At 38.7% G+C, this 144,179-nt stretch overlaps 1 protein-coding gene across 1 annotated transcript; it reads left to right on the forward strand.

Moving 5' to 3' along the window:
• The first annotated feature begins 39,275 nt into the window (after positions 1-39,275).
• Positions 39,276-101,792, forward strand: MTPN (myotrophin). Its single transcript, XM_036863320.1, has 4 exons — positions 39,276-39,651; positions 76,206-76,319; positions 77,171-77,254; positions 98,564-101,792. The coding sequence occupies exons 1-4, from the start codon at positions 39,580-39,582 to the stop codon at positions 98,648-98,650; spliced, it is 357 nt and encodes a 118-aa protein (XP_036719215.1). The 5' UTR covers positions 39,276-39,579; the 3' UTR covers positions 98,651-101,792.
• The last annotated feature ends 42,387 nt before the right edge of the window (positions 101,793-144,179 follow it).

Consider the following 144,179-nt stretch of genomic DNA (forward strand, 5'->3'; position numbering starts at 1 on the left):
AAACAGAAAGATTTTTTAAAATACTTTGGGATTGACATGTACACACTGCTATATTTAAAATAGATAACAAACAAGGACCTACTGTATAGCACAGGGAACTCTGCTCAGTATTCTGTAATAACCTAAATGGGAAAAGAATTTGAAAAAGAACAGATACATGCATATGTATAACTGAATCACTTTGCTCTACACCTGAAACTAACACAACTCTACTCCAATACAAAATAAAAATTTTAAAAATACCTTGGAATAAATTTAACTAGAAATGAGCAGAACATTCCTGAGGAAAATGTTATATCTCTACTGAGATCCATAAAAGAAGATTTAAATAAATCACATACCTTGTTCTTGGGATAAAAAGCTTAAACTTGTAAAGATTTCAATTCCATTTAGATTAGTCTATAAATTTAATAAGATCCAAGTAAAAATACTGGAAAGGCTTTTAACCTTGTGTAATTGCAATTTTTTTCCGTTTGTATAATTTTATCGGCTAATTCTTTCAGAAAAAAATTAAATAATAATGGTGAGGTTTCATCATTGTCTCCTTTTTTATTTTTACTTGAAATACTTTTCATCATTAGGAGTTAGGCCAGCATTGGTTGATACAACACACACATACTGTAATTTTTTAGTTACATGAAATAAACTTAACACTTCTATATTCTCATTTTACTGAACTTATTAAATGCAGTCAACGCAGCTTATCTCTCTTTCCACTTTTTTCCTGTGGCTTCTAATACTACCATACACTCCTGCCTCTCCTTCACTATAGTCCTTTGCTGTCTATACCTCTTTAATCTGGCATCTACAAATTGGAGATGCCTCAGAGTTTCTCTTTATCTAAACCCTTGTTCATGTAATCTCATCTGGTCCATCTATAAAATCCTAAATTAAAAGAGCCAACCTGGGCCTCTTTCCCAAGCTCCTTCCTCATATCCAACTACCTTAATGACATCTCCACTTGCTTGTCAAATAGGCATCTCAAAACTACCGTGTCCAAAATAGAACTCTTTATTCTCTCTGCCCCCAAACCTGTTACTCACCTCACACTTTGTCTCAGTAAATACCACCAACAACCCACTCAGTTGCTTAAGTCAAAAGCTGAATTATTCTTGATTCTTCCCTTTCTCTCATCTAGTGCTTTTGATTGTACCCCCAAAATATCTTTGAAATTTATTCCTTCCTATCTCTACTCCCACCATCCTAGTGCAAGCCACCATCATTTCTAACCTGGACCATTGTAGCTGCCTCCTGGCAGGCCTCCCTGCTTTCACTCTACTTGTATCCCCCACTCCACAGCCCATTCTCCACTCAGCAGCCAGAATGATTATTTTAAGCATTAACCATGTCTTGTCACTCCTCTACTTAAAGTCCTCCAATGGCTTCCCTTTGAAAGTAGCATAAAGTCTAAGCCCTTCTCTTCACCACAGCCAACAAACCCCTCCCTGGTAGGACTCCCACTCAATCATCTAACCTCAACTCACACCAGACTCTTCTTTCCATCACAGGTTTCCAGTCCTCTGGCCCTAAGGCCTTTGCCTTTGTTGCTCCCTTGGACTAGGATATCCTCCCTCCCCTTTCCATTCCCCATTTACATGAAAAAACTGCTATAAAATCAACAAGGTCCTACTGTATAGCACAAGGAACTCAATACTCTGTAACAACCTATATGGGAAAGGAATCTGAAAAAGAATAGATATATGTATATGTATAACTAAATCACTTTGCTGTACATCTGAAACTTATACAACATTGTAAATCAACTATGGTCCAATATAAAATCTAAAAATTTTTAAAAGTCAAAAGAAACTGAAAATAACCATTTGGAACACACAGAAGTCTCATTACCTTAATATATAAAAAGGTCTTTAAAAATATTTTCATGGAGTAAAATTTTTTAAAAATACAAGACAATTATCTTGCTGTGGAATACTGAAAATAATAATAATAACTCATCTCTAGTTTCTGTAGAAATCCCAAAGGAATGGGGGGTGTGAAAGGGTGGTAATGAGTTAGAACAGCTAAGATAATTTTGAAACTAGAGTAATTGAAAGAAAACAGCTTTATTAGATGTTAAAACATATTACAGAGCTACAATAACTAAAAACATTAAATAAAAGCTATAAATTTAGAAAAGTAAGGGACAAATATTTGCAAATGATATGATTGTATACTTACAGAGCCCCCAAAAATGAGATAAAAAGCTTTTTAAAAATGGGTATTTAGTTGGAGGACTGACACTAAATCCAGCTTCAAGACTTACTATAAAGATACAGTAAACATGACAATGTGGTAAGAGTGAACGATTAGGTAAATAGATCATTGGAACAGAATAAAGAGCCCAGAAATAGACCAATACAAAATAGTCAACTGATCTTTGACAAAGGAGCCAGGGCAATACAATGGAGAAAAGACAGTTTTCTCAACAAATGGTACTGTAATAACTGGACATCCATATGTGAGGAAGAAAAGAATTTAAATACAGACCTTACACCCTTCACAAAAATTAACTCAAAATGGATTGTAGACCGTAATGCAAAATACAAAACTGTAAAACTCCTAGAAAATAATATAGGAGAAAATTTAGATGACATCGGGTTTGGTGATGACTCCAAAAGCACGATGTATGAAAGAAATAATTGATAAGCTAGACTTCATTAAAATTTAAAACTTCTGCTCAGCAAAAGACACTGTCAAGAGAATGAGAAGACAAGCCACAGACTGGGAGACAATATATGCAAAAGACACATCTGACAAAGGACTGTTATCTGAAATATACAGAGAACTCAAAACTCACCAATAAGAAAATGAACAACCCCATTTAAAAATGGGCCAGAGACCTGAACAGACACCTCACTAAAGAAGATATACTGATGACAAATAAGCATATGAAAAGATGCTCTACATCACAGGTCATTAGGGAAATGCAAATTGAAACAACAATGAGATACCACTACACACCTATTAGAACAGCCAAAATCCAGAACACGGACAACACGAAATGCTGGCGAGGATGTGGAGCAACAGGAACTCTCATTCACTGCTGGTGGGAATGCAAAATGCTACAGCCACTTTGGAAGACAGTTTGGCAGTTCCTTACAAAACTAAACATACTCTTACCTTACAATCCAGCCATTGCACTCCTTGGTATTTATCCAAATGAGTTGAAAATTTATGTCCATGCAAAACTCTGCACATAGATGTTTATAGCAGCTTTATTCATAATTACCAAACCTTGGAAGCAACCAAGATGTCCTTCAGTAGGTGAATGGATAAATAAATTATAGCACATCCAGACAATGAAATATTATTCACTGCTAAAAAGAGATGATTAAGCCATGAAACGACATGGAAGAAACCTAAATGCATATTGCTAACTGGGACAAGCCAATTTGAAAAGGCTACATACTATAAGATCCCAACTATATGACATTCCAGAAAAGATGAAACTATGGAGAGAATAAAAATTCCGTGGTTTCTGGGAGTTAGGGGAGAGGGAATAATGAATAGAACATGGGGGAATTTTAGGGCAGTAAAACTATTTACATTTGTCAAAACTCATAGAATGTACAACACCAAGAGTGAATCCTAATGTAAAGTATGAACTTCGGCTGACAGTGATGTGTCAATGTAGGTTCATCAGTTGTAACAAATGTACCATTCTGGTGGGGATGTTGATAATGGGGGAGGCTATGGTGGGAGCAGAGAAGTAAATAGAAAATCTGTACCTTCCACTCAATTTTGCTGTGAACCTAAAACTGCTCTAAAAAGTAAAGTCTATTTTTTAAAATGAGGGTTTAGTAAAATTACAAAATAAATACGGAAAATAAACATAAGAATCTATATTTTAAAAATTGATTCTAAATAGTAACATATAAAAACAACATATGTAGAAACATAACATTAAATAAATAAAGAGACATACTTAGATTTTTGGTAGGGAGACAACACTGGAGAAATATAAATTCTTCCCAATTTTTCCTCTAAGTTCTAAGTAATCTCATTTAAAATGGAACTTGACAAAATTATTTTAAAGCTAACCCGGAAGAATAAACAGTCAGTAAATTTCTTAAAGAAGAACGTAATGAGCAGAGTTCTAATAAACCAGCTATTAAAATGCATCACAAAATATTGGGAAAAACAGGTCAGTGGAGGGAAAACAGAGTTCAAAATATACAAAGGAATTTATTGTCTGATGAAAAGGCATTGCAAATCCCTCAGTAAAAGAAGAACCAGGGTATTGAGTCAATAGACTAGTCATTTAAAAATAAGCACACACACACACACACACACACACACACACACACACAAATGTAAGCAATACTGGGGAAATCTGATTAAGACTGATGGATTGTATGAGTATCAATATCCTGGTTGTAGTATCATACTGTAGGCTTTCAAAATGTTACCATTGGGGAGAAATGGGTGAAGTGTGCAAGGAATGTCTATATTATTTATTACAACTGCCTGTGAATCTACAGTAGTGTCAATAAAAATTTCAATGAGAGAGAGAGGGTTCCAAGACTATATAACTCATTACACCAAAACTTTTTCAGATGGCTATTGTATTTACATTTATTAAAAGAAAGAAAGGGCAGAGAGGGACAGGGATCTGATTAACTTTTAATTTCGTTCTTTTAAATTTTATTTATTTATTTTAGTTTTGGCTGCGTTGGGTCTTCGTTGCTGTGTGCGTGTTTGCTCTAGCTGTGGCGAGCGGGGGCTACTCTTCGTTGCAGTACGTGGGCTTCTCATTGCGGTGGCTTCTCTTGTTGTGGAGCATGGGCTCTAGGCACATGGGCTTCAGTAGTTGTGGTGCATGGGCTCAGTAGTTGTGGCTCACAGGCTCTAGGGTGCAGGTTCAGTAGTTGTGGCGCACGGGCTTAGTTGCTCTGCCGCATGTGGGATCTTCCCGGACCAGGGCTTGAACCTGTGTCCCCTGCATTGGCAGGCGGATTCTTAACTACTGCGTCACCAGAGAAGTCCCTAACTTTTAATTTCTAAATCAGTAATCTTCTTTTGATTCTGGTGTTTATATATACAATTTTTTCAATGTAAAGAAATGACATTTTAAAGGAGTCCTCTAGTTTACCCAACCTATTGTCACTTATTGATTTATAGCTAGTATTATATTTAAACAATTCTTGTCCTTTGCACTAAATCTAAACTCTCTTCTACCACATATAGTCAACAATTTCCCACCCCATTAAGTGCACAAACAATTTTTATTGAAATGATCTTATATTTAGTGAAATAGGCAGACCAAAGAAAAATGAAATGTTGAATAGGAGGGTAATTATGCTGTACAAATCAATATTCATGCTAAATTCTGTGCATGTGCAGCTGTGCTCGGGGGAAGACTTTTGGACACAGCTTCTGATTATGGAACTGCATCTTTATCTTCAGCAACCAACTGAAGATAGTTAACTGTGAAGGAGTGGAAGTTTGTTTGGGGGTTCCCTGGCCCCCTTTTCTTATTCCTTTTCTTACTCCCTGCCTTACAGCCCTTCATGCTTCCTCTGTCCCACTCCCTTCGCCCCAAACCAGAAGTCACTCAGCATCATTCACTCACACCTGTCTGGTACACATTAGTAAAAATGATCCAAGGCTCATTGCAAGCATTTGTCATTTAAACTTTTATAAAAATAAAGAAGAGAAGGGCTTTGTTTCCTATTAAGGGCTTTGGGAAGCTTAGGGAAACCCTCCATAGTCACACTAGGTTGTTCCCTTTAGGTAAAATGTATACGTTCTTTAAGGACACATGCGTATCCAAGCATATATCGTAAACTCCTTACAAGCGCTTGCTTAAGGTGGTAGAAGTAAGTACAGAAAAATGGGATTGGTGATTGTATTCGTTTCCTATTGCTGCTGCAACAAATTACCAAAAATTTAGTAGCTTAAAACAGCACAAGTTTATTTTCTTCTAGTTCTGGAGGTCAGAAGGCCAAAATGGGTCTCACTTGGCTGAAATCCTGGTGTTGGCCAGGCTGTGTTCTTTCTGGAGGTTCTAGGGAGAAATCGTTCATTGTCTTTTCCTGCTTCTAGAATCGGTCAGCGTTCCTTGGCTCATGTTCACCTTCCATCTTCAAAGCCAGCAATTTCATTACCCCTGACCTCTGCTTCTGTCATGACATCTCCTTCTCTGATTCTGGCTCTCCTCCCTCCTCCTTTTATTTATAAGGACCCTCGAGATTACACTTGGGGCTACCTGGATAATCCAGGATAACCTCTTCATCTCAAAACCTTTAATCATACCTGCAAAATCCCTTTTGCCATATAAGGTAACATATTCTCTGGTTCCAAGGATTAGGGCATGGACATCTTTGAGGGGGAAGGTGCGATTAGATTGCCTACCATAGTGACGAGGGGGGAAAGAATAAAATAGAGCAAAAGAAAGATAAATTAACAATAGAGATAACAATGTGTCTGTTAACTCCATGCATCTGAGGTTAGAAACTCCTTGTTTCACCAGAGGACAAACCAGTGATTCTCAGCCTTAGCTACACATTACAATCACCTAAGAAGTTTTAAAACCTCCCAATAACCAGGTCACACCCTATGCCAATTAAATCAGAATCTCTGAACATGGGAAACATCAGGAGTCTTTAATGTTCCTCAGGTGACTCCAATATGCAGCCAAGTTTGAAAACCCATGGTGTAGGTACTTGGTGATTAGTGAAGGCCTCTTCCTATTGGTTTTTGATTAAAGACATGTTCCTAATAGGTTAAGGGACCTGCAGCTCTCCCAGTTGGCTGCCACCTACTTCCAGATCCTTTTCAACCCTGACTGTTTCCTCCATTCTCGGGTGAAAGCCACCCTGTCCTAGTCACTATCTCCAAGGGCTTCTGTGTCCTCCTTTGGACCCTAGCCTCCAAGCTACCAGGATCCAGTCCACCATCTCACTGAGCTCTCCCGCTGCTTCATGATAGAAGCTGCTGCCTAAATCTCTTCTACCCCATCCTAGCCCGCTCCCAAAGTGTGGCGACAGTGCTTTGCTTTCTGGAAAGGTCATTCCCACTTCCTCGGCCCAGTCTCTCTTTTAGGCTTCTAACATCCAAGACACCCAGAGCAGAGCAGCACCAGAAACACTCAGAGGGTGGAAGTGAGGACATGGAATGAAACACAGGAAGAAGACAGCTGCCTAAGCCCCAAAAGAATCGAGAGGTTAGTTCCAGATGGAGTGTGTGTGTGTGTGTGTGTGTTTTAAACTGCATGTGTAAAAAGTACTAGCGGTTTTCCTTTTGAATAACTAACGGGAAGAAAAACTGTAACATCTCGTCTTGATTCCATAAAAAGTAATACCAAGTGATTTTCATGAATTATTATTTGCATAATCATTATGCAGCATGAATATTTTGTATATATTATATATAATTTTGTGCTGCATAAATATATGTGTGTATATATCACATTATAAATTTCATTTGACAATGCTGCTTACAGCTCCTTGTATTATGCATATTACAGGTTATAGGTTTGTAACATCATATCAGAAGTTTTGGTATATGAGGTTCAGTTTTGAAATCCATTGTTTGACCTACAACATATCCAGTTAGTGCAAACTGAGTCCTATTCTATCTAGTGATTCTTCACAGAGCTTTTTACAATATTCTGTCTGATAAGGTGCCACCCTTTCTCTGTGACCTGGTCTAGAAACAGGACTGATTAACTGAAATATTTTCAGTACACTGCACATAGCTATAGATAGTGTATAGAATATCCATTCTTCCAGCAGGGGGCTCTCTCATCATTAGAAGTATAGATGGGAAAAGTTATTTAAAATTATTCACTCCATTGTTCATTCATTCATTCATTCATTTGCTCATTCACCAAAATATCATTGAGTTCCTACTAACTGCCAAATTATGTTACTTTCCAGGAATAAGGTAGGGAGGCCTTTGTTCTCAGGGAACTTAGAATCTGATTTCTAATTTTTAGCTACCTCTACTGGAAATAATCACTGTTTCCTATGTAAAAGCTGTTATTACTAGGACATTCATTTGGGGAAGGGATGATTCTGGTTGCTGAGAAAGTAAGTACTTTGAAAAGACTTGGAGTACACATTCAATTTGATTTCGTTCTCCTCTGTACTCTGAGAGATGTATTCCCTCCTGCAACTAGAAGAGAAATTGCCTCTGTTCCTTCGATAGCCTCTCCTGAGATCCAGCCAATGCTGGATTCTGAGAGGAAATGACTGATCTAGAGGTAGAAGCTTCCTGTGCCAACAATTTCAAGTTTCTAGTCTTAGAATCTATTATTCTAAGAGCGATGGGGGAATTAGAAACAATATTCAAGATGCAGAGATCATAAACATCATCTAGTACAACAGTCGTCAAATGGTTTTATACAAGGAACAAATCAAGAAAAACCAAGATTTTTGAGATTACATTTCTGTCTTCCTTCCAAATGATAATGACATCATTGCTTCTTACGGGAGGAAACCATTCCTACAACTTGGATTATCCACTTTAATACATTTATTACATGTGAATGAGAAGATTGGTACTGTTTTATGAACCAGTAAAACATTAACATGAGAACATATGTGAAGGGTAAAACATGGTGGCAGCTTCTAATCTTTCTACTTAACATTTCAGGCTGGGCACAGCTTCAGGGCCACGGAATGTACCTTGATCCTGTGTCCAACCATCTCATTTTGCAGATTAGGGATCTAGGGGCCAGCGAGGAGTCAGGACTTGTCCACATCACGCAGTGAGTTCTCAGGGCATCTTTTTTCAGGATTAGTTCTTAAAGATTGTGAAATCAGAGATTCTGCGAGTTAAAACACATCTTAAAACCAATCCATCCTGCCCAAAGCGAAAGCCAGTTCAGCAGCCCCTCTGAAAAGACATCGTTTAAGCAGTGACAGAATGCTAACTGTCCAGATTCCACCCCTCAGAGGGACCCACTCCATCCTGAGAATTCCCATCGTATAAAATCACACATTGGGCCCAAAGACAACTTCTCATTGTTTCTAGTTCTGTTTTCTACTTCTGTATAAAGGGTTGCACTGCAATTATTTAAGAACAAAGATCATAACTTCAGTTCTCTTTTCCAAGTTAAACACCCTCAATTTTTCAGCCATTTTCCATATGTCATAGTTTCTCCTCAAATCCCACCCAGATCCTAAAATGCGGTGTCTAATGTGAAGTTATTTCAGATGAATCTGACAAGCAGTGAGTGGGATGTATGCAGATACAAAATATGTCCATTTCCCAGAAAGCATTTTTTTTTACATCTTTACTGGAGTATAATTGCTTTACAATGGTGTGTTAGTTTCTGCTTTATAACAAAGTGAATCAGTTATACATATACATATGTTCCCATATCTCTTCCCTCTTGCATCTCCCTCCCTCCCACCCTCCCTATCCCAGCCCTCTAGGTGGTCACAAAGCACCGAGCTGATCTCCCTGTGCTATGCGGCTGCTTCCCACTAGCTATCTATTTTACGTTTGGTAGTGTATATATATCCATGCCACTCTCTCACTTTGTCACATCTTACCCTTCCCCCTCCCCATATCCTCAAGTCTTCTCTAGTAGGTCTGTGTCTTTATTCCCGTCTTGCCACTAGGTTCTTCATGACCTTTTTTTTTTTTCCCTTAGATTCCATATATATGTGTTAGCATACTGTATTTGTTTTTCTCTTTCTGACTTACTTCACTCTGTATGACAGACTCTAACTCTATCCACCTCACTACAAATAACTCCATTTCGTTTCTTTTTATGGCTGAGTAATATTCCATTGTATATATGTGCCACATCTTCTTTATCCATTCATCCGATGATGGACACTTAGGTTGCTTCCATGTCCTGGCTATTGTAAATAGAGCTGCAATGAACATTTTGGTACATGACTCTTTTTGAATTATGGTTTTCTCAGGGTATATGCCCAGTAGTGGGATTGCTGGGTCATATGGTACTTCTATTTTTATTTTTTTAAGGAACCTCCATACTGTTCTCCATAGTGGCTGTATCAATTTACATTCCCACCAACAGTGCAAGAGTGTTCCCTTTTCTCCACACCCTCTCCAGCATTTATTGTTTCTAGATTTTTTGATGATGGCTATTCTGACCAGTGTGAGATGATATCTCATTGTAGTTTTGATTTGCATTTCTCTAATGATTAATGATGTTGAGCATTCTTTCATGTGTTTGTTGGCAATCTGTATATCTTCTTTGGATAAATGTCTATTTAGGTCTTCTGCCCGTTTTTGGATTGGGTTGTTTGTTTTTTTGTTATTGAGCTGCATGAGCTGCTTGTAAATCTTGGAGATTAATCCTTTGCCAGTTGCTTCATTTGCAAATATTTTCTCCCATTCTGAGGGTTGTCTTTCCGTCTTGTTTATGGTTTCCTTTGCTGTGCAAAAGCTTTTAAGCTCCCCAGAAAGCATTTTATCTATAGATGAGAGAATAAAGAATAATCACTCTGAACAACTAAAAGAAAAACTGCCTTTCATGCCATTTCAATCTATGGAAGGCTTTTTCAGTTTAGCCAGTTCTCCAATCTAAAGAATGAGTTTATTTGGGAAAGAAAAATCAAGACATTTCATCAATATGATAGCAATACAAATCAACCCAGAAATTCCAAACGCCGCTCTCTCCACCCCAAAATCCCAGGGCCTGAGCTCAGGGTTAACTGTGTCCAAATGGATCAATGAGTGCCTAGAGATTCAGTGCTCTCTTGGGGATATATTTCATTGTCCTGAAACACATATTCTCCAGTATCTAGGGATATAACTATAAGGGGTCTTTTGATTCAAATAATAAGCATACTAAAAAAAAAAAAAACCACCAAGGAGTCAACAGTGCAAATTGCTTCTGTTAATAAATAATATATTGATATGTATATGCAAATCAGTGAGTAAAAAATACCCATTGCAACATTTTCCAAATAATATCCACTTCCTAAAACTTGTTTTAGCTAATTAACCATAGTAAAAACAAATCCATTGTCCTCAATCTTGCTGAAACTCCTTATGATACTTGGAGCGAATCAGCAGTTATCAAAATAGTCCCAGCTTAAGGCCAGAAAGTCAATATTGGAAGTTGCTCAAATTTCACACTAGCCCCCAACAACTTATATGTTTTGTCCTCTGCACCTTTTCAGGCAGAAGCCAGCCACGTGTTCACCTTCTTGTCTGTGTGTCAGGGGAGAGTTTCCTTTCAGAGACTTATAGTGACCATATCCACTGAGTCAAAAAAAAAGTTGACTTATGGGAACAATGGGACAAAATATTTGAATTAGTATCCTCAGAAAATTTAGAAGTCACATGACTAATGCTCATCCACATTTGGACTTGGACTTGTTCAATTTGCTGAGATCATGTCTTAATGGGTAAACTATCAAAATATTGCATGCACTCAATTTACTTTCTTTGGGAGCATTTTAACCCCCAAACGTGGGACATTAAGATAGTAGCTAATAATATACCTAATGTGATTTGTTGGGTCCCTTACTTAAACTATTTCATTTTTCCTTCATAAAAAATATTTTCAGGAGGCTTCCCTGGTGGCGCAGTGGTTGAGAATCTGCCTGCTAATGCAGGGGACACGGGTTCAAGCCCTGGTCTGGGAAGATCCCACATGCCGCGGAGCCCGTGAGCCACAACTACTGAGCCTGAGCGTCTGGAGCCTGTGCTCTGCAAGAAGAGCAGCCGCGACAGTGAGAGGCCCGCGCACCACGATGAAGAGTGGCCCCCGCTCGCCGAAGACCCAACACAGCCAAAAAAAATAAACAAATTAATTAATTAATTAAAAAAAAAAAAAGTAAGGCTAGTTTCAAAATATATTTTAAAAAAAAAATTTTCATTTAGGTACTTTATTCATCCACATTCTGCAGATGAGAAAACTGAGTTTTAGAAGAGTGAATTCACTTGTCCAAGGTCGCTTAGCTAGGAGGTGACAGAACTGAGAATTGGATCCCAGGTCTGCCTCCAGAGTTTATGCAAAGTACCACACTTCACAAAGTATGCTTCTCATTAAGGAAGAGAGCATCTGCCTGTGGCTCTGTGTCTTCTACCTGGGAAGAGTAAAAAGTACCTGGGCTGGGAAGGACTCACTTCCACTTTTGACAGTTTCCCTAGACAGCAAACCAAATATCTATACCCGCTTACAAAACACTTATTTTTGAAAATCCTAAAATCACCTTAAACTCATTGTTGCGATCCAAATCTGTTTGCTCTTCCACACAGAGGCAGCTTCGTGGAATGAAAATTATACAGAATTGGAAGTCAGAAAACTGCATTCTAATTCCACCTTCCCCATCTACTACTGTGGGTAAGTTATTCCTTGGAATCTATTCCCTCAAACCTAAAATGAAAATAATAATGTTATCAACTTTCTAGAGTTGTTATAAGTATTCAATAAGAATAATATATGTGAAAAATATTTCTCAAAATCCTACACAAACATTATTATTATGCTTTGCGTTTATATGATTTTCTCCTTTATTCGTAAGCTATAACCATCTGGAATATTTTCATATTTCCACCTTTATTATGGCTAAACAATAACAAAATGTCAACATAGTGAAGTAATTTTCAAATGTTAATTTTCATAGTTTGCCAAGCATACAAAAAAAATGCTCCAACTTTAATGTTCCTACCATTTTATTTTACATGTTCTAACAAGTACAGAGAACAATGAATTTAGCTAAGAATGATTTCAGATTAACTTCTCTAACATAAAGCACTCAACTTTTATAATATATGTGGAGCAAGTAATAAGCACAGATATATGCAATTGCTTTTTAAGAAACAATTGTTTTCATTTTATTTGGTTTCAGAGTAATGTGGAAGACTAAATTATATTATTTTAAATGGTTGTTTGTCAGGTAAAACTTTCAGGATCAGTAATAGATTAGGAAATAGAAGCATAGTCATAGAAAAAAGAAAAATAAACTTTAAAAGCATTGGACCTTAAGCTCTACCATTATTCCATAAACCACAAGAAGACCACACAGTGATTATATAATATTCCTACCTACAGTTAGTTGTACTCTGTTATTATAACATTTTTAAGTGTAGATTTTAATCCAAGGTTTTCTTTTTTATAACCAAGAAATAAATGTGTATGTGTTCATCTTGATGCTAACTTATAATTTCTTTCATCCTGTATCTTCATGCTTTTAAAAAAAATCATATTTAGGAAATGCTGTTCAATGTATACCTGCAGGGTCCTTCTGACCCACATGTTTGGGTGACCCACCCCGATTTCCTCTGACTTCACACTATTCCTGAACTAAATTCTCAGAATTTCCTTACTCAACGTCTGCTGTTATTTGCAGCATGCCCCTCCTGCCAGGCCTTACCCTATTCTAGCTGCATCCAGCTGTTTGCTTTGTGCATCTGGTTATCTGCAGGCCAAACTCCTCCCTTCATGGAACTAATGAAAGACCAGGTAGACAGGATATCTTCATCCTCAAAAGAAAAATCCGACTTCAAAAATAGCCTTAGCATGCTCCCTGTCCAAAAGTAGAGATGCCAGGTGGTCCTTAGAACAATCATTTGTGCATAAGTTCATTCCTTTAGAGATGATGTAACAAAGTGGCAAAAGCACCATCTCTAGAACAACTTCCATTCCCAACTCTGCCACTTATTAGCTGTGACCTTGGGTGACTTAACCTCTCTGTGACTCAGTTTCCTCACCTATAAAATGTGGGAAATAATTGTACCTATCTCATAGAGTTGTTGCGAGATGTAATTGAGTTAATACGCGTGAAATACTTGAAGAGTGCCTGCATAGCATATGCCCAATGTGTTCCTATTAGTATTACTATCATTTTTTGTTACTATTCACTCATTAAATATTTACTGGTCTCTGCTAGTGCTGTTACTCTAGGCATTATAATACAACCCTGAGCAAAGCAAACAAGAAACAGCCCTCATGGAACCTACAGAGAGACAAACACAAATCAAATAATCTCACAAATATATAATAATAAACATGATATAAATGCATGAGGGATGACTGCCCCCCTAAAAATCATGAGTCTATCTACCACAGTTCTTAGTACCTGCAGTTCCTCTATTTTTACCAGGTGACAGGAGGAGTCTGCTTGGTTACTGACTAAAGAACTAGTAATGGCTTGCTTATCTGATTCCTTTGTGCCTTATTTCCAAGAAAAGGCCTGGTTCCCACTCCTCCCCATCTTGTTTTGGAACAGCCCTATTCAGCAGTAGAACCCGTAGCTCATGCTTCCTCCATCTCAGAGCTGCCCCTTTGAAACTCAGCCCAGGCCCTGATTCTATTTAAGCCAGCAGCCCTCCTGGGTTCTGCCACTCAGATGGCAGTGCGGCCTCACTGTTTGCGTACTGCTCCATGTTGCCCATCTTCCTGCAACCTTCTACTGCACACGTTTTAGGATACCTGGATCTGGCTTCAAATGCTGCCTCTGCCATTTGTTACCGTGTGAGTTTTACCAAGTTACTCAGCTTTTCTCAGCTTTTGTAGTCTCATCTGTAAAACAAGAATAAAAATATCTACACCGGGGCTTCTCTGGTGGCGCAGTGGTTGAGAATCTGCCTGCCAATGCAGGGGACACGGGTTCGAGCCCTGGTCTGGGAAGATCCCACATGCCGCGGAGCAACTAGGCCTGTGAGCCACAATTACTGAGCCTGCGCGTCTGGAGCCTGTGCTCCGCAACAAGAGAGGCCGTGATAGTGAGAGGCCTGCGCACCACGATGAAGAGTGGCCCCCGCTCGCCGCAACTAGAGAAAGCCCTCGCACAGAAACGAAGACCCAACACAGCCATAAATAAATAAATAAATAAATAAATAATTTAAAAAAAAACTACACTGTAGACATGAGCAGCTTTATCTCTTAAACAACTTTTAGGGTCTAACATTCAATAACTAAATTCGTTCGTACAAATATTTATCCCCAGGCACTGAGGATATTTATCCAACAAGTACTTATCCCCAAGCACTGAGGATACAAAGGTAAAAAAAAAGACATAAATTGGTCTCTTCGTTTGTGAAGATTATATTCTATCAGGAGAGGCAATTAAAAAGTAAAATAATGTCAACTGTAATAAGTACTATTGGTGAGATAGAAAAACATAGGGACCTTACTATAGGTAGGGTGGTCAAGAAACCAGAGGCAGCCAGAGGAAGGAGGAAGGAGCAAATATCCCAGAGGTGGGAAAGATTAGCAAGTTTGAGGGTCTGAAAGACCACAGCGGCTAGAGCTTGGTGAGCCACGGGTGGTGTGGCACAAAATGAGATTGGAGAGTAGACCTTCTAGACCTACATGAGAAATGGTTTGGCTCTTTCTTGTAAGTTAATTTCTTTCCCTCCTACTACCACTTCTAGGCCCCAGTTTTGTCCCCTAAATAACAGCTAGGTATTGTTACACAAAAGCCTAGTTGATCTCCATTTTAGGAATTAATCTTTAGGAATTAATCTTGTTACTACTAATCCAGTTCCTTATGGAATAAAGAAGGGAAAAGGAGAGCTGGACAGTGTGATATACATAATGTTCTTCTGTTTTCTTCCTTCTCTTCAAATGGTGGTGTGCCCTGAGGGTTCAGTCCTACATCCATGCTTTCCCTCGTAATCTCCTTCAGTTCCGTGACTTTCTGTAGCATTGATATGGCAGTGACTCCAGTTTATATAGCCAGCTCTGACCTCCCAGAGCTCCAGAAGCATATCTAACAAAGGGTCCACTCTACCTCACTACTTGGGTGTTCAATAGGCATCTCAAATTTAATGTGACCAGAAGAGAGACTTTCATCTTTGCCCTCCAAACCTGTTCTTCCCCATCTTTCTTATCTTTACCACCATCCAACCTTTTATTCAAATAAAAATTGCAGATAAAGTCCTTGACCCTTTCTCATGCCCTCCCCCATCTAATCCATCAAGTCCTATCAACAGTACATCTAGGGACTGCCCTGGTGACACAGTAGTTGGGAATCTGCATGCCAATGCAGGGGACCCGGGTTCAGGGTCTGGTCCTTAGAAGATCCCACATGCCACGGAGCAGCTAAGCCCGTGCGCCACAACTACTGAGCTTGCGCTCTAGAGACCATGAGCCACAACTACTGAGCCTGCATGCCACAACTACTGAAGCCCACGTGCCACAACTACTGAAGCCCATGCACCTAGAGCCCGTGCTCCGCAACAAGAGAAGCCACCACAATGAGAAGCCTGTGCACCACAACGAAGAGTAGCCCCCACTCACTGCAACTAGAGAAAGCCTGCGCACAGCAACAAAGACCCAATGCAGCCAAAAAATAAATTTTATTTATTAAATTTATTTAAGTTATTTATTTAAATTTATTTATTTATTTATTAAATTTATTTTTTAAAAAAACAACAGTACTTCTAAAGTAGATCCCTTATCTATTTCTCTATCTCAACAGCCATCCCTCTCCCCTGGTCAGTCTGTAATCACTTGGACTACCTGGGCTACTGCAATAGTCTCCTAAATGACCTACCTATTTCCCCCATCAGTCATTTGTTGATTGTTATCCCTGACAATCAATTCTCCACGCACCAGCCAAAGTGATCTATTGAGAACATTAACACAAATCACACCATATTACTCCCCTACTTAAGACTTCCGGTGCTTCCAACTGCACTTAGAATACAATCCAAGCTCCTGACTCTGGACATGAGGCCTTACTGGTCCCTTAGCTTCCCTCTTCTGCCTTACCTACGACTCCTACTACTCCTCTCCTCCTGTATTGCTAAGCTCCCACCACACTGTCTTCAAACACACCTGTATGGTCAGGCCACTCAAGATGGCTGTTCTTTTGCTCTCTATACATCCTCAGGTCATGCCTAAATACTTCTCTCTCAGAGCAGCCTTCTCTAGCTTCTCATTTTAAAGAAGTCCCTCATTCTCCCAGTCATTTTCTACAATAGCACTGCCTAACAGGACTTCCTGGGATGGAAATGTTGGAAATGTCCTAAAACCAGTGCTGATCAATATGGTAGCCAAGAGCCAAGCCACATATGGCTATTGAGCTAAGGAACTGAATTTTTCATTTTATTTAATTTTAATGTATGTTAATATGAACCGTCCCATGTACAGCTCTATAACATCACCATATTTTCTTTTTCTCAGCGCACTAATAACTACCTGAAGTTATGTTCATTTCTTTCATAAGTTCCATGAGGGCAGGGATCCGGTCTACCTAGAAAAAGTGCTGGACCCAAAAAAGGTATGGTATTGGTTATCTATTTCTGCATAACAAATTACCACAATCTCAGCAGCTTAAAACAACTCTCATTTATGTCACAGCTTCTGTGAGTCAGGGACCCTGGGCATGGCTTAACCAGGATGCTCTGCTCCAGTGTCTCTCACAGGTCTGCAGTCAAGGTGTTGACCAGGGCTGGGGTCTCACCTGAAAGCTTGACCGGGGAAGGATCTGCTTCCAAGCTCATATCGTTGTTGGCAGAGTTCAGTTCTTTAAGGGCTGTTAGAAGGAGAGTCTTCTTCTAGCTGGCTGTTGCCTGGAAGCTGCCTTCAGTCCCTGGCTATGTAGGCCTCCCCAACATGGCAGCTTATTCCATCCCAGCTTACTTTATCAAATATTCAAGCCAAGAAGGAAATGAAGAGATTGTGCTAGCAAGAGAGAAGTTGCAATCTTACGTGAATTGATCATGGAAGTGACATCTCATGACGTTTGCTGCATTCTGTTGGTTAGAAGCAAGTCACTAGGCCAGCCTACAATCAATGAGAGAGGATTACTCAAGTGTGTGAATACCAGGAGGCAGAGATCATTAGGGGCCACTTGAGGGGGTCTGCCTGCCACAGGTGGTTATTAAATGTTCTTTGGATGAATGAGTGAATAAATGAAGACTCTATTCTGGCTGAGTGGTTTTGCCAGGTGTAGCACCTTTATTTCTCACTGTGCAGGGTAAAGTCTCTTGAAGTGATCAAAGAAAAGATAAGGGGATCCTTCCCTGAAGAAATATGAAAAATTAAAAGAGCAATGGAAAAGTAAACTTCTTACCAAATTAGGCAGGTCTCTACTTGATAACCGTTAAGAGCATGGGCCCTCACATCAAATTGCTCAGGTTCAAAGCCCAACTCTGCATTTTCCCAGTTGTGTCCATAAGTTCTCTGTGATTCAGTTTGCTCATAGAATGGTTGTCAGGATTCAATGAGTTAATAGATATGGTGAATTTAGAACAGTACCTGGCAGAGAATAAGCACTCAAGAAGTTATTACTGTTATTAATACTGCTACTACTACTGAATTTTTTGTTGAAAATAAATTTTCTGCTTTTATTGCTGTTAATGAGGTTCTTATAAGTTAATAATCATATCACTCGGGTTCTTAGTTGCAGGCAAAAAAAGCCAACTCCAGCTGACTTAAGCAGGAAGTGTGATTTATTAAAGACATAGGGAGCGACTCCCAGAATCCCTGGGAGAACTAAAGAACTGGCGTGGGGCTGTGCAGTCGATAACAACACCCCAAATTATGAGGCAGAACCTGTCAGGTGAGACCCCCTTTTCCCTTTTTTCTCACTACACCACTGTCACCGCTGAACCTCAGACATTATGGCTTGCACCACTGGCAGCCCCAGTTCCAGATGCTGCACACAGCTAACTGCCCTGAGGAACTTGGTCTTCCTTCAGCTGTCACCACCACAGAATTCAAGTCTCATAGCCCCCACGTGGCTGGCTTGGGTTCTCAGCTGGCACCATGTGACTGACGGAGGCTAGGTCTCAGAGAGATGCCAGAATAGCAAGGATATAGCATCTTCTTCTTCTATGGTTGTGGCTAACCCTTCCTCCTTCCAAGATTCATTAGAAGGGGAATTTCTAAAACATAAGATGAGCATTCCATTGCTGGACTGCCAAAATAATTTTTAAAGGAGAATGTCCATTAAAGTGGTCATTAATGATTTCTCCATGATGAGCATGATTTTTTAATCCATGTATTAAAAATTCAGGAAGTTCCTGCCTGGAAGTTCTCTCAAGGATTTACATCCCTCATTATATTCCTTTCAAAGTCATAATGGTAGTCTTGGTGCTCAAATGAAAGGTTGATCAAAATACTAATTGTTTGACTGATGTATTTGCGTTACCATTTTTTCACCAGTGGATTTTCCTTCACCAGGAAATCATTAATTGCATATTATATTTCTCCAGCAATCCTTGTGTTCTTTCTGCACTCAGATGCTGTGATATTACAAGCCTCTTGCCCTTTAAAAATTAAGTGGTTTCTATCCATGACCTCCTTGGAAGAAGTTCAAAATCTTATTGCTTATGGTATTTTAATTTTATTTTTCTAGGAGACAGTCATGAGACTTTGTCTCATTGGAAACTTCAGAATGTATGGCTCTGGGCCCTTGTGATTCAGCACCAGTGAGCCTGATATGTAGTAGAGGCTCTCCAAACATTAAAGAAGGAGCCCCTGACTCCAAGGTCAAGGTCATTTTATATACCTACCAACAGCTTACATTTGATGTAAAAGAAGAAGACAGAATATTTCTGTTCCAGGTAATATTCTACTGCCATTATCTCAAGAATCTGGACTTTTTCTCTAGTCTTTTACCTTGAGACCATAATTTCCCCTTCTATTTTTACCTGATCCTACCCATCTATAGAGGGTTACCCAGAAAGCACACATTTTGCAAGTTGATTACGTTGCTTTAAAAAGTGCTTTACAAGACTTCCCTCGTGGCGCAGTGGTTAAGAATCGGCCTGCCAATGCAGGGGACACGGGTTCAAGCCCTGGTCCAGGAAGATCCGACATGCCACGGAGCAACTAAGCCCGTGTGCCACAACTACTGAGCCTGTGCTCTAGAGCCCGTGCTCTGCAACAAAGACAAGCCACCACAATGAGAAGACCATGCACCACAATGAAAAGTAGCTCCCGCTCGCTGCAACTAGAAAAGCCCGCGCATAGCAACAAAGACCCAACATAGCCAAAAATAAAAATAAATAAATAGATTTATTAAAAAAGAAAAACAACTTTACAATAGTATGAAAAAAATGCTGAGATACGATTCATGTGCAGGTTGGTAAAATTGAAGTTTAAATCTTCATTATCTAATTCAGCTTGACTCATCTTTTTGTTTTAAATAAATCTATTTATTTATTTATTTTTATTTTTGGCTGTGTTGGGTCTTCATTGCTGCTCACGGGCTTTCTCTAGTTGCGGTGAGCTGGGGCTACTCTTTGTTGCAGTGCACAGGCTTCTCACTGCAGTGGCTTCTCTTGTAATGGAGCACGGGCTCTAGGCGCACAGGCTTGAGTAGTTGTGGCACACGGGCTCAGTAGTTGTGGCTCAAGGGCTCTAGAGCGCAGGCTCAGTAGCTGTGGCGCACGAGCTTAGTTGCTCCGTGGCATGTGGGATCCTCCCAGACCAGGGCTCGAACCTGTGTCCCCTGCATTGACAGGCAGATTCTTAACCACTGCACCACCAGGGAAGTCCCAGCTTTACTCATCTTAAATAATGGTTCAATCAGGGCGACTTTGCCCCTTGGGGGACATTTGGTAATGTCTGGAGATATTCTGTTTGTCACAGCTGGGGATAGGGAGGGGCAATGCTACTGACATCTAGTGGGTAGGGACCAGGGATGTTGCTTAACACCCTACAATGAACAAGACAGCTCCCTACGACAGACAAAAAATCATTCCACCCAAGATGTCAATAATGCCCAGGTTGAGAAATCCTAATGTGAACACAGTGACTTTCATAGGCATTTCCAATTATCCTTCTTCACTCCCTAGTCCTTTCTCTTCCTGGCTAGAGATCTCTTCCGTCTCTCAGGTCTTTGAAGAAGCAAGATTCTTTCTGAGTGGTCACCCCAGAGCTCATCCTCAAGCTTGAACTGTAGTAAATGATGCTACACCCTGCTCTTCCATTCTGAAAATTCTTTGAACAAATTTACCTCAGTAAATACTCCTTGGTTTTGAGCCTTTTCTGAAACACTCAGTTATGTGTATTTGAACCTGAGATTTAACACACTTAACTCCTGTTCTCACCAGAGGTGCACAACTGCCCCCCTGTTTCTCTGAACAGTATAGTCCTCTATGGGCATCCTGCTTCTCCACCTAAAGCTCATGTGGCCTTGGAAAGTCATACAAGCTCTCCCTACTTCATTTCCACACGTACAAGATAATTTAATAAAAGTAACTTCACAAGGTAATTTGATGCTCAGATAAAGTAAAAGCATTTAATAATCTATGAAACAGTAGAATGTTTTTGCCATTATTATTCTTTTCCTCGCCAGCTCTTTTCCATACCCTACTCCCCTGTGGTTAATCTGTGTAGGCCTCCTTGATAAGGATGTCACACAGCATGCCAGTTAAACATTTGCTTTTAGCAACAAAATCAGCATATCTGTAACATGCTTTTTTGTTACCCTTGTTCCTACCCGCATCGGCAGTGAATCTACATAGTTATGTTTTGAAGAGCAGAGAATGGATGACACTGCAATTGCACCCTCCCCAAACCTAGTAGAAAAAAAAATTATAGATGGTTCAGGATTTTTACTATAAGATACCTGGGTATAGAAAATAAAATGAATCACCACAAAATACTATATTTTCTCTTAGGAACAATCTTATGATTTGTGGTTTGGGGGGGGAAATGGCATCAAATAAATCTAAGAAAGAACAAACAATAAACAAAATTCTATAATCTTTGAAACAGAAATTTACCCCAACAAATAGAAAGTAAACATAAATGTGTCATTCAGATTGATGCGTAATATTTGTGTTAGTCTTAACGTTCATAAAACTTTTTTATTGATGACTTGGATAGTTTATGTTATGAAAACACAGTTCATGAAAGTTTGAATTACCGTCTTCCTTTTCCCTTAGTAAGTTTCTCTAAACTTAGCAGAAATAATCCATTTACCTTGGAGGGCCTTGAGTCACTGCAGTATCTAAGCATTTGAAGCTTTCCCAAAGAACTTGAGTTCCCCATTGCCTCTGTCCTCCACTATTGGATGGGAAAACCAGCCACATAAGGAGAGCTATAAAGAAATGAGTGGCATAAAGGACAATCCCAGTCCTTTGGCTGTAAACATTGGAAGGTATTAATGAGTCAACTGTTGATGACAGAGCCTTTTGAGCAGCGGGTCATGGAGACCCATCCTCTCCCCTCATCATGTTGCTCTCCCGAGTTACTGCCCAGAGACAGCAGCATGAAACAGTACTCCAGAGACGGAGTGAGTCTATTCACAACAAAGTGAATCATGCGGGTCAACTATCCAGTTACATACCTTAGTATCTATTTGTCTGTATCTCCTAGTAAACCAACTTTCAATTTTATAAAATTTGATTCCTTCTCCCCTATATGTATTCTTTAGTAAGTATATACGAAGAAGATATTTCAGGATTATTAGTCAGGAACGTTATAAATGCAGATATTTTGATGTGTGTGTCTTGAATGCAAAATCCACTTCCCTGCAGCTACAAGCCTGTTTCTGGAAATCATTCTTGATGCATATGATCAGACTTTATACTGTGTCTCCATATTGTTACCGAAATCGGCACTGGCCATTTACTGATGCTGTTCTTGAAGGCAGATTGTTGTTTAATAGTCCAGTGAGATTTCAGCTCTTCCTTTAAGAGGTCGTTAGTTGTGTCATGAACTCAACTCAATGTGGCAGACTTTGCAAGCTAAATCTCTGTTTCTTAATCCATCCTGTCTCATCTAGTTCCCTAAGGGTCCATTTCAGCAATTGCTGTCACTTGTGGCAGCATGACATTTGCCTTTTCTATCTTAGGTTCAGGATTGCAAAATTAACACCTCAGAGACTATTCATCTCAACCCAGGGATGTGCCTGAAAATTCAAGTACTGCCAAAGGCGAGTAGTAGTGCCTGGCACTAGGATCCACGTAAGTATGAATTAATAAAAGGAAAAACAGCATACTTTCCAACTGATTATATTTTCTTTATAACAATATATTTGTTTCTATAAACCAAGGCAGTAACAATAAATTATCCTTTAATAATTAAATACAAAGTGAAACATAATTCAGAACAAAGAAACATTTTAAATATCTCAGTAAATTCTCACAAATAAACATCTGCAGTAAGTCAGGATCTTCCCTTGTCTCTAAACTAAACATCTCTGTTTGGTCAAGTTAACTCACCATCTTCCTAAAATGGTTGAGGCTGTTTAAGTTCAGATGACTCCCATTCTAAAAATGAATCTAGATCCTTTGAAGTGGAGACACCTAGACAGCTCTAGCACCATACTGATAACTCGAGTTGTGTGCCCAGCCCAAACGTTATGACCTCCCAGATTCATGGCCATCCCGTTCACCCACACATAAGCACACACAACATGGTCGGTATGCTGCCCCCCCGCCCAACTTTGGTCTTGGACTATCAGTCATCAGCACCTGCTGCCTGGAACTCAGTGCTGATACCATGTGTTAATCTTAGAGCACTTGATCAGGGCATGGGGAAGAACGGGGCTCCTTGAATCCTCATCTTGAAACTGTTTAACTATAAGGATCTTAACTCTTCATGACGTGGAATCTACCTGAGGCATATAACCTAAATAAGAACTTGAGGGAAGCAAGAGAAATAGGAAACTGAATTTTATACTCATTAGACTTTCTAGGTGATGTTAGTGGCATTTCAGCACTGCACTGTCCTTACCACAGTGGAAAGGTTTGTCAGTAATATTCTGTAGGTCAGACTTTCTTCTCCTCCAAGAAAATCCCTACAACACATTCAGCAAGTCCACATTACTGTTAGGACTTGCCCTGACTGTTCACTTACATGTACCTACTAGCTGAGCACACCCAATCCCTGATTCTGCCAAGCCTATACCTGTCTTGGCCTTTGCAATTGCTGTTCCTTCTGCCTAGAATGCTCCCCCTGCAGAAGCTTGAGTGGTTCACTCCTTCTCATCCAAGTCTCAGCTCAAATATTCTGCTCTCAAAGAAACTACCTTTCACCACCTTATCTAGCTAACGTCGCCCCCCTCCAACAGCATTCACTATTATAACACTTTTCTCTAGTTTCTTCATAGCACTAAGTACTACCTAAATTATCTTACTAATTTACTTGTTTATTATCCTCCACTAGACTATTTATCTCCCTGAGAACAGATATCTTATCTGTTTTAGTCACCACTTTCTTCTCAATTCGACAAACAGTGTCAGGCATATTTATTGAATTAATTATTAGTTGTAAATTCATATTATGTTTGAATATCTGATAAAGCTATGTCCACCTCATTACTCTTTCTTGTCACCTCACTTTATACACTTTTGTTTTATCACAATGACTGCAACTCATTTAATTGAATTGGACATAAGTTCTGCTCTACCTAGATATATGACTTAATAAAAGTAATTTTACTTTTCTGATTCTTAAATTAATATTTGCTGATAGAAAACTTAGAAAATACAGGAAAGTATAGGGAAGAAAGCAAGAAATCAACCAAACTCCCATAACTCAGAGAATGGCATAATTAACACACACACAATTAAGGGTTCTGTATCCAATTCCATTGTATATGGGGAGGAGGTGGGGGGAGGGTGAGAGAGGGGTTCTCCACACCAACAAGAAATGTTCAGATACCAGCTGGGTGTCCTACAGTTCAACCTAATTATGACACTATCTACCAGGAGATAGCATCAGATTCCAGAGGTTAAGGGTTCAGTCCTACAAGACTGCCCGGCCCCCCTCAGTTTCAGAAGTCAGTAGAAAGCCCAGGTTGTTATCTGTGCTTCTGACTGACTGGCTATAAATTAGGGGTGCCTTGACCCTCTCCTTAGGTTCAGTTACTTTGCCAGAGCAGCTCACAGAGCTCAGAGAAACATTTTACTTACCTTATTACCAGGTTATTATAAAAAGATATAACTCAGGAACAGCCAGATGGAAGATATGCATATGGCAAGGTATAGGGAAAGGGCATGGAGCTTCAAAGCCCACTCCAGGTAGGTTACTCTCCCAGTACCTCCATACATTCACCAGCCCAGAAGCTCTCTGAACCTAATCCTTTTGGTTCTTATGGAGGCTTCATTATAGAGTCATGATTGATTAAATCATTGGCCATTGGCAATTGATTCAACCCCCAGCTCCCACTTTCCTCCTCTGAGGTCAAGGAGTGGGGTTGAAAGTTCCAACCCTCTAATCACATGGTTGGTTCTCCTGGCAACCAGCCCCCATCCTTAGGTGGGGTCCCAAAGTCATCTCATTAACATAATATAATTCACCTTTATAGCTCTCACCACTCAGGAAATTCCAAAGGTTTCAGGAGCTCTGTGTCAGAGACAAAGACCAAATATATATTTCTAATTATAAATCACAGTATCACAATAATCTTATAAATCCATTTTTATATGCTTTACTATCTCAAATTTAAAGTGCATACCATAGTTCACCAGTTCTGCTGAACTCTGTCAGTGCTTACCTATGGGAAAGTACGTGGAATGATGTAAGAGGGAGATCAGAGACTGCAAGAAGGGGTATTTTCACTTTTTTACTCTAGGTACAGTGATGTTTTCTTAAAATTTAAAAAATAAGCATGCATTCATGTAGTGCTTTTTAAATGGAAATTAAAGAACATGGCCTTAGGTAAAATTGTCATGGCCCTACTTAAGATTATTCTTACTGTGTGTATTTTGAAGCAACCTCAAAATTTGTTTTGAAAACTCTTTAGGCCCTGTTTGCTGGCATTATCTTGGCTCATCATCATGCAAAAGTGAGGTGACTCTTCAGGCACAAATCTTGGTTAATTAAAATTAAGGTCCCTAATTATGCTAAGAGAATTCACCCATGTATTAATTCAAGAAATATTTATTGAGCACCTACTATGAGCCAGTGTAGTGATAAATATCTGGTATATAACTTACAGCAAGATAGACAAGATTCTTGTCCTCATTAGGCCTACTTTATAATGCAAATGGCAGACAATAAATAGATATTATTCAGGATAGGCTAGATTATTCTGCAGTAATATACAACCACCAAAATTGTAGTGACTTAAAACAAAAGACTTATTTCTCATTGATACTACATGTCTATCACAGGTTGGCAGGGGAATCTGCTTCTCATAGTTATTCAGGAACTCAGGCTGAGGGTTGCCACCCTATTGAAAAAGTATATTGGAGGAACTCACAATGCCAATTAAATGTTTAAATGTTCTGGGGAATTCCCTGGCTGTCCAGTGGTTAGGACTCAGCGCACTTTCCCTGCTGTTGCCTGGGTTCAATCCCTGGTTGGGGAACTAAGATCCCGCAAGCCGCACTGCACTGCATGGTGAAAAAAAAAAAAAAAAAAGTTCTGGCCCAGAAGTGATATATCACTTATGTTCATGACTCATTTGCCAGAACTAGTCACATAGCCCTACCCAATCACTAGGGGGCCAGAAAGTGCTCCAAAAGGGGGAGCATGAGCAGGCAAGACTAGTGACCACCACAATCCGCCCTGATCATCAGATATTAGGGTTACTTTTCTCCCCACATGCAAAATATATGCATATTCTCTTCTAGAGAAATAACACAAAAAGTTTTATCCTATCACAGTATCAAGCTCAAAGTCCAGGATGTCACAGTAGTCAGGCCTAGTTGTATCGTCTCTTGATCTGGAGACGTATGAGGTAAAAAAAAATCTGTGCCACACCCCATACCTAATAGATAATGGCAGAGTAGGAACAGGATAACTGACATAAATGCTCCCATTTGAAATGGTGAAGAATGGGATAGAGATAGCAATCACTAGTCTATGGCAATTGTGGAATCCTACCAGGCAGACGTTGCAAGGATCCTCTCCACTAATGTGGGGAATGTTCCTTGATTAGGTCCCAGTCCTGATCCATGGTAGGCTCCCCTCCGCCCTTGCATTGTTTTTCTGTGATCCTTAGGCTGACCTTCCACCTTCTAGGGAAGTTCTTTTCCATCATCCCCCCATGTCCTTATACTAAGTGAGCAGAAAGAATAAGTCCTCCTTAGATTTTGAGCAGCTTTCTCAGACTGCTTCCTGACCACAGAAAGCTGAGGCCCAAGGGTCATTTTAAGTCTCATTCACAGTTGCCTGTAGCACTTACTGGTAGATATTTTGGCACTACCCTAAAAATTTAGTCATCTTCTATATTTGATTCAAGTCAGTTCCATGTGCCATAGTCACAGCCACTATATTTTCTGAGACACAAATTTTTTCTTTTATTTCTTTCTGTGGGTAACTTGAGCCCATCAGGCTTTGTTAATGGGAAGACCTGGACCATTTTATCCAACTTACTGGGAACTGGCCCTGAACCAAGATGACGGAGTAGAAGGACGTGCTCTCACTCCCTCTTGTGAGAACACCAGAATCACAACAAGCTGCTGGACAATAATCGACAGGAAGACACTGGAACTCACCAAAAAAGACACCCCACATCCAAAGACAAAGCAGAAGCCACAATGAGACGGTAGGAGGAGCGCAATCACAGTAAAATAAAATCCCATAACTGCTGGGTGGGTGACTAACAGAGTGGAGAACACTTATACCACAGAAGCCCACCCACTGGAGTGAAGGTTCTGAGCCCCATGTCAGGCTTCCCAACCTGGGGGTCCGACAATGGAAGGAGGAATTCCTAGAGAATCAGACTTTGAAGCCTGGTGGGATTTGATTGCAGGACTTCAACAGGACTGGGGGAAACAGAGATTCCACTCTTGGAGGGCACAAACAAAGTAGTGTGCACGTTGGGACCCAGGGGAAGGAGCAGTGACCCCAGGGGAGACTGAACCAAACCTACTGCTAGTGTTGGAGGGTCTCCTGCAGAGGCAGGGGGTGCCTGTGGCTCACCGTGGGGACAAGGACACTGGCAGCAGAAGTTCTGGGAAGTACTCCTTGGTGTGAGTCCTCCCAGAGTCTGCCAGTAGCTCCACCAAAGAGCCCAAGTAGGCTCCAGTGTTGGTTTGCCTCAGGCCAAACAACCAACAGGGAGGGAACACAGCCCCACCCATCAGCAGTCAAGCAGATTAAAGTTTTACTGAGCTCTGCCCACCAGAGCAACACCCAGCTCTACCCACCACCAGTCCCTCCCATCAGGAAACTTGCACAAGTGTCTAAGATAGCCTCATCCGCCAGAAGGCAGACAGCAGAAGCAAGAACTACAATCTGGCAGCCTGTGGAACAAAAAGCACATTCACAGAAAGATAGACAAGATGAAAAGGCAGAGTGCTATGTACCAGATGAAGGAACAAGATAAAACCCCCAATAAACAACTAAATGAAGTGGAGATAGGCAACCTTCCAGAAAAAGAATTCAGAATAATGATAGTGAAGATGATCCAGGACCTTGGAAAAAGAATGGAGGCAAACATTGAGAAGATGCAAGAAATGTTTAACAAAGACCTAGAAGAATTAAAGAACAAACAGATATGAACAATACAATCACTGAAATGAAAACTGCACTAGAAGGAATCAATAGCAGAATACCTGAGGCAGAAGAATGGATAAGTGACCTGGAAGACAGAATGGTGGAATTCACTGCTGCGGAACAGACTAAAGAAAAAAGAATGAAAAGAAATGAAGACAGCCTAAGAGACCTCTGGGACAACATTAAACACAACAACATTCGCATTATGGGGTCGCAGAAGGAGAAGAGGGAGAGAAAGGGCCCGAGAAAATACTTGAAAAGATTATAGTCGAAAACTTCCCTAACATGGGAAAGAAAATAGCCACCCACATCCAGGAAGTGCAGCGAGTCCCATACAGGATAAACCCAAGGAGAAACATGTCAAGACACATAGTAATCAAATTGGCAAAAATTAAAGACAAAGAAAAATTATTGAAAGCAGCAAGGGTAAAATGACAAATAACATACAAGGGAACTCCCATAAGGTTAACAGCTGATTTCTCAGCAGAAACTCTACAAGCCAGAAGGGAGTGGCATGATATACTTCAAGTGATGAAAGGGAAGAACCTACAACCAAGATTACTCTACCCGGCAAGGATCTCATTTAGATTTGATGGAGAAATCAAAAGCTTTACAGACAAGCAAAAGCTAAGAGAATTCAGCACCACCAAACCAGCGCTACAACAAATGCTAAAGGAACTTCTCTAAATGGGAAACACAAGAGAAGAGAAGGACCTACAAAAACAAACCCAAAACAATTAATAAAATGGTCATTGGAACATACATATCGATAATTACCTTAAATGTGAATGGATTAAATGCTCCAACCAAAAGACACAGGCTTGCTGAATGGATACAAAAACAAGACCCATATATATGCTGTCTACAAGAGACCCACTTCAGACCTAGGAACACATACAGACTGAAAGTGAGGGGATGGAAAAAGATATTCCATGCAAATGGAAGTCAAAAGAAAGCTGGAGTAGCAATACTCATATCAGATATAATAGACTTTAAAATAAAGAATGTTACAAGAAACAAGGGAGGACACTACATAATGATCAAGGGATCAATCCAAGAAGAAAATATAACAATTATAAATATATATGCACCCAACATAGGAGCACCTCTATACATAACGCAACTGCTAACAAAAGGGGAAATCGACAGTAACACAATAATAGTGGGGGACTTTAACACCTCACTTACACCAATGGACAGATCATCCAAAATGAAAATAAATAAGGAAACAGAAGCTTTAAATGACACAATAGACCAGACAGATTTAATTGATATTTATAGGACATTCCATCCAAAAACAGCCGATTACACTTTCTTCTCAAGTGCACACAGAACATTCTCCAGGACAGATCACATCTTGGGTCACAAATCAAGCCTCAGTAAATTTAAGAAAATTGAAATCATATCAAGCATCTTTTCTGACCACAATGCTATGAGATTAGAAATGAATTACAGGGAAAAAACATAAAAAACACAAACACATGGAGGCTAAACAATATGTTACTAAATAACTAAGAGATCACTGAAGAAATCAAAGAGGAAATCAAAAAATACCTAGAGACAAATGACAATGAAAACACGATGATCCAAAACCTATGGGATGCAGCAAAAGTAGTTCTAAGAGGGAAGTTTATAGCTATAAAAGCCTACCTCAAGAAACAAGAAAAATCTCAAATAAACAATCTAACCTTACACCAAAATGAACTAGAGAAAGAAGAACAATCAAAACCCAAAGTTAGCAGAAGGAAAGAAATCATAAAGATCAGAGCAGAAATAAATGAAATAGAAACAAAGAAAACAATAGCAAAGATCAATAAAACTAAAAGCTGGTTCTTTGAGAAGATAAACAAAATTGATAAACCATTAGCCAGACTCATCAAGAAAAAAAGAGAGAGGACTCTCAAATCAATAAAATTAGAAACGAAAAAGAAGTTACAACAGACACTGCAGAAATACAAAGCATCCTAAGAAACTGCTACAAGCAACTCCATGCCAATAAAATGGACAACCTGGAAGAAATGGACAAATTCTTAGAAAGGTATAACCTTCCAAGACAGAAGCAGGAAGAAATAGAAAACATGAACAGACCAATCACAAGCACTGAAATTGAAACTGTGATTAAAAATCTTCCAACAAACAAAAGTCCAGGACCAGATGGCTTCACAGGTGAATTCTATCAAACATTTAGAGAAGAGCTAACACCCATCCTTCTCAAACTCTTCCAAAAAATTGCAGAGGAAGGAACACTCCCAAACTCATTCTATGAGGCCACCATCACCCTGATACCAAAACCAGACAAAGATAGTACAAAAAAAGAAAATTACAGACCAATATCACTGATGAATATAGATGCAAAAATCCTCAACAAAATGCTAGCAAACAGAATCCAACAACACATTAAAAGGATCATACACCATGATCAAGTGCGGTTTATCCCAGGAATGCAAGGATTCTTCAGTTTTCGCAAATCAATCAATGTGATACACCATATTAACAATTTGAAGAAGAAAACCCATATGATCATCTCAATAGATGCAGAAAAAGCTTTTGACAAAATTCAACACCCATTTATGATAAAAACTCTCCAGAAAGTGGGCATAGAGGGAACCTACCTCACCATAATAAAGGCCATATATGACAAACCCACAGGCAACATCATTCTCAATGGTGAAAAACTGAAAGCATTTCCTCTAAGATCAGGAACAAGACAAGGATGTCCACTGTCACCACTATTATTCAACACAATTTTGGAAGTTCTAGGCATGGCACTCAGAGAAGAAAAAGAAATAAAAGGAATACAAATTGGAAAAGAAGAAGTAAAACTGTCACTGTTTGCAGATGACATGATACTATACATAGAGAATCCTAAAGATGCCACCAGAAAACTACTAGAGCTAATCAATGAATTTGGTAAAGTTGCAGGATACAAAATTAATGCACAGAAATCTATTGCATTTCTATACACTAATGATGAAAAATCTGAAAGAGAAATTAAGGAAACACTCCGATTTACCATTGCAACAAAAAGAATAAAATACCTAGGAATAAAGCTACCTAGGGAGACAAAAGACCTGTATGCAGAAAGCTATAAGACACTGATGAAAGAAATTAAAGATGATACCAACAGATGGAGAGATATATCATGTTCTTGGATTGAAAGAATCAATATTGTGAAAATGACTATACTACCCAAAGCAATCTACAGATTCAATGCAATCCCTATCAAATTACCAATGGCATTTTTTATGGAACTAGAACAAAAAATCTTAAAATTTGTATGGAGACACAAAAGACCCCGAATAGCCAAAGCAGTCTTGAGGGAAAAAAAAACGGAGCTGGAGGAATCAGACTCCCTGACTTCAGACTACATTACAAAGCTACAGTAATCAAGACAATATGGTACTGGCACAAAAACGGAAACATAGGTCAATGGAACAAGATAGAAAGCCCAGAGATAAACCCACGCACCTATGGTCAACTAATCTATGACAAAGGAGGTAAGGATATACAATGGAGAAAAGACGGTCTCTTCAATAAGTGGTGCTGGGAAAACTGGACAGCTACATGTAAAAGAATGAAATTAGAACACTCCCTAATACCATACACAAAAATAAACTCAAAATGGATTAGAGACCTAAATGTAAGACTGGACACTATAAAACTCTTGGAGGAAAACATAGGAAGAACACTCTTTGACATAAATCACAGCAAGATCTTTTTTGATCCACCTCCTAGAGTAATGGAAATAAAAACAAAAATAAACAAATGGGACCTAATGAAACTTCAAAGCTTTTGCACAGCAAAGGAAACCATAAACAAGACGAAAAGACAACCCTCAGAATGGGAGAAAATATTTGCAAATGAATCAACGGACAAAGGATTACTCTCCAAAATATATATACAGCTCATTCAGCTCAATATTAATGTAACAAACAACCCAATCCAAAAATGTGCAGAAGACCTAAATAGACATTTCTCCAAAGAAGACAGACAGATGGACAAGAAGCACATTAAAAGCTGCTCAACATCACTAATTATTATAGAAATGGAAATCAAAACTACAGTGAGGTATCACCTCACACCAGTTAGAATGGGCATCATCAGAAAATCTATAAACAACAAATGCTAGAGAGGGTGTGGAGAAAAGGGAATCGTCTTGCACTGTTGGTGGGAATGTCAACTGATACAGCCACTATGGAGAACAGTATGGAGGTTCCTTAAAAAACTAAAAATAGAACTACCATATGATCCAGCAATCCCACTTCTGGGCATATACCTAGAGAAAACCATAATTCAAAAAGACACATTCACCGCAATGTTCACTGCAGCACTATTTACAATAGCCAGGTCACGGAAGCAATCTAAATGCCCATCGACAGATGAATGGTAAAGAAGATGTGGTACATATATACAATGGAATGTTACTCAGCCATAAAAAGGAACAAAATTGGGTCATTTGTTGAGACATGGATGGATCTAGAGACTGTCATACAGGGTGAAGTAAGTCAGAAAGAGAAAAACAAATATTGTATATTAATGCATATATGTGGAACCTAGAAAAATGGTACAGATGAACCGGTTTGCAGGGCAGCAAATGAGACACAAATGTAGAGAACAAACGTATGGACACCAAGGGGGGAAAGCCACGGGGGGGTAGGGGTGGTGGTGTGATGAATTGGGTGATAGGGATTGACATGTATACACGGATGTGTATAAAATTGATGACTAATAAGAACCTGCTGTGTAAAAAAATAAATAAAATAAATGAAAAAAATTTTTTAAAAACCCAACTTACTGGGAACCACTTTAATCCACTCAGAGGTTTTAGTCATGAGTATGACAGTCATATCCTTGATTTGATCCTTGACACATGGATGAGTTCTAATCAGCCTTTGTTGCTCATCTCAGTTAAAGATGAGAATCATTTGTATCTTCCAACAGTGCAAGTCTCCAAACCTCTGGACTCTCTGTAATCTCCTCCATTTCTAGTTGCAAGATCAACAACTATTTTCTGATTCATCTTTTCCTATAATAGCTTATGTAATCAATAATTACCAACATCCAAATGTACCTAACAAACATATACAGAACTTTCCATTCAATAGCAGCAGAATATGTATTCTTCTCAAGTATGCATGGAACATTTTTTAGGATAGATCATATGTTAGGCAGTAAAACAAACCTCAACAAATTCATGAAGATATAAATTATATCAAGTATCTTTTCCAACCGCAGTGGCATGAAACTAGTAACAGGAGGAAAGCTGGAAAATTCACAAATATGTGGAAATTAAACAAAACAATCTGAACAACCAATGGGTCAAAGAAGAAATCAAAAGGGAAATTTAAAAATATCTTGAGACAAATGAAAGTGGAAGACAACATACCACAACTTATGGGATATATCAAAAAGCAGTTATAGTGGGAATGTTTACAGATATAAACCCATACCTCATGAAAAAAGGAAGATCTCAAACAAACTAGCATTATACCTCAAGGAACTAGAAAAGAACAAAATAAGCCCAAAGTTAGCAGAAGGAAAGAAATAATAAAGATTAGAGCATAAATAAACTTAGAGAATAGGAAAACAATAGAAAAGATTAACAAAATAAGAGTTGGATATTTGAAAAGATAAACAATATTGACAAACCTTAGCTAGACTCAACAAGCAAAAAAAGAAAGAGGACTCAAATAAAATAGAAATGAATGAGGAGACATTACAGTAGATGCCATGGAAATATAAAGGATCATAAGAGACTGCTATGAGCAATTATATGCCTAGGTTGTTCTAGACAACCTAAAAGAAATAGATACGTTCCTAGAAACATATAACCTACCAAGACCAAATCATGAAGAAATAAAAAATCTAAGTAGACCAATAACAAGTAAGGAAGTAAGGAAATTGAATCAGTAATCAAAAATCTCCCAAAAAAGAAAAGTCTAGGACCAGATGGTTTCAATGGCAAATTCCACCAAACATTTAAAGAAGAATTAATACCAATCCTTTCAAACTCTTACCAAAAATTGAAAAAGAGGGAACACAACGGAGGAAAGTGGTGGCAGTGGGGGTGGGTGGTGTGATGAATTGGGAGATTGGGATTGACATATATACACTAATATGTATAAAATGGATAGCTAATTAGAATCTGCTGTATAAAAAAATAAAATAAAATTCAAAAATTCAAAAAAAAAAAGAAAGTTCACCAAATCATCAGGCTAGAAATGCATAAATGCCAGCTGGTAAAATGGCCATGCTGTAGCCAAGAAAAATGGGAAAGAACATTTGTTTTTCCCACAGATCCCCATCATTCAATAGCACCACCCTGTCACAGACCTCATAAACCTCCCAACACTCACTCTCACCCAATACTGACTCCAGAGACCCGCCCCCCATCACACACCCACAGACCCTCCCCTCACTCCAAATATCCCCATCATTCACCCTACAGATTCCCCCATCACTGACTCTAGAGACCTCCCATCACAGACCCCACAAATGTGCCATCACATACACACCCCCCAAAAAAAAGAATAAAAAAGAGGGAACACTCCCAAACTCATTTTACAAGGCCAGCATTACCCAGATCCCAAAGCCAGATAACGGCACTACAAGAAAAGAAAACTACAGGCCAATATCCCTGATGAATATAGATGCAAAAATTCTCAACAAAATATTAGCAAACTGATTCAACAACACATTGAAAGGATCATACACTATGGTCAAGTGGTATTTATCCCTGGGATGCAAGGGTGGCTCAACATACACAAATCAATAAATGTGAAAAATCACATTAATAGAATGAAAGATAAAAATCATACGATCATCTCAATAGACACAGATGAAGCATTTGAAAAAATTTAACATCCTTTCATGATAAAATTCAAACAGGATATCAGAGATGTCTGCATTCCCATGTTCATTGCCACATTATTTACAATAGCCAAGACATAGAATCAACCTAAGTGTCCACCAACAGATGAATGGATTAAGAAAATGTGACATACGTATACAGTGGACCATAAAAAAAAGAAGGAAATCCTGTCATTTGTGATAACATGGATGAACCTTGAGGGCATTATGCTAAGTGAAATAAGTCAGACAAAGACAAACACTGTATGATCTCATTTACATGTGGAATCTAAAAAAACCCAAACTCACAGAAACAGAGAATAGATTGGTGGTTACTAGGGGCTGCGAGGTGGGGGAAATGGGTGAAGGTGGTCAAAGGGTACAAAATTCCATTTACAAGATGAATAAGTTCTGGGGAATCTAATGTACAGCATGGTGACTATACTTAACAACACTGCATTGTATACTTGAAAGATGCTAAAAGAGTAAATCTTAAAAGTTCTCACCAAAAGAAAAAAAAAAGTAACTATGAGGGGATGGATGTGATAACTATCCTTGTTGAGGTAATAATTTTGCAATACATACACATATCAAATCACCATGTGGTATATCTTACACTCATACAATGTTATATGTCAATTATATCACAGTAAAACTGGAAAGAAAGTAAATAAAAACATGCCTGCCCTCCCCCTCCCCTTCCCCTCCACCCCAGGCAACACACAAAAATAGCTCCCAACACATGCCACCAGCTTTCCATTTCCCAGCCTCTTCCACTAGAACTACAAGTTTACAGGGTACATTATCTGTCTTCCATGCATCACCATGCTATCACAGGAGACTGTTTTGCCAAATGTTTCCCTCCTGTGAACATGACTCACTAACCATATGGCTTCCAATATCACTTCCTTTGTTGTGTACTACCTAGCCCCTAAACCAATGCCATCTATTTAAGGTTTTTGTTCGAGTAACAGCTCACTTCTGACAATAATTTCTTTGTCAGTCAAGATTGACTCAGTGTTGCTGCAGTAATAAACACCACAATCTCAGTGGCTTGAAACAACAAAAGTTTAATTATTATTTTACTGGATATCCACTGTGGGATGGAAGAGGAGTTCTGCTCATTGTAAGTTGCTCAGGAACCCAGGCTGACCGCAGCCACTGTTTTGAATATTACTGGCTGCTGTGGGAGAGGGAATAAAGCACTCTGAAGGGTCTTGCTTTGGCAAGCCTGGAAGTGACTCATGTTACTTCTGCTCATAACTAATAGGACAAAATTAGTTACATGACATTATCCAACCACAAGGAAGCCAGGAAGAGCAATTCTCTCTTATGCCTAGGATGGCAGACAAAGGGAAATATTTGTTGGATACCTGCCAAAATAGGTAACAACAACAAAAAACAATAGTGAAAATATTTATGATAAGTGAACTTAAAGAGGTTAAAAACAAAAAAAGTGGAGTATATGGTAGACATGATTGAGGGACCTGTTTAAAGTGGATGGTCTGAGAGGCCTCTCTGAAGAGGTAACATTTGCACTGAGACCTCAGGAGTGAGCAAGAATTAAAAGAACATTCCAGACAAGAAGCAACAAGCATAACAGCCCTAGGGTGGAATAAGCTTATTTTTTTCTGTAACTGACAGAAGATGAGATCTATGGGAAACAAAGAAGCAATGGGGTGGAAGGGGAGTGTCATGAGATGGGAGAGACCATCGGGGTCAGATCACAGAGGGCCCTGAAGGCCATAGCAAATAATTTAGAATTTTATCCTAAAATGCAATAGGAAGCCATTGAAAGGTCTTAAGATAAGAAATGCATGTTTGATTTACGTTTTAAAAAGGTAACTGGCTATGTGGTGAATTAATTGGAAAAGGATGAGAGTGAAAATGGGGAGACCAGTTGGAGGCAACTGTATCAGTGCAGAGATGACAGGGCTGGGAAGGGTCTTGGGGGGCTAGCAAGCCGGGAAGATGGTGAGAAGTGAACAATTTAAGACATATTTTGAAGGATTTACTGATGGATGGAATAAGAGAAAGGTTGGGAGCAGCAGGGGTTATATATGACTCCCATTGTCAAGGATGAACAAAGCAGGACACTAGTTAAAGTGATAAGGACAGATTTTTATCAGTAAGAAATATTGCTATAGGGAAAAAGAGTCCAACGTGAACTGAACAAAACTTCCATTTGTATAGAGATGAATATGTGTTTTAAAGGGAGAATGAGGGAGGGGTGGTGGAGTGGGGGCTCTGTAGAGTCAGGGAAGTAAAAAATTACAAAAGATTAGTCAGTGTAAATGCAATTAGGCCAGCTGTGTCTGCTAGTGGCAATCATTGAAGTTAGGGTTCTACCCTCCTACACAGACTGGGAGAGAGAGGTCCCACCCTCAGGTGTTGACTGGAACAAACAGGGGCCTTGGCAGCCTTGAATTTTCTCATGCAGGCACTTTAAGGGGGACTGGCGTTATTGTAGGATGTGGCCTTGAGCTGATAGGGCCTATGTTCATGTTTGTTCAAGTCGTTATAGACGAAGGTTGAGGCCTAGTCAAGAGGGCTCACAGAGGCCTGGCTAGAATTTGGTTTTAGTGACAGGGTAGTTGGTGATGTCATTCACAGAGAAGGGGTGGTCCAGGGAACAACTAGGTTTAGAATCTAGAAGAGACCAAATCCTATTTTGGACATGTTAAGTTTGAGACATTCAAATGGGTAAGAAGTTAAATATCAGAATGGATCACGTTAGAGAAGTCTGGGCTAGAGACATAAACCAAGAGCTGTCAGCAGGATGTAACTCAAATATCACACAGGTGGGAATTAGAAAAGAGATAGGAACTCCAGTATTTACCTAGCAAATTCATCCTTGAGATTTGTTCCCAGAAATGTATCATCGTTAGGTATGTGAAGTTGTATTTCTGTCAGAAAGTAAAATTAACAGAATAACAATCAAGGTAGCTATTAAATATTTGGAGATTTTTCTTTTGATTTGAATCCGATCTCTATTTGCTAGTTCTAAATCACAGGCATATATATATATATATGCGTTTATTGAACACTACTGTCATATCCCCTTAACAGATATGGAAAACTGAACAGGGCAGGGTTAAATAACTTGCTTGAGGTGACACAAATTAATAAAGGTTGGGTCCTGTATTCAAAACTAAGTATTCTGGTTCCAGTCTGTGTTCTGAACCCCTATTCTATATGGCAAGCCTAGTAGTTTGGTTTATCATTTATCCATTTAGTGGGTCATAAATAATGGACTATACATATATATATAATAGTTCCAATAAGAATTTATATTGGCTCTATGTTCATGTGTGCACGCCTGGGTCACTAGGGTTGAGGCACAATTCACTTGGTGGCTGTGCCCCAGGGTATTACAGCCAAACTCTAGGAAGAGTAGAACCGGTTTCACTAGAACGGTCCTGAAGCTTCAAAGCATTAAAAACAAACGAACAAAAAAATTTAAAAAACACAAATTGTACCAGTCAGTTAAGTTTGCTCTGCCCTATGGCATCAAACTGAATTCCTAGTCTCTGGACATCATTTGCTGGTCGGGGAGATGAGTAGAGCTTTTCCCTCCACAGAACATTACACGTAGTGTTGGCACACTGAATTCACATTGTTGTCATGAGTATGGAAGCGTTCCTTGAGGACAAGAATTGGTTTACGCCATCTTTTTTACTATAGCCTCTGTGCCTAGCAGAGTCTGACATGCAGTAGGAACCTAAAGGATGCTTGATAGTACAGGAAGTAAGGGAAGGAGCAAGAAAGCGAGGGAAGGAGAAAGAAAAGGAGGGAAGGAGAGAAAAAAAAGAGAAGGCAAGGAATTCAAATCAAACATTCCTACTGAACACTACGAAGGTGAGCAACATGCCCTCCAAGGTTGTGGGGTTTTTTAAAGTTTTTCCCATTTATGGGGCGCAGAAACGTCCTGATCCCCTCTGGAATACCCTAAATCTTCCGCCACACGGTTTCTGCCCTTCCTGACCTCCGACCCCCTTGTTTGGCCTCCCAGACCCGCCTACTCCTCCCCCAGCAATCTTCGCCAGCCGTCCCAGCCACTGCGCCTGCGCACGCGCGGCGCTCAGCCGCGGGCCTTCGGGGCGGGGTCCCGAGCGGGGCGTTCCGCCGAGGGGAAGAGGAAGAGGAAGTTGGGGGAGGGCCCTAGCGGGGAGTGAACCGGAAGTGCAAGCGCTCCAGCTTCTCTTCGGCCAGGCGGAACCTGCTCTGCCGGGCCCGGTGGCCGCAGAAAACTTTCTTACTCCCGCCCCAACAGTCGCCGCGGCCAACTGCCTCGCTCGCCTGCCAGCCCACCCCGCCTTCTCTTCGCTCCGGCTCCGCGCGGCCCTGTCTCCCGCTCGCCCGGCGGTATCCGCTTGCTGCTGCCACCGCCTCCTCGTTTTCTGCCCGGCTAGCCGGCCCGCCCCGCTGCAGTGATGTGCGACAAGGAGTTCATGTGGGCCCTGAAAAACGGAGACCTGGATGAGGTGAAAGACTATGTGGCCAAGGTACGTGGGGATGAGTGGAGTCGGCGAGAGCACGGAGGTGGGGTGGAGGAGAGGCTGAGGAAGCTGCTGGGAGCTGGGCTGGCGGGGGCGGGGGTGGGGGAGACCTCCCGGTTGGAGGCGGCACCGAGAGAGCCGGGAGGCAAGGAGCGTCCAAACTGAAAGATGGGTCCACGCAGCGCGGTCGCGTTCTGTGTCAGGTAACTGCCGTGGTGACACAGTCAGGCTCTTGCCTTCCCGACCTCTTGGGGGAGGGGAGAGTGGTGACCCGCTCTTTTAGAGTAACTTATGAGCCCTGATGACTTGAGTTCGGCCTTCTTCTACGCCAGAGTTACACTTAAATATTTTTCTGGACGAGGTAATTCTCCATCTTGGACCTGCCCACAACTGAATGAAGTAACAAGTGATTAGGATCAGAGGAACGTTTTCTTTAACTTTGGGCCTGTTATGAATTTAAAGTATTCATTGACCGTGAAAAAGAGTACCGAAAATAGCAACAGTTAAAATTCTGAAACTTGGTATCACTTCACTGTGAAGTCTTAACTTTGGGTGTGGCCTTTTCCCTCTCCCCCGCTAAAACAAATAACTTCTTTGCTTCCAGTGGTAAGGTTGTCATTTAGCATCTGGGCGTCTTTAAGTTATCTGAGCAGTTTTCAAACAAGCGTGTGAACTTTGGTTACTCTGTCTTTCTCCTTGATTCCATCAGAAATGCTTACATGTGTGATAAATAGTAAGGTAGTTTAGTCACAGTACTCTGGGGGGTAAAACCATGATGAAGAAAGCTAATCTCAAACCTAAACCCAGATGTGAATCCACATTGTGATCAAGTGGTAAACTTAAAATTCCAAGCTGGCATGCCTTTGGACCCTGAAATTGTGCATTGTGTAATTAGGAGAGAGCTTACATGTGATTTTAATATGGTGATGATCTAAAAAGAAATCTTCCAAAACAAAAGTATGACTTTATTACCTAAGCATGGAGCACATCTTGCTTCTAAAGAGTATAGCACTATGACATGATCAGGGAGGGCATCTTGCTCACCTTCTAAAAGTGTAAGAAGCCAATCCAGATTTTAGTTCTTCAGAGGATATGACCACTGGTATGTTGCTGTGTTTTTGCTTCAGAGTTCTGTTAGAAACAAGTAACCAGAAGCAGAGTTTCTTAAAACTTACAGGATTGTGCAAGGCAAACTACTGATAGTTTTTACTCTGTTTAGTACCATTACAATTTAGACTTTTCGCATAGTCTGAAATCGGACTTTTTCGATGTTTCCCTTAAGATTAAAGGAAGGAAATTACTTGTAACACTTCAATCCATGGTATGGTTCCAGTGGTGGGACACTGAAGTACTCTGGAAGTGAGTGGGCTTTTGTTTTTCTGTTAATGGTGGAACCTAGGTTATTTGATATTCTTGAGATATGAAAAGTTCTTAAGTACTGAGCTTGCAGCTACAAAAATAACAGTTTATGTAGTGTCTTCCTGTTATATTATTTAGTATCATCCTGTGAGTCTTGTAAAGTAAGTCCTTTTATTAGTCCCATTTTACAGATAAGATTACTGAGATGCAGGGTACTTAAGAGAAAAAAAAAATCCAAAGTTATAGAGAGAACAAACAAAGGCAGAACGAAACTGCTGACTCCCAAACTTAGACTCCTTAACTGCTCCATGCAGTCTCTCACAATCTAAACTGTAATTGTGAAAATTTATGATATCAAGATTTCTAGCAGGACATTCCCAAGGCCCACATCCAGGCAGATTATGCATAGTTTTCAATCACACAAAAACATTTTTGTAAAAATATGTGCCAATACCAATGGATTAATTTATTTTCAGTTAGTTTTTAAATTAGGCCATTCTATTCAGTTTGATTTTGATTTTTTCCCTATTACTACCATACTGCTTACTCTCGTTAACAAAAAAGATGTGCATGAGAGGGAAGGAGAGACAGTCAAAGCAAAGTAAAAGAAAGTGTTATGAACTAGTTTATCCAAAAAGGTTTGACTCTAAAGTAATTCTATGAACAGACCATTGAGCTTTTTCCTTTCTTAGTTTTTATTGGGTAACGTGAGTCTCTTCAAATATCTTTTGCTTTGTTAATGAAAAATAATAAAAAACAGAACAACCAAAAACTAGCACTGCATTTTTTTCTGACTGAGCTCCCTTATTGTGCCTTTTCACATTTCAAGCCCTCATAACATGGTTTCTTCTGCTCAGACTCTATCTTCCCTGCTTATTCACTGATTTACCTTTTTCATCCACCAATTTATGCACACATTATTATTCTCTAAGTTTATGTAATGTGCATTTATCTGAGTGTGTACAAAGAAAGTACGTAAAGAAACATTTGGACTTGTCTAGTTTTCCTTCTAAGGGGTGAAATCTTTAAAATACTCTTCTGAGTACTCCTGTGAATATCTCTCACATTGCTAACATTTAAGAATGGACCTGTGGGTGAAGCATTTTAGTATTTCCCTTTTTTAAAATTAATATTTTAAAAAACAATAATTGTATTTTTCTATCTGCTTCTGACTTCTCTACAGAAATCTGGAGTATGGATAGGCATAAATTGTTGGTTTGGGGTAACTTCTTGAATTCTGAAAAATAAGTTGAGTTCCAAAACCATTGAAAATTGTATGTTCCTAAATGGAAAAAGCAGCATATAAAGAAAAACTTAGATTACTCCATATTAAGTATTCATCTGTGTCGTTAAAACAGTATCTGAAACAAATTGATTTCTTGACTGATCAAAAGACCATAGTTACTTAATTCATCCATTTTTCTTGGGCACCTTTCAGGCCCCCAGCACTTTTCTAAGCCTGGCATAATAGTGAAGAAGTTGGACACAATGCTCAGAAAACTCAAATGTCTATATTCAGCAGACCTATGTGGAAAAGCGTTCATGCTTTTAAAGTAGCATGCAAAGTAAAAGTAACATCTCACTTACGTAAGCAGTTTCTCCAATTGGAAAACAAGAGAGAGTCGCAAAGTAAGATATTCATGAGCAGTAACAGTAGATATTCACCCATTTTCAATCTGTATGATTCCTCTTGGTGCCTTATTTTTGCCTTCCATTTCTGCCTTTATGTTAATTTCTCCCATTGGAGTTAATTCGGCCCTCACTTGAGCTCCAGACTGCCTAATTGATAGCGCCATTCAGATAAATTCCAAATTGAGCTCACATTTTCTTCTCAAAAATTGTTTCTATTTCTCTTGTCCCCATTTTGACTAATGACATCATGACCCAATCATTTGCCCAAACTAGAAATTGGGGAATTTTCCCAAATTTCTGAGTGTTCTCAAGACTCCCTTTCTTAGTCTCTCTCATCCATTCCTTACGCTACATTCTTATCATCACTACTTTAGATTAGTTGCTGCTGCTTAACTGACTGGACTGTATTTTCCTTGACTGTAGTTTCCCCCCCTCTCCTGGTCAACTTGAACATCTCAGCTGGAGGGATCTCTCTCTGATACGAATCTGAGCATCTTACCTTTTTCAGCCAACATTCTTCACTGCCCTTATACTTTTGTGATTCCCCATTATTTATTTTAAAAAGGGCCAACTCCTCCTTGGCTTGGCATACTAAATCGTGAAAGAATGGCTTATGCTTGCCCTTTGAGACCCTCTCTACACGCTCTCTGCTCCAGACCCTGCTAGACTCTTTCTTACTTGTGTATCTTCACATGTGCTCTTTCATCCTCCTTGACCAAGTCAGCTCACCTCAGTCCCTAACTCCCAACCTGGTGAGCTATTTTTCCTCTTAGCTTAAATAATATCTCTTCCAGAGAAGCATTTTGACTTCAAATGGAGTGCTGCTTCTTTTACTGTTTCACTTATCAAATTGCTGTGATTTTGTTTATATGTCTGTCTTTAATTAAAGGCTGTGAGCCTCTGGAGGATAGATAATATATCCTTTTTCATCTTTGTATCTCTAGTATAGTGCCAAGGAATTTCACACATTAAAAGCATATGTTCCAAGTAAGAAATTCTTTTTATTCTTAACTTCACTATAGTTTCAACATCTTGCATTAGTTACATAATAATAATTACCATTGACAGGATGACTTATATTGCCAGGTACTAGAAAGCACTCTGTAAGATTTTTATGTAAATTTTCATTTGCCTTTTACCACAGCCTTTCAATATAGGTAATAGTATTCCCATTTTAAAGATGAGGAAATTGAAGCTTAGAGAAGTTAAGTAATTTAACAAGGTCACAAAATAAGTAGCACAACTGGGATTTAAACCCAGAGCTGTCTGAATCTACAGCCCATATATTTTTCACCAGATCAGTCTGCCTTGAAATGGTTATCTGGCTTCTTAGCTCCCAGTTGCTTAGTATGAGCACATTAAGAAAATGAGAATGGGGCTTGCAAGAGGCAAGCACAAGTTATCTCTGTGAATAAGGACATAGTAAAAGGGCTACAGTTTTTAAAATTTTTAACTGTTTAATTGTAAAATTGTTACATTTGGAAATAATTAGCATGGAGACATCTCTATAAACTTTAAGTCTTGTCAGGTGCTGTCTTTCTCAAAGTGTAAAAAAACTGATTGATTGAAAGCTTGTGGAAATTTTTTGTATGTGTAGTCATGCGTAATCTTATAATTTGTATTAATAATTACGATCCTGTACAGTACAGGAAAAGTTAAATTGTGTCTGTTTGCCTTAAGAAGAAACAAAAGTTAACTGAAGTATTGAGACTTCTATTCAGAATGGTTTAAATTAAACAAACAGCACTTTTTTCAAAAGGTATGTTCTTAAAACTTTATATATTTGAGTATTGTGATGCCATGTGCAGGTATAATTTATTTATCACATCAACCCATGAACATAGTTAATATTGTTAACCCAATTTTAGAGATTTTAGAGATGAAGAAACAGAGGCAAAGATTAAATAACTTGCCCAAGGTCATAAAGCTCTTGAGTAATGAAGCTGAGATTTGAACTTGGTCTCTGACTTCAAAGTTCCTTGCTATTTATGTCAGCATACCATTGACTTTCATTTCTCAATAATGCTAGATAACTCAGGGAGTACTGTATTATTGAGTATTTAAGTATTAAAAATAATCACAGCAGGATGGTAATTATCCATTGAGACTACTTAGAGGTGAGCTTTGTGATTAGTTTTGAAGATCCAACTCTCTTAGAGGTGAATGCTTGTGAGTTATATTGATAAGTAGTACCTTAGAATCTCCAGTAGGTCTGATATATATACTCTGTTTACATGTGCTTCTGTTTCACTTGCTGTGAAATACTATACATCAGGCCTCTAACTTCCCTTTCTCGGTGGTTTCCTTTCCCTCTCCAGCCCCCAATCTAATTACACCTGCCTTTGACACTCTGGTACATTTGAAAAGCAACAGTTGTTCACCTTGTGAGAGAAAATTGAACCTGAGAGAAAAGTATCAACTCTAATATTTAGAAATTGCATGACTTATTGGGATCACTTTTCACTTTCCTAGTAAAATAGGCAATTGAAAAGAGGTCCTGATTCACACTACCTTACATGTATCAGTTTTATGCAGTTTCCTTTTTTGTTGTTTCTTTTTGTTTGCTTCTTTTTTAAATTATCAGTTTCTTTCTTATAAAAATTTGTCACTGTGTTATGCCCTTTCTGCAGCAGGGCTTGTGACCCAGTCAGAAAGCCAGTAGGTCAGCTTGTATAAAAAGGTGCCCTCAGTAGATACAGAAAGTTTAGTATAGATGCTTTGCTATTAGTCTTTTACTTTGAATTTAAAATAATGCAAGATCTTTTTAACATTGGAAGACAAGTTTTCACTCAGATGTCCATATGTAGTGTTTTGCTTTGAGATTTTAAACATTATCAAACTAGGGCAAACAATTTAAAGTGTAATAAATTAAAGCTGATTTAAATTTTAAAATGATATATGCTTATTATTTAAGAGATAAAGCTGTATTGATAGAATAAAGTGCAACAAAGTGTCCCATTGCCCATTATCCCTACCCAGGTGGTTTTTTAAATTTAAAATATAGATTTTATTAGGTATTTTTAAGACAGAAATGTATAAAAAAAGGCAAAAATTGGCCCACAATTCTACTCTGTAGATAATTCCTATTAACTTTAAAAAGTGACATTAACTCGGGAACAGATTAGAAAATGCGAGACCTGTGGCTCTCTGCCCCAGTCCCTGTGAACAAAGTTAGCCATTCTTAACAGGTTCACATAATTAATTCCAGAGAAACATTGGAAAACCCGCTTACTCATCCATTTCCCCACTTAAAAAAAATTCTATACACACTTCTGCACTTTGCTTTTTTTAATTCCTTAATAGTTTATTTTAGATTCTACATTGAAGTTTATTCATCCCCCCCCCCCGCCTTTTTAAATGGTGCTTACCTCCATTTTATGGATATACCATAATTTATTTAACTAATGCTCCATGATAAACATCTTTTTCCAGCGTATGTTATCATGATTACCTTTGTACATATCCTTGACAGCTTCTCAGGCTATATCTGGATGATGCTCCTGATGAATTTTATCAACTTAGACACACATCAGTAGCACTTGAGACTGATCATTCCCTAACGACATTGCATTTTTGCCATTTGAATAGGTGATTTGCATTTCTTTAATGAGGGAATCAAACATCAGAACTTTATTAGTATTTGTATTCATTTCCTCAGATTTCTTGTTTATATCTTTTGTTCATTTTTCTAGTAGGCAATTGGTCTGTTTTTTATTGATTTGTATGAGCCCTTTATATAAATTAAGGAAGTTAGTTTTTTGGGTTTGTTTATTTATTTATGGCTGTGTTGGGTCTTCGTTGCTGCGTGTGGGCTTTCTCTAGTTACGGGAAGCGGGGGCTACTCTTCATTGCGGTGTGCATGCTTCTCATTGCAGTGGGTTCTCTTGCTGCGGAGCACGGGCTCTAGGCGCGCGGGCTTCAGTAGTTGCGGCATGTAGGCTCAGTAGTTGTGGCTCGTGGGCTCTAGAGCGCAGGCTCAGTAGTTGTGGCACACAGGCTTAGTTGCTCCGCGGCATGTGGGATCTTCCCCGACCAGAGCTCAAGTCTGTGTCCACTGCATTGGCAGGCGGATTCTTAACCACTGCGCCACCAGGGAAGTCCAGGAAGTTAGTTTTTTTATCATATGTTTTGCAAATATTTTTTCCAGTTTGTCTCTTGGCTTCATTTTTTTGGTTGTTGTTTTACAACAGTCTTTACTTTTTATGTGGTTAAATATATCCCTTTTTCCCCCTTTTGTGACTTGGATTTTGTGTCCTATTTAAAGAGACCTGTTTCTTCTCCTCTATCAGATTGTGAATAAATTTGGTCTATCTTCCAGAACTTCTGTTTTTCATTTTTTTGCATTTTAGGCATTTGATCCTTCTGTTACTTATTTTGAAGTAAGGCATGAAATAATATAGTTTGTATATTTTTTTTAACAGTTTCTACATTTATTGTAATTCCTCTTTACCTACTAATCTGAACTATTTATCATAAAGAAAATTCCAATATGTGTTTGGATTTCTTGCTCTTTTTCTATCCATGCTAAACTGTTTTAATGGTAGTTTCATAATATGTTTTAGTATGGGATAGAGCCACTTTCTCTCTTATATTCTCTTTAGAATTTTTGCAGGAGGATTTTTCCTTTTTTCTATCATTTCAAGGAAACAATGAGCATTTTTGGAACCTACCTCACATTTAACCCATATGACTTCATAAACATTAAACTTTTTTTTTTTTTCTGGCTCGCTGGCAGCATGTGAAGACATGCTTTAGATTTTAATTCCTTATGAAGTATCTTAAGATAGGAGGATATGGTACAGTACGGCAATATTCTGTGTCAAAGTATTTGAAACAGTAAAGTTGTGCTTAAGTCATCAAATCACAGCTGAATTGATAATTAAGAATTACTTTATGGTACTACATCAAAAGCCACCTTGTAATGAGAAATATGGCTGAAAGTAATTTTTTTGCAACTTGATTTATTTTTTTAGTCCAGAAACCATTATAAGGGTGTAGAGGACCTGTGACTAATGAAAGCAGTGAGAGAAGAAACAAAAACATAAGCTGACCCAAGAAAATGAAGAGAAAAAGAGTCACATTACCTTAAAGTTCCACAGACCCGTACAATAATTAATATGTGTAAATGTAACCTTGAGCTTCAAGAAAAGTAAAAATCTGATCTATTTTTCTGTTATTTAAACAGAGACGTGTATGGTATATTTTGGAAAGATTTCTATTTGACCATATAAAGTAATGAATATTTTGATACTTGGGTCTAAATTCTTGGCCCTCTGAAAAATTTAGATATCAGAAAAAGGTAGATAATAAACATATTACCCATAGCATAATAAAAGCCATAGTAGCAAATTCCTTGTCCTTAGGGAATTTGGAATTTTGTTATTGGTTTAACTATGATTGAACGTACTGCCTTTGCAATTAAATCCTCCACCTCTGGCTCTCTTACTAACTGGATCACTTTGAATGAGTTAGTTAACTGCTCAGAACTTGAGTTTCCTCAATGGGGGAAAATGGGGATAATGATACCTGCTTAATATATGTAAACTGTATACTGTTTTCCCTGCCATATGGTGAGTGCCAATAAATGTTAACCATTGTGATTAATAATAATAACCAGAAATTTGTTTAGAAGCAAAACTATTTAAAGATCATCTAGTCCACCTCCCTTATTTTGTAGATGAGGAAAAATTAGATGTTAAAGGGCTTGACCCAGATTATACTGCTAATTAGGATTAAGAGTTTAATTCACTTTTCCTGACCTGAACAGGTGCCTTTTTCACTACACTACAGTGTTTTCTAATGAAGTGCTTTATACTGGCTGTTACCTCTATTGGAGTATTCTTTTTTTGCCCCACCCCATTTGCTTGGTAAATTTCTGGTTATTTTAAAGTTTTTGTTCTGCATAGCATTCCGTGACTGTAGTTAATCCTTCGTTTGTGCCAACATGGTATCTAATATAGAGCTTTCTTACTATATTATGTTTTAGTGTAGAGTTTCTTAAACTTGAGAGCTATGGGCTCCTGACTTGACTGACAAGTCCCTGGACTTGAGTTTGAAAAACTGAGTGGCTTAAGAAACTCAAATCTTACTCTGTGAAATATGTCTTTAAGTTTTGAATGTTCAAAAAGAGTTTTGTCTTAACGACTGGTTAAAAAAACAAAGGTGAAGTATAGGAGTATATCACTTGTTATTATTTAAGTATTTGAATAGGTATTTGAGCACACAGAGACTCCCCCTCAAAATATTTCTGCAAATCTTGATTTAAGATACAGTGTTTGTAGAGGGGGGGTTGTTTTCTTGGGGGTGGGGCTTCCCAGCCTTTGAAGCCCCTTCCTGTGTTTGAGGAGTTCCCTGCTATATAGTGTGAATCTTGGTGAAGTGCAAGCCCTGGCTCCCACTACACAAAAGCAAAAAAGGACAAATAAATTGCTTTCTCGTGCCCAAACTTTAGGAAATTGGCCCATAACCCAAACATGGCTAATTGGATGCTTTTATCTGGAACCTGTGTGGGCACAGTAAAGGATGTAGTGGCAGCAATAAAGCATCCAGTTTCCAAAAGGAGAAGTAGTGATGTGCCCATCGTGACATCTCTTCTGTACCCAGGTGGTTCACGTCACAGATTTTGATTTTTATTTCTTGCCTTTAAGCCTTCTCGCTCAGTTCCTGCCCATTTACTGAGTGTGGTTCTTCAAACTTCCCAGCAATTCTGAGAGCTACTTTTAATACCTGTTTAACGCATTACATTTCTGTTGATCAGTATGAATTGGTTTCTGTTGCTTGCAATTAAGAACCCCATATTAATTTTTACCTGCCTGTCCCCTGTTGAGCTATGAATTTTTTGGAAGGTATCTTTGTATTCCCAATCTTTATCACATTGTCTCTTATCCACCTATAGTTTAGTTAAATTTGAGTTGAAGCCATATCTCTAGGAATTAACCCTTCCTTGCTTTGTTGTTTTCAAAGTTGTTTTACCACATACCTCTTTAAAACAGATGTTCTTAGTGTAAATGATATTCCTTCATTTCCTCACTTAAAAATAGCTCAGTTTTCAAACTTACTCTGTTCACTTTTTCCGCACTACTGTAATAGTTGTGAAATACAGTAATAGTGATAGCAGTTGTATAAATATAACACAAACTTCCACTTGTAACCTCTCGTGGCCATCATTTTAGAATTTCAGTTAAGAATTTTTAAATTCTTAATTTCATTGCAGCAGTATTTACAGTAGCCAAGATATGGAAGCAACCTAAATGTCCATCAGTAGATGAATGGATAAAGATGTGGTATATGTATATACAGTAGAATATTACTCAGCCATAAAAGAGAATGAAATCTTGTCATTTGCTACATGGATGGGCATCAAGGATATTATGATAAGTGAAATAAGTCAGAGAAAGACAAATACTGTATGATTTTCACGTAGATGTGGAATCTAAAAACCAAAATAAGTGAACAAACATAACAAAACAAGTGGATGCATAGATGCAGAGAACAAACAGGTGGTTGCCAGAGGGGAGGAGAATGGGAGGAGTGAGTGAAATAGGACATTAAGAGTTATAAACTTCCAGTTACAAAATAAATGAGTCACAGGAATGAAATGTACAGTGTGGGGAATATAGTTAATAATATTGTAATAACTTTGTATGGTGACAGATGGTAACTATTATGGTGATCATTTTGAAATGTATAGAAATATCAAATCACTACGATGTGTACCTGGAACTAACATAGTGTTGTAGGTTATTTATACTTCAATTAAAAAAAAATAAGATTACATATATGAAAAGTGCTTTGAATAAAGACATGTGAAAATACTGTTACTCATTGAGGAAAATACTAAAATCTATAAATGTCTTCAATGTAAGTATTTCTGTTTTTTTAAATGTGAGACATAGTTATGTTTTTTTTTTTTAATTAATTAATTTATTTATTTTTGGCTGTGTTGGGTCTTTGTTTCTGTGCAAGGGCTTTCTCTAGTTGTGGCGAGCGGGGGCCACTCCTCATCGCGGTGCGCGGGCCTCTCACTGTCGCAGCCTCTCTTGTTGCGGAGCACAGGCTCCAGATGCGCAGGCTCAGTAGTTGTGGCTCACGGGCCTAGTTGCTCCGTGGCACGTGGGATCTTCCCAGACCAGGGCTCGAACCCGTGTCCCCTGCATTGGCAAGCAGATTCTCAACCACTGCGCCACCAGGGAAGCCCCAGTATTTCTGTTTTATTTACTATATATATTAATAATTGCCTTAAATTGTCATTTAATCCCAATATAACTTAAATTGTTAAAAAAAAAAGAGGACTTCCCTGGGGATGCAGTAGTTAAGAATCCACCTGCCAATGCAGGGGACATGGGTTTGATCCCTGGTCCAGGAAGATCCCACATGCCACAGAGCAGCTAAGCCTGCGAGCCACAACTACTGAGCCTGCGCTCTTGAGCCCGTGAGCCACAACTACTGAAGCCCGCGCGCCTAGAGCCCATGCTCCGCAACAAGAGAAGCCACCGCAATGAGAAGCCTGCGCACCACAACGAAGAGGAGCCCCCGCTCGCCGCAACTAGAGAAAGCCCGCGCACAGCAATGAAGACCCAACGCAGCCAAAAATAAATAAATTTAAAAAAAAAAACTTCAGCTTTCTCATCTGAAAATAGGGCTTACAATAGTACCCAATTCACCATGTTTTAGCCATAAATTTTATGCAAAAATTTTACCCGATTTTTTTTTTTTTAATATTTATTTATTTATTTATTTATGGCTGTGTTGGGTCCTTGTTTCTGTGTGAGGGCTTTCTCTAGTTGCGGCAAGCGGGGGCCACTCATCGCGGTGCGCGGGCCTCTCACTATCGCGGCCTCTCTTGTTGCGGAGCACAGGCTCCAGACGCGCAGGCTCAGTATTTACCCGATTTTTAAAAGAGATAGTTAATGTAAAATTTAACAAAGCAGTGCCTAAGATATTGTAACTGTTTAGTAAATATTTGCTATTTGTGTTGTTTTATTTAGACCCTTTCCTAAGAGGAGGCTTAGAGACATCAAGGCTCTCTTACAGCTTGGACTTTGTAAGCCATACAGTCTCTATCACATCTAACAACATCTCTGCTGTTGTTAAAAGCAGCCACAGATGATATGTAAACAAATGAGCATGTCTGTGTTCCAGTAAAACTTTATTTACAAAAATAGGCAGCAGACGAGGTTTGGCCCCACTGGTCATAGTTTGCTCACTCCTGCATAACATTGAAGTTACAAAAACCAGGTTGTCCGATAAACTAAATTTCATTTCTTTCCCCTTGAGTTTTTGAAATCTAAAATAATTAAAATATATGATCAAATATAAAACTTATTTTCGGGGCTTCCCTGGTGGTGCAGTGGTTGGGAATCTGCCTGCCAATGCAGGGGACACGGGTTCGAGCCCTGGTCTGGGAAGACCCCACATGCCACGAAGCAACTAAGCCCGTGAGCCACAACTACTGAGCCTGCGCGTCTGGAGCCTGTGCTCCGCAACGGGAGAGGCTGTGACAGTGAGAGGCCCGCGCACCGCGATGAGGAGTGGCCCCCCTCGCCGCAACTGGAGAAAGCCCTCTTACAGAAACGAAGACCCAACACAGCCAAAAATAAATAAATAAATTTATTTAAAAAAAAATTTATTTTGGGGATCAGCCTTTCCAAAAATATGATCTTTATGGTTTAAAGGTATTGAACTGTAAGGAAAAGCAAGGCATGGAAAGCCATGTACAGATAGGAGGAAGAGAGAAGAGAGGCTGAATGAAATTCTTTAAAAGGAAAAAGTATAGTGTTTCTACAGTAAATTTGAACTTTAGGCAAGAGGCCTAAAATTATTCTGAAAATTAGGAATCATTACTTATAAACATGCAAAGAGAAACTAATTTAGATCTTTAAACTGTGACAGGGAATTTTACAAAATCTTCTCAGCTATCAAAGGTCATCCATCACAAAAAACGTGCCGCGATTCTTCTCTTTCCGGCCCTAGTGCCAGTCGCGTGACCTGGCTTGATTTCCAACTCTAGGAGTGAAAGAGAAGGCTAGTTAGCACAGTTCTCACTGGTTCATTCACAGTTGATTCATCAAATATCATTTGAGACCTACAGTGTATTCAGTAAGTCTTCTGAGAATGAGTTTTCTTTGGTAGGTTCAGATAAAAGGGTGTACAGGACAAACAACAAATAAGATAGATAGTTGTATGGGTTCTCAATAAATTATTTCTCTATTTAATACGTGACATATGAAAAGAACTTAGAAAGCAACTATACAAACGTGTTAAGAAAACATACAACTGTATAAAAAGAATAGACTGCTATAAGAGCCAAGAAGTCATATTTGGTTGCAATATAGAGGAGAGTGAATGCTATAGAACATCACATTCAAAATGGAAGATAATGAGAACAGAATGCTTTCTCTGAGTACTCACTCTATGCCAGGTATGGTCCCACGTAATAAATAAATATACATACAGATATGTATGAAATTTAATCCTCACATCTACCCAGGTAGGCCTTATCTCCGTTTTATAGTTAGGGAAATGGAAATTAAGTAACTTGCCTGCAATCCTGCAACTAATGAGTGGAAGGATTGGATTTGATCTGACTCGTTCTAGAAGAGTATTCTTTTCGCATCATTTGCAATGAAATGTTTCAGAACTACATGTGAAATACTAGATGGAAAAAAATGAAGATTAAGTATTACAGTAGGTAAAACAGTGAGATCAAACCAGCAGAAGATAGGGAAGAACATACAAGTTTGAACAGATAAATAGAAATACAGGTTTTCAGAAAAAAGACCCCAGATTGGAAATAGACGGTCCCTACACTTCTATTCAAAATTAATAAACCCAAATGAAGAGCAAGATACATGCTGGCTAAAATGATTAACTATGAATTTTTTTTTTTTTGTCTATAAGCTTCTGAGCAAAATAACAATTTCCAAGGGGTTAAAAAAAAATCATCTTACCGTAGGTTATTTTCTATGATGGTACTGGAAAACAGTGAAATAAGCAGTTATGTCAGGAATAAAAGATATGAAGAAATATATTTAAGTTGTCATTCATGTATGATGGCGACAAAAAAACAATCTTAAGAAAATATATAACCCCCTTCCCACTCAGCAGATTTCTACAGAGGTCATGCCTGAAATTTTAGGGACTGAATTTTTCTTTCTCTTCCCTTCTCTCTTGCCCCCTCCTTTCCTCCCTTTCTCCCTCTCTCTCCTTATCATGGGATTATTTACAGATACAGTCTTTAAGAATATAAACCATTGGAACAGAATACAAGGGATTTCCCAGGCTACATAATATTTTTAGGAATTTATTCCAATTATGGAGCCATGAATTAGTTTCTTGAAATTGAAGCTACTTTTTGATCATACTAATCTTTTTTCCACATTGAGATACTGCTATAATGTTTTGGATGGATTTTCTTAATTTTGGTAGTTTTCATATAGAAATATGTATTTTGTTAAAATTGTAATTTTATACCACCAGTAAAAATTTTAATGCTTCACTATTTTCAATTAGAAAATGTCTAAGTCTAATTGCTTTTAAACCTTTCAAAGAAGAAAAGTGTGCTTTTAATAAGTAAATCAACTATATAAAACTAATTTAAATGCCTGAAGTAGTCATTTTGAAAGAAAAAAAACAACTTGAAAGTTCCATATAGATGTATAGATGGTATATATGGTAACATACCATAAGATTTGGGACGTTAATTATTGCAGGATTCCACTTTAAACGGTTTTTTTGTTAGTAAGAAAGATAGATGCTTAACACTTTAATGGATTAAAAATACTTATAAAGACTTACACATTTGTACTTAACATGTTTTCTTGTGCACATTTTATTTCTTTGCCTTCTGTTAGTTCTGTGTGATGCTGCTAATAAGTAAATTAATGAAAATGAACCTATAATTTGAATACATACTTTCAGAACCTTTAATAGTCCTAGGTTAAGAGTCCCAGAGACAGAGATAGATAATTATTTGTAAAATGGTGTTAAAAACACAGGACTTCATTTTATTTTGTAGCTCTCATCCTTAAACAAGGTATATGTGTTGTGTTTGTTTTTTACTGCAAACAATTTTTTTCTTTTTGGCCAGATTCTCAGCCATCACAACCATTGAAGTGTGTCAGAATTACTATCACTCATAGTAATTTTGTCAGTGAAAATAACCCTCATTTGGGAACATATCTGAGGTGACTGATCTGTTGGATATTAGAAGGTGATCACTTTGGTCAGGATCAGCCTAGTATGGATTTTTAACTAGTAATAAGAAACTATTGTTTAAAACATTTTAAAGTGTTTTATGAAGCTGTATCTTCATATATTACATTTATTAAACAGATGCTCATTAAATGATTATTTGTTATGGGTATCATTGTTCATTACTTTGAAATGAGTTCATATTTATAACATTGAGAGTTTGATGCATTTGGTGTGACAGAACTTTACTGTTAACTTTGTAGAAACTATGTAGACTAAGAGCAAGCTGATTTTATTTTACACTCTTCTCAGACTTTCTACCTTTCTGTTGTGCCATCTATCTTTTTTCTGTATCGTAAAGTTTCATATAATATTATATGCAACTCTGGTACTGGTATTTATAACTCTGGTACTGGTTTTACCCACTAATGTCACCAATGCAGTAATATATGATTTTTCTTGGCAAAGTAATATCCTAAGGTAAGGACTTTTAACCTTGAGTGGCAGCGGGGGGAGGAGGACAGAGGGAGGGTCGTAGGAAAGGAAGGTCCATAGCATTCATCCAGTTCCCAAAAGGATCTGTCATCATAAAAATACTAAACACCCCAGTCTTACAGTCTTCTAAATTCTAAGTGGGGACAGTTAATACTTAGCTGTAACTGAATTATTGGGGACATTGACTCAACTGTATAGAATTTGTTAAATTTAATAGTTTTGCTGCATTCTACAATCAGTCAGGTGTCCAGTATTAATTTACATGCTGCACTACAAAATGGTCACATGTATGCTAATTTAATCTACTCTTTGTTAAGTAGCTTTTGAGGACACTGGTTTCTTGTGACAGTAGAGTATGTACTTATGCCTTAGAGCTCAGTTGCAGCAACGTGTTCATATCTTAGGGATCAAAGGAAGAGAATTGTTTGTTTCTTTTCACCTGAAGAAAAGCCTAAAAAAGTAGGAAAAGCCTAAAATAGTAGTTCTCTGCAGGAGCCAGATAACCATTTCATTTAGAAATATTTTAAAGAACAGTATCCCATTTGAATGTTTATTATTCAAATGAACCTCATCCTGTGTAGTAGAGGCCTATAAGAAGTACTGGATCTATAGTAACTATCTCCACCAAACTACACTTTTGAGATGCATTTTAAAAACGTTGCTATTAAGGATAGGAAATCTGAAACTATTAAAGATATGTTTTTATTCCATATTAAAGCCATGTAGAAGAGTGGGGAAGGCAACGATTGAGAAAAACTAGGGGAAATCTAGTGAAAGGAAGAGTTAGACATCTAAAAAAATAGGAATACTAAGTAAACTATACTCTTCCTGATTTACTCTGTATTTGGATTGTGGGTGTTAGCGATAGAACACTTCCTATCATAAAGCCCCTTGAAATTTCTTTACTGGTGTACCTAACCGATTACCCTTTGTTTGCCTTAAACTTCTAGTAGCTGCGCTTGCAATGAAGTAGTAACAGCAGCCTACCAGAAGAAAATTTACTCTCTGGACCATATAAGTAATTCGACTAGTAATATCCCTAGAACACGGATAAAGCAAACCAGAGACCTAATTTTTTTTTCTTTTTTATTGAAGTATAGTTGATTTACAATGTTGTTTTAGCTTCAGGTGTACAGCAAAGTGATTCTTTTTTTTATATATATATATAAATTTTTTTTCAATTCTTTTCCATTATAGGTTATTATAAGATATTGAATATAGTTCCTTGTGCTATACAGTAAATCCTTGTTGTTTATTTTATATATGGTAGTGTGAATATGTTAATCCCATACTCTTAATTTATCCCTAACCCCCCTTCCCCTTTGGTAACCGTAAGTTTGTTTTCTATGACTAGAGACCTAATTTTTGCACTGTGCTATGAAATAACAATAATCACAATATCCCAATGGCCACTGTTTAATGTGAGGTTGTTTACTGAGTGCTTGGTCTACATTTTTTTGTTTAATTGTCAGAAAATTTTGTTTTAAAAAAGACCATAAAAGACTCTTTTTGCAGATGAGGTAAATGAGACTTGAAGAAATTCAAGTAACGTGCCCAGGGTAACCAAGCTAGTAAATGGCAGAGCCAGAATTTATTTCTGGATCTGTTAGATTCCAGAAAGCACTCTTGTTCCATTACAGGAACATGAGTATTATTATTATTTTTAATTAAGGAGGGAGAGGAGGAATGGAGTTTGAATTTTTGTTTGACTTAGCACAAACTGCTGTCAAAAGAGAAACTTTTAGAACCACAGTGACCATAGTCCAGCTCATGCTGAGCAGGTTACAGGCCATTACTTGACCTGATGAACTTTGCCTTTTTTGTTCACTTCTGTATTTCTACCACTTAGAATAATGTATAGCTCATAGTGGGAGCTCATAAATATTTGTTGAATGAATGAATGAATGACTAAATAAATGACTAGTGAATGAAAAACTCTTTAAAGCTTCAGGGTCTGATGAAAGATCTAGAGCTGTGTATACCAGGGTAAGAGGAGTTTATGTAGAAAGAGCTTGCCGCTATTCTCTATCCAGAAGGCAAAATCAAGATCAGATTAAGGAGTATCAGGTCAAGGTGAAAGTCATTGGTAAAATTTAGAGTCTAAATGACAGGAAAAGAAGAGCATCCAAAGTCTGAATAGGAAAGAGGGCATTAGCAGAGTCCAAGTGAACCAATTCACCTCCTTCTTGACGTTAGCAAACTGGCAGATAGGGTGTCTGAATAGGGAGGGGGCGGGGGGAGTAACATCCTTACAGGATTTAACTCTTGTCACCCAGTGCATTAGGGGGATTCTGTGTTCTCTGATACTTTTAACTACTTCTAAGGTGTAAGTAAGACAAAGGACAAGGAGATCAAATAAAAAAGATGCCAGGCCGCTTTGACTTAATCATGTAAAAAAGTGGTTCAGCATTTCAAACTTCATAATTAAATAATAACTTAAGTCCTTGTAAGACTTCTTTACCTTTGGCACAGAATGTTGCTCATTTTTTCCCCCTAATTTGTTATTCAAGAGGAAACAGTCAAATTGCTACACAAGACCACCAAAGCCAGGTATTAGTTTGCCAGTTTTGTTTAAAATGAAAGATGAATTCATCAAGTACTTTGGCTCCTAGACTGATTCAAAATATTAAGACTTTTTTTTTTTTAATTAGCTTGGAGATTTTCTGCAGTTAGTGCTGTAATTGCTGTATATTGTTCTTAATTCTTTTCTTGCTTCTGTTCTGAATGTTCATTTTTATAAGGATATATATATTTTGAACAGTGTCAGGTTTGGGAACAATTATTCTAAAGGAAATATTGATGGATATATAATATATGTATATGTATATATATATTTATAAATATATATAAATATTGGGGGGTTTCTCAAGCATTAGGAACTCTAATGAACTCTTATTAACACTGATTTTTACAAAACTAGAAGGATAGATCTTTTTTTTTTTTTTAATTTATTTAATTTGTTTATTTTTGGCTGCACTGTGTCTTCGTGGCTGTGCGTGGGCTTTTTCTAGGTGCGGCGAGCGGGGACTACTCTTGGTTGCAGTGTGTGGGCTTCTCATTGTGGTGGCTTCTCTCATTGCGGAGCACGGGCTTTAGGCGTGCGGGCTTCAGTAGTTGTGGCACATGGACTCAATAGTTGTGGCTCGCGGGCTCTAGAGCACAGGCTCAGTAGTTGTGGCACACGGGCTTAGTTGCTCCACAGCATGTGGGATCTTCCCGGACCAGGGCTCGAGCCCATGTCCCCTGCATTGACAGGCGGATTCTTAACCACTGCGCCACCAGGGAAGCCCAGAAGGATAGATCTATGAAGTCAGATGTTCTGAGGTTAATTTTCTTAGGAAGCAAGATGGATTGAATGGTGTTTCTATACAGACTTTTTTATGGACTTTTAAATTTGTAAAGATTGCCATTACCTTTCAGCTAATATGAAAAGTTATCACAATTAGTGTACTTAAAATTTTTGTTGTTGTTTCAAGACTTAAGCAGAATTATAAATGTTTTCAAAATCTAATGTGAAGGAAAAGAATTGTGGCAGACTTTAAAAATCCATACTTTTAATTTAACTAACCATCTCACAAAAGCTCACTTGGTTTTTCACAGTTTTGGTTCTGTCTATAAGTAATATTCTTTAATATAATTAACATTTTTACCTTATTTTCAAAATAGTCTGTAATTCTAGTATTGAGTTCCTCTTTACTCCATCAGTAATTTAGGACATTAAGTGTTGGTTTGGTTGTGTGTGTGTGTTTGTGTGTTGTTTTGTGTGTTATTTTTGTTGTTTGTTCCCTTGGTTTTTTTGTTCTGTTTTGTGTTTGTGCTAAAGCTTTTGGTACTAATTTTTAGTTTTAGTGCATTGGGATTAGAGAATGGGTTCTATAAGCTCCTAAACTTGGGAATGTATTGAGGTTTTCTTCGGTCTATTATAAATGAGTTTTGTTAATATTCAGTGGAAATAGAATTGTAGTTTCCATAGAGTCGAGAGTTTGATATATATTAATTCAATCTCATTAATTATTAATCAAGCCTGGCTATATTCTTACCTGCCAAAGACTGAGATTATTATGATAGTCCCTCACTCCAGTGCTGTTTTTTTAATGTATACTTCATTTTGTTGATTCTTTCTTCCTCTTTCCTCAGCAATGGTTATAGGAGATTGATAGACTTTTTTTTTGAAGTATAGTTGCTGTACAATGTTATGTAAGTTACAGATGTACAATATAGTGAGTCACAATTTTAAAGGTTATACTCTATTTATAGTTATTATAAAATATTGGCTATATTCCCCATGTTGTACAGTTATCCTTGTAGCTTATTTTATACATAATAGTTTGTACCTCTTAATTCCCTACCCCTGTATTGCCCCTCCCCTCTTCCCTCTTCCCACTGGTAACCATTAGTTTGTTCTCTATGTCTGTGAGTGTGCTTCTCTTTTGTTATATTCACTAGTTTGTTGTATTTTTTAGATTCCACATATAAGTGATATCATAGAGTATTTGTCTTTTTCTGTCTGGCTTATTTTACTTAGCATAATGCCCTGCAAGTCTATCCATGATGCTGCAGATGGCAAAATTTCAGTCTTTTTTATGGCTGTGTAGTATTCTATTGTGTGTCTGTGTGTGTGTGTGTGTGTGTGTGTGTGTGTGTGTGTGTGTGTGTGTATACACATATACATACACGCCACATCTTCTTTATCCATTCATCTGTCATTGGACATTTAGGTTGTTTACATGTCTTGGCTATTGTAAATAGTGCTGCTATGAACACTGGGGTACATGTGTCCTTTCAAATTAGTGTACTTGGTTTTTTTTGGATATATACCCAGGAGTGGAATTGCTGGGTTATATGGTAGTTCTGTTTTTATTGAGAAGCCTCCATACTGTTTTCCATGGTGGCTACACCAATTTACATTCCCACCAACAGTGTACGAGGGTTCCCTTTTTTCCACATCCTCACCAACATTTGTTATTTACATTCTTTTTGATGATAGCCATTCTGACAGGTGTGAGGTGCAATCTCGTAGTGGTTTTGATTTGCATTTCCCTGATGATTAGTGATGTGTTTAGAATCTTTTCATGTGCCTGTTGGCCATCTGCATTTCCTCTTTGGAAAAATGTCTGTTTGGTTCTTCTGCCCCGTTTTTAATTGGGTTGGGGTTTTTCTTTGTTTTTTTTTTTTTTTAATGTTGAGTTGTGTACAACACTATTTTTGTCAGTCGTTTTCTTGATATTCTTCAGATAAAAATTCATGACTAACGTCTACATTTTTAAAAATGTAAAATGAACATCTTTTTCCCATTTACTTTTCTTTGCCTTTAATTCTACTCTGTCATATATTAATATTACTCTTCTTAGTTTTTTAGATATATGTGCCTGATATATTTTTGCCCATTCTTTTATATTTTTCACATTTTCTCATATTACTTTGTTTCTTAGGTGTGTTGCTCAATAACAGCTTCTAGTTGGATTTTTTGTTTGCTTTTCTTTTTTTTGTCATTTAACAAAATCCAAGATTCATTCTTTATCTTTGATAGATAAACCTATTCACATTTATTGATATAACTGATCAGTTTAAATTTTCTGCTTTTTAGACTTTGAATTCACTTTGTTTAAACTTGCTTTCATTTTGCCTTTTTTAGCTGTCAGAATTTATTTTCTTCTTTTTCTTCCAAAAAGTTACTAGAACTTAAATTTCATCGGAAACAAAAAAATGTTTAGGTCTAGATTTTGCTAAGCAGTAGCCTTTGATTTTAGTTTTTCAAAACAAAAATATCTATCTTGCTTTAATCTATTATAAAAGTAATGCATGCTCATTTTTAAAAAATGTAATACTACTAAAATAAGAAAGTCTGAATATTCTCATAATCCTCTTCTCTAAAGGTAACTACTAATAAATTTGTTGTACGTATTCTCTGAAATTTTATGATTATGTATAAGCATATTTTTCTAAGTTTTGAAATAAATAGGATCGTACCTGCTTTACTGACTCAATAGCATGGTCATCTTGCATTTCAACAATACAGAACTTGTGTGAGTTACCTTCTCTGTGCCTTAGTTTCCTTGTACAAGAACAGTAGTACTAGCTTCCTAAGGCTTTTGAGATAATTAAGTGAATTAATACCTGAAAAGTACTTGTAACAGTGCATGCCACATGGTAAGCATTCAAGGAGTATAAGCCACTCTTCATTTTCATTTTGAATGATTCCGCATAGTATTTCATGGAGGTTATGCCATCATTTATTTAAAAGCCTCCCATGTACAGCATTTAGTTGTCAGTGTGTCACTTAATAAGACCTTGTGTCTGACAATCTAGTAGGCTTTTTATTTCCTCACCTACTTTCTACTTTATATAATTGTGTGATTGTTTATACTTGTTAAATTGTATATCTGCTCTCTCAAGACTTATTTTTTAATCATATATGCTTAAGTAAAGGCTCACTTAATTTTACTTTTCATTATTAATTCTTTTATGCCAGAACTCCCCATTCTTGTGTTCTAATTTTGAATTCCTCTCTTTTGTTTCACTGGAGCAACAGTTCTCAGAGTATTGTAGATCTCCAGGGGCCCCAGAGACCTTTTCAATGAGGTCAAAACTCTTTTCATAATACTATTAAGACTTTATTTTTTCTTTTGATTGTGATCATACTTTTACTGATGGTGCAAAAGCAAAGGCGAGTAAAACTGCTGTGTGAATCAAGGCAGTGGCACCAAACTGTATAACTGCTAGTCATTGTGAACTTTACCTACACATTTGTAGTTTAAAAATATCCCCTTGATGAAGATTAATAATAATTCACTTCTACTAAATCTTGATTGTGGAGTACACTTCTTTAGTATTCTGTGTGAAGAAATGGAAAGTGTTCATAAAGTACTTCTACATTCGTTGGAGTTACAGCTTGCACTAGCTGCTTTTTTTATGAAACACCATTTTAAAAAAAAAAACCCACTGACACATTATAAATTCAGTTATTCAGACTTGGGTATTTGGCAGATATTGTCTTGAAAATGAATTTAGTGAGACTGTCAGTTCAAGGAAAACAGCTGATAATTTTTATTGCCAAAGACAAAATTCAAGCTTTAAGAGAAAATTCAAATTTGGAACATTTATATCTGCCATTTTGAGTTTGACAGCTTCCCAGTATTTAAAGACTTTTCCAGTGAGATCTGAAATGATATCAATGAATGTGATGTTTTGATATTGTATAAAGAAATTTGTCAACATTTGGAAGATCTGCATAACTCAGTAAACCAATATATTCTAAATTACCAATGCATGAGATTACAGAATCATGCTGCATGGATAAAAGAGCTATTCAGAGTGTAAGTAGATGGATGGATTTTAATGTAACGAGTATGTTACATTAAATACATTTAATGTATTTATGAGTATGAATAAATACATTAAATAAATAAATACAGAGTATGTTACATTTTAATGTAACAGAGTATGAAGTTCGTTGATACAATTTCAGATTCCACATTGTAAATAACCTTTAACAAACTACCACTTGTTGAGTTTTTAATATAGTGTCAAAGAAGAATATCCATAATTGACTGAAAAGACTTAAAATTTTTTTTAACTTGTTCAACTACATATCTGTGGGAGGCCAAATTTTCTTCATATATTTCAGCCAAAACAGTATGTCAAAACAAATTGAATGTGGAAGCAGATATTAGAATTCAGTTGTCTTCTATTGAAGCGAACATTTTAAAAATTTACCAAAAAAATTGGGTCGGCCAAAAAGTTCATTCAGTTTTAAGTAAAAATAAAAGGCATATTTTTCATTTTCTCAGAGAACTTTATAGAACAACGTGTTCGCTAACCAAACGAACTTTTTGGCCAACCCAATATAATACAGTGCCATCCTCCTCAATTTTGGGATGGGGGAAGTATAGTTATTTGTTATTAAAATTTCATTTGTTAACATGTAATGTCTTTTATTTCTAAATGAATTAATAAACACTTAAAAGGCTTTCTAATTTCAAATTGGATCAGTACCTATAGGTATAACCCATATTTTTAAAAAAAGAAAACCCTGGGATCCTGAGACTATAATGTTGGAGAATTAACTGCACTAGAAGTCTAAGGTTCGCCTCACGTTTGCCTCCCTCTCTCAAGGGAGCACGGGTGACATACCTGCTGATTTGCTAATACCCAAGACTGCCTTTACACATGAATATTGATTTGCATAATTTATTCTTTCCAAACTGCAAGTCAGAAATTCTCAACCTTCTGCCTAGTCCAACACCTCACACATTTCCCATTAGTGTAAGTGTCAGTAACTCTCCTCAGGGGATTATACCTGATACCCAAGCCTCCTCCAGATATTATTGTAGATAGTTTCTCCCTCTTCTTTAGAATTCAGTGTTGTAGGGAGGTCAAAAATAAGAGATCAGGCTAATTTAATTTTCTTTCCTGTGAATGTATTTTTTACTTTTTGTTAGTTTTTGTTTTATTCTTATAAAAGAGAAATTGTAAAGCTGTATTAATGGAGGGGATCTATTCAATTTTGTCTGTAATCTAATGAGCTTTTATGATCTGTAGGCTCAGGTCTTTCTTGAGCTCAAAAAAAATTTACTTTTATAACTAGTTCAGTTCCCTTTGTTCTGGTTCTGTATTATTTATAGGTTTGGACTTTAGTTACATCATTCATCTTCTTTTTTAAATTATTTTTATTTCTTTGTTTATCAGCTCCGTATTCTGGGAAATTTTCTTAGGCTTGTTCTCAATTCTTTATTTAATTAAATTTTCTTAATTTGAGTAGTGCTGCCCAACTCTACTGACTTTGGTACAGATTTTAATTTTGCAATTGCAATTTTAATTCCCTTGCTATATTTTACTCTCTCAGCCAGCTTCCTTTTCCTATCAGCTGGCATCTCAGTTGTTCACTTTGTATGTTTGCCTGTTTTCTTCTTAAAATACCTTTTTCATAGAAACCATGTCTTTTGGAATCCATTTTGGTAACTCTGTAAGTGCTTTCTAAAATTGTTTCTTGAGTTTTCAGTATGATATTCCTTTTCTTTTGCTATATGATTAGCTTTCATACAACCCCATATTGTTTTTCTTCTGGTACTTACTTTTTTTTTTTGGCCACGCCATGCGGCATGTGGAATCTTAGTTCCTCAACCAGGGATTGAACCCTTCCCCCCGCCCGCCGCAGTGGAAGCGCAGAGTATTAACCACTGGACTGCCAGGAAAGTCCCAGTTACTCACCTATTAAAGAGGGAAAGCTATCCAGATTCAGGGTTGTGAACAGATAGGATGTGAGGATTGCTTCTGACCATACTTATCACCTGCGTATGTGCTAGAAGAATTCTAGTTTGGGGTGTCTTTGTTGGCCTGATGTGAGATCTTCTATACTCTCTATTGCCTGCTTCTAATACACTATGTAAAAAATTCTGTCTTAAGGCAGGAATGTGCCTGTGTCTCTCTGACTCTGTCTCTGCTTAAGATGATCCTTTGTGGGTAGAGAAATAGTGGGTCACTTTTTTTCCCTCTGACCAGAGCAGACCCTGCAGGTAAGAATGAATATGCAAGTAGTTGGCCAATATGCTTGGTTTTCTGAGCTTTTTAGGGTAGTCTTTTTCTGTCTGTTTTCACAGAAGTTAGGACAGGCGTATCAGGGAATGTTTCCCTGAGAATATATTACTTATACTAGAGTTCAGTTTGCTTTCCTTTTAAGTCTGTGAACATAAAATTCAGATGATGTCAGAACTTCCAAACATTTAGTATTAGCATTAGGGTTTAACTTATTTAATATTTCATTATATAAAAATCATATAAAATAACATTTAAAGTATGAAAATTCTATTTAATTTTTGAACTAAAATTAATTGATGGCACACTCACCCAAATTTCATAAGAATAATATCAACAGGTCCTACTTTCCATGAATTTCACCATTTTATGTTCTCCAAATCCAGCATAATTTAATTCTGTACTTCACATTTTAGCATCTTGATCCAGTCGTTTATTAGTTTCTGTAGCAAAGCCAGGCATAGGCAATGACTGTTAGTGTTTTTACAAAGCATATAATCAACCCATAACCCCTTTCCCCACTCACCAAGGCAAAGTAGTAAGACTTTATTTTCTATTTTGTGACCTGATTTCAGACATGTTAAAAATACAGGAAAATATGTGCTTTGGAATTTATGAAATATGATATTGTTATGTTCTGTAAAATAAGAACGTTAATATTATAGGGTATTTGGTATTAACCTACATGTCCAGAATTAGGAGAATATTTAAGTAAACTGGCACATCTATTTGACAGAATATTATGTGGCTTTCAAGAATGATAGCAAGATATTTCATATATTAAATAATAGTGTGATTATAACTTTTTCAAGCAACTACTTTCATAGAAAAAAATTAAACAGAAGTACAGCAAGGTAGTAATAATGGTCATATTTTGGATTGCAGGATTCACTAGAAGAAACATCTCTTATTTTTCAAATTTTATTTATTGTTCATGTTACTTTTCAAGTGTGTGTGTATGTTAGCAGTAGGGTTGTTTGTAACACTTACAAAGAGATCATTTAGACCTAAGTCCTGCCATACTAATTTCCATTTTTGCAGTTCCTAGACTGTTAGATAAAGGAACTCTCAAGCATTTCATTGAAATTTGGATGTTTTAATGATATGCTTGGGGGCATATGGGAAAGGATAGTTAGATGAGAGTGTGATGAACTAGATTTAAGACTGCTTGAACAGTAGTACCCAAACAAATACACTACCTATCTCTTTATGTAGCAAACTGAAGGAAGTTTCCTGACACTGGTGGGGCTCATTCCCTAGTCTTATTTAATTTTAATGTCTTTAGGTGACCATAATGAAGATAGGTGAGATGCAACTGGAGGGAGGGGCAGATGAGGACTAACAAATTCCTTTTAATAAGACTCTAGAAAGAACTTGGCAGCCTGGAAAAATAAGATGACCATTTTAAGATGCAATTTAGTAGCAGTTAATGTAATGGCCCTCCATGTATACTCAAAAAGTCAGTAATTCAAGTTCAGGATAACAGCAAGTCGTATAGAAAAGATTTCATTTTAGTTACCATGTCATCTGACTGCTAAACAATTAATAATCTAACATGAAAATAGGGACTGCTTGTTCCATGTGTCCCCAGAGGATAGGATCAGAACCTGTAAACAGTGAATTTTCCAGCATTTAAATAAGGAATAGACTGATTTGTAAGGTCTTTAATTGCCTTTCATTAGAGAGATTCAGTTATGTGTTGGGCATACACAAGCAGGGATTCAAACGCAATATGGGTGGTTGAATTAGATGACAGAATCCTTTCCAACAATGAGATTATGTGGCTTTCAGACACTCTTAACAATGTTTTTTAAATACCTCTTTATATTTGTTTTATATATATGTTTTGGTAAACAACAGGTTACATAATATGACAAAGATGGTATAAATGATTACACTAATTCTTTAAATTGGACTTTTATGCACAAGTCACCCACAGACATTGTAGACAATATATATAAATAAGTAAGGCATTGTCCTTTCTTTAATGGAGTTATATCATTGAAATACATAAATAACAAATACCTAATTAAATAAATGTAAATGTAGTAAGAGACATATAAATAAGAACTATGAGGATTAAAAGGAGGGAATTATATATCAAGAGTATAGTGGGCAGGGGGCAGGGAGAGTATCAGGTAAAAGTTTTAGAGAGAAAATAGATCTTGAAGGGTAAGTGGAATTTCAGTACACCAAGACATGAGTGGAAGTGGGGTGACCATGGCAAAGAAAGGCGACATCATGAAGTTTTCCAGATGTGGGAAAGCGCTGGTGTGTTGGGAGCGCAATGTTTGAGAGTAAAAAAGCCAGAGTAGTAAGTTGGTGTTGAATTGAAGATGAGTTGAGTATCATGGTGAGGATTTTCTATTCAACAGAAGGGAGCAGTTGAAATTTTTTTGCATGAGGAAGAGTTGTGATCAGTGTTACTCTTTAGGAACTTTAATTTACTTGATTTACATTTGTTGAATTGTTGAAGGTCAAAAAATTGGAAAACTATTCAAATGAAAACTGTTGAGGCCTCTAATGATAACAATATTGGTTGACATTTATTGAGTGCTTACTGTACAGGTACATTATGTTATTTCAGTGAAGCCTCAAAACAGCACTGTATAGTAGATGCTTTCCAAATGAGCACCTCTTGGATTTCCAGTTGGCCTATGAGAATTCCAGGCACCATTCTCGCATATGCATACCTCCACACTCTTCAAATCAGTAGACACCCTGTTGAATACAGTTATTTCTTAATTTAGCATTTTATACTATGCTATTATAATCAGCAATCAAAACAAATTTTTATTGAGGTTTAAAAATACCATATTTGGAATTATGGTAGAAATGAAAAAGTGTAAGATGTAGTTTCTGACCCCTAAGGACCTGTAAAATCTAATTAACAACACAAGATATAAATACATGAAAAACTAAATGGCAGTAAAAGACGAATTGCCCACACACTAACACTAAGTTATTGAAAATTCTCTTCATTAAGGCCCTTCTGTATTTTGTAGTACTCAACTAAATGGCATTCATTTATTTGCATGCTAGCTTCCCAAGGCAGCAAATTCTTTGAGTCAGAGCTGGGCCTTTCTATTTTATCCCAAGCAAGTAGCAGCACAGTGCCTAACTTATGGTAGGCTCGGTAAGTATTTGTTGAATTAAATTAATTGTAAATAGTATATCTTTTTCAAATACCGTATTTCATCTTTTTTAGATCCATGCCTACTTTTGTTAGTAAAACAACTTAAAGTAATAATAGATTTGAAAGAAAAAATTTTTAACTTTGAAATGTATGTATATATTTTTTACATTGTTCATGTTGTTGTATTAAATCTTCTTTCTTGATCCAACTTTTGTGGAAAGTTAAATGTACCTACTGTAGCAACCATTTTCAGCATCCAGTCTCTTGAACTACTTTGTTTTCATGGCCAGAAGTACAGAAACACCTATTTCTCTGGTCTAGAATATAAGAGGGGGCGGGGGGAACAATTATTCCCAGATGCATTTAACCATAAAAGTAAGCTAACTATAAAAGACTTTAGAGGTCATCTCCTCCAGCCACAGATTTTTCAGTGAGGAAACTAAGGTCTTCCAAGCTTCTTACTTCCCCATTGTGGGCAGTAGCAGAGGTAACTTAGAGCCGAGGGCTTCTCTCTGGTGTTCTTTCCACCGTTTAATACTACTTCTCTTCATAAAGTAGAAAACTAGGCAGTGAACATTAGAGGAAGGGGTTCCTAACCTCTCAAGGGTCATGGCCCCCTTTGAGAATCTGATGAAAAGTGGCATGGACTCTTTACCTAGAAAATTTATGCACACACGAAGAATTAGTAAGCTTTTTGAAAGTCTGTTCACTGATTGCCTAGTGGTCTGTAGATCTCAAGAGGAAAGGTACACAAATTAGCATACTATATTCATGGCATCAGAAATAGATGAGACTGAATTAAATTGTACTGTGCTCTTCAATAGTCAGCTTATGGTCTTCCAAGGAGTTACTCTAAGCCATAGAGTACACATGGCCCAAATTCCTGAAGCATCCTTGGGCAAAACCCATAGCAGTAGCTATGGGTTTTGAGCTGTGGCTTTTATATTAAAACAAACAAAACATACATATGTATATATGATACATGCATATTTGTGCAGATATATTTGAATGAATTTTTAATTTGTTTAGGATTCTGCTTTCAGACTCAGAGAAGCATATATTTTCTATCCTTTGCTATTTGGAGTACTTCAATGAAAAAGTTTGAAAAGTACTGGGTAGAGAGTTAGTAGGGCAGGTTATTTTATATTTTTGTGAGTGTATTAGATAGATAGATCATAGATAGGAATTCATACATATTTTGTCAAATTAGTTAATCAGTGAAGAGTAAAGTTCTTGTGGGCAGAGACCCACAATTCCACTTTCTTGTACCCTTAGCATGCCTAGCACAAGGCTAGGAACATGGTTTCTCAGTAAATGCTAGTTGATTTATTGATATTAAAATAGAACTAGATCACTGTACCAATACATTTCTAGTCAGATAAGAGAATTTATCAGTATAGCTGAGGCTCATGGTTATTTAGAGCAATGGTACTTGAGAAGTAAAAAAAACATGACCAGCTTTCTCAAATGCCAATAATGTCATTATTGAGGAGCATCAGGAATCAACACATCCTAAAGCATTCATTCATGGTCACTATAGTGGTTCTGGATAGAGTATATTAATTTAAACTACTCACCAGAAAATATCATGAAACAGTATTATTTCATATCTCCAATATTACATATATATGTTATATATACATATATAACATATCTGGAATATATCATACTTAGAAAAAATTAAAATAGCGTCAAAACAACTTTCTTGGTACAAGAAAAATATGGTAAAAAGTACAATTTTAATGTAATAAAAATCTGTTGTATATTTAACAACCAACAGGCTTCATATTGCAATGACAGGAAGGAGAGTAAAATGAAACTGGTTAAATTATTCTTGCTAAAAAGGGAAAGGTGAAGCTAGACAAGCCTGGATGTGATGACAAGTTAGATTTGTCAGCCTGCTTTACTTGAACTGTATATGGCAAATGGAAGCTGTGTGCAGAGTTATTTGTCACCTGCCTGGTTATTTACACCCATATCATGGTGAGAATTTATTGCTGCCCAGCTCTGTGACACGTGATATTACTGCATGATGATGTCTTTAAAAACACATAAACTTTGTCACTAAGGAAATCCCCCCAAATTCTGTAATCAAGGTATTCCTATAAAGATACTATTACAAGACTATAAGGCTAAACCATTTTTAGCAACTGTTTGAATTATAAATATATGATGATAATCTGAATTCAAAACCAGGATCTCAAAAATTTGTTTTAAACATCTAGTAGAAGTGGACAAGTCAGAAGAGGAAACAACGAAGGAATAGTCAGAGAGTAGGAGGAAAACTACAATAATGTGGTGTCCCTGCAGTCAAGGGAAGAGAGAGTGTTTAAAAAAGGAAGGAGTGATCAACTTTGCCACTGCTGGGAGGTCAGTTAAGGTGAGGACTAAGAGATAACCTTTGCATTTTGCAACGTGGAGGTCTTTGACCTCAGCAAAAATGGCTGTGGTATAGTATTGAGGGTGGAAGCCAGATTACAACAAGAAGTGAGGAACTGGAGATAGCAAATATAGACAATGCTTTTGGCAAGTTCAACCATGAAAGGGAGGAAAGAGAATAGTAACTAAAAGGTGAATATCAGGTCTAAGGATAGGTTTTTGTGTTGCTGTTCGCGTTTTTAGCCGAAGAGTTGCAAATGGCATATTCTGATGAGAAGGAGCCAGTACAGCAGGAGAGGTTGAAAACACAGGCAAGAAAAGGGATAAATAAAGAAATAAGTTTAAGAAAACAAGAAAGGATGATATCCAAAACTTAGGTGAGGGATTGGCTTTCGATAGGAAAGGATTTGTCAGTTGCAGGAAGGTGTGGTAGAGAGAAGCTCGGGAGGAAGTTCACGTCCCAAGACAGTTTTCTGTTTGAAGAAGGATATGAGGTTATCTGCTGAGAATGAAAAGGAAGCAGGAGGCTTATGAAAAATGAAAGAGATTTAAAATAGTCGCTGTGGAAGGTAGAAAAGCAAGATAAAAAGGAACATGGTAAGATTGCCAGGTAATGCTAAGGGACCTGTTGAAATTGTGCATCTCTCTTCTATCCCCAGAATCTGGGAGACAAAATTAGGGTTAAATTTTTCTCTGTAGCTGGTAATGTTTCATGAAGTTAGAATGAAGATTACAGAATAGGTGTCCAACGTCCTCTCTTCTGATGTAACTCACTAGTGCCAAGGGTGAGGAGAAATGAACTAGATAGAGAACTATCTTCCTTCCCTATTTCACCACCACTACTGAAGTTACCACCTATCCAGACTGCTGGAAAGCTGGTGAAATTGTCATTCAAACCCCTACATCCGTAAACATACCACTGATCTCAAGTAACTGCTGCTGTTACTGGATAACTAATGCATTATCAGTATTTGCTTTGAAATAGAAGATGACTTACTTCCAAGTCTGTTGCTTGAGCAATTTCACCATTTGTTCAGTCTGAAAGCTTCTATTATGTAAAATTTAGTATGTGTCAAAAAGTATACTAGGCACTGGAGCTGCAAAAGTAAATAATAGTGACATGATACCTGACCTGTGTTCATAGAGGATACAGACAGAGGCAGATTAAGTAGAATGTGACAGGGAAATACAAGGTGCTTTGGGTACCCCTGTGAAGGTAGTATGACTCAAAGTTGCAGTAGTTAAAAGATGACTTTCCCGAAGAAGTTTGATTATAGCTTGATTCTAAAGAATTAGTAGGAATTAACTGAACAAAGGACAGTGGGGAGGAATGCTTGTGAGAATTGAAGCTGGAAAGGTAATCACTGGACATAGATCACTCCAAGTCTTGTAAACTGTGTTTAGTTGTTTAGACCTATTCTCTAGGAGCAATGGGTGGTCATCAGGGTACTTTAAAAGGGAAATAATGTGACCACATTGTGTGTTTAGCAAGATTCCTGTAGCCGCAGAGTAAAGGATGGAGTAGGCATAATGGGGCTGGAAGTTGGGGGTGCCGAGTAAGAGGTTTTTTTCAGCGATCCAGACAATTGTTTTGATCTCTGAAGCCCACCCAGCTAGTAGGAGTCATATCGATCTGCTCTTATCCCACTTTAAAACTTCTTGTTCCATGTAGTTTGTTGAGTTACAGAGGTCAGGAGCTTTTCATTCAGCACTAACAATGAAGGAACCTGACCTCAAATAGCTTTTGCTCTTTAAGTCTCCCATGAAGGGACTGTTAGTCATTCCTACCCCTATTCTTCTTCAAATATTGATTTGTTAGCATCTCATTTTACAAGAATTAGAGCCACAGAGACTTGATTTAGGAAAATCTATGTTACTGAGGTGTAATTGAAATGCAGGAAACTGCAGATACTTAAAGAGTGCAATTTGATAAGTTTTGACACGTATACAATCATGAAACCATCACCACAGTCAAGATAATGACTGGTAGATTTCATTACCCTCAAGTGCCCCTTCGTAGTCCCTCCCTTCTGTTACCCCCAAATAAGCAACCACTAATCTGCTGTCTATCAGTATATATGTTTGCATATTTTATAATTTTATGTCAATACCATGCTTTCTTGATTACTGCAGTTTTTAATAATTCTTGAAATCAGGTAGTGTTAGCCCTCCAAATTGTTCTTTCTTTTCAAAGTTGTTTTGGTTGTTATAGATTGTTTGTATTTCCATATGAATTTAGGGTCAGTTTGTCAATTTCTTTTTAAAAAGCCTGCTAAGGTTTTAACTGGTATTGCATTGAATCTATACATCAATCTGTGGAAAATTGACATCTTTACAGTATTGAGTCTCCCAACCCGTGAACATGCTGTGTATCTCTCCATTTATTTATTTAGATCCTCTAATTTCTCTCAACAGCGTTTGGTAGTTTTCAGTATATAGATATTGTACATTTTTTGTTAGACTTATTATTTCATAAATTTGTATGCTATTGTAAATAATATTGGTTTTAGTTTTGATTTGTAATTATTAATTGCTAGTGCTATATAAAAATGCAGTTGATTTGGTATATTGATCTCTTGTCCTTCAGCATTGCTAAAATTACTTATTAGTTCTAGTAGCTTTTTCGTAGATTCCATTGGACTTTCTACATAGACAGTCACACCATCTGCAAATAAAGACAATTATACTGCTTCCTTTTCAAAAGAGATGGGGTTTGTTTGTTTGTTCCCTAGTTGCACTGGTTAGAACTTCCAGTACAGTGTGGAATAGAAGGTAGAAACAGACATCTTGTCTCGTTCCTGATTTTAGGAGAAGAGCATTCAATCTGTCACAAATTAAGTATGATGTTAATTGTACCTTTTTTGTAGAAGCCCCTTATTAGGCCAGGGAAATGTCCTTCTTTTCCTAGTTTACTGAGTTTTTATCAGTAAAGGATGTTGGATTTTGTCAGATACTTTTTGAGATGATTATATGATTTTTCTTTGTTTAGATGTTAAAATAATGAATTATGTTGACTGACTTTTTCAAATATTCTACCAACCTTGTATTCCTGGGGTAAACACTACTTGGTCATGGTCTGTTATACTTTTTATATATTGTTGGATTCAGTTTGCTCAAATTTTGTTTAGAATTGGTGTTCGTGAGGGACATTAATTAGCCTGTGGTGTTCTTTTCTTGTAAGTCTTTGTCTCGTTTTAGAATCAGAGTAATGGTCACCCCATAGAATGAGTTTGGGTGCTTTCTGTTTTCTGGAAGAGTATGTAGAATTGGTATTACTCTTTTTTTCGTAAATGTTTGGTAAAAACTTACCAGTGTAGCCATCTGGGGCATGGGAGTTTCCTTGTGGGAAGATAGTCTGTTAAGTCTGATATTAGCACTTTCTGTCTCCATTTTTTTTCTGATCTTTCTGGCTAGAGATTTATCAGTTGTATTGATCTCAGAGAATCAGCTTTTGATTTCTATTATTTTTCTGTTTTCATTTCATTGATTTCTGCTTATTTTAAATTTAATTTTTTAATAGACTTTATTTTTTAGAGCATTTTTTAGGTTCACAGCAAAACTGAGCAAGGTACAGAGATTTCCATATGTCATTTCTCCCCCTAGTTTCTTAAGGTAGAAGTACAAAGATTGTTAATTTGAGACCTTTCTACTTTTCCAATACAGGCATTTAGTACTATAAATTTCTCAGTAAGTACTGCTTCTGCAAAGGCCTGCAGAAGAAAATCCTTTCTTTCCTGTCATTCACACAAAGCCTTTCCAGTATTATCATTTTTGTCTGCTAAAATAAGAATTGTAAGGCAGCGTCTGCAGGGATAAAGGAGAAAGTTTAAACTCACAACATTTCCTTTTCATATGCATTTTGCATGCTTGTACTAAGTAAGGAAGGAAGATATTGCATATTTTGACTCAGGAGAATATCTTTTTGACAAAGCTATCTTATTGAATACTTGCTGCAGTTATTTCTTTACTTTGTTTCACTGAAAAGACCTATCCAGTTAATCCTCTCCAGTTAATGTAACTAATGGAAAGGAAATAATAATGAAAGGAAAACTAGTTTTATCCAAATCATTTGAAGCAGTACCTCTTTGCCTCAAAGCCTCACATTTCTGCGGTTGTGAATAAAGACTAAGGTGGTACACCAAGTCTCCCTTACGTTTCAATTTGTTTCTGAATATAAAGTATATTATAATAAATCGTATCTTTGTATTTCAACCATTATGCAGAAAGCTGCGTTAACCTAATTTTGGATAATCTTTTAGAACCAGTATAAACCAACATTAGGAATCCACAGCAATAATACTTAACCTCTATTAAACATATTACCCTGTGAGGTACTGTGTTAGATACTTTACATGGATTATCTCATTTGATGATACACTAAAACCCAGTGAGGTTTATTTTTAGTCCCATTTTACAGATAAGAAAACAAAGATTTAGAAGGTAACTAGTCTAAGGTCCTACAACTGACTGGTAGAATTGGAGCTCTAACCCAGCCTTCGTTGATCTTAAGCATGTTATACACCTTCCTTCTATATTCATATACTTTATAAGAGGCCCTATTTTACTGTAAATATCACATGTTGACTTGAATAAACAACCCATTAGAAGTTACTGCTGTGAATTACTCAAGTACTCTTAACAGAAAAGGGTTGTTTTATCATTGAGTAATTCAAAAGAGGACAATTATTTTTGATGAAATTCTTGATCCTCCACAGAGACAATATATTTGAAATATACATCTGGCCTGGAACTCGGGAACACTCTGTGTAATTTCGTTTCCTGACTTAAAGCTCTGATGCCTCCACTGATTGTTGTGACAGGCAGGTGATCTCACCTCTTGGAATGCTCTTTTTTTAAGTACCAGCCTTTGAATAATAAGTAAGATGATATAGCTCACTCTGATACTTACTGAAGGATATAAAACCCTGGAGTTAAACATTTTCCTTAACGGAAAAAAAAAATACCTCTATATATTTAAAGATTTCAAATTGTTTGAATTTAATAACTTCATTGTTTGAAAAACTGATGCATTATCTTTGTAGTGACCCTTAACATTAAAAAGACTGAGTAATGGATTTCATTCACTATTTGAGTATATCTCATATGTACATAGATAACATAATAATAGCTAATCATATTTCTATTAATATTAGCTATAATATCTTAAGTGCTCTACATGGATCATCTAGTTTAACCCTCACCACAACTCCATTCGATGTAGGTATTGTTATCTCCATTATGTTTAGTCATGTGATTATTGATTAAAATCTGCCTCCCACACTGGATGGTAAGCTCCATGCCGTCAGCAGCCGTTTCTGATTTTGCTCACTATTGTCCCCTCTGTGCACAGAGCCGGCCATACAGTAGTGCTTCAATGCTGAATGAACGAAATGAATTCTTAATGCTAATACTCATTACCTTGTGATGATGATGTCTGCCTCCACCAAAGTAGTGATGCTTTCTCTGAAGTATTAAAATACATGTCATATGATCTGTGTAAAATCTAAGTATTTGAGCTCATCAGTCTTTGGTGGCCACATCTTGACATCGTGCTGATTGAACTCCTTAGAAATAGAGCACAATAATAGATTTCATTACATTTAGCATTTTTTTATTGTTTTCAGCTTGACTAATCATGATTTGAATTGCTGTCATGCTGTGTGCTATTTGTGCAGAATTTAAAGTTCTTGGTTACTTATTTCACTTTGCAAGAAATGTAATTCTTTCATGAAACCCTTGCAGCTTTAAGAAAGTAAAAATAGCAGTTGCCTCATTTCCCTTCTTCAGTCTACCATCCTTATGAATATTGTTTTCATTTGGCTTCTTTTATAAGGGAGAAGATGTCAACCGGACACTAGAAGGTGGAAGGAAGCCTCTTCATTATGCAGCAGATTGTGGGCAGCTTGAAATACTGGAATTTCTGCTGCTGAAAGGAGCAGATATTAATGTATGTAAAGAACATTGTCATTCTAGAAAAAATTCTTGTTGTATGCTTTTGGGTAATTGTTTTCTGTAGATTTGTAAAATAGTTACTGGTGGAAACCTCATATGAAGTAAGAATATAGTCTGAAATTATACCAAATTTCTGTAACTTAGAAATACATAGTTGTGATTTTTTTTTTTAATCAGAACAAATTGTTTTTTTTTTTAACTGATAAAACTGGGGGGTAGATGTTTCCTTTTCAAGTTCTAAAGCAATATGAGAGTTAGCACTATCTGTAGGTGGCAAATAGCTATCACCCAATGGAGCATAGGACTCTGCAGTCATATGAGAAATCTAAACTGGATTTTTGGACAAAAGTCAGACAGCAGTCATCTCTTGACTCTTGCCTTTTGTAGCTACTGCATTTCAGAGTTTTAGAAAAATGTTTAAGTAACCATGACAGCAAGTGAGATGAACTTTTCACATCTCAGGGAATACCATGTCACGTGGCCCAATTGTGGCAATCTTTTACCTCTTCATTGGCTATGTTCCACCCCTCTCGAGATTCCCTTCCTGCACCTCATTGGCACGTCTACAGTAATGCGGAGTTGAGGCTCAGAGAGGTTAAGTAATTAGTCATGCAGTAAGTGGCAGAGCCCAGATTTGAGATGGGGTCAAAGCCCTGCTCCATCTGTTTCACTAGGCTGACTCCCAGTGAGAAACTTCTTGTGGCCTCGGGCCTCTAGCAGCTCCTAAGAGGCTAAAAATGGGTAAACATTGATTTTGAAATATTTATGAGTATTCCCTAATTAGATCTAGAAAGAAGGAATAAATGAAAAATGGATGAGGTGATCTATCTCTCTATTATTTCATAGGCTCCAGATAAACATCATATTACACCTCTTCTGTCTGCCGTCTATGAAGGTCATGTTTCCTGTGTGAAATTGCTTCTGTCAAAGGTGAGGTCAATTGCTGATTTTTATTACTTTTTCCATTACTATGTAACTGTTTAAGCTAAGTATTTGGTTGTTAATTTACTTAAATTTTGTGTGGCATCAGGGACAGAAAAACTAGAGGTAATACCAAAATTGAGGTCTAGAGCAATGTTGCTCAAAACAGCTGGTCCACAAGCTGTTTGTTACCAGTTCATGGTGGGTAAAGAGGTTGGGCTAGAAAATAAGTCAACACAGTCTCCTTCATCAAGAATATCTTGCTATTTAAAAAAAGTTAGCCAATCTAGGCATTGTAGTTAATAATTAGTAATATAGAAAATGCTGTCCCATGCTAGTAACAGTTTGCAGACTGGTACCATATTCACATACCACGCTTTGAGTAACGCTGGTTTGAAATTTGTATAAACTTCATTTTCTGTAGTACGTACTGAGCAAGATTATTAGAGGCAGATTGCTGTAAGGGCTTTCCAAGTCATCTGGTTTCTTGATGTGATTGAGATCATGGTAAATTTGGAGTTTTCCAATGTTTTGCCTTTGCTATTACAAGCTCTTAGATGAAGTTCAACGTCCAGCCTCAGAAATTAACCAATCAGTTGCAGCCATTCTAGGTGTATGAGATGGGACCTGCAAATCTTGGAAGACAAGAAATCTTCATAAAATAAGGCACCAGTATCAATCCCAAGGTTATCATCTCATTGCCATACTCTGGAAAGTGCTGTTGGTAACATTTCATTTGGAATTTTAAAAATAAGCCCTGCTAAAAGAAGCAAGAAAGAATTAGAAATTAAATGAGTAAATGTATATGAAGCGTTTTGCCACAGTATCTGACACATAATAAGTACTCAATAAATAGTAGCTTTTATTACCTCTAAGACTAAAGAGGATTTTATGCTTCATAGATTCAACTTCAGTAAGATTTGGAGAACATTGAGAAAGAAAGTAGCACATTTGTCTCAACACTTTATTGACAACTTTTCAAAGATACTGTTTGAAAGCAGTTAATTCAGGTCCTCTAAAACGAGGGGTTTTACCCATACCTTCATGTTAAACACAACTACCGGATTCCTTTAAATGTGTGGTTGTGGTGGGTTTTGAAAGTTTGGGGAGGGGGAGGGGTTGGGAAGTTCTGGCATGTAGCAACAGGAGTTTTTCCATACTATACACCATACTGATATGAAAAGCCAAAATAAAGGGGGATATTATTCTTTGCCACTGTAATGGATCCAGAATCTGTGGTAAGGATGTACTCACAAAGATTTCCAGCCACTGTCTTTCTCCTTACTGTCTATTCCTCCCCAACACCCATGAAAAGATTAAAAAGTACCTTTGAAAACTACTGGATAATTTCATCCCTGGGGGAATATCTTTGCATACTATGTTAAAATCTGGTTGTCGCAGGCTACAGATATTAATTTACATTTCATGAAAAATTTTTATAATTTCAATATTTTATTGGTTAGGACTCTGTATTGCAAGTAACTAAACCCAGCTCAGACAGGCTTAAGCATTAAAGAGATCGTGTTGACTCACATAGGTCTACGGCCGAGGCACAGCTTGTCCATTGGCATAGGCCACGTGACCAGCATCTGATTTCTTTTTGTATATTTCTCAGCTGTCTTCCTCAGTGTTGACTTAATTCCCCTGGCCTCAATCTATCTGCTAAGTGTAGAGCAAAAGAAACAGTTAATACTGTATTACTGATATATTTGAAAGTTGCTAAGAGGGTAGATCTTTAAAGTTCTCATTGAAGGAAAAAAAATTTGAAACTATGTGAGGTGATATTAATTAAACTTATTGTGGTAATCATTTCACAGTATATAAACATACCAAATCATTATGTTGTATACCTTAAACTAATAGTATTATATGTCAGCTATATCTCAGTTACAAATTAATAAATTCATAAGTCAGAATAAAAACAAACAAGAAATGGATGGCTCCTTCCTTCCCCTTCTTTCTCCCTCTTTCCCTGACGTTTTCTATCTAGCCAAGGGTTTTCTTCTCTGAAAATAAAAACCTCCATGGGATCCTTTTTAGCTTAGGGCTCTGGTCATTTACTAAGTGAGATGCCCCTCAGCAAGCTCCTCCCTCCTAGCCAGATCTCAGACTATAGATCAGAACGGTATTTCTTTCTGATAAGCCTCTCTTTCCTCCTAGGACAAACAAAACAAGATGTAATTATTTTTATGATAGAGAGAGCCAGAACTATTGTTCCATATTTCTTACTCCCAAAACATGATGCTCTAGGTCACCGAGACCTTGTGGCTATAAGATTCCATTGTTAAAGAAAGGATCTTCTACATTAAATAAGTTCCTGAAAAGCTGGCTTGAGTTGAATGTACATTAGGCCCCTGATATGTTATCCCAGAAGGGTCTTTATAAATATGTGCTGTGTTGCTGAATTACTGCTTATAAGTTGAGTTTCCTGACTTTTAAGTAGTTTGTAAATTTTACTTGTGCCCATAATATTCTTTCATTTGTGTCTGATCCTTAATTTTTGTAGCTAAACAAGTGACATTCAGAGATGGCTATATTGATGGCAGATCATTTGTAACCATGTAGAGCTGTTATTTATTTTAGATGAAAGTTTTTTTTTAACCTTTTTGAAAGCAACGTAAAATTTAGTTCTTTTTTCAAAATTAATTCCTTCGATTTTATTTTTGCATAAGCTCCTTTAATGTGTACCCTGTAGTTCTGTTAACCAAATTTTTGAGGGGGGAAATTGTGCTCTTTAAAAAATCCTTAATTGCTAAAATAAGGCTATTCCAGTGCACTTTTTTAAAGTGCAGTCAATGTTTGTATTATGAAATCTGGTTTATTCTGTCTTTTATCAAAAGTAGAATCTTTATCAATTACTATTAATTCATTTTAAAAGTATGTAGTTTAGAAGTTTTCCAGATTCGTTGACATCTCTAATATACAACTGATCCGTGAACAACAAAGGTTTGTATTGAACCAGTCCACTTACACACAGATTTTATTCAGTAGTAAATGCTGCATATACTGCACGATGCATGGTTGGTTGAATCCACAAATGTGGAGGAACTGCAGATATGAAAGGCCGACTATAAGTTACAAGTGGATTTTCAACTGCACAGAGGGTCAGCGCCCTTAACCCGCCCCCACGCTGTTCAAGGGTCGACTGCATTATTCCACTGGTATATCATTAGCATAGGAAAAAAGCCAAAATAATAAATTTTAAAACTCAGTATGATCACAACTAATAGAAAACAAAAGAATGGTAGAATGTATAAAATCAAACTATGGTATATGCTGTATCACTTACTGGACTTTTTTTTTTAATTTTAATGCAATGGAAGATGAAGTTTATGACACAAGTAAAAATTTAAAACATTTAATTCTTTATTGTCCATATAGCAAAAGAGGAAAGTAACATCTGTGGGAAATCTAATATAATCTTTGTTTATATAATCTCCAAATACATAAGTATAATCATCTCCATTTAATGGATGAGGTGACCATCTGTCTTGAGGAGGTTAAATAACTACCTGAAGTCTAACAGAATATAATGAAATCAAGATTTGCTCCAAGTTATAAGACTCAAAAACCCATGTTCTTTCTACTACTTGAGAGTGGCTTTCAGACTTGTTGTCAGGGACAGCTATGAGAAATGATTATGTATATTTCTGCAGGTAAAAGATATTTGGCCTGATTTTTAATTGATACATTCGTGAATGAAAAAAAATGTAGCTAACAACACTTGTGGGACTTCCACTTGAAGATTGAGGTCTGAGCACATGCCATGGTATCCCCTTTTTGCCCTCTGATGACAGAAAAGATGTTTTTAAAATGAATGAATCAACATCTGTTTTAGACCATAAGACGGCAGAGTTCGTTAGACAAGAAATTATAATGAAGCCTTGAGAGACAGAAAGCAGGTGGGATGAAGTTGAAGAAGAAAACGTTCCCAAACACGAGCAAGAGAGGACTGTTGCGAAAGGTAGGAGTTGATCCAAGGCAGCTTGAAGCCCAGAAGTGGTCAGTAACCTTGAGCAACAGACGAGTGAAGAGTTGGATGTGCTTTCAGGAAGAAACAAATGAGACCCAGAGGTGCAGACTGAGATGCAAGAAGGAGGTAAGCAAGAAGTCAGTATGTGAATAAATCTAAACAAATAATTGAAATACAAAACAAACAACGTTTAAAATAAGCTAAAACAGGCTTCCCTGGTGGCGCAGTAGTTAAGAATCCACCTGCCAATGCAAGGGATACAGGTTCAAGCCCTGGTCCGGGAGGATCCCACATGCCGCAGAGCAACTAAGCCCGTGCGCCACAACTACTGAGCCTGCGCTCTAGAGCCCGCGAGCCACAACTACTGAAGCCCGCATGCCACAACTACTGAAGCCCATGCTCTGCAACAAGAGAAACCACCACAATGAGAAGCCCGCACACTGCAACAGAGTAGCACCCGCTCGCCGCAACTAGAGAAAAGCTCACGCGCAGCAATGAAGCCCCAATGCAGCCAATAAATAGATTAATTAATTAATTAAGCTAAAACTATAGAACTGTTAAATAATAACAAGAAGCAAGGGAAATGAACAAAGCTGCTGGTATTCTCACCAAATCCAGAGTACATGAGAAACATCAGTAAAACTGGTGAAAGGAAACTGATGAAGCAGGTAAAAAATGCAGGCTCGAGAAGCATCCTGGGGAATTGAGTGGTCCCAGGGAGTAAGAAGCCCAAGTGAGAGTATGAAACAGAAGAAGTGGCAGCTGCACAGCAGTCATTAAAAAGGCCAAGCCTAACAGACTTCAGCCTGATGTTATGAAAGCAAAAACAGTCAGACTGTGTAAGCACCTGTCATTTTGAATCGTAATTATCTCACAGTTGAATAAGGTTCCTCCTTCTTTGCCCTAAAAAAATCTTAACAGGAAATTTTTGGAATAAAAGAGATATTTAAAAGATATATAAAAATATTACTGAACTGATCTTCCTGATTAGAATCTCAAATGCCCGAATAATAGCAGTGTTGCATGAACACATTATTTAGAAGAGAGTTAATCTTGAAGTGGTACTCTTGAACTATAATATTACAGCCAATGGATGTTCATAAGTCCAAAATTCATTTATTTTTCACAGTTACATATAATTTGACATCATCTAGTTTCTGTGTAGTTAAAGAAACAATTCTCTAAGAGAATAGTTTACCTGTAGCATTAATACACTATCATGTTAGACATTTCCTTTAACAGTATAGTATATAGTATTTAATATATACTAAATTTCTATAATATTTATTAAAATTCTTTAAATCTATGTAATTCCTTTGATAATAAAGGCTTTTAAGAAGTCAAGTATCCTTATTTTCTAAGGAAAACTGTTTCTAAATAATCCGCTAAAGGATATTGTGGGGAAAGGGGAAATACTTAACATCTTTAAAAGATAATACAAGTTAACCTTTAAGTTTGCTATCATTTAGAATTTAGACAGGTAAGCTTTCAGTCATTTACTCTAGTGCATTGTATACTCTGTCCCTTATATACTATATATTGCTATTAAAAATGACCAGTCAGGGGCTTCCCTGGTGGCGCAGTGGTTGAGAGTCTGCCTGCCAATGCAGGGGACGCGGGTTCGGGCCCTGGTCTGGGAGGATCCCACGTGCCGCGGAGCAGCTGGGCCCATGAGCCGCAACTGCTGAGCCTGCGCGTCTGGAGCCTGTGCTCCGCAGCGGGAGAGGCCGCGATAGTGAGAGGCCCGCGCACCGCGATGAAGAGTGGCCCCCGCTCTCCGCAACTGGGGAAGGCCCTCGCACAGAAGCGGGGACCCAACACAGCCAAAAATAAATAAATAAATTAATTAATTAATTAATTAAAAAAAAAAATGACCAGTCAACCACCTATTAAAACAAGAATTCTTTTAAACAAATAAATAGAAAAATTACCCCAGCATGAGAATCACAAATCTCATGAACTGAAAATTTAATGAAAGTTTTTAAAACATTTTATAATTACTGTTTTATTCTTAGATTACAGAAACAAACTGACAATATACTTGTTATTATAAACCCATTTGTTATTATAAACCCATTTGTGGTTAGTGATATACTAAGCTATATCTGAGAGAGGAAAGTCCAAAAGAAACTTTGTTTTTTTGTTTTCCATCATTTCTCTGCTTCATACTGTGTCAAAGAATTTACCTCCTTAGGATATCTGCTGTAACCTTACGACGGAAATATGTAACCACTGATGCTTGTGCAACTCTGATGTTAGTGACGCACAGCTGTTTCAGACCACTCTGTACATTCATTGTGTGGGATAAATGAGTGAGAAACAAAGATTTACTCAACAACCTTCCTTTTATAAAAAGAAAGTCAAAATGATTAACGTCTTATGTACAATTGCTGTAGAGAATAAAAAGTACTAAAAATCAGTCTGTTAAGAAAATACAGAAAACCACCTTATCTGATAACATTGATGATTTTGCCCAATGTATTTTCTGTGCTGTATTTTAAAAAATCAAGCAGCCTGGGCTTCCCTGGTGGCGCAGTGGTTGAGAATCTGCCTGCCAATGCAGGGAACATGGGTTCGAGCCCTGGTCTGGGAAGATCCCACATGCCGCGGAGCAGCTAGGCCCGTGAGCCACAACTACTGAGCCTGCGCGTCTGGAGCCTGTGCTCCACAACAAGAGAGGCCGTGACAGTGAAAGGCCCGCACACCGCAATGAAGAGTGACCCCCGCTTGCCGCAACTAGAGAAAACCCTCACACAGAAACGAAGACCCAACACAACCAAAATTAAATTAATTAATTAATTAATTTTTTAAAAAAGAGTTCTTTAAAAAAAAAATCAAGCGGCCAGTTAATAATAAAATTTGAATACCCCTCTCAAATACCAGCATTGTCAAATCCTCAGGAAGTATCTACGGTACAGATTTTGCTGCTTGAATTGAGAATCAAGTGTGTAAGATATAAGGGCTTAGAAGTCAACCCTTTTCAGCCTAAATAAGTAGGTGTGCTGGTAGGTAGAAACTTTTTTTTACTCAAATTACTCACTATTCCACTCCCAGTAAAATCTAAACAGTTTTAGACATTCTCAAGCACACATTTTATGATTACTTGGAATCCCCAGAGTTCTGTTCCATATAACATGGGCAGGTTTGGTTTCAAAAAAATTTTAGGACAGATGACCTGCAAAGAACTGAGCAATGCCTTTCTGAATTGCCTTAGTTTAAGAAACTGCGTTAGAAAAGGACTAGCAGAATTGATACAGCTAGAAAACTTACCCCCCTAAATAACTGAAGAAACCAGTTGTTACACTGTTTTGATATATCTCACAAATCTCATCCACAAGTATGCCCATTGTAATCTCATTGTTTTTTTTATCTATTTAGCTCTTTTAGACTGGAGTGCATCATTATTTTAGATAGTTTCTGTTGGTGACATAAACTGTGTGTTGTGGCATCACACACCCCCAAGTTTGGTTCTGAGTTCTCCTTCCTAATAGCTTTGTGGCTTTGAATAAATTCCTTATCATCTCAGTCTAAGCATCCTCTTCTGCAACATGGGGCCAGTACTTATCACATAGAGTTGATGAGCAGGTAAATTAGCTCATAGTTAAAATAGTACTTATACATAGGAAATGTCATTTAAGTGCTTTACATATATTAATTCACTTAATCATCACAGTAATCCTATGAAGTAGGTACGATTTTTATCCCCCATTTTACCATTGGGGAAACTGAGGCCCAGGGCATTAGGAAGCTTTCCCAGGATCACACAGCTCGATAGGAGGAGAGTTAGGATTCAAACCCCATCACTTTGGCTCCAGAGCTTGTTTCTGTAACCACTACATTACACTGCCTCTCAGTGTAGCCAAGTAGTTAGAAGAGATACTGTATGCAAGTCATTGGCGGCAATACTGAGCTCATCATAAATTCTCAGTAAATACTAAGACCAGTTAGGATTGACGCAGATAACTTTGATGTATTTCTCAGAAAAGGGAATACTTGCTGCAAGAATGAGGGTTCCCTGAAAAACAAGTTTTATGAAAATGACTGTTTCAAATACAAACAAACTTTTTCATCCAAAACTTACAATGTACCACATCACAGGTAATATATTGGCTCACTATCTGAATGTCTTCAGAGAGAAGTAATTTGAAGGCTCATTTATACTTTCTCCCATCCCTATATTTCCATGATGAATTTCTCTCTGAAACCTTGAAATGATCTTTCTATTTTTGCTAGCTATGACTGCCATGGAGATGTTAAAAAGTCATATTTTCACAAGGGGTAACATAAGAACAAATCTAAGACCATTATATATGCAACTGAAAATGAACTGTAGTCGCTGTCTCCAAATGAGGAATAAAATGAAGAGAAATGTAGAATACATGTCATTCCCTGTTGCATGGTTAGCACGTTGTTTAGAGAGGCAGAGGGGGTGCAGATGAGGAGCGTGGCACTGAAGTTAGAAAAGCAAGATTTAACACCTGGTCCTATGGTTTCATAGCCAATGAAGCACAGTTAACAGATAATTAAGGACTATGACAAGTGCTGTAAGAGAAGTAGGGTTCAACTAACAAAAACTCCTACTACAGAGATTTAAACAAGAAAGTGGCTCTTCTTTTTCATGGCTGAATAATATTCCATTGTATAATTAGTTCTTATTTTTAAGAAAGATTAAGAGAATTTTTGATCCAGGAGTTTCTGCCGAAATCATGTTAGGTTTACCATTTTATTTGTAGAAAGTAGCACAGAGAGGTTAAGGAACTTGCCTAAAGTTACACAGCTAATTTGTGGTAAAATTGGGTGGCCAGGTTCAGTATGTCCTTGAACCACACCACCTGCTTTTTCTTTTTTTGAAGTGTAGTTGATGTACAGTATTATATAAGTTACAGGTGTACAATATAGTGATTCACAAGTTTTTTAAATTGAAGTATAGTTGATTTACAATATTGTGTTAGTTTCAGGTGTACAGCAAAGTGATCTGGTTATACATATATATGTGTGTGTATATCTATATACTTTTTAAAATTCTTTTCCCTTACAAGATATTGAATATAGTTCCCTGTGCTATACATACATCCTTGTTATTTATCTATTTTATATATGGTAGGTGCATCTGTTAATCCCATACTCCCAATTTATCCCTCCTCACCCTTCCCCTTTGGTAACCATAAGTTTGTTTTCTATGTCTGTGAGTCTGTTTCTGTTTTGTAAATAAATTCATTTCTACTATTTTTTAGATTCCACATAAAAGTGAAACCATAAATTTGTCTTTGACTTCACTTAGTATGATAATCTCCAGGTGACAACATGGATGGACCTTGAAGGCATTACGCTAAATGAAATAAGTCAGAGAAAAATACCGTATGATCTCACTTATATATGGAATCTACAACAAAAACAAAACAAACTCAGATACAGAGAACAGATTAGATTGATGGTTGCCAGAGGCAGGCGGGTAGGTGGAGGGTGTGTGGGGTCAAAAGGTAGAGACTTAGAATTATCAGGTGAGTCAGTCCTGGGGATGCAACAACAGCACGGTAGCTATCCTTAGTACTGTATTATATATCTGAAAGCTGTGAAGACAGGAAGGCTTAAAAGCTCTCACATAAGGAAAAAAACTTTGTAACTCTACAGTGATGGATGTTAACTAACCTTATTGTGGTAAATTTTGCAATATATACATATATCAAAATCATCATGTTGTACACCTAAAACTAATATAATGGTCTATGTCAATTATATCTCAACTTAGGAAAGAAACAAGTGGCTTTTAATGAAATGCCTGCAGGTACGCAGTCCCGGGCTGAGCAGCTGGCTCCGCTTGTCCTCAGCGCCCCGCACTCTCTTCTCCCCTGTCTTCCCCACTCCTTACGGTTGCAGGATGACTGTGGAACCTCCAGGCATTGTGTCTCTTCTGGGCAGGGAGAAGGGAAAGAGCTAAGGACACTCTCCTCCCTGAGGCTCTATTGGAAAAGGAAAGCTATCCACGAGAGGTGCCAATTTTGTGCCAGATGGCCACCTGTAGCTTTAAGGGAGTCTGGGGATTCAGTGTCTTTTCAGCCTCTATAGGAGAGGAAAGCACAAAAAAAAGGGGGTTGTGCTAGACTTTGGATGAGCCAAGCTGTAGTATTGGGTTGGCCAAAAAGTTCATTTGGTTAATGAATCCATTCAAAAAAGTTCTTGGTGAAAATGAAAAATGTGTGTTTTATTTTTACTTAAAACCGAACGAAGTTTTTGACCAACCCAATATACACCTTGAAGTATGATCAGCAACGTGCCAGGGGGCATACAGGAAGAGGGGGAGCCAACTGTCCTGGAAATTCCAGAAGGGCTTCACGGAAACAACTGAATAAGAGTTAATCAAATGGTTAAAGGGAGAGCACAAAGAATTGCTTTGTTCCTTTACATTTTAAGAGTCCTTGTGGGACATTTAATATCAGGTATATTTATTCAGGCATTCCTTTTGTACTTGATTCTAACCCACTTTCTTTCCAAAAGTGAGTTGAATATACCAAACCATGGTTGCTAAATTTTTATTTCTGAGATAGTGGTTATATTCTAAGGTTGTGAAACAGTATCTAGCAACATATACAGAAATGTCCACCAAGATGTCATGTGTGTATCTAAATGCTAATTTTTTAATTGATTTGATAAATTTTGCATTGAAACAAAGTTGCTTAGTGTTCTAACAATTGATTAGTATAATTATAATCATCATCTTTGCCACAAAAGCCTTTTGTCAAGATAATGTCAGATAACCTCAGTACAAGTTTAACAGTTTCATTCTTAAAATGTTACTAATCCAGTTTTCTGGCCTATTTGTCCAGATTAAGAACTGGTGGTAATTTAAAAAAACCACACACACGCAAAACTGGTGGTATAAAGCAGAATTGGGCTATCTGAAGTAAGAAGTAGATAAAGATACACTCTTGTTTCATGCCAGTATAGCTTATCTTTCTAGCTACATTGTAAACTATTCTATTCAAGGGCAGAGATAGTATGATGAATTTTTTTAAACATTCCCCATATTCTGCAACTTACTATCAAATAATACTTGATTGTCTAAAACTGTAACCTTTGAAAATGAAGAAATTACTGGTGAGGCCTTAAAGCTTTTTTACTCTCTAGAATGACAAATGGCCTGTCTCTCTACTTGGGCCACTTAACTTGGCTGTAGCAACCTTTTCCTCCTCCAGGAAACTATCACAGCCTGAACCATGCTGTAACTATAAGCAGGTGAGCCTAGTCCTGACCTAGTCCTTTATTGTATGTGTACAGTCCCTGTCTATATCAATTAATTTTAAAAAACATTTAATTTTTGTAATATCATTTGATAGCCTGTTACTGACACTGTGCAAGGCCTTGTGATTTGAGAGACTGATAAACTTGGTTACTGCTATCACCATATTTAGTAAAATGTAAAACAAGTGCACAGAGTGTTGTGATTGCTGTGACAGGAGTTTATATGTAACAGCAGAGATCTAAAGGAAGAAGAGGTCACGTGTGGTCCTGGGAGTCAAGGGCATAGTGTGTTATAAACAAGGATGTCATTACAACTTTAGGTACCACAAATGTAACTTCAAAAAGCAGTTGACACTTGAGTTGAATCTTAGCAACTTAGTGTCCAAGAATCTAACACAGAACTGGAGTACCTTTCCAAGCAGAAGCAGCAATGTGAGGTCGCAGAGGCAAGAAAGAACCAGCTTTCAAAGAACCAGCTTTTAGTTTTATTGATCTTTGCTATTGTTGTCTTCGTTTCTATTTCATTTATTTCTGCTCTGATCTTTATGATTTCTTTCCTTGTACTGACTGGGTTTTCTTTGTTCTTCTTTCTCTAGTTGCTTTAGGTGTAGTAGGGTTAGATTGTTTGAGATTTTTCTTGTTTCTTGAGGTGAGATTGTATTGCTATAAACTTCCTTCTTAGAACTGCTTTTGCTGCGTCCCAGAGGTTTTGGGTTGTTGTGTTTTTGTTGTCATTTGTTTCTATGTATTTTTTTATTTCTTCTTTGATTTCTTCAGTGATCCCTTGGTTATTTAGTAGTGCACCATTTAGCCTCCATGTATTTGTGTTTTTTACAGTTTTTTTTCCTGTAATTGCTTTCCAGTCTCATAGCATTGTGGTCAGAAAGGATGCTTGATACGATTGCAATTTTCTTAAATTTTCCGAGGCTTGATTTGTGCCCCAAGATGTGATCTATCCTAGAGAATGTTCCATGTGCACTTGAAAAGAAAGTGTAATCTGCTGTTTTCAAATGGAATGTCCTATAAATATCAGTTAAATCTATCTGGTCTATTGTGTCACTTAAAGCTCTGTCTCCTTAATAATTTTGTGTTTGGATGATCTGTCCATTGGTGTAAGTGAGGTGTTAAAGCCCCCCACTATTATTGTGTTGCTGTCGATTTCCTCTTTTATAGCTGTTAGCATTTGCCTTATGTATTGAGGTGCTCCTATGTTGGGTACATATATATTTATAATTGTTACATCTTCTTCTTGGATTGATCCCTTGATCATTATGTAGTGTCCTTCCTTGTCTCTTGTAACATTATTTTAAAGTCTATTTTATCTGATATGAGTATTGGCTACTCCAGCTTTCTTTCGATTTCCATTTGCATGGAATATCTTTTTCCATCCCCTCACTTTCAGTCTGTATGTGTCCCTAGGTCTGAAGTGGGTCTCTTGTAGACAGCATATATATGGGTCTTGATTTTGTATCCGTTCAGCTAGCCTGTCTTTTGGTTGGAGCATTTAATCCATTCACATTTAAGATAATTATTGATATGTATGTTGCTATTACCATTTTCTTAATTGTTTTGGGTTTGTTTTGGTAGGTCCTTTTCTTCTCTTGTGTTTCCCACTTAGAGAAGTTCCTTTAGCATTTGTTGTAGAGCTGGTTTGGTGGTGCTGAATTCTCTTAGCTTTTGCTTGTCTGTAAAGCTTTTGATTTCTCCATCGAATCTGAATGAGATCCTTGCTTGGTAGAGTAATCTTTGTTGTAGGTTCTTCCCTTTCATCACTTTAAATATATCGTGCCATTCCCTTCTGGCTTGTAGAGTTTCTGCTGAGAAATCAGCTGTTAACCTTATGGGTGTTCCCTTGTATGTTATTTGTCGTTTTCCCCTTGTTGCTTTTAATAATTTTTCTTTGTCTTTAATTTTCGTCAGTTTGATTACTCTGTGTCTCAGTGTGTTTCTCCTTCGGTTTATCCTGACTGGGACTCTGTGCTTCCTAGACTTGGGTGGCTATTTCCTTTCCCATGTTAGGGAAGTTTTCAACTATAATCTCTTCAGATATTTTCTCTGGTCCTTTCTCTCTTCTCCTTCTGGGACCCCTATAATGCGAATGTTGGTGCATTTAATGTTGTCCCAGAGGTCTCTTAGGCTGTCTTCATTTCTTTTCACTATTTTTTCTTTATTCTGCTCTGTGGCAGTGAATTCCTCCATTCTGTCTTCCAGGTCACTTATCCGTTCTTCTGCCTCAGTTATTCTGCTATTGATTCTTTCTGTGTATTTTTCATTTCAGTTATTGTATTGGTCATCTCTGTTTGTTTGTTCTTTAGTTCTTCTAGGTGTTTGTTCTTTAATTCTTCTAAGTCTTTGTTAAACATTTCTTGCATCTTCTCAATCTTTGCCTCCATTCTTTTTCCGAGGTCCTGGATCATATTCACTACCATTATTCTGAATTCTTTTTCTGGAAGGTTGCCTATCATCTATCTCCACTTCTTTTAGTTGTTTTTTCTGGGGTTTTATCTTGTTCCTTCATCTGGTACATAGTCCTCTGCCTTTTCATTTTGTCTGTCTGTCTTTCTTTTAATGTGGTTTTCGTTCTACAGGCTGCAGAATTGTAGTTCTTCTTGCTTCTACTCTCTGCCCTCTGGTGGATGAGGCTAGCTTGCATTAGAATTTTCATATGAAAATCTTGAACTAAGAAAGTAGTGGTAGCAAGGACAGGTGGAAAATGTTAGGAACATTATGGTCTAAAGATTTGGTGACTGATAACATGTGAAGTAAACAAGAACTGCATAGTGTCTCCACAGTTCCTGGAAGGTGGTTCTTACCATGATAGTGAATACTCCAGGAAAAGAAACAAGTTTGTAGGAAAAGGTCATGGATTCACTTTAGGAATCGTAGAGTTTGTGGTATTTCTGGGACTTAAAGTAGATAAGTCTCAGTGGCATGTATATATGTTTATATATATATATGGGTTTAAAGATCAGGGTAGATGTTAAAAATGAGTATAAAGGTTGGAACTTAAATCATAACATGGATGAGATCAGGCAAAAAGCATATTGAGCCAGTGGTGAAGAGTGCCAAAGCCCAGAACCATGGAGAATCCAGCATTTAAACAGAGAGAAAGTAAAGTGGAGGAGGGTGGAGTGGAAGTAGTGGGTGCAGGAAGGAGAGGCAGGCTAGACAGACAGAATTTGGAGATAATATTCTAAAGCATGTTCAGGACAGCATAGATTAGGCTATAAATTGCCTTCTGTATCCATTTTTTACTCTTTCTTTTAGAAGGGGAACCCCAGGTTTTAACTGGGTGCATACATCGCAGCCTAGCTAGTCCTTGTATCTCAGTTTGCCTTGCAGTGGATGTGACTTTGTGTCTAAGTTTGGGCTGATGGGATGTGCACAAATGATGTGTGCCACTTCTAGATCATCACCTAAAATGTGAAGCCACTTGCTGGGGACTTTCACCCCCACATCCAGCAGGCTGGAAGCACATGTGGAGGTGAGCACACTTAGCAGTAGACTGTTTTATGAGGGAGAAATAAATTAACTTAGTTTAATACCTTGTGTTTTAGCCTCTCTTTGTTATAGCAGTTTAGCCAAACCGCAACAAATAGGGTCAAAAGTTGTTATTTGTAAATGAATGAACAGGACTGGGGAAAACTTGGGTGTGGATCTCCCGATCCTATCACTTGGGAGAGTTGCACAGGGTTTTGATATTGGAACAATAGAAATAAAACTGATCATAGTTGTCTGCTAGGTGCCACAGTGAGCAGTGTTTACCCAGAAGTAATTTAAGCATTGTTTATATATTTTAACTGTAAAAATCTATCAATATCCAGGACCAGATCGCTTTACTGGTGAGTTCTACCAAACATTTAATGAAGAATTAATACCAATCCTTCTCAAAGTCTTCCCGAAAACATCAGTACAGATGGGACCACTTCCAAACTCATTTTACAAGGCCAGCATTACCCCTATACCAAAACCAGACAAGGATGCCACAAGAAAATTGCAGACCAGTATCCCTGATGAACATAGATGCAAAAGTCCTCAACAAAATGTTAGCAAACCAAATTCAGCACTACATTAAAAGGATCATACTCCATGATCAACCGGGATTTATTCTGGGGACACAAGGATGATTCAGCATCTGCAGATCAATCAGTGTGAACACCACAATAACAAAATGAAGGATAAAAATCATATGATCATCTCAGTAGATGCAGAAAAAGCATTTGACATAATTTAATGTTCATTCATAATAAAAACACTCAACAAAGTGGGTGTAGAGGGAACATGCCTCAGCATAATGAAGGCCATATTATGGCCACAAGCTATACATCATAATCAGCGGTGAAAAACTGAAAGTTTTTCCTCTAACATAATGAACAAGATGAGGTTGCCCACTCTCACCACTTATTTAACATAGTACTGGAAATCCCTAGCCAGAGCAGTTAGGCAAGAAAAGAAATAAAAGACATCCAAGCTGGAAGGGAAGAAGTAAAATGTTCTCTGTTTGCAGATGACAGGATACTCCACATAGAAAACCCTCAAGACTCCACTAAAAAACTGTTAGAACTGTTCAACTAATTCAGTAAACTTGCAGGATACAAAATCAATATACAAAAATCAGTTGCGTTCCTATACACTAATAACAAATTAGAAGAGAATTTTTTTAAATTCTACTTAAAATTGCATCAAAAAGAATAAAATACCTAGAAAGAAATTTAACCAAGGAGGCAAAAGACTCTTATGCTGACAACCGTACGACACTGATGAAATACATTAAAGACACTAATAAATGGAAAGATATTCTGTGCTCATGGATTGGCAGAATTAATATTGTTAAAATGTCCATACTGCCCAAAGCAAGCTTTAATGCAGTTTCCATCAAAATTCCAGTGGCATTTTTCACAGAACTAGATTAAACAATGCTAAAATTTTTATGGAACCACAGCAGATCCTGAATAGCCAAAGGGATCCTGAGAAAAGAGAACAAAGCTAGCAGCATCACATTTCCTGATTCCAAACGATATTACAAATATGTAGGAATCAAAACAGTATTGACATGAAAACAGGTACATAGATCAATGGAACAGAGTAGAGAACCCAGAAATAAACCCATACACACACACACACACACACACACACACACAGTCAATTAATTTACCACAAAGCAGCCAAGAATATACAGTAGGGAAATGGTGTTGAGAAAAGTGGACAGGCACATGCAAAAGAATGAAACTGGACCACTATCTTACACCATACACAAAAATCGACTCAAAATGAATTAAAGACTTTAAAATAAGACCTGAAACCATGGAACTCCTAGAAAAAAACATAGATAGTAAGCTCTTTGACATTCGTCTTGGTGATGAGTTTTTGAATTTGACACTAAAGGTAAAGGAAACCATCAACAAAATGAAAAGCCCACCTATAGAATGGGAGAAAAATATTTGCAAATCATGTATCTGATAAGGGGATAATACCCAAAATATATAATGAATTCATATAACTCAATAGAAAAAAAAATCTGATTTTAAAATGGGCAGAGGATCTGAATAGACATTTATTTATACAAAGAAGATATACAGATGGCCAACAGATACATAAAAAGGTTCCTCAACATCACTAATCATCAGGCAAATACAAATCAAAATCACAATGAATTGTCACCTCTTACCTATTAGAATGGCTGCTATCAAAGATACAAGAAATAATAAGTGTTGGCAAGGATATGGAATAAAAGGAACCCTTGTGCACTATTGGAGGGGATGTAAATTGGTGCAGTCTCTGTGGAAGACAGTATGGAGGTTCCTCAAGAACTTAAAAATAGGACTGCCATGTGATCCAGCAATTTTACTTCTGGGGGTTTATCTGAAGGAAACAAAAATCCTAACTCAGAAAGATATCTACACCTTGTGTTCATTGCAGCATTATTTACTGTAGCCAAGACAGGAAAATAACCTAAGTGTCTATCAACAGATGCATGGATAAAGAAAATGGGGTGGGTGTGTGGGTGTGTATATACACACACACACATGCACACATAATGCAATGGATTATTATTCAGCTATTAAAAAAAGAAGAAAATCCTACCATTTGCAACAACATGGATGACCTTGAGGGCATTATGCTAAGTGAGATAAATCAGAGAAAGACAAATACTGTATTATCTCACTTATATGAAGAGTCTCAAAATTCACAGGTAACAGAAAACAGATGGGGGGGGGGGCAAGGAATGGGTAAAGGTGGTCAAAAGGTAGAAACTTCCATTTATAAGATAAGTAAGTCCTGGGGATATAATGTACAGTATGGTGACTATAGGGGGGAAAAATCAACCAATAAACAAAACAGTTTTTACAGAACCGAATATAAAAGTTAATCTTGACAAAATAGAAAAGCTGGCAATTTAAGAGGTAGAGGGAGTAATGGGAAGGTAGAGAAAGTATCTTATAAAGTAGAGGAATAAAATACTGTCAAAATTGATGGAACAAGAAACACAGGTTTTAAATACAAAAAAATTTACAAAGACACAGAAGCTGCTATTTGAAGTGTGAGACATTGGGAGGATGTGGGGAAGGGGTGTGCTCCCTGCTAGAGCAGCCCCCACCCAGCAGGGAGTCAGAAGGTGACCTCTGACGTTAACAACTCAAATAGTGGCATGAGTATAGTACTTAGAGCCATGGAAAGAACCACCAGAACTAATAACGACTGAAAATGGTTTCCTCAGGAAAGGGGTGAGGCCAGATATACTTAAGTTCTCCAATAACTGCATCAAGTATCAAAAAATCATTTTCTTTTAATATCCTTTTCCACGTTGACAAAATTGGTTTATCTTTTTTAGAAGAACTGGTTTGAGTTCATTAAATTTATTCCTAACGTTTTATTCTTTTTGATGCTATTATCAATGGAATTCTTTTCTTGGCTTTATTTTTAAATTTTGAATATTAAGCCTTTTATTATTATGAAATGTCCCTCTTTGTCTCTAGTAATATTTCTTAAAGTTTATTTTGTCTGATACAGAGTCACTCTATTTCTCTTACGGTTACTCATTTATTTTTAAAAGAGATACGTACACATACATATTTAGGACAAGAGAATATAGATAGAAACACTAAAATGTTAACATTAGTTGTATTTGGCTTATAGAATTATGAGTTTTACAGGGAGTTTTTTGGTGTGTATTCTGAGTTCTGTGATTAGTTTGTATTACAATTAGAAAAAAAAGATGATTTATATAAAAATTTTAATACTTTTATCAGATTTTGGGGGTTGCAAATAGCAGAAATTGACTCTAACAAGTAGAAAAGGAATTTTTGAAGGTGTCGGACTAGTCATAGAATCAATAGGAAAGCTGAAGGACCAGGCTCAGAAGAGGCCAGAGCTATGGTAGCTGTAAGACTCTAGGTAGCAGGAACTTCTCAACTGTCTCTTCTGGGTGATAACACAGAAATAAATGAGCTCTGACTTGTTGTCTTTCTTTTGTTCTCTCTAATCAAGATTCAGAATCCAGAAGTGAGTGTCCTGCTTTGATACCTGGCAAGGAAAGTACATGGCACCTTAAGTTACAGTTCTAGGAGTCCACACAATGGGGACAAATGATTCCCCAGAATGAAATTAGGGTGCTGTTATCAAAAGAAGGGAAGTGAAGTCTGGCAGCTAAAAAGCAACAGATATTCACTACGATATTTAACTTTTTGTTGATGCAGAATTACAGTTTACAATGCTAGTCATAAAAACAGTTATCAATATTGAATAAGAAATAATTTGTTTTGCTAAAAATAGAATTACCATATGATCCAGCAGTCCCACTCCTGGGCATATATCCAGACAAAACTATAATTCAAAAAGATACACGCCACCCCTATGCTCATAGTAGCACTGTTCACAATAGCCAAGACATGGAAACACCCTAAATGTCCATCAACAGATGAATGAATAAAGAAGTTGTGGTACCTATATACAATGGAATACTACTCGGCCATAAAAAAAGAACGAAATAATGCCATTTGCAGCAACATGGATGGACCTAGAGATTTTCTGACTTACTTCACTTAGTATGATGGAGAAGGACAAATACCATATGATTTATATGTGGAATCTAAAATATGATACAAATGAACCTATCTATGAAGCAGAATCAGGGACATAGAGAATAGACTGGTGGTTGCCCCGGGGCAGGAGGGTGGGGGGCAGCAGTGGGAGAGGGTAGGAGTGGGAATGTGGGATTAGCAGATGTAAACTATTATGTATAGAATGGGTAAACAACAAGGTCCTACTGTAGAGCACAGGGAACTATATTCAGTATCCTGTGATAAACCATAATGGAAAAGAATATGAAAAAGAATATATACTGTATATGTGTATAACTGAGTCACCTTTGCTGTACAGCAATAATTAACACAACATTGTAATTCAATAAAAAATAAATTTTAAAATTTGTTTTGGATACAATGGTCCCAATTATTGTCACTTAACCTATGTTGGAGTGCTCACCACACTGAAGTTCTCACTCACAGATTTCTCTCTCACTTAACTGTAAGTTCCATGTGTTCCATAATGCAGTTAAATTCAATTAGAAAAAGAGAAAACAGACTTATATAGTCATATTGAGGAGGACTTTGTGATAATTTAACACTTGCTAGAATGTCTGTCATCTCCTTCCTGGTTTACCTAATCAACTTGTGCTTACTCAAGGCTCAGCTCAAGCATTGCCTCATCCAGAAGGACTTTCTTACACTCTCCTACCACATCCCATTCTGGTTTACAGACCACTCATCACTGTGCATAACGCTATTCTCATCCCACTGTGTCATACTGGTTGATTTGTCTGTCTCTCACACCAGCCAAACTGGCAGGCTCTATCTTGTTTTTCTTTGATTCTCCAGCCCCTTACACACAGTGTCTATGCATCAAACATTCAGTAAATATTTGTTGAATGAGTGAATGGATTTGCCAGCAGAAAGGGGGTAAGGCATTCCATATTCCAGCAAGTGTAAAAGTCATGGCACCTGGTACATTGAGGAATGGTGACATTCTAGAGGATTAGAGCATTGAAAGATGAATGGGAAAAGAGACTGGTGAATTTGACTAGAGTTTGTCTCTACAGGACCATGTATGCCAAGTTTAGACAGTTCTGTAGGCCTCAGGAACAGAAGAATGAGTGAGACTTGGCAATGGGAGGAGAACAGGACACAAGAGGTTATTTGGTGAATAAATACAGGTTGGGCTGGAGCTAGCAGAGAACCTTTCCATGGTGGAGTGTTGCTATCTGTGGAAGTTAGAGAGGTTCAGACTTGGTTTGGGAGCAAATACACCCACCATGCACTAGGTACTTTTTTAGATACTGGGGACACAACAGTGGATAATATGAACAAGATTTCTGCTCCCATTGAGTTTTTACTCTAGTAAGGGAAGACAGATAAAAACAATAGACACAAACGTATGCGTACAGATTCTCAAAACTAAAGTGCCATGTTGCAAGTAAAATGTTCCATGACAGCACTCTCTGCATGAAGCATTGAGAGCAAGCTGGAGAGAATTTCCCTAGAGTATAGCAGGGACCCTCCTTTCCTAGCCCACATCCCAGCCATTTACGGCTAAGTTTTTGTAAGTATAATGACCAATATTGTACATGTTCTTTAGGAATTTGTCTAAAATAAAAGGTTTGTAAGTTCTAGATTTTACAAATATGTGTGTATTACTTATGCACTCCCCAAAAAGTGTTGCAAAGAAGAAAAAAAGATAATTTTGTCACAGTAATACTTTCTTCTTTAGCAAAAGTGATTTCCTTCCCAACCCTCCCTGTTTTATACTACATAGGGATCTTCTTTTTTAAAGCTTAATTGAGTAAATATATGATGATAGTATAAATAAAAGTCAGTCATTGCCTATGTTATTGGCAAGTTGTGTTTCTAGTTTACATTTCTAGTGCCTGAAAAATAATCTGGTGTTTTTACAGCTTAATCTCTAACCTTGCCAGCTGTTTGGGGCTTTTCCTTCAATAGAATGGACTCTGGTAGTAAAGGAGTTTTGCCTTTGCCAAGCAACCTGGCTTTCATTCTCTTCTCTTGGTTATGGGCCTCGTTTAATGATAAAGGCTCTTTCCTCTTTTCCAGGGTGCTGATAAGACTGTGAAAGGTCCAGACGGACTGACTGCCTTTGAAGCCACTGACAACCAGGCAATCAAAGCCCTTCTTCAGTGATGGACGGATGGGCTAACAGCTCTGGAAGAATGACTCTCCTGTGGCCTCACACTGCTGCCTGTCTGTCTGTCACTCTCTATCTGCCAGCTTCTTCAGCTAAAATACTTCTAGAGGGGTGAGGGGAGAGAGAAATTCATAACAAATCAGACTACCAGAAAAAAAACAATGTTTGGGAGGAGAGGAGAAAAACAAGATCAGGCTTTTTACTAGGATTCCTGATCAGGTCAGCCTCTTTTCCATTTCCAGTAAAAAAAAAAAAAACACAGCTTATACCCATGGGAGAGCAAAGACAAAATATACCATTAACGTTTGACCTTTTCAGCTCCCTAGCTAATTTATTAATTAGATTGCATTGAGGGTCTGTCTGTACCAAGACCAACTATACATTTGGTAGCCCCATCTGTGCGAGCAGTAGCGGCTGCTGTGACGTAACTTAGGGTGCTGAGATAAGCAATTAGCTCTAGCCTTCTGCCTTAAGATTCACTCTCGTGGGGATCTCCCGGCATAGTTAAGAGCGCTGCCTGTGGTTGGTGACCAAATCTTCCCTCGGTGACTTCCAGCTTTATGTGAAAGCTCAGTTAAGGCGAGGAGGGGCACACTCCTAAACTGCTGGGCGGCTGAACTTTGGATTTCCTCTCCCCCTTCACATGGATTTCATGTATCTTTAGATAAAACTGACTAGTTTTATTTATAAAAAGTCTCAAATTTTGGAAGTCTAAAGGAGAAATCATTCCAGTATGCATATTTTTTTTTCCTCTAGATTCAGACATTTATAGAACATTGAAAACACTTCCAAACTCCTGCTGGTAGTAAAAGGGGATTTAAAAATAGAATCATAGCCATAAGCCTGTTAGTATCATAAAGAGAGAACAGTTGTTGTCTTAGTACCTATGGATTTTCTTCATTTGCTATTTGAATGGATTGGCCTCAGTTACGTTTGGAGAATCAAGGAACATTCTTTGGAATGCCTCTCTCAGACCCGTCTTGGATGCTGATTACTTATTGCACCAAAGCTATCACTGGGGTGAGATTTACTGTTTGGACAAATTTAACCCCATCCCTTAAAAATAGGCGTGTTACCAAGTTTCCCTGAGGTGTTGATAGGCTTCTGCTGAATGTATGCCAACCCACCTGCGTAATATTTTTTTTTTCTTTTCTATATTATGCATTGCATAAAATGTGAGAACTTCAAATTGTATTCTGTGTTCTTAAAATACAGTGCCCTAAAATGGTGTTCTTAGGACCTGCAGAAAATATTTAGACACATTTTCTAATGTTTATTTCATGAGCAGTACAGCTAATTAAAACACATACCCTTAAATTTGCTGTCCTGCATATAAAATATTAAGATTCCTTTGACTTGCCATCCATATAAGCTTACTAAAAATATAAGGGTTTTTCCTTAGCCATGTCATGCAATAATTGAATGTACCTCAAATTTTTAAAAGGGGGGAGGGTGGGTGAGGGACTTCTATTCAGATTGTGGATAACAAAGAATTAATGATGATTTTTTCAGGCAATGTAGCATTCTACAGCAGGGTTAAACTAGTACCAAGAACAGTCAGCCTGGCCAACAAGTCTTATTGACCACTTGCTGATTGGTTGGTTGGTGTGTGGGTTTGTGTGTGTGTATTTTTCCCCATGAACCCTTTTTTTATCCTGTGGCTTTTTCACTTAAAACTAGCCTAACCCTGTAATTTTCCTGCATCCAAGAAAACAATCACAAAATGCTGGTTTAAATACTTTGATACATTTGGCTAATTCTGCTGTCTTAATGCAGCCTATTAGAGTTGGATTAAGAGTCAGTAATCAGTACTTCATAACATCACTGAACTGAAACACAGAGCTATCCTCATTGAAGATGGAGGGCACTCTATCAGACTGTAACTGTCAGCGTAGTGGCAAGATGTTTTGATACCTTTGTTTCCACTTCTTGGCATACTGCTGTTTAAAAGGCTTGGATTTTACTCTCGACGCAGTTTTACCTTTACTCTCAAAGTGTTTTTTGTAGTTGGCTGCTGCAGAGAGTGCATTGTCCTGTCATTCCTAAACCTGGTCTGCTTTCACAGTCACCTGGTCTAGAGACCACGTGATTCTTTGTACAGTTTATCCTCATGTTCCTTGTAATGCAGTAGAGGCTACTTTGCCTTCCCTCTTCTTTCTCAGCCATTTTGTAAACCCCATAATTATGAAGCAGTTGCTTGAGAAAATAACAGATAAACATAGAATAGACTGACCAAGATGGTTTACAGTTTCTTTTTTTTAACTAGGTTATTTATAATGTACTTCTGAACCACTTGGCAGAGAAATTCACAACACTTAATGTTCATATTTTGACTAAAGGAAGCTAAAACATTGTCTGCTTTTTGGTACTACATGCATTAGTAAAAGGTTAAGTAAGTTCTGTTCTCCACTGAAGTAATATTTAACATCTCAGAAAAAATCTTGCATGTTCTGTAGTTTCGTATTAAGTCAGTCATATCGTATGCACTGTATCAGGTGAAAACAGGTGGTTTACCTGTCTACGTTAGTGTACTAACAGCTTCCCCCTTGCGGCTTCAGGCTGGTACCTGTAGAGTTACAGTTGAGCTACGGCACCAGAATCGATGCAGTAGTTCACAGCTCACCTTCTGAACCCAGTGGGGCGTGAAGGAGAGGTAGGTGGGTGCGCTCAGCGGGAGCTGCCAGCAAGCAGGCCCTGCGTTCACTGACTTCTTTCCCCCAGATAATGGATTGCAAGTCTGTGTGTACCTGTTTGATTTCTTTTCCCTAAATCTTCAACTGAGCTGCTGTTTTCTTCCATGCAATACTGTATACTCGATTGTGTATAGAAGAAGCTGGTGAGAGTGCCCTCCTGCATAAGCAACTGCAGTGTTTTGCATGCAAAATTTTAAAAAATTTAAATTGTCCTGATTCTATTTTGTAAATGGAGAAACAATCATATCTTTCTAAGCAGTAATGGAGGAAGACTAGTGCTTTGTGCATTTTGATATATTTGCGTTCATTTTTTCCACAATGTAATGCATTTGACACAATTGAGTTTCTCATATTATCCTAGTTCATGTACATCAGAATGCTAAATAATACTGTGTTGAAGTTTTGTGTTGCAAGAACAAATGGAATAAACTTGAATTGTGCTACAGCCAACGTGTCAGCGTTTTCCTCACTCCGTTACTATCGCCTTCCTCCTCCAGTCTTCTCTACAACTGTATCGGTGCTTTGACTCAAACTTTTAATTAATCTGAATTTTCCTCCTCTATCCCACTTCTGGAAAAAAATAAGTGGAAAGAAAATAGGACATAGGAAAGATTTAATAGAAATAAACTATATTACTTATCTCATCTAGAGGTTTTGCTCTTCTCACAGTTTCCTGATACAAATTGTTTGCCTGTAATAAATGTTGAGTAGTTAGTTACTAGGAGCAAGCTGTAGCTAGGAAATGCTAGATTGTCAGGTTCTTAATAGGTGTTAAAGAAAACAGGGTCACAGTAAACCTCTTTAATCCTTTCATATGCTCATTTAAGCTATCGCAGAACTTTCACGTAGCACAGTACATCAGACTGTTAGATTTTTTTTTTCCTCTTCCTGTTAAGACCAGTGATTCTCAAAATGTGGTCTCTAGACAAGCAACCATGACCAGGGAACTTGATAGAAATGCCCAGCCCAGGCCGGGCCCAGCAATCCGTGTTGTAATAAGCCCTCCAGGTGATTCTGATGCACACAAATTTGTACGAGACAATTAAGAGAAAAAGAAATAGTCAAAAAGCTTCTAAATAGGATGTCATCAAGGGTGGCTTTCTAGAGAGTAAATGGAAGCCGTAACACATGAGACAACAAAACTCTGGACACCCAAGAAAATCTTAAGATGAGCTTCAAAGCTACGTTCTGGGTAAAAGAAGTCGGGTTAAGATATAACAGTGGCTTCAAAAATGTAACACTGGTAAGAATGACCCTTTGTTATTAGGGATTTTTCCCTGAAGGATGTCCCATCAATTGCCATGGACAGTACTTCCATAGTCCCCAGCTATGGGATTACAGTCCCCACAGCTGAATTGCTGAGGCTTGAGCCTTGCCCAAGTCCTTTCTTTGAATTCCAAAGTGGAGTGAGGGGAGCATGCGAGGACGTTGGGGAATGTCCTTATTTCATGCTGAGCACATTGTGGGTCACTGGCAGGGCTCTAATCACTTAGCTGTGCCCCTGTTGTCTTCTGCCTAGCTAGTCCTACAGCAGGAGAGCCCTCTGGGAGACCAGTTGCTGCTTTCACCTCTGCTCCCGTGGGCTGGCATTAGTGCCATGGATTCTCCACTGCAGTGGGTGCACCACCGGCTCAGAAACAGCCACCTTTGTGCCAGCGAACCATTTCCTGTTTTAAATTTACCATCTTCCCCAGACACTAACCGGATCATCACACATCAGCCATAGGATATCTTTCTTCAAGGCTTTTACTTCATTGAAATATAATTACTGATTGAAAATAGAATTTACCAGCAGCTTTAATGGCACCTGATACATGGCAGACATTCACTGTATTTGTTCTGAACTAATGTCAAACCATTATACAGTCAAATGGGAGGTAAGCTTTGTTTTAGTAAATCCTGGCTAAAGGATTACTGGCTTTTGGGACCATGGGGCTACACCTAAGTGTCACTGTACTCAAATATTGGCCAAGCAGCCTCAAAAGTACTACTGAAATTGCAAACCCAAATCAATGAAGTAGGGACAAATATCACAGTCACAAAGATTGACTGAGGAAACGCTGACCATGGGGTCAAATGCAGGTCACTGAGCTATTTGTGGCATATACTAAAGCACAGCTGTAAATAGAGTAGCAACACAAAGGACTGTCTGGTCACCCCAGCAACTTCTATGCATTCAGCAGCTGCAGCAGCAAGGGTAGTCTTATTCACACCATTTGGATAGAATGATGGGTCACATGTCTGGCAACATTGACAGGCCACAGCATCTTATCACACAAAGGAAAATAATGCATAGACAATTCCTAGCAACTGGATGCTGATACTGAAGATACTACTAGATAATTTTTTTTTTTTTTTAAGAAACTGTGTTTTACTAAAGTTTTACTAACAAATCTGAGAATGTATCTGTACATCCTTCTCCGGATATCTAGTAATGTCCCATGTGTTTATGCACACCCCCTGTGGCAGGCCACCAAGTCTAGCTATGTGCCACTGCTGGTGATTTGCTAGTCAAATTTCAGTAGGCTTGAAAGTACTCAGATCTAAGTTAATTTATATTAATTTTACTACTAAAATTTTTTTAAATAGTTATTGTATTACAGTTAATTGTGCTGAGAACTTTTTACCACATTACGTTATTCAATTTTTACAATAATCATATGTTAAAAAAAAAAAAAACAGACTAAGGTGAAAAAACTTGCAGTAAACAGCTCATGAATGGTACAATTTAGTTCTGTCCGATTTTAGAGCCCACATTCCTTCAAATTAAATGAAGAGTAAAAGCTGTTCTCACCCATATATCCAAAACCAATGCTCATACCTACTCCCTTGCAGAAAGCTCAAACAGGCTCTGCAGCCCTGGTGCCCTTTTTTTTTTTTTCTCTTAGCAATAGATCTCCAGAACTTATTTGGCATAACTGAAACTTGGTAACCTTTAACCAACACCTCCCCATGTTCCCCTCCCCCAGCCCTTGGCAATCCCCATTCTGTCTCTGCTTCTATGAGTTTGACTATTCTAGATTCCACACATAACTTCTTTTTCTGGCTTATTTCACTTAGCATAATGCCCTCAAGGTCCATCTATGTTGTTGGAAATGGCAGAATTCCCTTCTTTTTCCAAGGCTAAATAATATTACACCTTATGTACATACTACATTTTCTTTATCCATTTGTATATCAACAGACATTTGTTTCCATGCCTTGGTGATCATGAATAATGCTGCAAGGAACGTGGGAGTGCGTTCAACTATCAACTATCTCTTTGAGATCTAGATTTCACTTCTATTGGCTATATACCCAGAAAAGGGATCGCTGGATCAAATGGTAATTCTTTTTTTAACATATTGAGGAACCTCCATATTGTTTTCCATAGTAGCTGCACCAATTTACATTCCCACAAACAAAGTACAAGTGTTCCCTTTTCTCCACATCCTTGCCAACATTTGTCCTTTGTGAGTTTTTGTTTTGATGATAGCCATCCTAACAGGCGTGAGGTGGTATCTCATGCTTTTTTTTTTTTTTTTTTTTTTTTTAAATTTATTTATTTATTTATTTATGGCTGTGTTGGGTCTTCGTTTCTGTGCGAGGGCTTCCCTCAATTGCGGCGAGCGGGGGCCACTCTTCATCCCCGTGCGTGGGCCTCTCACCATCGCGGCCTCTCCTGTGGCAGAGCACAGGCTCCAGACGCGCAGGCTCAGCAGTTGTGGCTCACGGGCCCAGTTGCTCCACGGCACGTGGGATCTTCCCAGACCAGGGCTCAAACCCGTGTCCCCTGCATTGGCAGGCAGATTCTCAACCACTGCGCCACCAGGGAAGCCCGTATCTCATGCTTTTGATTTGCATTTTCCTGATGATTAGTGACACTGAGCTCCTTTTCATACATCTGTTGGCCATTTGTATGTCTTCTTTGGAGAAACGTCTATTCAGGTCCTTTGCCCATCTTTTAATCAGATTATTTTGGGATTTTTTTTTTGCTATTGAGTCATAGGTGTTCCTTATATATTTGAATATTAACCCCTTGTCAGATATATGGTCTGCAAATATTTTCTCCTATTGCGTAGGTTGCCTTTTCATTTTGTTGATGGTTTCTTTGGCTGTGCAGGAGCTTTTTAGTTTGATGTAGTCCCACTTGTCTTGTTTTGCTTTTGTTGCCTGTGCTTTTGATGCCATATCAAAGAAATCATTGTACAGTTCAATGTCAGAAGCTTTTTCCCTAAGTTTTCTAAGAGTCTTATTGTTTCAGGGTTTGTGTTTAAGTTTTTAATCCATTTTGAGTTGATTTTTGTATATGGTGTGAGATAAGAATCCAATTTTATTATTTTACATGTGGATATCCAGTTTTCCCAACACCATTTATTGAAGAGACTATCTTTTCCCCATTGAGGCTTCTTGGCTCCCTTGTCAAATATTAGTTGACCATACGTATATGCCAGGGTTTATTTCTGGTCTCTTTTATTCTGTTTCATAGTCTGTGTTTTTATGCTAGTACTATACTGTTTTTGATTACAGTAGCTTTGTAATACGTTTTAAAATGAGGGAGCATTTCAGCTTTGTTCTTCTTGCTCAGAATTGCTTTGGCTATTCAGGGTCTTTTATGATTCCAAATGAATTTTTAAGATTTTCTATTCCTGTAAAAATGTCGTTGGGATTTTGATAAGGATTACACTGAATCTATAGATCACTTTGGTAAATACGGACGTTTTAACAATATTAATTCTTCCTATCCATGAACACGGGACATCGTTCCATCTGTCTTTATTTCTTTTGTCAGTGTTTTGTAGGTTTTAGTGTACAAGTCTTTCACCATTTTGGTTAATTTTATTCCTAACCACCGGACCGCCATGGAATTCCCCTTAATTTCCTTTTTGGATAGTTGTTTTTATATAGAAATGCAACTCATTTTTGTAGGTTGATTTTCGTGTCCTTTGACTTTACTGAAATTGCCTATTAGTTCTAACAAATTAAAATTAAGTTCTTGAAATTAAACTGTAACACTGTGAACCTGGAAACCCTATCATATACCCAGGCTTATCAAAAATTACTATTTAAGGGAGTTAGAATTTTATGACTTTTTGATGTTTGTTTCACCATTTTAATTGATCATCTATTGTGGTCTGGGCATCATGCTAAGTATTTCATGTGAACTGACTCATTTAATCTTCATAAAAACCCTATGAGGTAGGACTATTGTTATCTATTTTCCAATGAGAAAACTAAAGCTCAGAGAAGTCAGGTAACTTGCATATGGTCACACAGCCAGTTAATGGTAGTCTGGATTTAAACTCAGTCTGACTCTAAAGTTTGTGCTCTCTGCACCTTATATTGCCTCTCCAACTCTCACTGAACCAACCTATGACATTTTATTCAGTAAACACAGTGTTTTCCAAGTTCTTAAAAAGATACTTAGCAAAAATTTTATGAGTTTGTTTATGATTTTAAGCAATTAGATGAAAAATACCATGTAACATGCCTTGATCAATCACTTCTTATGATGAAATCAAATTCTGCAGAGATGAAATTTAGTTTTCAGTTTGAGAAATAACAATACTTGAATGTAATATACTTTTTTGACAGTCTAGAATTATTATGATATAGATCAAGAATCAGCAAACTATGGCCCACAGCTCTAACCTGCCCTACCACCTGTTTTTTATAAATAAAGTTTTATTGGAACACAGCTTATACCCATTCTCTTACATATGATCTATGGCTTCTACACTTCATTAGCAGAGGTGAGTAGTTGCAACAGAGACTTTATGGCTCACAAAGCCTAAAATATTTACTCTCTGGCCCTTCACAGAAAAAGCTTGCCAACTCCTGATATAGATGTTTAGTTGGGATAGGTTGAGGAAAACTCTGTAGGATTGGCCAGGACCTAAATAGAGAGTGATTAGCAAGTCATGGGAGAATGTAACCTGTTAATTGAAGCAAATTAAAAGCCAAGCCTATAAATAATGCACCTCTCTTCATACCCAGGGTAGATTGTTACAGTAATGATCCCCAGTGAATCATGCCTGGGTATCCAGGCCCTTATGCAACCCCTTCCCAAACTGACTCTTGGGCTTGGCCATGTGACCTACCAGGGCCAAATGGGACAGCAAACATGAAGCCAGCAGAAGCATGAACAGGTGCTTCCTTGTTGGGGCATGCCCCCTTAGGTCTCAGCATGGAAAGAAGTCCAGAGTTATACCTCAGGAGAGACCACATTAGGAACTGAGGTGTCCCAGTCCACAGCCCCAGCTACCCGCTAGACAGGTGCGCGAAGCCATCTTGGACTATCCAACACCAGCTTAGCCCCCAGATAACTGCAGCCACAAGTGACTCCAGGTGAGATCCGAAGAACCACCAGCTGAACCCAGCTCAAACTGCAGAATCATGGACAAATATACAGTGGTTGTTTTAAGCCACTAGCTTGTGGGGTGTTTTTATGCAGCAAGAGACAACTGATACAACACCCTAGATGAAGGAAATCTACTGATGAGGGATCAGGAGCATTACCTGGGGGCAAGAAGACATGTCTAATTAAAAAGAAAGTGAATTTTTAAAATACACACACCTGCGAGATACAAACAAATACAATTAAGGGCCCAAGATTTCCTTTTCTTTCAGACTCTTGAAGAAAAATAGGTTAAAAGCAAAAACCTTTGGCTTTCTGTCTAGGAAAGGTTAAGTGCTATAAATAACAAACTCTTGTGTTTCTACAGAATCCTTTTTATCCCTTTCTATCTGCCCAGACAGAAAAAGTCTCTCACATCCTGGTAGGTTTTTCCTTTTGCCCCTTGGAGGAGTCAAAGGCTAATGGGGATTTGCTGGTATGAGCCAAACACCCATGCCAAGCTAGTGGCTTTATGGCAAAGTAACAGCTTAAACAGTATAGGGAGGGGGTGGAAAAAGGGGGCAGCACGGCATGGAATAAAGAAGAGCCACAAGGGCTAAGACTCTCGTCTGTGATTCCCACGCTAACTGCCAGGTGAGCCAGTGCTGGCCTTCCTGCCAGACATGAAGGCAAGGGGGCCCTCAACCATGGCCATCAGGGTGTGGGCGTGAGAGCTGCATCCAGAATGGCAACAGCAGCAAAACGTCCCTCACCCTTAATTGTTTATCACTTCCCAGCACTCTCTCTCTCAGTCAAGACCTGTGGAATCGTTTCAAAGCAGCCTTCTTGAGACCCAAACCAGCCACAGTGGCTCCAGAAGCTAAAAATGCCTCGGGTTACAGGGGCAAAAAGGGAGGTAGTGAGGATAGTCATTTCTCTAAATTGTGAGCTCATTGGCTCATTCCACAAATATTTATTGCGGATCTATATATGTCAGGCCCCGTGGTGGGCACTATAGCCATAACAGTCAACACTACGGACATGACTCCTACCCAGATAGGGCTTACGTCCTAGGAGGAGAGAAAAGACAACGGCTACTCCCTAAATAAAACCAGTACACACCATAGGGTGCTGGAGGACCTCCTGGCTCGCCTACGTCTTACTGGTTTCTGACGTTCAAGGTGTTTATACCTTCGAGGGAAATGTTTGGGCCTCAGGTAAGTAAAGCTCCACGTGGTTAGATTTTTTCCACATTTCGGTTTATTGTGTCGGGTAACATTGATGCAGGCTAAGACATGGGAGGGAGGTGGCGGATGGCAGCAGCGCTGAGACCAGACAAGACGTTGAGCAGGCCCTCCGGGGGGGGATCGCCTGGCACCCCACTAATGACCCTGCCTGCAGGGCAGGCAGGGCAGCAGTTCTCCAAGGCCATCTCTCTGTGCTGTGTGTGCTCACTGATCAAACAGCATCAGCAGCAGGGCCCTGCCCAAGCTCTCTAACTCGATTGTCCTAATGGGACCACGCGGGAGACAGAAGCTCAGCGCTCTCTGTAGGGAGCTACTAATGCTTCCAAGTCCAGGGAGAGGTCGACCAGCGCTTGGCTTGCTTTACAAAACAGGAACGAGGTCCCCAGGCTTTGTCGCCTCAAGGAGGATGTGCTTTCGAATATCTACTCCTCACACTAAGCACAAAATGCTAGAGAGTTGCTTGTCATCTTTTTCTTACCCCCTTTTCATTTTGAATGAACCATTACATAAATCCTGTGTTCATCTCATTTCGGTAGCTATGAGCTTAAATCTTGTTTCATGTCATTATCAGCAGTTCTTTTCATGATGATAAGAATCAATACAAACCCCAGTTAAAACCTGGATATATGCCACCCAGTTGCCACAGACAACCGAACCACTCACCCAGGAGGTATGGCTGAGGTTTGACGACGTGGAAGAAAAAAGGGAATTCTTCCTGAGGATAAGCAAACCAACTGCGTATATTTTGGTTGTGTGACCCAGTGGATTCTATCTTAAAAATTTAAACTCCCTCATTTAAGATTAAAGGTGTGTGTTTTAAAAGGAGGTCTTATAGAGAACAGACTTGTAGTTGCCAAGGGGGAGGGGGTTGGGGGAGGGGTGGCGTGGGAGGTTGGCATTAGCAGTTGTAAGCTTTTATATACAGAATAAACAACAAGGTCCTACCGCATAGCACAGAGAACGATATTCAGTGTCCTACCATCAACCATAATTGAAAAGAATATAAAAAAAGAATGTAGGTATAACTGAATCATTTTGCTATACAAGAGTGACTTCACATGCCTCCTAAATTGTGGAGTGTTGAACAAAGAGAAAATATCTTTATTATGATTTTTCTCCTGCCACAGTTATTTGAGTTATACTACCTTGTGCTTCCTGACATATTTTAGGAAAGAATTATGTTCGGAGCTTTGCCATGTCATGAATTAACTTGACAATCTTTTTTGCCAAAAATCACATCCATACTTTTGGCCCCAGTCTTTCTCTTTGATGTTGTTTTCTTCTTGTTAAGAAGGAAAAAATATGCTTTCACAAGCCTATTGGCTGACATGTCAAAGTGAAGCAGATTCCAGGTATAGGATGAGGGGCTGCCTGAGGATGAACTCAAGCAGACCCCCGTGGAGAAGCACTTCCTTTGCTCACACTGTGTTTTGTCCTTTCCTGCACAGGTTGAGACTTAACATACAGATGAACTTGCATCCTAGATAAACTTGTCCAGGAGCTGAACACCCAGCTGAGCTGAAATGTGATTCCCAGGAACTCAGACACAGTTCTCACACCAATGACAAACCAAGTTCCTTGTGTCCATAAGTAAATCCATCCAACCAAAATTGAATTAAGAGGTCCTCATTGCCCAATCCTGCTTCCTCCCTTGATGATGCTTAATGGGTCTAACAAGGATCCATTAAGACCACCCAGGCTGGGGCTTCCCTGGTGGCACAGTGGTTAAGAATCCGCCTGCCAATGCAGGGGACACGGGTTCTAGCCCTGGTCTGGGAAGATCCCACATGCCGCAGAGCAACTAAGCCCGTGCACCACAATTACTGAGCCTGCACTCTAGAGCCTGCAAGCCACAACTACTGAAGCCCGCACGCCTAGAGCCCGTGCTCCGCAACAAAAGAAGCCACTGCAATGAGAAGCCCGTGCACCGCAACGAAGAGTAGCCCCCACTCGCCGCAACTAGAGAAAGCCCGTGCACAGCAACGAAGACCCAACGCAGCCAAAAATAAATAAATTAAATAAATTTTTTTTTAATTTAAAAAAGAAAAAAAAAAAGACCCCCAGGCCTCCAAGGACTAACGTAAACAGCTGATGAGCAGTACCGCCAGATTTAAACTGGATTGACTAATGAAGTCAAACGTGTGGGTGATCAAGCAAGAAGAAGGCACTGAGAGCTCTGATAGAATGCCAGTTTTGCAGCACAAGATGGTTATGAAATGATTCAAGACGTTTAAAGACAGACAATGTATTCTGAGAAAGCAGTTGTGTGAGGTTTTAGGAGATCTGAAAACATCCTGTTTCCAATCCCAACAGGGAGGGTTCCAGGAGCATGGAGGCATGAACAAGAATACCCTGGAAACAAGAGTTTCAGGCCAACTTGATAGAGCCCTTCTGCGTCCTAACTCCTAACATCTCATCTCATTCTCAAGGAGACATCTCCACAAAAAGCCCAGCACACCATCAACCCAAGATACCTAGCGTTCATTTGTTATGCCAGGACTCTCCACCCTGTTGCAGAGAGAAGTTGTACACAACTAGAAGAGTTCCTTACACAGATGTTTAATATCAAAACAAGAAACAGCAACCCCAAAGCCAGCTCAGGGGTACAGACAATAACTCAAGAGCTCCAGGAGTGCCCTCACCAGGAGAATGACTCCCAAATCCACATCTTTCTTGAAATCTCACCCAAGCTCTGGGCCCTGACCTCCAACTACTTTCTACATCCACAACTAAACCTATGATCCTCACTGCCCACCCACTCACAAAAAGAAAACATTTCATTCCTGCTAAATACGTTTATGAAAATCAATTAATATATATCACAATATCATTTTTTTAATCATGTAGATTCAAAACCTCATCAAAAGTGCTTGATTACACACCCTAAGTTTCAGCTTCTCTTGTAGTCATTTCTTCCCTAAAAACCCTCCATGGCCAAGCTTAACTCTCCATTCACATTAGTGCCCCTGCCCCCTCCCCTTGAAGGTCCGGATACTGTCACAACCCCCAGCAGAAAGGCCCTCCCTCTCCAATCAATTAACACACTACATTTAGACTAACTTTTTCATTATCCCACTTCTACCAATTCATCCCTCTTATGGGTTGAATTGTGTTCCCCAAAAAGGTAAATGCTGAAGTCCTAAGCCCCAGTACCTCAGAATATGACTTTTTTGGGCAAAAGGGTTGCAGATGTAATTAACTAAGATGAGGTCATACTGGAGTGGGATGGTCCCTTAATCCAATATGACTGGTGCCCTTACAAGATGCTTAGCTATGAGGGGAGGACACCACTTGAAGATGGAGGCAGAGATTGGAGTGAGGCAGCCTCAAGGATGGATGGCCGCCACCGAAGCTAGGAAGGGACGAGGAAGGATTCTACCCAGAGTCTCAGAGGGAGTATGGCCCTGCTGACACCTTGATTCCTAGCCGCCAGAACTATGAGACAATAAGTTTCTGTTGTGTTAAGTGAACCAGTTTGTTCTGCTTTGTGACAGCAGCCCCAGGAGACTAATACCACCCCCTTCCCTTCTAAAACCCTCAGTGGCTTCCTATTCCTTCATTACATCAAGTGCGATTCTTTGGCCTGGCTCCTGAGGCCCTTTCCCACGTCATCCTCCCTTTACAAATGTATCTCCCACTATTTCTTCCTCACCTTTTCTAAACTCCAATCTACACTGACTTCTCCCTTCTTCAAAGTCCTGCTGCCCGTGATTCCACTAAAGTATCCTTTTACTCTACCAAGTAGATTTCATTCTGTTTTCCCTAGCAATTCAGAAGCACCTGGAGAAATGGGCTATGAAACTTTCTTTACCTCCCCTGAGCATACAGATACTCTAAAAGTACTCATAGATTCATTGATCTAGTAGCCTTTACACATGCTTTGCCCTTGACCTGGGATACCCAGGTAGGCTGTGAGCAACATGCCGGGGACCATTGTGTTCATCTTTGTGTCCCAATGCCTCACACCATGTCCAGCATTTCATAAACTTTCAATAAATATTTTACTTAATTCATTTTAAAAATCCAGCCTCCAGGTATATCTGTTCTGGGTCCATCCTAAGTAAAGCAGTATCTGCCTCCTTTTAAAGAAATTACTAATGAAATACCTTAAAGTTCTTCAGACAAAAGTGGCTGAAGAGGGGGAAATGCCATTCTCTTTCTCCAGTAGCCTAAGAAGTCATTAGAAGGGCCCCAGCCCGGAGCCTCAGGGAGCCTTATTAGTCCCCCATGACCCATCCAAGAGGGGAGTCTTCCTAACTGTTATCAGGCTTCGTGTTTAATAATACATGATAGGGCTTGTTCTTCTACCCCATTGTTACCTGTGTTTCCAGAGCCCTTTGAAAGCATAAATAAATGATAGTTGACTGATCTCCTTTCCCCAGGATTTTGCCAGTGCTGAGAATCTTGAAAGCTTTCCGAGACATGATTTGCCACTACAAATGCCAAGTGGGGGAGTTCCTGTCCTCTCCTATTCATAGGGGTGCTTGATAATTCAAAGTGCCAACTCCTTCCAACAGAGTCAGGCAGACTAACGTGTGTCACAAATCTTCAGGTGATAGAGCTGTGCAGTGGGCTTTTCAAACAGCCCAATGCTTTGCAGGTGGGAGACCTTTGCTTAGCCAGGAAGTTGTCCAGACCTCCAAGATGCTACACGCAGAGAGCCTGCAGGGTCCACCATGTGACTCTGAGGGTCAGAGCAAGGGAAGGCGCCCAGAGGAACATTACTGCTGTTCCAACTCTATCAGCCTATCATTGCCCCTCTTCCACCACCTCTTCTACCCACATTCTCCAAAGCATGTGAATTAGCCTCCCTGACGGCAAGACAGCTATTTCCTGGGCCGTACCCTCAGGATACAAATCCTCCGATCATCCACTGGATGTTTAGAGGGTTAGGATGGGGGAGGAGAGGTGCAGTGTGGCGAATCCAACCTTGGAAAGTAATTAGGAGCCAAAGAAGAAAGAGGGGAACTTCCAGTTTCCAGGTCCATATGTAAGGAGCTCAGAAGTCACCACTCCATCCTGAGAAATGGAATATTACCTGCCATATCAGTAAACAAAGGATGTCATGGTCATCAGTGATTGCTGCCCTCCAACGTGAGCCAGTGAGCCCTGAGGAAACTCAGGATGTGAAAACACAGGGATACTGGCCCCAGAGAGCTGAGGTGCATGTCAAAGGTATGATTTCAGTGAGCCCAGACTCTTGCATCTTCCCATACATAGAAAAGCGCTAAATTCCTTAACTTGAGATATCTGGTTTTCTTTAATTAACAATCATCTTTTGACGGTCAGACTACCTGCCCTTTGTTGCAAAACTTCTCTATAACCTGGCTCCCCCCTCGCCTCCTCGGGAGCAGTTCTCTCAGGGTTACTGAGATGCTGCCTCCCAGGCTTGAAGTCCGAAAAATTCCCGCCGAATAAAACGTAACTCTCAACATTTAGGTTGTGAATATTTTTTAAGTCAGCACTCCTAACAGCAAGTAAAACGCTGAACAGACTGAAAAAAATCAACAATACTTATTGAATCGGTACAAGAGCGGGGGACACAGGGCAAACCACTGCCCTTATTAGAGAGACGGGTGAGTCACAACTTACCAGAGCAGAGACTCAGGAGAAGAAACAGCAGGAACCAGTGCGCAGGTAGGAAGTGTGCAATGAACGAGTTGCTGGAGGCTCAGTGTGGACAACTCTTGACAGTTAAAAACTTCAGGGTGACCAAGTCACGGTGGGCCCACAACATACGGGGAGACTTCCCGCCAGGAGCTCCACCACTTCCCGCAGCAAATATATGAGAAAAATTCCCGCGAGCTTCCCGCAGAGGGAGGGGCAAAGGAACCATTTTTAAATTGACCGCAGCTGCTGTTCTTCTCAACAAGGCCTGCCCTCAGGTGAAGCCAGTTAACCAGAGCCTGACCCGCTGGGGTATTATGATCAGAGCCTAACTGACCTGGGGAAGGGAAACACCCAGCTCCAGCTGGCTCTAGCTTCGACGTGGAAGAACAGAAATGCCCAACTCCGGCCCACTCTAGCCTTCATGTCCCACCTAAGAAGGGAGGATAAAACTGAGAAACACTTGTGAAGTTCGCAGTCCAGAGGCACAGGCTCCCTAAAACACGGAGACCTACTTATAGGACTAGAGAATGCTTCCCCTCCCCCACACCTCACCACCACATTACTGAAGGCCTATTTCCAGTACTTCCTTTTACCTGGTATATCATGTCCAGCTATCAAGAAAGAATTACAAGACATACCAAAAGGCAAAAAACACAATTTGAAGGGACAGAGCAAGCAACAGAACCAGATATGGCAGGAGTGTTGGAATTATCAGGCAGTGTTTTAATTAGCAATTAAAACAACTCTAATTATTACACTAAGGGCCCTAATGGATCAAGCAGACAGCATGTAAGAACAGATGGTCAGTGTAAGCAGAGAGATGGAAATCCTAAGGAAGAACCAGAAGAGAAATGCAAGAGATAAAAAACCACTGTAACAGAAATGAAGAATGCTTTTGATAGGCTCATTAATAGATTGGACACAGCTGAGAAAATAATCTTGGCGCTAGTGCCTATATCAACCGAATCTTCAAACCAGAAAGGAAAAAAACAGACTGAAAGTAAAAAAAAAAAAACAACAGAATATCCAAGGACTAGGGGACAACTACAGAAGGTGTAATACACACGTAATGGGAATATCAGAAGAAGAAGAAAGAGAAAGGAACAGAAGACATATTTGAAAAAATAATGACTGAGAATTCCCCAAATTAATATCAGACATCAAACCACTAATTCAGGAAGCACAGAGGATGAACACCAAGCAGGATAAATGCAAAAAAAAAAAAAAAAAAGACTGCACCTAGGCATATCATTTTCAAATTGCAGAAATTCAAAGATAAAGAAAAAATTCTGAAAGAAGCCAGAGGAACAAAATACCTATAGAGGAACAAAGATAAGTGCAAAGCATTATCGAAGCGTTCCCTAGATATTTTTGCTAGTTCTCAGCAACTTTCTGACCACAAATACTCAAAATAATTTGCACATTCCCAATAAAGAGTGAAGGAGAACTACTCTCTGTTTTGGGAACGTGAAAAGCTGGGATGAAGAGTAGATTTGGCCTTCCGGAAGTGCATAATCTGTAATGGCTCAAGGTGAACACACACTTCCTCTTCAACATCCATCTCCTGCTCCTGGTGTCACAGGTGCCCTCAGCCATGGGCTACTCCTGGGCCTCCTTCACAAGGAATCTGCTTTCACCTAGTGTTACATCATCATACCATCTTGTAATCCAGGGATGTTTGCATTTTAACTGGGGACTGAAGAACCTTCCAGACTCAATAGTTCATCCCTAAGGTAGCTGGAATATAGCAGGATACCTTATTTTCAATCACACAGGTTTCTAGAAGACTCAGAATCCTAGGCACTATGGCAAATGGGAACAAAGACAAACATTTTTAGAAGACAAAAAATGTCTCTTTATCATTGACACGCCAGTAGCAGCAAGCATACCCAGCACCCAGATCTTGGTTTCTAAATACGATTCTCCAACAAAAGGGACCAGGGCTCCTTGAAGAAGTAGTTGATTCCAGGTCTAGGCAAGAAAAACACGAGATGATCCTGGAGCATCTTGTGGTGCCAGAAGGTAAGAATGTGCTCAGAAAGGATGAAAGAGCATAGAAACCAACATGAAAGTATTCCCAATGGCCAAAGCTGGCACATTCTGAACAATAAAATAAATAACAATATTTAATTGTAATCCATAGACTAAAGTAAACATACATGAGTCTATTCTCATATTTTAAAATAATTGAACAAATAAGTAAATTGGCAATAAGGTATAGCTCTTACAAAAAAAATTCTAATTAATAAACGTAGAAGGAAATATAAAATCACCGTTAGTAATAATTACTGCAGGCAAAAAATCACCAATGGATGCTAAAATTATTGGGCAAAAGCTTAAGATAAGCAATATTTGCAGAGTCTAAAAGTATCCCCCGAAGACATTAATTAATTACAAAAGGAAATACAGTAACCTTACAGTGGAAACACCCTTCAGACATGCCTTAAATCAGGGATTGAGGAAAAAGCACTAGTCATAAAATTTATTGAGGTCATGTCACCCTGGCATCAGATCAGGGCCCCACCCTTCTGACTTCATTTAACCTTAATTACCTCCTAAAAGCCCTATCTACAAACACAGTCACAGTGGGTATGGCTTCAACATATGAATTTGGAGGGGAGACAATTCCATCCACAGCATTTTCCAAAAACATATAACCACAAACTATCCATGAAAAAACATTAGACAAACGCACATTGTCTGTGAAACAACACATCTTCAAACACAGTACTCTTCAAACGCATCAAGGTCATGAAAGACAAAGACTGAGGAACTGTCATAGGTTGAAGGATTTGAGGACCTTTCAGTGCAACATGGGATCTGGGATTGAATCCCGTAACAGGAAAAAGACAGTAACAGAGAAACGGGTTAAATCTGAATAAAGTCTATATTTATGTTATTTGTGTTGTATCAATGTTAATTTCTTGGTTTTGGTCATTGTCCTATGGTTGGATAAGATGTCAACATTAGGGCAGCTGGGTAAAGCATATCTGAAATGCTCTGTGCTCTTTTTGCAACTTTTCTCTAAGTCTAATACGATTTCAAAATAAAAAGTTTCTCTAAATGTCCCTTCACATCCCATACCTTGCAATAGCGGTAGGAATAGAGAACTAAATCATCGACCATGTTTCCTTTGGGGAGTGGGGTGGGGCGATGGTGCAGAAGGGAGTAACTGCACAGTTCTTCCACCCAACAGGAGGAGAGAGGGAACCAAGAAACGGAAAGATCCAAAGCAAAAGACAGATTTAAAAGCTAATTTCATGGAGACTGATGTGGAACACAGAATCCGCAATAAGGGAGCTGAGCGCTGGCCTATTTCCAGGTGTCCAGCTCAGAGGCGGGCCAGGCGCCTTTATTTGAAGACTGTCAGCTGTTTGTGTCCACAAAAGAGAAAGAGGGGACGCTGCTTCCACGTGAACAGCCCTGTGGTTGCTTTCCCTCCCAGCTGGTTGATTCTGTGGCTCTGAGGGCTTCGAGCCTGATTATCGTGGGGATTAGCACCTGACGGTCTGGGAGGCCCAGATAATTCTGCTTATTTAGGACAATCCGCCGTAAAGTGGGTGGCCAACCCCCTCCCCCATCCCCAACTCTCCCCGCCATCTTTCAACTCTGTGCTTCTAAGCATTTCTGTCGTTGCTGTTGTTCATTTTACAAAGCCTTTTTCGAGTACCTACCTTGATTAAGGCATAAAGAAGTCCCAGAAGATAGAAAATACCTCTCGGCTAGGAATGGAGCACCAACACATAGTAGGCTCTCAAAAAAGGACTTGCGTGCCCTCAGTGCAAAACGTCCAGAAAGCTTTTCTACTGACATTGTGGTACTTCTGTCCATAATCTCTGAGGCACTGTGGCCAGACTATAAAATAAATTGCTGCACTGAGGAGTAGCTGTAAACATTTCTAAAGATGTGATCCTTAATGGAATGACTCCTCTGTACAAGATGCACCATGAACCCTAGATAAAAAGTAAAAAATAGTAATAATAATAATAGCTTTTATTGAGTGTTTACTGTGTGCCATGTATGTAAACCTCCCAAGAACCCTGTGAAGCGAGAACAATTATAATCCCCAGTTGGCAGATGGCTAGTAACTAGCAGAGCCTGGATTGCAACCCAGGTAAATGGAATGGAGTCCATGTGCTTAACCGTTAGGCTCCCCTTCCTTCACATTCCTCAGTTCTGCTCCAACCTGACTGAGGAACTTTGCGCAAGTCTTTAAAATTCTCTGGGCCCTGATTACCTGCTTATAAGAAGGGGATAATAATTCCATCTTGCCTACATCAAAGGGTCTATTAACTAAGAGAACATTTATAAAAGGTGAACACATAGTAGATCACAAAGAAATTCCCTGAAATTTCAGGGACTCTTATAAAGAGATCACATCTTTGACCATAACTCAATTAAATCCGAAATCATCCCAAAAAACATAAAAAGATAGTTGAAACTTATTTTAAACTAATGTGCTCATAAATAAGTCATGGGTTAAAGAAAGTTAAGTCTCATTAAAACAACAAACTGATTATATATTTATCCACAAAATCTAATTCCTAAGCTGCAATGGGGAAAAAGTGAGAAGCAGCCTATTTTTGACTTCAGGACTCCCAAAAGATCTAGACATTATGGGAACCAGGAAGCAAGGATGGAGAAAGGTCTGCAAATAGGAGAATTGACTGAAAGTGGGTTTAGGAAGCATGTAGCCCTCAGGCTACCTTCCCTCTGCTCAGCCAGTGACCGCCCCTCCCATCTCCTCCCGTCCAACAGCCCGGATGGACGTGCATTTGCTGGAGACAGTAAGGCAGGGGGTCTCTGGCCCAGGGCACACTAGGCATGGCTGAAGGTTTTAATACCAAAAACAGCAGATTCAGTCAAACTTATACTGAATATTGACACTGTCTCCTCTCAGCCCTAGCGGTCTTCCTGGACTCTCAGAATGCCAGTAGCCAGGTTTGTATGCTTCAGGCAAGACCTTGAAAGAGGCTTCACTGGCAAATCTCAACCTAAGGATTCTGAAATTCAGGGTCCCCCAGGAACTGGCCCAGCCAGAACCCGTTACAGTGACCCTGACAGTCAATAAACCCTACTAATGGGCTCAGGGCTGCCAATCACCTTTTTTTTTCTTATCATGGTAAATTATATATTACATAAAATATGCCATTTTAACCAGTTTTAAGTTTACAGTTCAGTAAACTTTAAGTTTACAGGCATTAAGTACATTCACAAGGTTACGCAATCACCACCATCTATTTCCACAATTTTCATCACCCCAAACAGAAACACTGTACTCATTAAGCAACAATTCCCACTCCCCACTCCCCCTCAGCCCCTCGTAACCTCTATTCTACTTTCCGTCTCTATGAATTTGCCTAGTCTCAATATTTCATATAAGTGGAGTCATACAATATTTGTCCTTTTGTTTCTGGCTTACTTCCCTTAGTATAATGTTTTCAAGTTTCATCCATGTTGTAGCATGTATCAGAATTTCATTCCTTTTATGGCTGAATAATATTCCATTGTATGTACATACCCCATTTTGTTTATCCATTCATCTGTTGATGGACACTTAGGCTGTTTCCACTTTTTGGCTATTATGAATAATGCTGCAGTGAACACTGGTATACAAGCATCTGAGTCCCTCTTTTCAATTCTTTTGGGTATTCCAATCACTTTTTAATTCTTCATAGTCATGAAGTGACAACCAAGGATCACCAGACATTTGAGGAAAGCATTTATAATGAGGGACAAAACACAAACAGAAAAAAAAGAAACTTGGAGGAAACAAAGACTATCCAGAGAGAAGAAAACAAAGCAAAAAACTTGTGAATATCCTAAGAAAGATGAAAAGAAGGCACTGCGTCTATAAAATATGAATAGTATGCTCTAAAAATGGAATTTTCAGAGAGAACACAAAAGTAGTTCTTAGGAAATAAATGTTTAAGGACAGAAATAAAATGCTCAATGAATAAACATTTTAAAAGTTGAGGAAATCACCCAGAAAATAGAAAGACAAAGAGATGAAAATAGGGGAAAAAGAGAATAAAAATAGAAACCCTAAAGAGGAGAGGTAGCATCTGAGCAAACAGAAGCTCTATAGATGAGAGAGGAAACAGAAAATAAAATAACAAAAATATTAATAAAATAACATGAATAATAACAGAAAATAAATTTTTATTGCAATCAAGAAAATTTCCCAGAACCCTTGCACACTGTGGGTGAGATTATAAACTGGGTCAGCCACCATGAAGCACCATATGGAGGTTCCTCAAAAACTTAAAAATAAAATTGCCATATGATCCAGCAATCCCACCTCTGGGTATATATCCAAAGGAAATGAAAACAGGTTACCCAAGAGACAGGTATGCACTCCCATGTTGTTGCAGCATTATTCCCAACAGCCAAGATATGGAAACAACCTAAGTGTCTATCAGTGGATGAATGGATAAAGATGACATGGTATATATATATATATATATATACAATGGAATATTATTCAGCCATAAGAAAGAAGAAAATCCTGCCATTTGCAAGAACATCTATGGACCTAGAGGACATTAGGCTAAGTGAGATAAGTCAGAGAAAGACAACTACTCTATGATATTTTTTATACGTGAAATCTAAAAAAAACCTAAAATTGTAAAAGCAGAGAGTAAAATGGTGGTTACCAGGGGCTGGAGGGTGAGGGGGGTACCTGGAAATGGGAGAGCTGTTGTTTAGGGTATGTACTTGCAACTAATAGATAAATAAATCCCGGAGAACTTATACAGATAGTCCCCAACTTACGATGATTTGACTTACAATTTTTTGACTTAATGATGGTGCAAAAGCAATATGCATTCAGTAGCCGCAGCTCCCAGTCAGCCATGTGAACACAAAGGTAAACAATCAATACAATTACAACCATTCTGTACCCAGACAACCATTCTGCTTTTCACTTTCAGCCCAGTATTTGATAAATTACCTGAGATTTTCAACACCTTATTATAAAATAGGCTTTGTGTTGGATCATTTTGCCCAACTGTCAGCTTACGTAAGTGTTCTGAGTACGTCTAAGGTAGGCTGGGCTAAACTATGCTGTTTAGTAGGTTAGATATATTAAAGTAATTTTCGACTAATGATATTTTCAATTTACCATGGGTTTATCAGGAGGCAACCCCATCGTAAGTCAAGGAATATCTGTACACAGTACAGTGATTAGAGAGAATAAAACTGTACTATAATCATTAAACTTGCTAAGAGGCTAGATCTGAATTGTTCCCAGCACTAGAAGAAATGATAATTATGTGATGCAACAGAGGTGTTAGCTAACGTTACAATGGCAATCACATTGCAATATAAATGTGTCAAATCAGTAAGTCGTATGTCTTAAACTTACACAATGTTGTATGGCAAATAAATCTCAAATTTTAAAAAAGTAAAGAAAATATCCCAGAGCCGACACAGGTGAGCTGGGCTCATACCAAGGCACATGATCATGGAAACTTCAGAGCACTGTGGACTGACAGAGATCCTACAAGCTTCCAAAGAGAGGAACACAAAATCACATACAAAGGGTCTGGAGTCCGGGTGACTTCTGACTTTTCCCCAGCAACTCTGGAAGCCGGTGGACAATGGAGTAATGTCTTCAGAGTAGTTCGGAACAACGGTTTCTGCCCTAGAAATCTTTTCTGTTATTAAAGGCACTTGTGCCGCACGCACCCAGATGTGAGATTTTACTGCGGCGCTGTTCTCCTCCACCCGGGTTCAGTCACCCACCTTCTACCGCCACGGGTTTGCCACAACCACAAACAGCTTGTACTGTTTTTTATCCATTTCTTCCTTAAATTAAGTCACTTTTTCTTACTTTTATCTTTTGTGATAAAATAAAAGGCAAATATGAAAATAAAATAATTTTAAAAAACAAAAGTGATGATTTCAAGTTCTGAATGGCTCCTGTTGGCTTCCCAAGGCTCTGATCCTGGAGCCTTCCTCTGCATGAAGAAGGAAGACTAGCAAAGATAGAGAGGTGTTAAAGACCAGCGCCCTGATAACTCTTTTGATGTAACCAAGAAGACTGAAAGAGATCTGCAGGGACTAATTGTCTCCATGAGTTAAGGTTATATGATGCCACCTCAGTGCACCCCCTCCACCCCACGCCCAACCATTCTACCAGCTTCCTCTTTAAAATGTTACACCGAAAGGACACAGAGGCCGCATCCCTCTCGCCAGCAAGTCTTCGGCACAACCAGGTGGCCCGTGTCTATGTAAAGAAAAGCACTAAGCGCCTTTAGACCCCACCAGGCCTAAGACTGGACAAGAACGCTAAACCCTGTTTTGGTTTCAAACTGTTTATTTCTGTTCTTCAAAGCTCTGAAACCAAAGGAGGCCCTTCCTGCAAAAGGGCAGGTTTCCTCTTGGGGACCAAAACCAGAGCTTGCTCCAGCCAACCCCCGCCCGCATCTCCAAGGTGACTTCAGTCATCTCAGTTTGCCACTTCACAGAGTGGCCTCTGCAGGCCTCTCCCCACGGGTTTGGGCCACGTGTAAACGGTGGCTTCAGGGGCCTCTTGGGGCCTCTAGTAACACTTGTAGTTTCCCTCTGCGTTCACACAACCACTGAGGCTGGTCTCCAGAGACTTGAAGACTCACTGGGCCCTGACGGAGACAGGCGGCTTCATAACTACGTGTGTTCAGTACACTCTCTGGCAAAGCTAAGCCAGGTCTCAGACTGCAAGACTCTATGTGGCCTGCATTGTCTGACCCCATGACCCACTCCAGCCATGAGACAGGTACGAGCAGAGTCTGGTAGTCAAGACACCAAGCAGAGGTTCTAGGAGTTGTGGCTATGTTAAGTCAACAAGAAACTTTTTAAAAATTACTCTTGGCCTGACTAACAACAATAACTGCTCAGCTAAAGCATGTAACTTGGAGGCCCCAAAGGAGCGTGGCCCCTAAAGGCCTCTTTCATCTGGATTTTTTCTATAAATGTTGGTGAACCCTGCAATTCACCCTTAGACAATCTTTCATCTTTTCCATTCACCCTCTCTCCCTTGTCAGATCATCCAGTCTCATGGTTTAAATGGTTAAGTAGCTTGTTCAAGGTCCCATACCTAGGAAATGGCCAAGTATTCAACTGGAGTCCATTTGGTATCAAAGCCTGTGTTTTAACCACTATTCCTGAAAGATGACTATTTTGGGGTCTTACATCAATCTGGGATAGTCAGCCTCTTAGGCTGTCCTTACCTATTCTGCTCTGATGGACTCATTTGTCCTTCCCAGCCAAACAAAGAGAAGATCCAGGTGAGCTTCAGCTTCAGAAATGCGGCCTTCCATTCTCTCCCACTCACCGGCGTCCATACCCTGGGCTCCTGGGCAGGGTTAAGCAGCATTGAGGCTGCCGTTCCTCATCCGCCAGCACGCAAGGGCTGGCGAGCTCTGGCCCGGAAAGTCTAAAATAGCCATCTTGTCCCAAGGGTGTGCCAAGCACTCAGAGCCAACACCGGGCCCTGGTGGAGACTGACCAGGAACAGATGCATTCACAGGATTTCACAGGGGCTCTTGGGGAGGAGGCCCCACAGTGAATTTGAAACAGACTTTGGTGATATCTGTGGTTAAACCCAAGGGTCATGGTGAAGGGTGTCAGTCACCCAAAACATGTGTTACTTTCTAGAGCTGGTGAGGTCTGTTGTTTGACACCTTCTGGATATTCAGAATGAGTCATGATTGAGTACAGGAAGCAGTGCAGGGGCACCAAATGTGTATCTCCTCTCTGTTGACGCTTACAGCATTCAAGAAACTAACATTTAGTGAGAGCCTATTACATGCCAGGCACTTTATTCGCACACTTCACCTCCATAACCCTGTGTGGTAGGTACTGATATCCTTACTTTGCAAATGAGAAAACTGAGGCTCTGAGAGACTGCAAGTGGTGAGGCTCAGCTTCAAATCGAGTCTGACATATCCGAAGCTCAGACATGAACTTCTGTTACACAAATGTGCCTTATGGGAAGACAAGTGCCCTTTAACTCCAAGGGAACTTTATATCTCAGGAAAGTAAGATGTTTCTAACCAGATATGTCCATAGTACTATCCAAGTTACCAAAACAACAACAACAAAACAACTTTCCTATCTGGGAAAAAAAGGAGTTTATTTATACTGGGGAGCGCTGAACTTGGAGCAGATGAATGGCCTGAGTGGGAGGGTACAGAGGCGGTAGCCCCCTCCCCCTGTGATGGAAAAAAAAAACTTTCCCACTCTAGAAAGCTGCTCCTAATGTCTTTCCCTGCACCCAAGAGGTTTCCCTTTAGGTTGTTTAAAATATTTATAACTGCAAGAGTCTCTGCAAATTTCTCATGTTAGACTGACCTAGTGGGGAGGGATTGCTTAATCTGGTTCCTCACTGCTGTGGCTGCTGGGAGGATCTAGATCATTTACAGGAATGGGGGCTGCAGCTTGAGCAACTCTAAAGCAGTTATCAGAGTCGGTCTTTCCTTAGCTCATAAATTTGCTTGTTAATAGCTCTGTCATCAATTCACCAAGTCACATCTGCATCTCAGTTAACGCTACATATCAGGACCCCCATCTGTGAAATGGGAATAATGTAAGACTCTCCAGATGGGAGAATCCTCCAGCAGCAATCTGGTTTATCCCCCACGCCAGGGACCACCACGGTCTCCACAAGGTGAAGGAGGAATTCCATTCTTGAAGGTGTTTCTCAGCTCTCCTATAAGTACTTCCCAGGGTCTAAACATCCCACAAAGAAATTTTTTCTTACATCTGATTTCAAATTCTCCAGGGAAATTCCAGCTCATTTTTTCTCTCTGAAGATAGAAAATCCTTCTCACAAAAGATTTAAATATATTCAAATAACATGACAAAATCAGGAAAGAAAAGGTTGTAAAATATTCAATCTTACCAGTCCACCTTCACTTTCATTTCTCTGCATCCTCTTCCAAATTTTATCCATGTGTGTAAATATTTGCAATTATTATAATCCTAACACAGGCACCATTTTGTAAACTCCCCTTCTCATTGAAACACTTCTTCACACACAAGCTAATTTTCATCTCTATCTTTCAGGCAAATCTTCAGTAGTGTACTGTCCTTCCTACACAGATTATTCCTGGAGTCCTCATCCATAGTCTGGAAAAGAGAGAAAGAGTACTTTTGTTTGAGGGGTGTGTTTGTCTGTCCAGTAAGAAGATGGGATTCATTGAGCCAGTTTACCTCATCTTGCCATATCTTCCTTGAAACCAACAACATTTATGTATAAGATGGATGGTCAAGGTTATTTCAAAGCTTTCTTGTTTTCAGATTAGGGTCCCTGTTCCTTGCCTCCTAATCAACCTAGATATGGACTCATAATTCACCTGCTCAGTTTTCAGTATGCCTTGACCATGAACCTTAATGGTTGCTCCATGTTACCCTGGGAAGGGAACAAAGAACTGCAGGGCTCTGCATTAAACAAGACGTCCTCCCCAGTTGTCACAAAAACATTCACGTCAGTGTTTAGCATCTGCAAACTGAGCTCTTTCTTGACATTACAGGTCTGCTAAGCTCTGGTTTGCTGAGGACAGGGCCCCACCTGACACTGGTGTCCCCATTAGGAGACAGAGTATGTATGGAACACCCTTTCTACTTCAAGTTCTTTCAGTTAAACATCACATCCATGGCCAGGGGACAAGTTTGTTCTCAGTATAACTCACTGGCTGCTGAATTGGAAATAAGACCTCCATTATGCTTCTGGTTACAGTTAAATAAGAGGGAAATATGAGGCCTTCCCTGAGCATATCCTGGAAACTAATTTTTTTTTTAACAAAGACAGTAAAATTAGAGCACCAGCCCTCAGAAATAGCAACAAGAAAGGAATGCATATATATAGGAAAATAAATGCCAGCCCAGAATAAAAAGTTGATTTCAGTTTATGAGTATAAGACTAAATAAGTGAGACTCCACGGAGCATAATATCGAGCCCCACCTGACTCCCAATCTTTCTTCCACCCGGCACTTGGGAAAAGATGCCATCTCTCAACTTGGAACAATTCTTATTGGCAATCCAATTTCTGAGTGTCATTGTATGCCCTTCTACAAGCATAAAGACACAATGACTTTCTGGCAGAAGGCCCCAGGAGAATTGTCAGACATCCTGATAAATAGGAATCATTCCCATTTTCAGTGTTTGACCACACATTTCAATGTCAATCTTCTATAATTTTCTGATGTCCACACTGACTTTTCCCAGTAGCCAGGCATACAGCCAAGATTGAGTGAGGATCTCTGCCCCTTACTGTGTAAGTCCTGCTCCCCTCAGAATAATGGACAAGGAGGCTTGTTCACAATGGTGTGCAGCTCATAAGAGCTGACTGTTAAATTTTCAAGAATTTTGTGAGCAGGTTGATATCACCGTGATAGCTGGAAATCAGCCATGGTGAGATGATTTCCACCACAGAAATTGGCAGATACGACAGATCAGTGCCAGTTTTTAAACATTCACCGGCACATCACGCTTGTTACTGAATTCTTGGGATTTTATAGACATTCAGAAAGGGTCAAAGCTTGAGCTATTTTATTTTTAAATTCTCTCCAGAAAAGACCAGCAAAGATAGAAACAAAGAGTCCTAAAATGTTGGGATTGGAAGGGATGTTAGAGGTCACCTAGTGAAAATATTGTGGCCAAGAGAAGTGACAGGAATGTCACACTGCCAGTTACAGACAAAGAGGACAAGACCCAGATCCCTCATCTCCAGGTCACCATTCTTTGCAAAGTCCCAAACAGACTCCAAAAAAACAACCAAAGACAGTCATTGCTTTCACTCCATTGTTAAGGAAGTAAATTTTCCCATCTTAAAAATGAACACTTGATTTTCACCATGACTTTCCTCAAGCTAAGCAGTAGGTGGGTCAAGAATTTCCCAAGCATTTCATGGAAAAGAGCCACTTCCTGCTTCACTTGAGATTTTCAGATGGGGAGAGAGAGCTGTTCTGAGCAGGTGAAGCATTGGCCTCTAGGCAATGGTCTTAGTCAGTCGGGCTGCTGTGACACAGCACCATAGACTTGGTGGCTTATAAACAGCAGACATTTGTTTGTTATGGTTCTGGAGGTTGGAAATCTGAGATCAGGGTGCCAGCACAATCAGGCTCTGGAGAGGACCCTCTTCCATATTGCAGACTGCTGACTTCCCATTGTGTCCTCACATGGTGGAAATGGGACAAGAGGGCTCTCTGGGGTCCTTTTTATAAGGGCACTAATCCCATTCAAGAGGGCTCCACCCTCATTACCTTATTACCTCCCAAAGGCCCCACCTCTAAATACATCACACTGGGGGTTGGGATTTCAACATATGAACGTTTTATGAAGCATAAGCATTCAGTCCACTGCAGGGCTAGTTCAGGTTGCTGGAGTCTTAAAAGTTAATATCTAAGAGACACCTCTGAGTTCAAGCAGTACTAAATTCCCTGAGCCCCTATAATGCTGAGGAGATAAGGTCCCTGCCTCTTCTTCTACTACAAGCTAACCTGGCACAACTATCCTCAGGCCACCCACGTTGGCAGCCTGGGAAGCACATCAGAATCCCTGCCTGTAAGGGCCCTAAATCTTCATCACCCTGAGGGCTTGGGGAGCTGGGTAGGGAATGGACTGAGTCCCATTTTGTGGTTTGTGGCAGAGGAGGTTCAACAACTTTTCCAAGTTTACAAGAAAGACAAGGCAAAACTGGGAACTTCTGACCTTCTGGATTTATTTAGGCTGGAAAATAACTGAGAGCATCTCAAAGAATAACAGTGAAGTGTTAACGAGCTAATTAGCACTTGTGGATTGTTTGTTCATAGTTCATATGGGACCAGAGTACCTGCCTTTGGTACTTAGAAGTTTGTTCTCAACACTTAATTAAATAGAGTATTAACTATTCAAAGGAAAAAGTTAGGTGTTAGATTATATGGGTGACTTTACAAAAAATTACAGAATATTTTATAAGAAAAGTACATTTAAGTCAATGCAGTCTAAAATGGCTGATACTCTAGTTCCTCTGCTTGAAGTAAATGTAACCACGGGTCCCATGCTACTTTAAACAGATGTTATCTGCCATGTGATGACAGACATTTTCAATACATCCATAGCACCTAGTAGGACTTAATCCACCTCGTTGATGTTAACTGTGTGACTTGGATCTACTTCAGTGAAAGGAAGTCATTGCCGTACTCTGAGGAGTCTGCGTTGCATCACTGGTTCCATTAATTTCAACATTCAGTGAGTGCCTACTGTTTCCAGGAAACAGCCAGCTTCTCAAACTGTAAGGTACATATGAGTCCCCTGGGCATCTCCTTGCTAAAATGCAGATTCAAACAAGCTCCCAGATGATGTCAATGCTACTGGTCCAAGGACCAAACTTCAAGCAGCAAAGAGCTGACAACAGAAATAAAAAGATCAACAAAGACAAAGTCTTTGCACCTTAGGATTATAAACAGGCACATAGGAAATTTCAATACAATGTTGGTGCTACAATAGAGACACCAAATACCCAGACTCTGGGGCACCAAAAAGAGACATCTAATAGCTAGGGAGGGAGGGATGCCAAGGAAGTCTTCTGGAGAGAAAAGGAGGAAAAAACCAGGGATGGCTTTGTATCAATATCTCTGGTTACAGTGTTTAGAATTATTTTGATAAGCGGCAAGGAAACCCTAAGGGTTATTGCATTGTGGGAGCCATATGGCTTAAGCTGTGTTTAGAAAATCACTCTGGAGCCACTGATGGAGGTTGGAGGAGACATCCTTGATTCTTTCCGTTTCAAGTCCTATTGATTCTGCATCCGAATTATATTTCAATTCCATCCACTTCTTTCCATCTCCTCTGCTAGTCCCTTAGGGCAGCCATCATTTCTTACCTAGAATAATGCAATCACCTCCTAACTACTTCTAACTGTGCTCCTATAACCTATTTCCATGCAGCAGCTAGAGTAATCTGCTTTGAAGGTAAATCAGATCAGGCTACTCTCCTGATGAAAATCCTCCAATGGATCCCCCTTGCATCCTAAATCCCCAAACCTATCCATGGCCTATATGGCCCAACACGATCCTACCTCATCTGAGACTATTCTTCCCTTCACCTGACATCCTCCAGCCACACCAAACATGGACCTGCCTCAGAGCCCTTCTACTTGCTGTTCTTTCTACCCAGAATCCTCATTCTTCAGGTATTCCAGAGACAGGTTCTTTTTCACCATTCAGGTCTCTGCTCAGATGTTACCCACCCAGACAAGGCTACTCTGAATATCCAAATTTCATTCAACCCATCAGTTAGCTTCTATTCTATTATTTTGTCTTTGGAGCACTTACTAGTATCTGGAATTATCTTATTTAATGTAGATTTATTTAATGTATAATAGATTTAATTATATAGTAACTTACATATCACTCCAACACATGCTCTATTCTGTTTACCAGTAAATCCCCAACCCCAGTAGTACATATGGTAGGTGCTCTATAAATGTTTTGACTGAATGGATTTGCTGGAGGTAAGATGGGTGCCAAGGAGACCTATTAGAAAGCTTTTGGAATCATCCAGACAAGAATAGAGGAAGCCTAAACTAAGGTATTGGTAACAGAGATGAAGAGATAATAGGTTGAGAAACATTTAGGAAGCAGAATCAATAGGACTTGGTTGGTGATTGAAGAGAGATGGAACATGTGAATAAAGGAAAAAATAAAGATGACTTGATGACTTCTATCTTATGCATTAGTGAGTGGCAGTGCCACTAAATGAGGTAGAGAATCCCAGAACTAGAGAATGATGAGTTCAGTTATGGATAAGATGAATTTGAGGTTCTTCTGGAATATCCAGATGGAGATGAATATATGGGTCTGGAGCTTGGGAGAGATGTCTGTACTGAGGATATAAATTGGGGATTTGTCAGTATCCAGATAGTGGTTAGACTGCTCAGAGAGAATACATATAAGAAGAAGATGAATGCACAACAGATAAAATCTTGGGGTACACCAATTAGATGGTAGGTAAAGAAAGTGGAGCCCACAATGGGATAGTCAAATAGAGATGATGAGAACCAGGACATTTTTCTCTATGTCAGGGAAGCCAAGGGAACATAAAAGTTTCCAGGAAGCAGGAGTGATTAATAGTGTTAGATTTAGCAGAGAGGTCAAGGAAGATAATGAGTGGAAAGTACCCGTTGGATTTAGCAATTAGGTGCTCATAGGCTCCTAACATTCAATAGAACTGTGTAGGTAGAAGTCAAATTGTGGTATAATGAAGATAGAATTGGGGAGGAGATGATTAAAAAATGGTATAATGAGGAGGAGATGATTAAAGAATAAGTCTTTCAAGAAGTTTGAATGAGAATGGAAGGAGAAAGAACAGCAGCTAAAGAGGTCACAGGAAGGTTTTGTTTGAGCATGTTTTTAATGATGGGAAAGACTTAAATACAGTATGTTGGTGTGCTAAGGGTAAAAAAAACAGTAAAGAAGGGGAGGTTGAATATAGGAGAGGGGAGCTAAGTGATGGAGCAAGAGCCTAGAGAGGAGGGGAGGGTTAGATGATGGGATCTAGGACACAGGCAGTGGCATCGACCTTCCACAGAAAGAGGGATGCTATATTCTGAGTCAAGAGAGATGAAAGGAATGGTGGAGTGAGATAAGTAAATGAGATTAAGAAAATAACATGGCCTTGACCTTCTCAGTAAAATAGGAAGTAGACAGATAGTTTAGATTTTTTAATACCAGCAGCAACATAAGAACAACAGCAGCCTAGAAGTCACGTCCGGGTAGCCTGTGCTTCTAACATACCTCTGAACATGGGAGACTTGGGGACCCCTGACACATGGTCTATACTTGCCTCACATTTTGGTGTCACCTCCCATTTACTCTGCTACCAAACGCAACCCAGCTTCCATCCATACCACTCCACTGAAACAGTGCTTACCGTGGATATCTGTATCAAACAACACACATGAGTTGTGGGAGTTGGGTATCATAAGTATGTCCTGAGTATCAGTGTGGTCAGTCCCAGCATGGCTTTCCAACCACCTGGATCATGTACTTTCATGTATGATTCAAGATATGTCTCAAGAAATTTCTTCAGAAAACCAGATGGCCTTTACTGAATATCAGTTCTATTACCTAAAGGCTAAAGTGTAGCTTCCATGACTTCAACAAATGCTGGCTAATAGATTCAAACCCTAGAGCAGAAGTCAGCAAGCTATGGTTCGTAGGCCAAATTCAGCCCAATGCTAGTTCTTATAAATAGAGTTTACTGGCACACAGACATGTTCCTTTGTTTCTGTAGTGTCAATGGCTGCTTTGGCACTATAGCAGCAGGGCGGAGTAGTTTCAAAGGAGACCCAATTGCCCAGAAAGTCTAATTTATTTACTACCTAACGGTTTACAGAAAATACTTGCTGACTCTCGCCTTAGATGAATAAAGTTCTTCAGGATAAGACACAGAAAAGGAGAATGGAAGTTAAGGAAATTTCCCCATTTACATGCTTGCCTGGATTCTGAGCCTTATTCCCAAATTTTCTGGATTATTTGACTCACAAAATATAACCTTAAGCCAGTGAGGGAATCACAAAAGATTGGGAGAAGGTTTTTCCTTTACTTGAGAAAGAGGTCTTGGTCAAACAGTAGGAACTGCCATATTTTAGATGTATTCATTCAATAAATGTCAACAGAGCAGCGATGCTGTGTGAGGCTCTGTGCTGAGGCTCTATCGAGGCACAGAGATAAACCAGGTGCAACACCTGCCTTCCAGGGGCTCCCTGTGCAGGATGTGAACTCTTTAAGGGCAACAGCCATGGCCTATTCACCTTTGTGTCTCTGGTACATAATTCTCAGTGCACCCACGATGAGTAGGTGCATAGTAGCTGGGTGCTGCTCCACTGATGGAATGGGGCAAAGACCGTAGTGGCTCCCAGCATCTGGGCCTGACTTAGGTCCAAGGAGTTATTCAAAATCCATTTGTGCACCAAACAATATCTTTAGATGGAATAAGTTGTCTTATACACAGGTCTTCCTAAAGGTATGTTTAGTCTGTTTTGATTACTCAGTAATGAGGACTATTAGGAAAATAGTCCTCATTAGAACCCAACTATGCTGACACCCTGATACTGGACGTCTAGGCTCCAGATCTGTGAGAAAATAAAAAAGAATGAAATGAATGAAATAATGAAAAGACTGAAATAACGCCATGTGCAGCAAAATGGATGGACCTAGAGATTATCATACTAAGTGAAGTAAGTCAAAAAGAGAAAGACAAATACCAAAGGATATCACTTATATGTGGAATCTAAAAGATGACACAAATGAAACTATCTATGAAACAGAAACAGAATCAGGGACATAGAGAACAGACTGGTGGTTGCCAAGGGGGAGGGGATTGGGGGCGGGATGGAGTGGGAGGTTGAGGTTAACAGATGTAAGCTTTTATATATAGAAGGGATAAACAACAAGGTCCTACTGTATAGCACAAAGAACTATATTCAATATCCTATGATGAACCATAATGGAAAATAATATAAAAAAAGAATGTATATATATATATGTAAAACTGAGTCACTTTGCTGTACAGCAGTAATTAACATGTAAATCAACTATACTTCAATTAAAAAAACAAATAAAGCTATTATGAACATTTGTGTACAAGTCTTTGGGTGGACATATGCCTTCATTTCTCTTGAATAAATATCTAGGAGTAAAAAGAAATATATAGCTATGTATTTTGGTAGACATGTTTAACTTTTTAAGAAACTGCTAAACTGTTTTCCAAAGTAGCTATACTATTTTCCATTGCCTCCAGCAATGTACGAGAGTTTCAGTTGTTCCATATCCTCACCAGCACAAGGCATATTCAATCTTAATTTTAACCATGCTAGTGGGTATATAAGGGAATCTCCTTGTGATTTTAATTTGCACTTCCATAGCAACTAATGATGTTGTCTTTTCTTGTGCTTATTTGCCATCTGTACATCTTCTTTCGTGAAGAGTCTGTTTAAACTTTCTATTTTTAAATTGGGTCACTTGCCTCTTTATAACTGATTTATAAGATATATATTCTTTGTATATGTTTTGCAAATATCTCCCTATATATGATGAGCCTTTTTATTTTTACAACAGTGTCTTTTGAAAAATAAGCATATCTTGAGTATGTCCAATTAATTGATTTTTTTAATGTGTGTCCTATTTGAGAAATCGTTGCCAAACTTAAAGTCACTAAGATTTTCACATATGTTTTCTTCTGGAAATGTTATAGTTTCAGTTCTTATATTAGGGTTTATGATGACTGTCAAGTTACTTTTTGCAGATTGTATAAGGTAGGGGTTAAGGTGTCTTTTTGATTGTTTGGTTTGGTTTTCTGCATATGGCTATCCAATTTTTCCAGCACCATTTGTTGAAAAAATTATTGTTTCCCAATTGAATTGTCTTGGCATTTTTGTTGAAAATCAATTGACCATATGGTATTGACAAATGTGTGGGTCTATTTCTGGACTCAATTCTGTTGCATTGATCTACGTGTCTATTTTATGCCAATTCCATACTGTCTTTATTATTATACTTTATAAGTCTTGAAATCAGGTAGTGTTAGTCCTCCAACTTTGTTCTTCCTTGTGAAAGTTGTTTTGGCTATTCTATATTCTTTGAATTTCCTTATAATTTTTAGAATTGCCTTGTCAATTTCTACCCAAAAAAGAAGCCTGCTGGGATTTTAATTAGGTTTGCTTTGGATCTATAAGTCAATTTGGGAGAATCGACATCTTAACTATGTTGGTACTACTAATTCATAAACATGACATCTCTCTCCATTTACTTAGGGGTTCTTTAATTTTTCACAGCAATGTTTTATAGTTTTCAGCGTGTCCGTCTTTTACATCTTGTGTCAAATTTGCTCCTAAATATTTTATACTTCTGATGCTATTATTGACATTTTAAAAAATTTCAGTGTCCAATTGCTAGAATATAGAAATACAATTACCTTTTTTATCAGTCTTCTATCCTGCAAATACAAGATATTAGTTCTAGTAGCTTTTTTGGGGGATTCTTGGGGTTTCCTACATAAAAGATGACTTTACCTGTGAGTAAAGACTATTTTACTTCTTCATCTAATCTGTCTGCCTTTTATTTCTTTTACTTTCCATACTGCACCAACTAGAACCTCTAGTACGTTGTTAAATAGGAATGGTGAGAGCAGATATCAGCCTGGTTCCCTATCTTAAGGAGAAAGCGTTCAGTCTTTCATCACTAAGTATGATGTTAGCTATAGGTTTTTTGATAGATGTATATACAGGTTTTTAATAGGTTGAAGAAGTTCCTTTCTGTTCCTGGTTTGCTAAGAGTTTTCATTATGATGGATATTGATTTCATGCATCTATTGTTTTATCCTTATATATTCTTAATTTCCATCAGTAAATAATAAAAAATTTTTATTAGGAAGAACTTCTGTTACTCATAAAAGATATTTAATTTTCAGTATTGTCAGTATTATTTATAGGACTTAGGGATAGTAGAAAAGTCAAGTAGGAATTTTAAATTGTAGCGACATCTATATGTTTGATTTTATGTGATTTTAAGTGATGTATTGTCTGGTTAATTTGAGTCATAAGCACTTCAGAAAGCTTCATTCTGATAAATAATGGTTTATTAAATACCAATTTAAATTCTTGAAAGAAAGAACTCTAATAAGAGAGAAAAAATGAAAAGAACACAATTGTATATACAGAGCTTGAGATATTGCCCATAAAACAACACTGGCTTTAAGTTTCTGGACTGTGAGAGTCCCAAGTGCATATCAAGTACTGCTTCCTCTCATTTCTTGCTAATTCACAGAAAATGTAATTCTCAAAGTTCTACTATACCTACAAACTCACCTGGGTAAGACTGACTCAGGCTTGCATAAGATCCAAAGAACCTTGAATACCTTATATAAATCTTTCAGATTAATTTTCTTTGGAAGAGAGAGTTTGTCTGGGGTCAAAAGTAAAAATAACTCGATCCTCAAAAAATTTAAATTTATTCCATCACCTAAACAGCACATCTAGATTTGTCAAGATGTCTTCTTATCTTGCTAGGGACTCAGTCCACAGAGATGAAATAAAAATGATTCATACTCATAAACATTCAGCAGCCTACAGAGAGTTGCCACCAACGCAAATAAATGAAATGTCCTTTTCCCACAGCTGGGTTGTTATATGAATGCAGGAAATAAAATCCTTGCCCCTGGCAGTCACTTCTTTCCTCTCTTCTAGATAACACCAGCCCTGTTCAAGGCTCAGCCTTGCACTTGCCTGGAGAAAATGACATATATCCCTGGGAAGGAATCTTCCCCAGTCCAAAACTTTACGCCATCCACAGGCTGATCTCCAGGATCTCACTCAAAGAGAGCCTTGATGATTTGGGTTGGAAGAGCCGGGAATGAATGGGTCAGATCACTCATCTGGGCTGGGACCTCCCTGACCCTTCTCACAGCCCATTGCCTCTTCGGGCAGTTCTGATGCAAAAATCAGCCATCTTCACACTGGGGGGCGGGGGAACACATCTCCCTGTATGTTTCACCCAATGGTCCTTGTTCCACCTCTTGGCAACATGCTGTTGAACAGGTCCATCCTTCATGAGAGTGGAAGGCAGTTCTCCAGGCCATGCTGAATCTCTCTACTCTTCACTGATCCAAACATATCCCATTATGTCTACGTGTTTCTTACAGCAAGGAATCCAAGACCATATGTAACAACTCCAAGAGAAGTCTGATCCCCATGGAGTTAGATTGGGATTTACTCCTCTTTCCTGCTTCACATTGTGTTTATATTAATGCAGACTTCTTAAGGTAAATCACATCATACTATTAATTCCTTTCACAATTAGTATGGAATAGCCCAGTGAACTATAACATTCCATTAAGAAGCAGTTCTTTAAATATGTAAATGCCTCTGGAAGAGTTTATAAATAACACTATAGAGAGGAACCTAGTTGGGAATTGATTTCTCAGATCTCCTTCCTCTGTGGGAAGCCTGACAATTGGGTACTGAGAGAATACTTAATTTGAGGGAAGAAGAGGTAAATTTTGTGAGAACTGAGGAAGCCAGGCCTATTGGGGTACCACAGAGTACAGAATGAAGGGGAGGGGAGGAAGGACACAAAACGAGGAGGGGGCATTGTGTCAAGGACAGAATCCAACTTTTCTGTAGTTTTCCCAGGGTTTATACCTGGGAAAACGTGCCAGCATAGCAAGCCGGCTCTCCCGCCCGTCCTCCCAGCCAGTTCTCCAAGAGCAGAGGTTCACTTGCTCAGTCAGCCTTCTAGCGTGGAGAAGGGATGTCCTCATTGCTGTGTTCAGCAATTTCAAGTTTCACACCCTCTGCTGACAGGTTCTAACCCAACCCCCTTTTCCCTTCAAGCCTTTTTAAAATGATGTCTTCTTTTCTCCTAATCAGTATAGTCATAAACAACTGCATGGCTCCTTAGCTCCCCCGGGAGGAGGGGGACAAACCAGACAGACCGCCTACATAGCCTGATCAACAGCTGTCGGATGGCAGCCGCAGCATTATGGAAACAGAAGGACATCATTGTAGTCAAGCTGCTGGGTTCACATGTCTTACATTGACGCCTAGAAAGACGAGGTGCGGGGGATGGGATGACTGCTGAGGGCTGACATCTAGCTATTGAGAGACCAGGGGAGGGAGGAAAGAAAAGTAATACACCTTGAGCATCTCCAGGCACAGGCTGGGTGCTTGACATACATTTAACGCTCGCACTAACCTTGTGGGGTATGCAGTATAAGGGCCCTGTTACAAGCGAACTCACAGAGGTTAAGCTCACAGACCTTGTCCAAGGCCACACAGCTAATGGATGGATGAATAAGATTTGAGCAACACAAAAGTCCATCATATTTCCACCTTCTTACATAGCCCCCCGGGACTCAAAAGAATCACATCTGAAGCCATTTGTTCCATTTGATTCTTGGTTGTCAAACTTTTAACACCACACGCTGAAAACCACAGACACATCTATGTAATCCTGCAGCGCTGAGAAAGAAGGTAATGTTAAGAAAAGGTTCCAGTTCTGCTTTAAGTCTGAAAGGCAGAATCACAAATGACTACAGGGCCTGCAGGTAACAGTTTGTATCTACAAGCTAAGAAGCCACCAATGGGTGAGCAGAGGGAGGGGACCAACAGTTACATATCCTGTCCAGGTGCATCTGCCCTACATGGGCAGAATCCATAACATCCCCTCACACTTCAAAAGCAGTGATGTTAAGAAAACACACATGTACACACAGACATTCATCACAAACAATATTTCACTGTAGTTTTGTTTCCCAAATTGCATCTCATTTAGGTACGTAAAGATGCAACTCTGCCACTTTTGCTTGGGAGGGTGGAGCTTGGAGTTGGTGGTAACGTGGGAAGTGAAACACAAAGAGCTGGAGTGAGCTGTGGTTGGAGAGATGCCGGGATCAGCGGACTGGGAGGTGAGGCGAGGGGAAGGAATGGCTGACAGCCCTCCCCCCCAGAATGATCTGGAAAACACTGGTTTATAGTGAACCTCAGACTATTTAGTCACTATGGAGGAGTAACTGGTTGATTCCAAACACTTGTGCCCATAAGAGGAAAAAAGTAATGTAGTAAGGCCCTTGACTCTTACTAATTTTTAGGGCAAAATTAAATGGCACACCTGTCTCCTTGTGATCCTTTCTTATTACAATACACGAAGGATCTTAAACAGTATGCCCACACTTTGTGAACTCACCTCACAGCAGATAAAATATGTGAAACAAACAAACGAAAAAACTGAATGTCATAGTTGGACTCAAAAAGAAGATAAACACCTCTGTGGAGCAGTTGCAAAGCAAAGCTCTCAGGCCTAAAGAGCGGATACAGACTACTGAGCCTCAACGCAGGCAGGGGCCGCAGACGGTTCAGTCACTCTGAAGGAAGGTGTGGCCGCCTGCTCGGGCTGCCACTACAAAGTACCACAGACCGGGTGGCTTGAACAACAGAAGGCTATTTCCCCACAGCTCTAGAGGCTGAAAGTCCCACATCAAAGTCCAACAGGGTTCAGTTTCTGGTGAGAAGTCTCAGCCACCTTTTCTCTGAGTCCTCACAGGGTCCTTCCTCTGTGCATGAAGAGACAGGGACAGAGACGAGAGAGAGCTCTCTAGCATCTCTTCTTATAAGGATTCCACCATTACGGCCTCATTTAACCTGCTACTTGGAGGCCCCGTCACCAGGTAAGCCACACTGGGGGCTAAGCTTCAACATAGGACTTTGGAGGGGGACACAAACATTCAGGCCATAGCAGAGGGGATTGGCCTCACATTCACATTCATTCCAGCCAGAGCACATGTCTGAAGCCAGTTTGGAGAAGGGACTTGGGGAAGGAGGAGATGAGAATTTCCTGCTTTGTGAAAAGAAGCTGAGAAAAAAGGCCATGGACCTGCTGCCTGGGACAAAGCCAGAACCTCATGATCAGGAATTAAGCTGTATCATCTGTATCATCCCCAATATTTCCATGGAGCGGGAACCCCAAAATACCATCTTGAGGCTTGATTCTGGACTGAGAGCCTGAAAGGCCAGGTGGAAGCATCAACAATAATTATAAAACTCTAGATAAGAAGACAGCAAGAAAATAAACAAACACAAAATCTTCATTGAAGATGACCCTACAGGTATCTTTAGAGAATATTTGTGTTTGTTGCTGCCGCTGCTGCTTCCAACGTCTTGAGGTGGGTGCTCAGCTTATTGCTTTTTAGGCTTCTTTTTTAAAATGTACATTTTAGTGCTATAAATTTTCCTTTAAGCAAGGCTTCAACTGCATCCACAAGGTTTGATCTGTTGTATTTTCATTATGATCCAGTTCAAAATATTTTTAAAATTTTATTGTGATTTTTCTTCTTTGATGCATGAATTATTTAGGAGAATATTCTCGATTTCCAAATATAAAGGATTTTGAGTGCTTTTTTGCTGTTGTTTTTGTTGTTGATTTTTAGATTCAAAATTGACAGCTGAAAACTGTTTCCTTTTAGTTACATAAGTTGTGGTACGTCCATACAGTGGAATACCACATCGCCATTACACACAAACATTTGACTCTATATTTATAGACATGGGAAAATGCCCAAAACACATTATTAAGTGGAAAAGGTTAGAAAGCAGTAAATATAATATTGTATTAATTAAGTTTCTTCAGGTTGTAAGCAAGAGGAACTGATTCTGACCAGCATAAGCAGAGAGACAGAAGAAGGAAGAGGAGGAAAGGAAGGGAAGGGAAGAGGATGGGAGGAGGGGAGGAGGGGAGAGGAGGAAGGGGGGAATTTACTGGAAATATGCTGGGCTATTTCATGGATGAAGAAAGCCTAAAACAACTAAAAACAAAGAAAGGATATGAACCAGCATAGTTTCAGGGACCTCAGCAGAAAAAAAATTTACAAAATTTTTAGGTTGGTCTAGATTGGCTCAGATGTCTGCACTAAAACCAATCAGCTTTGGTTCATCAAATAACATAAACATGTTATTTTATGTTTATATAAGACCCACCCAACTCTGATTATTGGGATGTTCCCAGAGTAAGAAAAATTATTGTGCATGTACCCAAGTGGTACCTATTACCAGTGTGATCTCATTTTTGTAATATAATATGTGTGGGTACATGTATAAGTGCATCTCATGGTGAGAGAAAAATGAATGATGTTCATCTTTTATACTTTTCTGTGTCTTTTTTTTTTTTTTCAAGGAACATGGATTATTTTTATAATTTAAAAAAAGCAATTTTCCTTTGGGGGGAAAAACTGTCACTTCAGAATATGCTAACCTATTTTATGATTCCCTAGACAGACCTGACAGCCAGAGGGTGCAAAGCTTTTATCAAATACTCTTAAGAAAGGAAAGGAACCACCAGCTCTTTTCCTCTTCTCTCCGCTGTCTGCCCACCTCTGCTTCCCTGTCACTCACCCAAATACAAGTCCTTGATACAAAACAAACACGAGGAGATTATCCTGTACAGTATAGGCTAAAAATAAGGACAATAGATCCAAATCATCCCAAAAGAAGGAAACAGCTTTCAGCTGTCAGTTCTGAAATCATCATCTGGTAATCTAATCCTCTGAGAAATCTGGAGTCTTTGAGTCTATGTCTTTCTCTGCTCCTGATTCACAGAAGATGGTTTTTCGTTGCTGTTTCCACTCCTTTTTCTTTATATGTACACATTGCGGGAGGGAAAAAAATTCAGATATTCTTTTAAAATCTTTTAAGCACCTCTTGTGCCCTCTGCTCTGCCTGTGTTGGGAGTTTTCACATACATCACATGAATGGATATTCATTTGACAAACATTGACCAACATCTCCATAAGATAGACCAGCACAGTCTTTGGCATCAGAATGTCCTGGGTTTGACCTACCTAAGGAGACAAAAGACCTGTATGCAGAAAATTATAAGACACTGATGAAAGAAATTAAAGATGATACAAACAGATGGAGAGATATACCATGTTCTTGGATTGGAAGAATCAACATTGTGAAAAGGACTATACTACCCAAAGCAATCTACAGATTCAATGCAATCCCTATCAAACTACCACTGGCATTTTTCACAGAACTAGAACAAAAAATTTCACAATTTATATGGAAACACAAAAGACCCCGAATAGCCAAAGCAATCTTGAGAAAGAAAAATGGGACTGGAGGAATCAGGCTCCCTGACTTCAGACTATACTACAAAGCTACAGTAATCAAGACAGTATGGTACTGGCACAAAAACAGAAATATAGATCAATGGAACAGGAGAGAAAGCCCAGAGATAAACCCACACACCTATGGTCACCTTATCTTTGATAAAGGAGGCAAGAATATACAATAGAGAAAAGACAGCCTCTTCAATAAGTGGTGCTGGGAAAACTGGACAGCTACATGTAAAAGAATGAAATTAGAACACTCCCTAACACCATACACAAAAATAAACTCAAAATGGATTAAAGACTTAAATGTAAGGCCAGACACTATAAAACTCTTAGAGGAAAACATAGGCAGAACACTCGATGACATAAATCACAGCAAGATCCTTTTTGACCCACCTCCTAGAGAAATGGAAATAAAAACAAAAATAAACAAATGAGACCTAATGAAACTTAAAAGCTTTTGCACAGCAAAGGAAACCATAAACAAGATGAAAAGACAACCCTCAGAATGGGAGAAAATATTTGCAAACGAAGCAACTGACAAAGGATTAATCTCCAAAATATACAAGCAGCTCATGCAGCTCAATATCAAAGAAACAAACAACCCAATCCAAAAATGGGCAGAAGACCTAAATAGACATTTCTCCAAAGATATACAGATTGCCAACAAACACATGAAAGGATGCTCAACATCACTAATCGTTAGAGAAGTGCAAATAGAAACTACAATGAGGTATCACTCACACCAGTCAGAATGGCCATCATCAAAAAATCTACAAACAATAAATGCTGGAGAGGGTGTAGAGAAAAGGGAACCCTCTTGCACTGTTGGTGGGAATGTAAATTGATACCGCCACTATGGAGAATATTATAGAGGTTCCTCAAAAAACTAAAAATAGAACTACCATATGACCCAGCAATCCCACTATTGGGCATATACCTGGAGAAAACCATAATTCAAAGAGTCATGTACCACAATGTTCATTGCAGCTCTATTTACAATAGCCAGGACATGGAAGCCACCTAAGTGTCCATCGACACAGATGAATGGATAAAGAAGATATGGCACACATATACAATGGAATATTACTCAGCCATAAAAAGAAATGAAACTGAGTTATTTGTAGCGAGGTGGATGGACCTAGAGACTGTCATACAGAGTGAAGTAAGTCAGAAAGAGAAAAACAAATACAGTATGCTAACACATATATATGGAATCTTAAAAAAAAAAAAATTGTTCTGAAGAACCTAGGGGCAGGACAGGAATAAAGACGCAGACGTAGAGAATGGACTTGAGGACACAGGGAGAGGGAAGGGTAAGCTGGGACGAAGTGAGAGAGTGGCATGGACATATATACACTACCAAATGTCAAATAGATAGCTAGTGGGAAGCAGCTGCATAGCACAGAGAGATCAGCTCAGTGCTTTGTATCCACCTAGAGGGGTGGGATAGGGAGGGTGGGAGGGAGACACAAGAGGGAGGAGATATGGGGATGTATGTATATGTACAGCTGATTCAGTTTGTTATACAGCAGAAACTAACACATCATCATTGTAAAGCAATTATACTCCAATAAAGATGTTAAAAAAGAAAAAAAGAATGTCCTGGGTTTGAAGTTTGGCTTTGCTTTTCCTATTTGCATGTTTGAAAGAAATCACATGACTGTTCTGAGCTTTTGTTTTCCAATCTGTAAAAGGGTTATTGTAACTGAGGAGGCACATGGGTAAGACGGCTTTAATCTCATACATACATAAATTGTAGTTCACTTGTCTACCTTGCCCTCTAGATCATTAGCAAATTAAGGGAAGGAATTAAGGCTTTTTCATCTTTATATCCCCAAAGCCTAGCATGGTGATGATGGTGGGGCGGGGTGGGGGGGGGGGGAAATATAGAAATAGGGACCACCATTTGTTGAGCTGTACTAGCCACTGTTCTAAACATATAGTCTCATTAAATCCCTTTACTTGTCTACATCCCCAACTGTACCCTAGCCACATTTAAGCAATCCTCTACCTTTTGTGCCTAGAAGGGTGCCAGGTACAAAGTGGGACTCCCATAATTATTTGTAGAATTAATACATGCAACCAGCCAGCCATACACCCTTATATTTAATCACCATCTCCTCCTCTCATATCAAAGGTACTCTTCCCAGTAGAGACAAAAGGTCATGGGAAGTCAGATGTTAATGTTGAACCATTGGAGAAACTGAGGCACGAAGCTATTGAGTGGCTCATAGTCACTGCCCCTCAAGTCAATGGGGAAATGTCATTCTGTGCACCCATAACCATTCCCTACCCAGTTTCCAAGCAAGTGAGAGAAGAGAAAGCCCCAGGGTGTGAGATGAAGAGTAAACACACCCTGGGATGAGCGTAAAGACAAAGGAGACCATCCACCAAACTTCATGGAGCGCAGAGCCTCATCCAGAGGATAAGAGACCTTCCAAAATGGGGATGGAAATTACTACCTGGAAACCCCATATTTAACCAAAAAAGCCAGAGAGTGAGTTGCCCTGTTGGGGAGAATTCCCAAGAAGCAAACGGTGAGCACATGTCTGGAGCCTCCTCCCAAGGCACTATCTGCTCCCAGAGGACCTGGGGACCATGGCATCAGTGAGCACTTCCACTTTCCTCTCAGGAAAAACAAATAGAAAAGAGCCATTTTGCTTCTCAGATGAACTTTTGTTTCTGTAATTCCAGAATGTGCTCGGGCTGTCCAAGGGTGTTGTGGCAGAACACAGGTCATGTTTTATTCCAGTGGGGAGGTCGCTCTTCTTTTTACCAATTACAAGAAAAAAAAGATTGGAGAAAGGATCAAAATATTGTTGGCTTGTTTAATGGAAGAAAAACGCACTTAAAAACTCACGGTTTTTAAGAAAACCGTGGGGACAATGCAGAATTAATTGCTGCTAATGAAATTTAGGATCAAGAGTGCCAGCAGGTACAATTCCTGCTCAGAACAATTAACATCCCATCTACCAGAATAGTATCAGTCACAGACTGTCACAGACTCCACAGATCTATGCCAGT

This window comes from Balaenoptera musculus, chromosome 9 (genome assembly GCF_009873245.2).
Source record: "Balaenoptera musculus isolate JJ_BM4_2016_0621 chromosome 9, mBalMus1.pri.v3, whole genome shotgun sequence".
Classification (NCBI taxonomy): domain Eukaryota; kingdom Metazoa; phylum Chordata; class Mammalia; order Artiodactyla; family Balaenopteridae; genus Balaenoptera; species Balaenoptera musculus.

Coding starts and splice junctions, on each gene's coding strand:
- MTPN (XM_036863320.1), top strand. CDS start 39,580: ATGTGCGACAAGGAGTTCATGTGGGCCCTGAAAAACGGAGACCTGGAT. Junction 39,652..76,205: donor TGAAAGACTATGTGGCCAAG/GTACGTGGGGAT, acceptor TTCTTTTATAAG/GGAGAAGATGTCAACCGGAC. Junction 76,320..77,170: donor TGAAAGGAGCAGATATTAAT/GTATGTAAAGAA, acceptor ATTATTTCATAG/GCTCCAGATAAACATCATAT.